This window comes from Salmo salar, chromosome 02 (assembly GCF_965601325.2).
Source record: "Salmo salar chromosome 02, fSalSal1, whole genome shotgun sequence".
Taxonomy (NCBI): Eukaryota; Metazoa; Chordata; class Actinopteri; order Salmoniformes; family Salmonidae; genus Salmo; species Salmo salar.
The window spans coordinates 57,849,037-57,991,012 of NC_138292.1; the positions used below are offsets into that span (position 1 = coordinate 57,849,037).

Consider the following 141,976-nt stretch of genomic DNA (forward strand, 5'->3'; position numbering starts at 1 on the left):
ACAAATAAAATTTGATGTAGCCTGAAAAATCGAAACGTTTTAATATGTTGTATTTGTGTCGTAGGGTAAAGACCAAGGCGCAGCGGGTTGCCTGCTCATCATTATTTTTTAGGTGAACATGAAAAAACAATAAACGACAGTTTCGCAGGCTATACGCAGCAGTGCAAAAACAATCTCTCACAAAGGGACAGGTGGAAAACAGGCTCCCTAAGTAGGACTCTCAATCAGAAACAACGATGTACAGCTGTTCCTGATTGAGAGCCACACCAGGCCAACAAAGAAATACACAACATAGAAACCCTAGAATACAAAACAAGAACATAAGCCAAAAACCCCGGAACACATAAATCCAACACCCCTCTACATACATACACACACACCCCGAACCATATAAAACAAATACCCCTCTACCTAAATACATAGCCCAAACCACATGAAACAAACACCCCCTGCCACGTCCTGACCAAACTACAATAACAAATAACCCCTATTACTGATCAGGACGTGACAATTTGATTACATTTGTTAATTTATTTGCTGAAAATGTTTTAATTTTGATTTCTAATCTAGAAATGTATTGTAATTTCTTTCTAATCTTTAAAAAATGTAGCAATTTTGCAATAATCTCACGAAGCGAGTACACAGTAGATGATTCATATTAATTAGTTAATGAATTTACAACACTATTAACAAGGATTTAATTTATTACAACAATATCGACTTCACCGACTGAAGAGAGGCTGGGAAACAGCAGGTTGAAAAAATCCTTAATGTGATAGGAAAGCATCCAACAGGAAAGTGTGATTATTGCCAGGAAACAGAGACAGTGGAGCATGTATTGCCACAGTGTGGGTAGTATCAGAGGGAAAGAGGCTGAGATCTAGTATGAGGGAGAAGGGGATACAGGAAATTAGTTTAAAGAGTATATTGAGTAGAACATCATTAGATATAGTCTCAAATATTTTATTCTTTTTTTCAAGAGCAACGGAGCTGGCAGGTAGGATTTAGTTTCTCCCTGTATCTGGCCCACACTCCAGTACAGTAAGCAGCGGTAGTGCACCATAACGTTGGATGCCAACCGCCGATAAACCCCACCGAAGAAGAAGAAGAAGAAGACCACCAACTGCATACAATTGCGATTGTATTTTTTTTGTAAAGAAATATAGACTTTTGGTATTTTTTAAAATTATTATTATAACATTTCTAATTACAATACAATAACAACCACAAAAAACCATAGGACATCACTACACGTATATTTTCTCGGAAGAAAAATAAAATAACATTAAAAGTAAAAAAATCAAATCACAACAATTGACTTTCAAAAGTTAAAGTACCTTAAATAAAATAAGAAGGTCAGGGGTTACAGTTGTACAAACCTACGATAGAGCTGTAAGAAGGTCAGGGGTTACAGTTGTACAAACCTACGATAGAGCTGTAAGAAGGTCAGGGGTTACAGTTGTACAAACCTATGATAGAGTTGTAAGAAGGTCAGGGGTTACAGTTGTACAAACCTATGATAGAGTTGTAAGAAGGTCAGGGGTTACAGTTGTACAAACCTATGATAGAGTTGTAAGAAGGTCAGGGGTTACAGTTGTACAAACCTACGATAGAGCTGTAAGAATACAGTGTTTTGTTATTGACTAATTCTAGAGATGTATTAAATATTGGATTTCAAGTAAAAATATATTGCATTTGGGGACAGATTTTAAATATTCGTTTTTGTGTATATACAATTTACCAGAGAGAATGATGAAATGAACGACTAATTCAGTAGTTTTGTTTTCATTTCAATAATAACATATTACATAATTAATTGTAAATACATGGGTCTTATTGATTAAATAAAAAATTTAAGTACTTAACTCGCTCCAAAATAATTTCGAAAATACATATGTTCTCTAAGTCCATGAATTTAGACAAGTTATTGCAAGGGTATATTTTGTGCAAGATTTTAAAGTGGATTGTTTTGACTTTTTTGATATACAACATTTGTGAGGGAGCAACCAAGCATTCTTCCATTCAATTTCAGTAATATATGCATTCAAGAAGAATTTCCCTCTAGGAGAGATCTTGTTCTTGGAGTATTTTTTATTTTTTATTAATGTATTATTACATTTCTTTTCCAGCAGGGGGCAACCTTGAACATTAGTTGTGTATCTATCTTGACATGTTCTCCAAAACACAAATTAGATTGAATTAATTGAGTAAGTCCTGAAGGTATTGCTTTGCATATAGCATTAAATTCTTTATAATGTATTGGGAAGATATACGAACATTCTATAAGAGAGTATATTTCCTTCTCTATCAAATAAATCAAGCACATATATAATATTTCTTTCAAACCACTTAGGAAAGAACAAATACTTGTTTTTAACAACAATATCTTTGTTGTTCCACAGAAGTGTCTTGTGTGGGGAGAACCTGTGGACAGGCTAAAAGGGCTTGTTTGTGAAAATTGGACAGTTTGATGGGTAATTTTGCTGGAGAATAGTTGCACTTCCACAAAAATTAAAGACCAACCAATTTCATAAAAATATGACAGGGAATTAAGTACCATATAGATTCAGAGCTAAGCATACCTCTTTTTATCCAGTTTACTTTGAAGGTATTGTTGATATCAATGAAATCTAGTACTTCAAACCCACCATCAGCTCTTTGGTTTGATATTACAGACTTCTTAAGGTTGTGTTGTTTATTTTTACATATAAAGTTTTCTTGATATCCTTGCTGGTTTGATCAGCTACAAATAGGGATAGAGCAGGGTAGTCAACACGTGACAGACCCTCTGATTTGGACAATAAAACCCTTCCAATAATAGAGAGGTCATGTTGGAGCCAGTTATTAAAGATGGATTTGGTTTTCTTTAATCTCTGAAAGAAATTGAGATGTTGACAGACAATATCGTTTTTCGCCATGTGCATCTTTCACTGGAATATTCTCATTAGATTGCTAATTTGAGTTATGCAGGGACAATATTTCGCATTTATTTAAGTTCCAGACCAGAAGCAGAAGGACATTATTTGATAATATTGAGTGCAAAAGCAATTTGACCCTTGTCTTTTAGAAACAGCGGTATCGTCTGCTAATTGAGATACTTGTATTCATTTTCCAAATATTGAAATACCTTTTTATTCCGGGTTGTTTAAAATGCTAATAGATAGTAATTCTACAAATAAAAGGAATAAGAAAGCTGAAATAGGGCAACCCTGGTGTACACTACGGTGAATGAAATATTTAGATGTTTTACGATTAATCGGAGACAAAACTAGTCCCGAAACCGCAGGGCGCGGCAGGTGTTTATTTCGCCTTCGCAGAAGGCAGGAATCGTGGTCACAGGCAGGCAATGGTCATACACAGGTAGGCAAACAGGCAGGTGAATCAAAACTAGGACTGAAAGCTATTACTGGTTCTCACAAACGAGCCAGGAAAAGGCTTAGTAGAGTCAAAACGAACAATATCTCACAAAGGCACAAACAGAATGAACTGAACTAAATAAGGAGCTGATGAGACCAGGTGAGTAACTAACACAGGTGAAATCAATGAACAAAAATGAAAGACAGGGGTACCTTCAAGAACACAAAGAAACAGAACACAAGGTTGACTAAGAAAATAAATACACAACCTTACACAAGGTATTGTCAATATTTAAGGCAGAAAGAGATTTTCTCTTAAAGTTACTTTTTTCAAGAGCAAAAAAAAATGCTTGTGTTTTTCTCACCCTCCTCAACCCATTTTGCTCTTGATCTAATAAAGGCCGTTTTATCTAAATCAATGTACATTTGATCTAGTTCTATTCGAGATGTATTCAGATTTGTTTCTTCCTCTTCTGAAGGGGTTTGCTTTTCTAAAAGAACATTCCATTTATTCATATGCTCATCTTCTTTCAAACATTTTTGCTATTTTAATTCCTCACTGTGTGTAATGACGATAGATCTTACTTTGAATTTAAATATTTCCCAGCTACTTCCATGCTTTGGTTCTAATGATCAAGTTCTTTAAGCTCTTGTTAAAGACTGGATCATTTAGGAGTGAATTATTACATTTCCAGTATCCTCGAACGCCACTGGATTTTTCTGAACATTCTAACTTAAATAATGATCAGTCAAAGGAGCAGGTTGTATGACTTACTTCTTGTACATACTGTAAAAGTGGGGGAGAATTAAGAAACGGATCAATTGTGCATTTCACCATCGTTTACCTATTACACAGGTGTATTCGTTGAAGTGTGTATTAAAGAAGCGTCATGCATCAATCACTGTCAGTTTACTGCAAAATTAGGTTATGATGTCACTATTCTGAGATCTTTGAGCTATTCTAGGTGGAAATATATCTGAAGAGTTATCAGGTGTTTCATTAAAGTCTCCAGCTATTATAAGCCATGCATTTGTGTACTTGTTTTGCAGCTCAGTAAGCTTATCAGTCTTATTTGCGGTAAGAGTTGTACCCGTACACATTGCATATAATAATAAAAACTCTTATCTAGTTTGGAGATCAATATAACCCATCTCCCATCTTTGGACATACAAGACTCTGAAATATCACCTCTAAACTTATGAAGCAATATCATAGTACCAGCTGAGTGGTAAGACCCGTGACTGTAATAAACAGTATTTCCCCATTGTGATTTCCAAAAACTAGAATCTGAATCGCAGGAGTGAGTCTTCTGGAGTAGAATGAAATCTGCATTAGTGTTTACAAAATAAATAAAAAAGTGTTTTTCTTTTAGCTATGTTTCGTAAACCCCTGCCATTTAGAGATACAATATTTAGTGCATTGAATTCAATGCGCCCTGTGCTTTGGAGAAAACATATATGTGGCGCGTGACCGGAAGTTGAAACACTGCTGATGCTACCACCACCAAATGCTACATTCCCCCATGAATCCAAAGCTGTAAACAGGTATTTAAATGTATCTTGACAATTGTGTTAACCCAAGTTGCAGAGAGAGTCTTGCTATACATACGCTTTATATCATGCAAAAGGCAATGTTTAATTAACTTGACGAACAATAACACACGCCGCTGGTGAGAGATTTGCTAGCCACTCATCCCAATGTTTACAAATGCCCCCCTAAGCAAGTGTGGCTGACTAGTCGACAGTGACAGCTAGCTAGCTAGACCATGTGTAACTGAATCATAAAGGCCTTAACATGAGTTGACAGTAGACGGCTTACTGAGACACAAACACATTTCTTATGACCAGCCAAAACAAAACATTTAGCTACATATGTACTGTAACTAGCTAGTACAGAACTGTATTGTAGCCTATGTGAACTCACCCTTAAAAGCCCAACCAGTTTGACAAGCTAAACACAGGTAGGCCTGGTTGTAGTCAACTGCAAGTGTTGCTGACAGATTTGATCAGACAGGTTAAAAAACGAATTACAGAAGTAGTGTAGATATCTGCAATGCTTATAAACTTTTCCCTAGATGCTTGGAGAATGGGGAGAGGTGTGGTGGCTGATTTTGGCCCCAGTGAGTTATTCTCTGGCCTGTGCCACACGGGCACCCTTGACCCGTTCCCAGTGTGGCGGGATGGAGCCATCAGTCCCTGTTTTAACCAGCTGGTTCTGGGAGCCCTGGCTCACGCTGTAGTGGCCGTCTTCAGTGCCTGCTACCTGAGTGCTCAGAGGTAACGTTAGGTCACACAGTCAGGCCCCTCACAAAATCACAAGGCATAGGCTAGAACATTCTGGCCACTATTAATCCTACAGCACATGTGATACAGGCCCACATATTGTACCTACGTGTACCTAGGTAAAATAAAGATGTGTTTGATTTCTACCTCCAGAACAGTAAGTTCATGTCTGTACTGGATCCCATTCTGAAGATTGGCATCTTTATCAGTTATTATATCTAGACAGGCCATATTTCAGACAGTTCATCGACCATTTTATCCTTTTGCATTACACAGATGCAGCCTCCTCCGGTTCTCTCCCCCGTGTGGTTGGGGCCTCAGGGTGGCCTCGACCCTGCTGGTGACCCTGCTCTTCGTGGTGGACTTGGTCCTGGTGGTCCTCCTCCACCGGGGGGACATGTACCTGGATGTCCTGGCTGATGGATGTGCCGTCCTGGCGTGGCTGGTCCACTTTGGGGCCTTGCTTGTCCTCCAGAGGTCCATCTATAGAAGAACCAGGGGTCCCTCTGTGTTACTACTGCTGGTCCTGTTGCCTATCCCTAACCTGGTGGTCACCCTGCTAGCTTACGCCCAGGATGCCACCTACCCGGACCTGGCGGAGCCCCTTAGAGTGGCACGGCTGGTGCTCGCAGCCACCCGGGGACTGACTCTCCTGGTCTACCTCCTGGCCTTCGCTGCTCCCTGCATCGGTGAAAGGAGTTACACCTCCATGTCCGTCAATGATGCAGACAGCTCTCTCCTCATCCCAGAGAGTTCCTACCAGGACACGGGAGAGGTGGTGGCAGAGGATGGCAGTAGCTTCATCTCCCACCTGATGTACCTGTGGTTGAACCCTCTACTGAGGCGCGGCCGGCGTGGGGAGCTGGAGAAGCCATGCAACGTCTATCTCCTTCCCCGGAGGCTCCGCACCAGCGCAGTGCGCCGACACTTCCTCCGCTGCTGGGAGGACTGCCAACAGGGGGCAGCAACACAGAGAGGGAACACTACACCCAGGCCTGCAAACAGGAGCCTACAGAACGGAACATGGACTTCACCCCTCCAGGAGGAACTATCTGGTATAGCAGTGGAGGAGGTAGGACTGTTAAAAGTGTTGCACAAAGCCTTCGGGTTACGCTACTACCTGCTTGGTGTGCTGAAGCTAGCGGGCAACATGCTGAGCTTTGCGGGACCCCTGCTCCTCAGCAGCCTGGTGCACTACATGGAAGAGGAGGGGGCTCCCATCAGCCAGGGGGCCTGGTGTGCCACGGGCCTCTTCTTCAGCACCTTCTTCTCTGCCCTCATCCGGAACATCTTTGCCTTCGAAGTCTCGAAGGTCTCACTCTCGGCGCGTGCCGCCCTCATCTCCGCCATCTACGGCAAAGCACTGCAGGTCAGCGGCGGCAGCCTGGCAGCGCGGTTCACCCTGGGCGAAGTGGTCAATTTCATGAGCACGGACACGGACCACGTGATCAACTTCTTCAACAGTTTCCACGAGGTGTGGAGTCTGCCCTTCCAATTCTCCATTGCCCTCTACCTGCTCTACCTGCAGGTGGGTGTGGCCTTCCTAGGAGGACTGGGTGTGGCTCTGCTGCTGGTGCCGCTCATTAAGGTGCTGGCCTCGAAGATCATGGAGAATAACAAGCACATGCTCACACATAAGGATAGTCGTGTCAAGGTGAGAAATTCTCTATGGCTTTGACTATCTTTTACTTTTATCTCAACACTCCAACCATAGCAAACATCAATATGGGCGCTATTATTTTTATTGTTTTAGAGCAGTACTATTAAGTAGTAATTACAACATACAACCTCTATAGCTTTTATATTAAAAGTCTTCGATGTCAAGCTGCGAAACTGCTTGCAGATGTTTCACCTAAATATGTGAACTCAACAATGTCGTCTGTCTGCCCTGTCCTTGCCTTCCAGCTAATGACAGAGGTCCTCTTTGGAATACGAGTCATCAAGTTCTACAACTGGGAGGCCTACTTTGCCCAGAAGATAGCAGATTGTCGGAGGCAAGAGCTATCACACCTCAAGGCCATTAAGTACCTGGATGCTGTGTGCGTGTACACCTGGGGATCTTTACCCATAGTCATATCTATCATCACCTTCGTCACATACGTGCTGCTCGGCCATGAGCTCACTGCAGCCAAGGTAGGCATGGTCCATATTTCATTTTGTGAAACTAGATTGCTTCATCCGATAGTAGTTACCATTTAAAAGTGAGCAAAATATTTTGCAATCAATCTGTTCCAATGTCCTCACTAGCAATACCACTTTGTATGAAGTAATGTTTCGGATAGAACATTCCAAGTGGTAGCTATGCTAGAATGGACATTGGAACAGACATACTAACTATTGAAAGACCTACTAACTGATACCCAGGAACACAATGATGATGTGGGTGCATGAGACTAATTCGAATAGGGACACTCCCTCCTCCATTGCAGGTGTTCACGGCTCTGGCTCTAGTGGGCATGCTGATCGTCCCCCTCAACAGCTTCCCCTGGGTCCTCAACGGCACCCTGGAGGCCAAGGTGTCCCTGGACCGCATCCAACGCTTCCTCAAGCTTCCCAACCAGGACCTCGATGCATACTTCAGTCATGGTAGGTAGGTGTGTGTGTGTGTGTGTGTGTGTGTGTGTGTGTGTGTGTGTGTGTGTGTGTGTGTGTGTGTGTGTGTGTGCTCAGCATAAATAAAGTACATTTTGCTTGTACATACATTATTAATTAATACATGTGCAATAACTTTGTCTATGAAAGTGAGATATGCAAATATGTGTATAAATGTTTTTCATTGACTTTGTGGCTCCAACTTACAGTGGCCCCTGAGGACCCCCAGGACACCATTGTGATGAGTCAGGGCATATTCTCATGGCAGGGGCCTGGGGGGCCAGGCCACCCCACAGGCTCTGATACTGAATCCCCCAAAGGAAGTCTGATGCTCCATAGCCTCAACCTATCCATCACTAAGGTGTGTACCCTGCATCACAAACTATGTAACCTATACAGCTTGGAAATCATGGGGTCTACCATCTTATCACAGCAAAGATGTAGTATTTTTTTCTTGTCCGGCAGGGATCCCTAGTTGTTGTGGTGGGCAAGGTGGGCTGTGGGAAGAGCTCCTTACTGGCAGCCATCACTGGAGAACTCAACAGGTAGTGCTCATCGCCTCATTTACTAAGCTTACAAAGCTCAAGTAAATTTGTTTTGTTGGTTTATTTCAATGACTTTTTTTTGGATCTATCATTGAGTTATTACTTCCCTCTGTAGGCGTGGAGGTGATGTATACGTCCAGGGCAGGGAGGATGGGTTTGGTCTAGCCGCTCAGGAGCCGTGGATCCAGCATGCAACAGTTCGGGACAACATCCTGTTTGGCAAGGACTACAACAGTTCTTTCTACCAGGCCGTGGTGGAGGCCTGTGCGCTCACAGACGACCTCAATGTGAGACTCACCTCTCTTTTTCACTCTCTTTATTTGTTTCTCTCTCTCTGCTTCAATCTCTCTTATCCTCATAGACAACCTCAATGCTAGCTTTATCCCTTGTTCCATTTTATTTTGGCCCAGTCCAAACTTTACTTGACCAACCCCTAATATATTTGTGATGTATCCAATGAATGTTATAAACACAAACTCCAAACTCTGTGCATTTGAAAATATTTCACTGAATTGTCTTGTTTGTCCAGATCCTGCCTAATGGGGACAGGACCGAGGTGGGAGAGAACGGAGTTACTCTGAGTGGAGGACAGAAAGCTCGCCTGGCCTTGGCCAGAGCTGTTTACATGGTAAGAGTCCTCACCAGAATCCATGGTAACACAACAGCCATCTAGAAAAGACAGAGACTGTGTTTCAGTGAATCTCCAACTTTATTTAACAAGCAAGCTTTTACCAGGTTAGGAGTTTGGATAGCAGAAAACATTCAATAATTTGCTTTTTGTATTGAATTTCAATCTCTCTTTTAAACAAACAAGGAGAAAGACATTTTCCTCCTGGATGATCCACTGGCAGCAGTAGACTCTGACGTGGCCCATCACCTCATGGAGAGATGCATCATGGGGATCCTCAGGAGCAAGACCAGAATCCTTTGCACCCACCGCATAGAGTTTGTGGACAAAGCTGATGTGGTGATTCTCATGGACAATGGAACAATTATTAAAACGGGTAGTGAACTCTGGCCTTACGTTCTTCAATTGATAATGGAATAATGAATTACTTTTCTGTGTAAACGCATATGTCTGAATAAACTCTGTCCTTCTCATTCATTTTTAAATAGGTACACCTGAAGAGGTCCTTCCTTTGGTAGAAGCAGTGCCCAAGAAACGGAAGAATGACAGTAATGCAAAGGAGAAAGGTACCAGTAGTCATTAATGTCTCTTAGCATTGTGTTTTGGAATATATTTCTTGCAACACAGTGCTAATATCACCGATGCAGAGGAATGAAAGTACATTTGATTACTTTCTACACCTTGTTGTTGAATTGAGTGATGGACTACTGAATTGAAAAATTGGCAGGTGTTTTTATTTTTTATTTGCGTTCTGACTTGAATCAGATGCTATTGAGCGAGAGGAGGAGCAGGGTCTGTCCAATGAGCTGTTTGCAGAGGAGGAGTCTTCACTGTCAAGGGGGGAGCAGAAGGCAGTGGGCGGGCTGGCCTGGAAGGTTTACCACACCTACTGGAGAGCGGTAGGAGGGGCCTTGGCTGTCTCCATCTTGCTGTCCCTACTCCTCATGCAAGGTACAGCGACCACCTGGTGCCTTAATATGACATCACACTTCTGTTGCCTTTGCTGGCTTGTTTATGTATTTTACATTTAGCTGTCTCTGTCCCTCAGCCTCTAAGAATGTGTCTGACTGGTGGCTGTCTCACTGGATCTCTAACCTGAGGAACAATGGTTCCGCCCAGAGTGTTCTCATGCCTGCCTACAGCTCACCACACCTGCTGCTATTCTCTCCTGGAGGACTAATGTAAGTTAGATAGAGGTTGTTACAACGTTGAGACTGATACACTGGATAGGATTCAATTACTCAGAATGTGCAGTGTCATTCCTCTTATATAATCCACTGTTAGGTTCTAAATAACATGGCAAAACTGATGGACAACTATAAAAGCTCAAACCAAGTTTATTCACCCAAAGGGTCGGACAGCTGAACAGACAAAAACAGCACGAGTTTCCCCCAGCACGAGTATATATACCCCAATTTGGGTGAAGTATCCTCCTCTCTAAACATTGCTAGGCAGGAAGTTAAGTGATGCGGGCAATAAACAGTTCCTTCTCCCTTAATTTGACCTGACCTGACCTCTGCCCCACATTCCTCACTAAACCACATCTCTCCACCCTTATCAGTGACTGCAACGATGTGATTGCCTTTCCTTTACTCAGTTCCAAGCTTAATTGCCTCCACCATATACATTCCTCCTACAGATAACCATTAACTTCTGGTGTAGAAACCAGACTATGGCACTTAATATTTCAAGTTTAGGAGTCAGAACCCATCACCACTTATGACTCCACACTGCTTTAAGTCACACTTAGGTACTCTACATTGATATTACAGAGCCTCTAAATCTAAATCTTTTAGATTGTGCAGTAAAAGGATTAGGTGTCAAATCGCAGAGACATCCATGATGCAGCACACACACATGACAAGATTTATTAAAATGTGTTTTCTCCCCAGGTACCCGGTCAATATTATGGAAACGACAGCTTTCGCCAACATGAGCTCGGAGGTGAAGTTCTATCTGACAGTTTACGGTTCCATTGCGGGTGCTAACACGGTCTTCACCGCCTTCCGAGCATTCCTCTTTGCCTTTGGAGGCATCCGTGCAGCATCGGTCGTCCACAACAGACTGCTGGACACAGTCCTCAAGGTGAGCGTCTTCTGTTCAGTTGACCCCTCGGGAAACTGGTTTAGTCATGACCATGGTCATGGTTTCGATCATGCAAAGGCAGTATTTTACATTTATGATTTTTCAGAAAAATCCTCACGGTTCAACTCATGCTGTGAGAGCAGTGGAGGCTGCTGAGGGGAGGATGGATCATAGTAATGGCTGAAATGGTATCAATGGAGTGGTATAAAACGTATCAAAGACGTGGTTTCAATGTGGTTGATAACACTCCATTGTCTCCATTCCAACCATTATCCATTCCAGCCTCTACTGTGTGAGAGTTGATGTTCTGTAGATAATTTACAGTGTACTTGTTTTGTCCACACATTCGTAGTGTTGGGTACTGTTTGTAAAAAATAAAATAAAAAGTTTTATACATTTTGTAGTATTTATTTTAAAGGTATATTTTTTGTACATGAACAAAAATGCTTTATTGGATAGAGGTGAGATAGTAGGATAGATAGTTTTATGCTGAAAAGGCATTGGTCCGGATTCGAACCCATGCTGCAGCCATATATGTGATCCGAAGGCAGTGGTTCAGACTGCTAGACTACCTTAATCCACGTGTTTGTAGTGTTTACTGTTTACTTTGTCATGATAGAGTACAAACACACCTAACTAACCCTGACCCGCCTCTCTGTATCAATCCAGGCTACAGTTACCTTCTTCGACACTACACCGCTGGGCCGCATCCTTAACCGCTTCTCCTCCGACCTGTACAGCGTGGATGACACTCTCCCTTTCTTCCTCAACATCCTGCTGACTAACATCTTCGGCCTGCTGGGCATGCTGGTAGTGATGAGCTATGGCCTGCCCTGGTTCCTAGTGGCCCTGCTGCCCCTGGGCCTGCTCTACCACCGCACGCAGCGCTTCTACCGACACACATCCAGAGACCTGAAGCGTCTGTGCAGCCTCACCCTCTCGCCGGTGTATTCACATTTCTCTGAGACGCTGAGTGGCCTAGGTACCATCAGAGCAAGTTCCAGTGCCTCCAGGTGAGGACGGTAAAAGTTAGATCTGTGGTTACCAAACTTGATTTGGCTAGTTGAATCAGGGGTGTTAGCGGTTAGATCTGAGCTTGCACAAAAGCCAGCTCTACTGTACCTCTCTAGGACCAGTCCAAGGTCCAAGCCAAAACACCGTTTTTTTTGGAAGGAGGTTAATGTTCTCTGTCTGTTGTGGCTCTAGATTCGAGGAGGAGAACGAGCGGCGTCTGGAGCAGAACCAGCGCTGTCTGTTCCTTAGCAACGCTGCCATGCAGTGGCTGGACATCCGCCTGCAGATGATCGGTGTTGTCGTGGTGACGGGCATCAGCGTGATCGCCGTCTTCCAGCACCAGTTCAAATCCATTGACCCAGGTGAGCAGCCAGCTAGCATGTTAGCATGTGTCCCATAGTCAGCACAGGTTTAGCACAACACAGGCCTTGACTCAGATTACACTGTTGATGTCTACTAGTTGTTGAGGCTGCTGTAGAGGAGAATCTAGAAATAGTATCAGTACATGTACTCTGAGTGTACAAAACATTAAGAACACCTTCTCTTTCCATGACGTAGACTGACCAGGTGAATCCAGGTCACTATTGATGTCACTTGTTAAATCAACTTCAATCAGTATAGATGAAGGGGAAGGAGACAGGTTAAAGAAGGATTTTTAAACCTTGAGAAAATTGAGACATGGATTGTGTATGTGTGCCATTCAGAGAGTAAATGGTCAAGACAAAATATTTAAGTGCCTTTTGAACAGGGTACTGTAGTAGGTGCCAGGTGCACCGTTTGTGTCAAGAACTACAACGCTGCTGGGTTTTTCTACGCGCAACAGTTTCCCGTGTGTATCAAGAATGGTCCACCACCCAAAGGACATCCAGCCAACTTGACACAACTGTGGAAAGCATTGGAGTCAACATGGACCAGCATCCCTGTGGAATGCTTTCGACACCTTGTAGAGTGCCCTGACGAATTGAGGCGGTTCTGAGGTCAATATTGTTTTGTATAGAGTATACTCAGTTGTCTTGTTTGCTGTGCCTAGGCCTTAATAATGACTGTTTGTCCTATGGGTGTTCTCCCTGCCAGGTCTGGTGGGTCTGTCCCTGTCCTATGCGCTGTCCATCACAGGCCTGCTGTCAGGCCTCATCTTCAACTTTACCCAGACAGAGATGCAGCTGGTGAGTGTGGAGCGCACCGAGGAGTACTCCACCACCCTGCCCACTGAGCCACAACACAGCAACCCACAGGTGAGGAGTCCTGTGAGGACGTGTGTATTATAGCATGCCACTCAGTTGCACCTCATTGAGGAGGTTTCATAATTCCTTTTTTTCAATGTCAGAAGTGTACGCCACTCTGTAGACCCTTTAGAAGGTTATGTGGCAGGTTTTCAGTGGTTGTCTTTATAAGGTGTTGGATAGGTGTTATTTCTAAAATTACTAAATCTATTTGTTCAAGTTCTTTGGGTATTTTAGCCTGGTCAGTTACTTCTTACTGAAGTGGCCATTCAGGGGAATAGAAAACAAGTAAGTTTGTTAAATGACTGAGTTCCCATCTTCTTCCGTCTTTACCATAGGTGCCCACCTCGTGGCCGGAGCAGGGTTGGGTGGAGTTCCGTGGGGCCGTGCTGTCCTATAGAGAGGGGCTGCCCAACGCCCTGGACGGGGTGAGCCTGGTGGTCCGGCCTGGGGAGAAGGTGGGGGTGGTAGGCCGGACAGGCTCAGGCAAGTCGACCCTGTTCCTGGCCCTCTTCCGCATGGTGGAGCTGAACCAGGGTCAGATCTTACTGGATGGAGTGGACACCAGCCAGGTGGGACTGGCCCAGCTCAGGTGAGAGGATTAAGAGATGATCGTGGTGATATGATGATCATGGATTTTAATGTTTTTTTTTTTACTTTTCCAACTGCTAGACTCAACATTATTGTGTACTTGGATGGTGATCTGTGCATCTGTAATAAAACTCTTTATAGGTGACGACATTCATCGAGCATGTCTGCTTATTTTGAACTACAAAGAAATTGATGAATCTAGAGTAGTTGACAGATCCATTTTTTTACACTGTATTTGTGGCTCCCCCTTCAGGTCCAAACTGGCCATCATCCCCCAGGACCCATTCCTGTTCAGCGGGACAGTGAGGGAGAACCTGGACCCATGTGGACATCACCCTGACTCCCGGCTACTGGAGGCCCTGGAACACTGTCACCTCAGCCCTGTCATCAACCGCATCGGTGAGAGAGTGGGAGGGTGGGAGAGAAAGAGAGGGTTGAGGACAGTAGGGGGAGATTGTGATGGTGATAGAAGGGAGATGATGAAACATCATGCAAATGAGAGGGTGATATAGCAGATGAGAAATAGGAAGAGTAGTTGAATTAAACAGACAAACAGAATGAGAGACCAATGGAGAGAAGAGGGGTATCAAACAGGGGTGAAAGTAAGCCGGTACATTCCGGTACCAATACAATAAATAGTGGGGGTACATTTTACCAGTAAAACGTGACCCATCGCAATAATTGAAAGGAAATGCCAAGAAAACTATATGCGTTTTACACCATTATTTAACATTACCGCATGTCAGCTGCATGAAAATGAGCGAGTTGACTTGAAATCGGTCCGTATACCCTCCAAATTGCGCTGTGGTTCGAAGAAAACACAAAAATGTTGCAAATGCGGAGATAAGTGACCGAGATGCGCACGTACAGCATTGGATGCATCATTTCGGGATACAAGTGTATTGGGCCTAATGACAATCGCCGAATGTCATTACACTTTTATTTTTTTTGTAACAGATTTGTCTTTCCATTCAGCAAATTGCGAGTGCACTGTGGATGCTGGAATTATTTTATGAGTGGACAAATGTTCGTGGGTAGCCAACAGGAGTGCCTTTTGAAGTGATTGTTTCACAATCAAATGAAAACCTCATGACTGGTTGTTTTTATGCCACATTTAAAGTTAATACATGATAAAAGTTATGACACGGAGATCATATGACATTAATAGGGATTCTATATGTAATCTACGCATCTAAACTCAGCAAAAAAAGAAACGTCCATATTTCAGGACCCTGTCTTTCAAAGATAATTTGTAAAAATCCAAATAACTCCATAGATCTTCATTGTAAAAGGTTTAAACACTGTTTCCCATGCTTGTTCAATGAACCATAAAAAAACATAAACAATTAATGAGCATGCACCTGTGGAACGGTCGTTAAGACACTAACAGCTTAGACGATAGGCAATTAAGGTCACAGTTATGAAAACTTAGGATACTAAAGAGGCCTTTCTACTGACTCTGAAAAACACCAAAAGAAATATGCCCAGGGTCCCTGCTCATCTGTGTGAACGTGCCTTAGGCATGCAGCAAGGAGGCATGAGGACTGCAGATGTGGCCAGGGCAATAAAGTGCAATGTCCGTACTGTGAGACGCCTAAGACAGCTCTACAGGGAGACAGGACAGACAGTGGCAGACCACGTGTAACAACACCTGCACAGGATCGGTACATCCGAACATCACACCTGCGGGACAGGTACGGGACAGGTACTGGATGGCAACAACAACTGCCCGAGTTACACCAGGAACTGACAATCCCTTCATCAGTGCTCACACTGTCCACAATAGGCTGAGAGGCTGGACTGATGGCTTGTAGGCCTGTTGTAAGGCAGGTCCTCACCAGACATCACCGGCAACAATGTCGCCTATTGGCACAAACCCACCATTGGTGGACTAGACAGGACTCGCAAAAAGTGCTCTTCACTGACAAGTCACGGTTTTGTCTCACCAGGGGTGATGGTCAGATTCGCGTTTATCATTGAAGGAATGAGCGTTAGACCGAGGCCTGTACTCTGGAGCGGGATCGATTTGGAGGTGGAGGGTCCGTCATGGTCTGGAGCGGTGTGTCACAGCATCATCGGACTGAGCTTGTTGTAATTGCAGGTAATCTCAATGCTGTGCGTTACAGGGAAGACATCCTCCTCCCTCATGTGATACCCTTCCTGCAGGCTCATCCTGACATGACCCTCCAGCATGACAATGCCACCACGCACAGAATGAGCAGTATGGCTGATTTCCTGCAAAACAGGAATGTCAGTGTTCTGCCATGGCCAGCGAAGAGCCCATATCTCAATCCCATTGAGCAAGTCTGGGGCCTGTTGGATCGGAGGGTGAGGGCTAGGGCCATTCCCCCCAGAAATGTCCGGGAACTTGCAGGTGCCTTGGTGGAAGAGTGGGGTAACATCTCACAGCAAGAACTGGCAAATCTGGTGCAGTCCATGAGGAAGAGATGCACTGCAGTACTTAGTATCTGGTGTGGCCACCAGCTGCATTGACTGTTACTTTTGATTTTGAACCCCCCCTTTGTTCAGGGACACATTATTCTGTTTCTGTTAGTCACATGTCTGTGGAACTTGTTCAGTTTCTCAGTTGTTGAATCTTATGTTCATACAAATATTTACACATGTTAAGTTTGCTGAAAATAAACGCAGTTGCCAGTGAGAGGACGTTTCTTTTTTTGCTGAGTTTATATGTCATTCTATGATTAGACTAGGGCTGTTAGGGTGAACGTATTACCGCCACACTGGCAGTCACGAGCCAGGACCGCAGTCAAATTCCACGTAACCGTTTGGTCATGGTAAATAGGCTTCTCCAAACTCTGATGCTGCTGATGGTCACTAGTAGCCTACCAAACTTGCTAACTGCCTGGTACTCAGCACTCTATTGTCCTTCAAACCACTCTGACATCAATGCAAACGTAATCGATGAGCTCATGTTGCGCAACATTTCTATAGGCTATGCAATTGCGGGTGAAAACAGTGTTTTGATGGGATCCTCCTCTTTTTAACCTGTTGGGTCTAGGGGGCAGCATTTGCACGTCTGGATAAAAAAAATGTACCCGATTTAATCTGGTTACTAATCCTACCCAGTAACTAGAATATGCATATACTTATTATATATGGATAGAAAACACTCTAAAGTTTCCAAAACTGTTTGAATGGTGTCTGTGAGTATAACAGAACTCATTTGGCAGGCAAAACCCTGAGACATTTTCTGACAGGAAGTGGATACCTGATGTGTTGTATTGACTTTAAACCTATCCCATTGGAAAAACACAGGGGTTTAGGAATATTTTGGCACTTCCTATTGCTTCCACTAGATGTCACCAGCCTTTACAAAGTGTTTTGAGTCTTCTGGAGGGAGATCTGACCGAACAAGAGCCATGGAAAGATGATGTCCCATTAGACACCTGGCGCACGAGTTCATGTTGGGTACCCTCGTTCCAATACGTTATAAAAGAGTATGCATTCGTCCACCTTGAATATTATTCATGTTCTGGTTAAAAAAGGCCCTAATGATTTATGCTATACAACGTTTGACATGTTTGAACGAACGGAAATATATTTTTTCCCCTCGTTCATGACGAGAAGTCCGGCTGGCTTACATCATGTGCTAACGAGACGGAGATTTTTGGACATAAATGATGAGCTTTTTTGAACAAAACTACATTCGTTATGGACCTGTGATACCTGGAAGTGACATCTGATGAAGAGAATCAAAGGTAATGGATTATTTACATAGTATTTTCGATTTTAGATCTCCCCAACATGACGTCTAGTCTGTATCGCAACGCGTATTTTTCTGGGCGCAGTGCTCAGATTATTGCAAAGTGTGATTTCCCAGTAAGGTTATATTTGAAAAATTTGAATTTTGACATTTATTTGGATTCAAATTTGCCGCTCTTGAAATGCACCTGCTGTTGATGGAGTGCACCACGGGTGGCACGCTAGCGTCCCACCTAGCCCCAAGAGGTTTTAATAGAGGCCATCAGCTTTCTATAGTCAGGCTTTCCTAATATTAAACACATTGCTTCGCTTTAAAACAGAAGTATAGCGTACCTGGCTGGCATTAAAATTAACCACGGGAAATCTCCATTCGCTATTTAAGTGCATAGATGACATGTATTTTTTTTTCCCCTGCCCCTGTTCCGAGACAGGTCCATGATAATGGTCCGTTCTAAATGAAAACTAATTCACACATTATTTAGTATATGTAAAGACAAGATTAAATCAAGAATAGTCTAATGGGTGACATTATTAGCCCTTCACTTGTGAATGATCCCACTTGTGTACATTAAGCCAAGAAACAACTCATGTAGCATAGCCCATAGGCCTATATGTTTTGATAAGGTTTGAATCACAACTAAAGTGGCCAAATAACTTAAAATTTAAGCACATTAATCTGTTTTTACAACCGGTGTAGAGCCTAACGTACATACATAGGCAGTGCGTGAGTTTCAAATTTGGGGAAGATCATTTTCACCATAAAAATGCACCTTTTATAATAAAGAATTACATGCATAATCGCATTTATGGTCACTTTTGAGAATGGCGTTTTCCCGCTAATTGATTGCATTTTGGAACATTTGTGCTTATAGCCTACTGCCGTGTACGTATTGCTGTACTTATAATGTGAAGAAATAGCCCAATAGTTGATCAACATTTTAAGCTAAATGTTCAGATCTGTTACATCAGCCTCATTATTTTTTTATAAATTTGCTAAAAACCTGTTTTCGCGTTGTCATTAGATTTGAGGATCAAAATTCATTTAAGCCATTTTAGAATAAGACTGTAATGTAACAATGTGGAAAAAGTGAAGGGGTCTGAATACTTTCCGAATGCACTGTATATTCGCACAACCGCCACTGGCTGTAAAAAGGCATTGTTTTTTTAAGGTGGCATTACGGCCACACTAGGGGGATGCCACCGGGAAATTGTAGGCATTGTAAAGTGCTTGTCAAATTGTGAATGAGAGACTGATGAATTTTGTGCAGCCTGTGCAAGAAACAAAGCAGAGCTCATGCCTTTCATGCAACTTTTTTCAAATCATCATTAGTCGCATCTTGCAGCCTTACAATGTATTAAAAATCAAAACATATAGCCCAACGTTTGTATCACAACTAAAGTTTCCTGTTTCTTTGTTAACCCCTCAACACAGAATAGCCACATGTGCGCACTCCCTTAGAAATCGTTTGGAAAAAACTTCCTTTCTATTTTATTCAGCTATGGTCAATTGAATTCTTCATACTATTAAATAATGCCACAGAATTCTACGCAAATCTTGTCTGCTAAATGAACTAGTGTAGCCCACAGCCATATGGCATAGCCAGATCAGGACCTAACATAACGACAACTCAGAGTATGCTATTCTGTTCTTCTGACAGATTACATTTTCTTAATATCATGTTTCTTTAGACCTGTCTAAAATAAATAATGGATTTATTGTGAATGGTGTAGGTTATATTACATAGATTTATTAGACCATGTAGAGGTTCCAAAGGTCTGCATCGGTGTGGAAGCCAGGAGATGCCAAATGTGTTTTGTTAATTAAAGGTCAATTACTGTGAGACCGGCAGTTATTTGCTTTAAAATCACAAAATGTCATGACCGCCACAGCCCTAGATTAGACCCATTTAAAAATAAAAACGTGGTATGTCCTGTACCGGTAAGAAATTAATTCTACTTTCACCCCAAGTATCAAACCAAGTGAGAGTGAAATAACAAGGAAGTAAAGGAGAGTGAGAAAGGAAGAGAGTGAAGGTAGTAATTAGTTCATGTTTGTGTCTGTAAGAGTTTGGTCAGGTGGCCTCACTAACCTCTGTGAGTGTATTTGTGTATCTTAGGTGGTCTTGGTGCTGAGGTGGGAGAGCAGGGCAAGTCTCTCTCTCTTGGACAGAGACAGCTGCTGTGTCTGGCCAGGGCTCTGCTGACTGAAGCTAATGTAAGAACCAGCCCACACCATTCATCCATATCGATTACTAACATGACTTTGAATTCATCCATCCATACCGATTACTAACATGACTTTGAATTCATCCATCCATACCGATTACTAACATGACTTTGAATTCATCCATCCATACCGATTACTAACATGACTTTGAATTCATCCATCCATACCAATGACTAACATGGCTTTGAATTCATCCATCCATACCAATTACTAACATGACTTTGAATTCTCAACCATCCGTATCAATTATTAGCATGGCTTTATTTCTCAACCATTGTTTCTTCTCTATAGATTCTGTGCATTGACGAAGCTACAGCCAGCGTTGACCAAAAGACTGACAAACTGCTACAACAGACAATCAGAGAGAAGTTTCAAGACAAGACCGTCCTCACCATTGCCCATAGGTAAATTATTCAGTGAACACAACTTTACATAATGATCTTAAGTGCTTTAGTAGACATTTATACTGAATTATACATAACTTAAGTTTTAATGGTACATTTATAACGTAATTTGATGTCCTAGTTTAATAAAGTGACAACTTGATTATCTCTGTCACCAGAATCAACACCATCATGGACTCAGACAGGGTGCTGGTGATGCATTCTGGGAAGGTGGTGGAGTTTGACACCCCTGCTGATCTGTGCCAAAGAGACGACTCCATTTTCTGCAAGCTGGTTGGTGGGAGGGGAGAGTGAGAAGAGAAGCTATCAGAGACCTAATGACAATGGGTAATGTCAATGGGGATCTCTCTCTGTTTCCCCACAGGAGGCCCGTGGTGGTCAGACTCTGCGGACCAACCAACCACCCGTCCAATGGAGGTGGTAGAAGTTGGCACTATAATAATTGCTGGTCCAGTGTCAGATTTTTTTTCATCCCCATAATCGTTAACCTCTATGGGCTAGGTGGGACGCAAGCGTCCCACCCGTGGTGCACTCCATCAACAGCAGGTGCATTTCAAGAGCGGCAAATTTGAATCCAAATAAATGTCAAAATTCAAATTTTTCAAACATACAACTATTTTACACCCTTTGAAAGATAAACATCTCCTTAATCTAACCACGTTTTACGATTTCAAAAAGGTTTTACGGCGAAAGCATAAATTTAGAGTATGTTAGGACAGTACATTTACAAGAGTTGTGTGTAATGTTTTGTCAATTCAAAGACAGGGTCACCAAAACCATAAAACCAGCTAAAATGATGCACTAACCTTTTACAATCTCCATCAGATGACACTCCTAGGACATTATGTTAGACAATGCATGCATTTTTAGTTCTATCAAGTTCATATTTATATCCAAAAACAGCGTTTTACTATGGCATTGATGTTGAGGAAATCGTTTCCCTCCAATAACCGGCAGTCAAGTCAGCATCACAAATTAAATAATTAAAATTAGTAAACTTTGGTAAAATATTATATTGTCATTTAAAGAATTATAGATTTACATCTCTTGAACGCAATCAACTTGCCAGATTTAAAAATAACCTTACTGGGAAATCTTCACTTCATGAACGAGGGGAAAAAATATATTTACGTTCGTTCAAACATGTCAAACGTTGTATAGCCTAAATCATTAGGGCCTTTTTTAACCAGAACATGAATAATATTCAAGGTGGACGAATGCATACTCTTTTATAACGTATTGGAACGAGGGTACCCAACATGAACTCGCGCGCCAGGTGTCTAATGGGCCATCATCGTTCCATGGCTCTTGTTCGGTCAGATCTCCCTCCAGAAGACTCAAAACACTTTGTAAAGGCTGGTGACATCTAGTGGAAGCAATAGGAAGTGCCAAAATATTCCTCAGCCCCTGTGTTTTTCAATGGCATAGGTTTAAAGGTAATACAACACATCAGGTATCCACTTCCTGTCAGAAAATGTCTCAGGGTTTTGCCTGCCAAATGAGTTCTGTTATACTCACAGACACCATTCAAACAGTTTTAGAAACTTTAGAGTGTTTTCTATCCATATATAATAAGTATATGCATATTCTAGTTACTGGGTAGGATTAGTAACCAGATTAAATCGGGTACATTTTTTTTATCCAGCCGTGCAAATACTGCCCCCTAGCCCTAACAGGTTAAGGTTAGGATTTGATGTAGGGTAATTTGATCCTAGATCTGTAGTTAAGGGCGGCGACTTCTGCCTTGAGGCCCACCGACTGACATTTGACCTCAGAGAGCAAGGTCTGAATAGTCCAACCCGAGCGAGATTATTCTTTTACTACATTTTAGGAAGTCGGGTTAATTTTCTAACCTGCTCGTCATGTGGAATTTCTCTTCTTTTTATTCATGAAACACGTTAATGTGGTACGAAGGAGCTAATGTGTCAATAGCACAGAGGTAATGAAGAAATATGGAATAAGTACTTTAATTGCTTTTGTATTGAAGGGAGTATTTTATGGTGCTATAATGGATTTTGACTGAAAAGTTGTCTTCCTAGAGCAAGTCAGTCATTCACTTTGCAGCATTGTCAATCATTTATGAATGTCTGAGATTCCTTTTTCACCTGGTCTGTTGGCAGTATGATCTTTATAGCTAGACAGAGTGCACAATAATGGACATTCTTCACATAGATAAAATGCATGTTTACACACTGTTTTCTGTACGGACGTGCTACAGACTAATAGACTTTGTGATAAATAAAGACAATTTAAATGCCTTTACATGCAGCGTTTTCAGTCTCTCTCATGTACAGTAATATGAAGGTGTAATAAAATGACTGCACTGGTTTTACACATTTCTTGTCACTTTTTTTATTTATTGGGTTTGCCTGAACATCATTAGGATAATCTTCATAATTAGTAATTATATTTATATGTTTTATACATCCCATGTTATTGTTTTGTTGAGTTTGGGTCCATCAGAATGTCATTACGATTACATAATTGGCAGTAATGGTAATTGGAAGGAGTAGCCCCACCTTAAAGGTATGGTTACACAGTAAGAATGTTATCTCTCATCAATCAGTTCTTTTGAAGTCTTAATCCCTAGATCAGGCCACACCTTCATTATTGTGCCTTAAAATGACCATGAGTCATGAATGAATGCCTAGCTGCCCCTCCCTTGAAACAAGACAACTCTTTGGCACACCTCTGCATTTTTGTTATTTTAACAGACAATTATTGTCTTGGTGTGTCAGAGAAAAACAGAGCACTCTCCATCTCAAAGTTCCAGTCTTGGGAGGCCAGGTTTCAGTGATCACCCTGCCTACCTGGACTGGAGAATGTGTGTGACGGTTTGTGGCTGGGAAGGGATGCTGAAGATGGAACCAGTTTGTCTGCTTTGGGGAGGGTATGTTTTCGTTGAGTGAGGCACCTGTTAGGCATGCTGAAGGTGGAACCAGTTTGTCTGCTTTGGGGAGGGTATGCTTTCGCTGAGCGAGGCAAGGGGTTGGCAGTTCTACAGGAGTACCGAGCAGCATGGACTACTAACACTGTCGCAACTTTCTCACATCTGTGGTAAAACTCCTCGGTGGCGGAGTAACAAGAAACTGCATGGTCAAAACAACCCAATGGAGCCTAAGGTAAGATTTTGATTTGTTGTCAATTTACATTTTGAAACTTTTGCTGAAGTACTCCATCCAGACTATATGGTGCCAGGTACTATTGTAGTGTTTACAAAGTCCACAATGATATCATTGTAAGAGTCAGTACAACTGAATGCATTCAACTGAAATGTGTCTTCCGCATATAACCCAATGCCTCTGAATCAGAGAGGTGCAGGGGGCTGACTTGGAGAAAATCTCAGTCAGCCTCTAATCTCTTACAGCTCTGCACAATGTGAATGAATGTCAAATAATAGGAATTACTTGAACAGAGAAATTGTCAAAGTGCCATGTTTCATGAAATATGATTGCAGCTTTTCGCTTACTGTCAGTTCACTCTTCTTTGAGTGCATATACAAGTAACTGCAAAAATAAAGGAAACACCAACATAAAGTGTTGGGCCACCATGAGCCATAACAGCTTCAATGCACCTTGGCATAGATTCTACAAGTGTCTGGAACTCTGTTGGACGTATGCGACACCAGTTTTCCACTGGAAATTCTATCTTTTAGTGTTTTGTTGATGTTGGTGTAAAATGCTGTCTCAGGCGCCACTCCATGGCATTTGGTTTTCATTGTTTTCATGCTCATCAAACCATTCAGTGACCACTCATGCCCTGTGGATGGGGGCATTGTCATCTTATGGGTGCGTAGCCAAAATGGGGGCATAGCCATGGTAGCCAAAATAATGGCCAAACTAATGGCCTGCAAAGCATACTTTGTATCAATATACCCTTATTTATTCAAGTGTTTCAATTATTTTGGCAGTTACCTGTAGTTATTGTTGGGCGTGTGGCATAATTACTTTCAATCTCTGCTCCTGAATTAAAGTTATTTCATTCGAAACATTATGGCGGACTTACAAGCAATAGGGGAATACTGAAACGCATAGTTTAATAAGTCTGAGTGATTCATATTTGTACATATTCATGTTTTGGATGTACAGTATTTGATGAAGTTAATGATGATGATGATTATGATAATTGTGGAACAAATTATTGTTCTTAGAGCAGCAGTCTCGCTAAGCATGTGACACAAATCATTTACAGGACTTGAAAGAACATACTGGAAGAGATCGTTTACAAATCGCTTGATTTGAGCCCCTGCCACGGCAAGCTTTTCATAATAGAAACTGATGGGTGTGGTAATTTCTGAGTTTACACCCGACTATAGTGCACTTACATATATATCTATATCTCTGGACGAACTTGTTCCTGTTGTTCCCTCCATGTACCAAGGCCATACCTCGAATACCTCAAATGGGCAGCTACCTGGGTGTCAACCATCTGTACATTTGCATATGTAAACAGGTTATCCCCCATAGCCCCCCTTTAGTTATGGTTTCAGCTGATTTAGTGTTTTATGTTAAAATGGGCTGTGGCATTGTTGTCTAATTATGTTCTTTCTTTGCATTTGATACTCTTGAAGGCTATGAAAGTATGCAGCAGTATTTAGGCCTGTATGATTTGATTATTATAGCATGAAACCAAGCTGAGCATTTCTTTTCAACTGATTCTTTCCTCCTCAACAGATTTAGACCGAAGAGCTTTTCATAAAGAATCATGGTATGTGAGATAATTCATCCATCAGCCATAATGATAGTAATAACAAGCATATTCCAACACAATAAGCTAAGCAACAGGAAATTCCCTTTTTGAAAAACACCACATTACTTTCTAGAAGTGTATGCCATTTAAAACGTCTATTTAGAAAAGTGATTGTATTATAGATTTGTAAATTATTGTAAATAACATGTATTTTTAAGTTTATTGTTCATTGTTGGCATTTGATGTTTGGGTTATTGAAACATGACCAATGCTGAGGCCACACGCCTGTCTGCACATTTCTTATTACTATGTTTGTATGTCTGCTTTTAGCCTGGTGTCCGCACCGGGAGGAGGCTCTCTAATGGGCTGATGCTGGAGGAATCAGAGAAAGGACAATTGGTCGTTTCCAGTGTTGTCGATGGCTCATTGGCCAATCAGGGGCTGAAAGAAGGTATGACTTTTGAGTCTCTTATTTAACACATACAAATGTTGTTGAGTCTCAAAGCTCCCAAAAAAAACAAAAACTGGAGCTTTCACTTTTGGGATTTTTCTCAGACATTTGTGCATCAATAAAATACATAGCTGTTTTTAAGGACACATTTAGAGTCATTGACATTTTCAGTCACCATGCTTTAACTGTGTTTCACTTTGAGAAATGTAATTTTTTTCAGGAGATGAAATTGTGGGTGCCACAATCAACTTTGACCAACTTTCAAAAGACGATGTGTTGAAAATACTGAAGTTGATGGATGATAATGGATTTGATGAGAAGGTTCAAGTTCTGACGAAAAATAATTTGCACAAGAGCATGGCGACCTTGGACAGCTTCAAAGCACCAGAGGAGGTTTGTGGAATACATTTAAAGTTAAACAGAATTAGTTGAATAACAAATAAAGTCAATTTTCAAAAGGTTGTTAGATCAATTATATCCATTGTTATTGGATTGCTTCTCTTTGCAGATGTTGAAGGATTCCTATAACAGACTCAATGCCAAAATAAAGAAGTTCATGAAGGAGGACAGCTCTGGACAACCTACAGCTTCTGGGGAAAGAGGCTCTCCTAACGGACAGGTAACGAGACCTCTCTGGGCCAAGCCTGATGTCAGAGGAACAGACTCTACAGTGACTCTCGATGCTCCTGGTGGAGAACTTTCGTTGCGTAATGCCAACATGAGTACAACGAATCTCTCTCTAGCTCAGTTGAATGGGTCTATAGAGGCTGATCCTGATGTCAATATCTCCGATTTACCTTCAGTAGACCTTAAAGGTTCCAAAATAGATCTAGAATTGCCAAATTCAGACATTGGCATCCCATCTGGGAAGATCAAAACACCAAGTCTTGGTATGGCTGACTTTGCTATATCTGGACCAAGATTTAGGAATCCAGACCTGGACCTCTCAGCGGATGAGATGTGTGTATCAGACGTCAGTTTGCCTGACCTCAGTACTCCAGATATTGACATACCCTCAGGTAAATTCAAACTAATGAAACCACATGCAGAACTCAAAGCTCCTGATTTCGATGTGGATGCCCCCTCTGGTAAACTGAAGATGCCCAAATTTGATGATGATGTAAAAACACCAAAGCTAATTCTCAAAGCTCCCAAGATAAAAGGTGGACTTGATGCACCTGACTTGGACTTACCCAAAGTCGACCTGAAATCACCTAAATTAGATGTAAACACTCCAGGTATTGACATTGATTCACCCACAGGGAAATTGAAAATGCCCAAATTGAAAATGTCAACATTTGGAATGAAGGGGCCACATATTGACAAACATGGAGATATAGAGGGACCAGACCTGAACTTGTCATCTCCCAATCTCAAGGGTCCCAAAGCAAACCTCAACATTCCAGATGCTGATATTGACAGTCCATCAGGAAAATTCAAAATGCCAACTTTCAAGATGCCAGATTTAGGTTCCTCTGGACCAAAGGTTAAGGGGCCTGGCTTGGATTTTTCAGCCCCCAAGTTTAAAGCTGGGATTGATGCCCCTGACATGGATTTACCAGACATGGACCTCAAAGCCCCTAAATTAGATGTAACCACTCCAGATATTGACATTGATTCACCCACAGGGAAATTCAAAATGCCCAATTTGAAAATGTCAACATTTGGAATGAAGGGGCCACATATTGACAAACATGGAGATATAGAGGGACCAGACCTGAACTTGTCATCTCCCAAACTCAAGGGTCCCAAAGCAAACCTCAACATTCCAGATGCTGATATTGACAGTCCATCAGGAAAATTCAAAATGCCAACTTTCAAGATGCCAGATTTAGGTTCCTCTGGACCAAAGGTTAAGGCGCCTGACTTGGATCTTTCAACCCCCAAGTTTAAAGGGGGAATCAGTCCCCCAGATCTGAATCATCCAGATCTTAAAGGCCCCAAACTAGGCCTAAATGCACCAGATGTAAACTGTAATATGCCCTCAGCTAAAGTCAAAGTACCTACATTGAAGAAACCAAAGGTTGATCTGAATGCTCCTGATCTGGACATTAACGGCCCCTCTGGTAAACTGAAAATGCCCAAATTTGGGCTGTCTGGTAAAATGCCAAAATCCACAAAACTGAATCTCAATGCCCCAAAGATAAAGGGGGGAATTGATTCCCCAGATCTGAATTTTCCAGATGCTGACCTCAAAGCCCCTAAACTAGATGTGAATACCCCTGATCTTGACATCAATGCATCCTCTGGGAAATTCAAAATGCCCAAATTCAAAATGTCTAAATTCAGAGGCCTAAAAAGACCAGATGTTGACATTGATGGAGACTTAGAGGGTGCAGATATAGATATCAATGCCCCCACAGCTAACCTCAAAGGTCCCAAAACAGGTCTAAAAATGCCAGATTTGAAGATGCCTGATTTCGGGCTATCTGGGCCAAATGTAGATAAACCTGACTATGACTTACCTGATATTGATCTCTCAGCCCCAAAGCTAAAAGGGGGCATCAATCCCCCAGATTTGAGACTACCTAAAGGTAAAATCAAAGGCCTAAAACTAGACCTCAATGATCCAGATTTGGATGTTGACGCTTCCTCAGGAAAACTGAAAATGCCCAAATTTGGACTCTCAGGCACTATGCCAAAAGGACCAAATCTGGACATAAATACTGGTGCAAAATCACCCAAGTTCAGTCTAAATATGCCAAAGATAAAAGCTGGGATTGATGCGCCTGACATGGATTTACCAGACATGAACCTCAAAGCCCCTAAATTAGATGTAAACACTCCAGATATTGACATTGATTCACCAACAGGGAAATTCAAAATGCCCAATATGAAAATGTCAACATTTGGAATGAAGGGGCCACATATTGACAAAGTTGGAGATATAGAGGGACCAGACCTGAACTTGTCGTCTCCCAAACTCAAGGGTCCCAAAGCAGACCTCAACATTCCAGATGCTGATATTGGCCGTCCATCAGGAAAATTCAAAATGCCAACTTTCAAGATGCCACATTTAGGTTCCTCTGGACCAAAGGTTAAGGGGCCTGACTTGGATCTTTCAGCCCCCAAGTTTAAAGCTGGGATTGATGCCCCTGACATGGATTTATCAGACATGAACCTCAAAGCCCCTAAATTAGATGTAAACACTCCAGATATTGACATTGATTCACCAACAGGGAAATTCAAAATGCCCAATATGAAAATGGCAACATTTGGAACGAAGGGGCCACATATTGACAAAGTTGGAGATATAGAGGGACCAGACCTGAACTTGTCATCTCCCAAACTCAAGGGTCCCAAAGCAGACCTCAACATTCCAGATGCTGATATTGGCCGTCCATCAGGAAAATTCAAAATGCCAACTTTCAAGATGCCACATTTAGGTTCCTCTGGACCAAAGGTTAAGGGGCCTGACTTGGATCTTTCAGCCCCCAAGTTTAAAGCTGGGATTGATGCCCCTGACATGGATTTATCAGACATGAACCTCAAAGCCCCTAAATTAGATGTAAACACTCCAGATATTGACATTGATTCACCAACAGGGAAATTCAAAATGCCCAATATGAAAATGTCAACATTTGGAATGAAGGGGCTACATATTGACAAACATGGAGATATAGAGGGACCAGACCTGAACTTGTCATCTCCCAAACTCAAGGGTCCCAAAGCAAACGTCAACATTCCAGATGCTGATATTGGCCGTCCATCAGGAAAATTCAAAATGCCAACTTTCAAGATGCCACATTTAGGTTCCTCTGGACCAAAGGTTAAGGGGCCTGACTTGGATCTTTCAGCCCCCAAGTTTAAAGCTGGGATTGATGCCCCTGACATGGATTTACCAGACATGAACCTCAAAGCCCCTAAATTAGATGTAAACACTCCAGATATTGACATTGATTCACCCACAGGGAAATTCAAAATGCCCAATTTGAAAATGTCAACATTTGGAACGAAGGGGCCACATATTGACAAACATGGAGCTATAGAGGGACCAGACCTGAACTTGTCATCTCCCAAACTCAAGGGTCCCAAAGCAAACCTCAACATTCCAGATGCTGATATTGGCAGTCCATCAGGAAAATTCAAAATGCCAACTTTCAAGATGCCACATTTAGGTTCCTCTGGACCAAAGGTTAAGGGGCCTGACTTGGATCTTTCAGCACCCAGGTTGAAAGGGGGAATCAGTCCCCTAGATCCGAATCTGCCAGATCTCAAAGGCCCCAAACTAGGCCTAAATTCACCAGATGTAAACTTTAATATGCCCTCAGGTAAAGTCAAAGTACCTACATTGAAGAAATCAAAGGTTGATCTGAATGCTCCTGATCTGGACATTGATGGCCCCTCTGGTAAACTGAAAATGCCCAAATTTGGGCTGTCTGGTAAAATGCCAAAATCCACAAAACTGAATCTCAAAGCCCCAAAGATAAAGGGGGGAATTGATTCCCCAGATCTGAATTTTCCAGATGCTGACCTCAAAGCCCCTAAACTAGATGGAAATGCCCCCGATTTTGACATCAATTCACCTTCTGGGAAATTGAAAATGCCCAAATTTCAAATGCCTAAATTCAGAGGCCTTAAGGGACCAGATGTTGACATAGATAGAGACTTAGAGGGCCCGGATATAGATATCAATTCCCCCACAGCTAACCTCAAAGGTCCCAAAACAGGTCTAAAAATGCCAGATTTGAAGATGCCTGATTTCAGGCTATCTGGCCCTTATGCAGAAAAACCTGACCATGACTTACCTGATATTGACCTCTCAGCCCCAAAGCTAAAAGGGGGCATCAATCCCCCAGATTTGAGACTACCTAAGGGTCATCTCAAAGGGCCCAAACTAGATCTCAATGCTCAAGATTTTGATGTTGATGCTCCATCTGGTAAACTGAAAATGCCCAAATTTGGCCTTTCAGGTACAATGCCAAAAGGACCAAATGTGGACATAAATGCAGGTGCGAAGTCACCAAAGTTCAGTCTAGAAATGCCAAAGATTAAAGGTGGGATTGATACCCCTGATGTGGATCTACCAGACATGAACCTCAAAGACCCTAAATTAGATGTAAACACTCCAGATATTGACATTCATTCACCTGCAGGGAAATTCAAAATGCCCAATCTGAAAATGTCTAAATTTGGAGCGAAAGGGCCAGATATTGACCTAGATGGAGATATAGAGGGACCAGACCTGAATTTGTCATCTCCCAAACTCAAGGGCCCCAAAGCAGATCTCAACATTCCAGGTGCTGATATTGACAGTCCATCAGGAAAATTCAAAATGCCAACTTTCAAGATGCCAGATTTAGGTTTATCTGGACCAAAAGTTAAGGGGTCTGACTTAGATCTTTCAGCCCCCAAGTTTAAAGGGGGGATTAGTCACCCAGATTTGGATCTGCCAGATGTTGCCCTCAAAGGCCCCACATTAGACCTCAATTCACAAGATGTAAACTTTAATATGCCCTCCGGTAAAGTCAAAGTACCTACATTGAAGAAACCAAAGGGGGATCTGAATGCTCCTGATCTGGACATCGATGGGCTCTCTGGTAAACAGAAAATGCCCACATTCTTGCTGCCTGGTACAATGTCAAAATCCCCAGACTTGAGGCTCAAAGCTTCAAACATTAAGGGGGGAATTGATGTTCCAGACATGCATTTACCAGATGATGACCTCAAAGCCCCTGAAGTAGATGTGAATGCCCCAGATCTTGACATCAATGAACCCCCTGGGAAATTCAAAATGCCCAAATATAAAATGCTTAAATTCAGAGACCTAAAGAGACCAGATGTTGACATTGATGGAAACTTAGAGGGCCCAGATATAAATATCAATGCCCCCACAGCTAACCTCAAAGGTCCCAAAACAGGTCTAAAAATGCCAGATTTGAAGATGCCTGATTTCGGGCTATCTGGGCCACATGTAGATGAACCTGACTATGACTTACCTGATATTGACCTCTCAGCCCCAAAGCTAAAAGGGGGAATCAGTCCCCCAGATTTGAGACTATCTAAGGGGCATCTCAAAAGCCCAAAACTAGACCTCAGTGCTCCAGATATGCCCTCAGGTAGATTCAGAGTTCCAACCATAGAGAGGCCAAATGGTAGCATCAAAGCCCCTGATTTTGACATCAGCACTCCTACATTCAAAATGCATACATTTGGGTTGTCTACACCAAAAGGACCGGATCATGACATCAGTGCTGACCTTGGTTAAATTGTCAAAGATGAAAGGCAGGATTGGTTCACCAGATCTGGACCTACCTATAATTGACTTAAAAGCCCCTAACATAGATTTAAACACTCCAGATATTAACATTGGTTCACTATCTTGGAAATTCAAAATGTCTCACCTCAAAATGCCTAAATTCGGCCTTTCTGGTCTGAAAGGTCCAGATGCTGGAATAGATGGAGACATTGATGGACCGGACCTGAGCTTGTCAACCCTGAAAGTAAACACGGGGATTGGTAGTCCAGATTTAGACATAAATGTTCCCTCTGGTACCCTCAAAGGCCCCCAAGCTCAATTGATCTCAATTTGCCAGACAGTGAGTGACGTTGCTATATAATCTCTAAAATTCAAACTGCCGTCTTTAAAATTGCCTCAGTATGGAAATCCCAATAGAAGAGCAGTATCAGATATGGACTTTATGAAAACAAATGACATTTCTCCTCCAAAGGCTAAAGTGGATCTAAAAGCACCAGACTTGAAAGTTAGTCACCCAGATGTCAGCCTGAGCTTACCCAAAGCTGATATCAGAAGCCCAGAATACAAAGTGTCATCTCATAGTAAACGCAGATCTGATATCCCAGGTAGAGCGCATATAAACGATTTGATATGCCAGGTTGGAGTATATATAAAAGTGCCTGTTGGGAAGTCTAGGAAGGTCAAAGGAAGGGCTAGTTATCCCATTGCAGATATTGATTTGCCAAAAGTTGATTACGAAGTGTTTGGTGTGGATCTGAGAGGTTCAGACCTTAACCTTGACGACCTCACAGTGAAATTCTAAATTCCCAAATCCAAGACTTCTAAATTGGGTAGTTATACAAGAATACCAGATATAGACTCAAGTCTTCCCAGTATTAATGCCTCAATCCCTCTTTTCCCACCCCAAAGTGTAGATTAGTGGTTTCACAGACAGATTTTAATTTGAGAAGACCTGACCTCAAGGGCAATAAACAATCGGAAAGCCCCAACTGGTGAACGAAACCGGCAGATAAAAAAAGTACAAAGCAGTCTAAAATTGTAGTCCATGACAAATTTGACTCATGGTTCAAACCCCAAAATTTCTGAAGATCAATAATATTTCATCACTGTACAGTATTTCCCAAACATGTCAAAGATGATGTACCAGACGGAACTGGGAGCCTGAAAAATTGGCACAAGGAAGAGTCAAACCGTAGATCTCATACACTCAGATGTCTCGACTTCATTGCATCAAATGTGGACCTTAAAGTTACAGAAGATGAGAACTTAAAAGGGTCAAAGCTTATATAGGATTCAGACAGCTGACTAAATGTAATTTTAGGCTTGTTTGAATCACAATCTTCTGTTGAAACATAATGCAGAAAACTTCTGTTACTTGCACTTATTTGTACTTTTTATGTAAATTGATTGGTGTTTGTTATGAACATGTTGAAAATGTATGTGTAACGGGTTCTCATTTTGTGAAATTGTTTTACAAAATGGATGAAAAGCTATTTGAAAAGGTGTTTTTACTGTACACTTGCTGTATTACAATCATTTGTTTTATCTTTACATTAATGCAATAAAACTATTAATTCTAAACAACTTCTTAATGCATTAGCCTAGACAACATTATTCTGACAGTAGGCCTTATTTTCCATATTTTTGCTCTTGAAATAACGTCTGAAAAATTAATTCTGTCAAGTATGATAAAAACATTTAACTCAACTGCTATTTTTGTCGAACTATTTATTTATTAGTTTGATTAAAAAAATTATAGTATTGCTTCACCTATTAGAGATTTTCACCTCCGCGCCGCTCAGTGGTAGTCTTATCACACTTGACTTGACACAATGTAAACGTCATCAGTAGAATATCTTTTGCACCATCTCACAACCTTTCTGGTATTTCATTCCAAACAATGTGTTTAATATATTGGGAGGTCTTCAATTTTTACTGAAATGTAATTATGTTCCTGAAAGATTACCCGCTAAATTGGCTAGGTTTGACCAACAAGCTTTAATCAAATAAAATGAAATCGAACTTTATTTGTCACATGCGCCAAATACAACAAGTGTAGATGTTACTGTGAAATGCTTACTTAACCAACAGTGCAGTTCAAGAAGAGTTAAGTAAATATTTACCAAATAAACTAAAGTAAAAAGTTATACATTAACATAACAATAACGAGGCTATATAAAGAGGGTACCGGTACCGAGTCAGTGTGCGGGGGTACAGGTTAGTTGAGGTAATTGTACATGTTGGTAGGGGTGAAGTGACTATGCATAGATAATAAACAGCGAGTAGCAGCAGTGTACAAAACAAATGGGGGGAGGGGTCAACGTAATAGTCCGGTGGCTATTTGATTAATTGTTCAGCAGTCTTATGGCTTGGGGGTAGAAGCTGTTAAGGAGCATTTTGGTCCTAGACTTGGCGCTCCGGTACCGTTTGCCGTGCGGTAGCAGAGAAAACAGTCTATGACTTGGGTGACTGGAGTCTCTGACAATTTTATGGGCTTTCATCTGACATTATCTATTATATAGATCCTGGATTGCAGGAAGCTTGGCCCCAGTGATGTACTGGGCTGTACGCACTACCCTCTGTAGTGCCTTACGGTCAGATGCAAAGCAGTTGCCATACCAGGTGGTGATGCAACCAGTCAGGATGCTCTTGATGGTGTAGCCGTAAAACCTTTTGAGGATCTGAGGACCCATGCCAAATATTTTTTCCTGGTGGGGAAAAGTTTTGCCGTGCCCTCTTCACAACTGTCTTGGTGTGTTTGGACCATAATAGTTTGTTGGTGTGGACACCAAAGAACTTGAAACTCTCGACCCGCTCCACTACAACCTCGTTGATGATAATGGGTGCCTGTTCGGCCTGCATTGTCCTGTAGTCCACGATCAGCTCCTTTGTCTTGCTCATATTGAGGGAGAGGTTATTGTCCTTGCACAACACTGACAGTTCTCTGACCTCCTCCCTATAGGCTATCTCATTGTTGTCGGTGATCGGGTCTACCACTGTTGTGTCGTCAGCAAACTTAATGATGGTGTTGGAATCGTGTTTGGCTAAGCGTTTGTGGGTGAACAGAGAGTACAGGAGGGGATTAAGTACACACCCTTGAGGGGCTACAGTGTTGAGGATCAGCGTGGCAGATGTGTTGTTATCTACCCTTACCACCTGGGGGTGGCCCATCAGGAAGTCCAGGATCCAGTTGTAGAGCGAGGTGTTTAGTCCCAGGGTCCTTAGCTTAGTGATGATCTTCATGGGCACTATGGTGTTGAATGCTGAGCTGTAGTCAATGAACAGCATTCTCACATAGGTGTTCCTTTTGTGCAGGTGGGAAAGGGCAGTGTGGAGTGCGATTTGAGATTGTGTCATCTGTGGATCTGTTGGGGCGGTATGCAAATTGGAGTGGGTCTAGCGTATCCGGGAGGATGCTGTTGATGTGAGCCATGACCAGCCTTTCAAAGCACTTCATGGCTACCGACATGAGCGCTACGGGCCGGTAATCATTTAGGCAGGTTACCTTCGCTTCCTTGGGCACAGGGACTATGGTGGTCTGTTTGAAACATGTTGGTATTACAGACTCAGTCAGAGAGAGGTTGAAAATGTCAGAGAAGTCACTTGCTAGTTGGTCCGAACATTCTTTGAGTACACGTCCTGGTAATCCATCTGGCCCCGCGGCTTTGTGAATGTTGACCTGTTCAAAGGTCTTGCTCACATCGGCTACCGAGAGCGTTATCACACAATCATCCAGAACAGTTGGTGCTCTCGTACATGCTTCAGTGTTGTCTGGTATGCTCGCGTCACTGGGCAGCTCGCGTCTGGGTTTCCCTTTGTAATCTGTAATAGTTTTCAAGCTCTGCCACATCCGACGAGCATAAGAGCCGGTGTAGTAGGATTCAATCTTAGTCCTGTATTGATGCTTTGCTTGTTTGATAGTTTGTCTGAGGGCATAGCGGGATTTCTTATAAGCGTCTGGATTAGTGTCCCACTCCTTGAAAGTGGCAGCTCTAGCCTTTAGCTCGATGTGGATGTTGCCTGTAATCCATTGCTTCTGGTTGGGATATGTACGTATGGTCACTGTGGGGATGACGTCGTTGATGCACATATTGATGAAGCCGATGACCGAGGTGATATACTCCTCAATGCCATTGAATGAATCCCGGAACATATTCCAGTCTGTGCTAGCAAAACAGTCCTGTAGCGCAGCATCCGCGTCATCTGCACCTGTACATAGCCCATCTATAATTTAGCCCAAACAACTACCCCTTCCCCTACTGTATTTATTTATTTTATTTATTTTGCTCCTTTGCACCCCATCATTTATTTCTACTTTGCACTTTCTTCTACTACAAATCTACCATTCCAGTGTTTTACTTGCTATATTGTATTTACTTTGCCACCATGGCCTTTTTTGGCTTTACCTCCCTTATCTCACCTCATTTGCTCACATTGTATATAGACTTATTTTTCTACTGTATTATTGACTGTATGTTTGTTTTACTCCATGTGTAACTCTGTGTTGTTGTATGTTGTCGAACTGCTTTGCTTTATCTTGGCCAGGTCGCAATTGTAAATGAGAACTTGTTCTCAACTTGTCTAGCTGGTTAAATAAAGTTGAAAATAAATTCTGACCACTTCCGTATTGAGAAAGTCACTGGTACTTCCTGCTTTAGTTTTTGCCTGTAAGCAGGAATCAGGAGGATAGAATTATGGTCAGATTTGCCAAATGGAGGGTGCGGAAGAGCTTTGTATGCATCTCTGTGTGTGGAGTAAAGGTGGTCGAGAGTTTTTTTTCCCTCTGGTTGCACATGTGACATGCTGGTAAAAATTTGGTAAAACTGATAAGTTTGCCTGCCTTAAAGTCCCCGGCCACTAGGAGAACCGCTTCTGGGTGAACATTTTCTTGTTTGCTTATGGCCTTATAGAGTTGGTTGAGTGTGGTCTTACTGCCAGCATCAGTCTGTGGTGGTAAATAGACAGCTTCGAATAACATAGGTAGATAGTGTGGTCTATAGCTTATCATAAGGCAATACCTCGAGACTTCTTAATATTAGACATCGCGCACCAGCTGTTATTGACAAAAGACACACACCCCCACCCCTCGTCTTACCAGACGTAGCTTCTCTGTTCTGCCGGAGCATGGAAAATCCCACCAGCTCTTTATTATCCATGTCGTCGTTCAGCCACGACTTGGTGAAACATAAGGTATTACAGTTCTTCATGTCCCGTTGGTAGGATAATCGTAATCATAGGTCATCAATTTTATTTTCCAATGATTGCATATTAGCTAGTAGAATGGATGGCAGTGGGAGTTTACTCGCTCACCTACGGATTCTCAGAAGGTAGCCCAATCTGCGTCCTCTTTTCCTCCGTCTTTTCTTCATGCAAATTATGGGGATTTGGGCCTGTTCCAGGGAGAGCAGTATATCCTTCTCATCGGACTTGTTAAAGGAAAAAACGTCAGCCATCCTCTTCGGCGCCATCTTAATATTGTCACGTCTGCTCCCCCCCCCCCCCCCCCCGGCACTTGAGGGCACCAGGCTGCCCGTCATCACGCACTCCTATCATCCATTATGCACACCTGCCTTCCCTCGTCACGCGCATCAGCGATATTGGACTCACCTGGACTCATTCATCACCTGCTATTACCTCCCCTATATTTGTCAGTTCCCCATCTCTGTTCCCCACTTCTGCATTGATTGTCTTTTGTTTGTATTACTAGTTTGCTGACGCTGTCCCTGTCACGTTCCATGTCCGTTCTTTATTAAATGTTTGACTCCCCGTACCTGCTTCGTCTCTCCAGCGTCATCCCATGTGACAGAATGCAGAAGACATCACACGAAGCATCGGGGGGAGTACTGGCGTTCCGGTTGGTATGGGTGGCATCGGCTCTGGGTTGCCACCGATGAAACCGGGGGTGCCTAGTCAGCTCGTCGGACTCCCACGCCCTAGCTGGCTCGAAAGGTTTCCTTGTCCCGGTTGGCTTGGATGGCGCCCATTCCACGTCGGGCCTCAGCCGGATCGTTAGTTCTTGTTTGCCCAGCCGGTCCAGGAGTTTTTTTGTTTGTTTTTGTTTTGTTGGTGACGTCGGGGTGGATTCCACCACCGATGGAACCGGGGGTGCCTAAGCCAGCCCGTCGGGCTTTCACGCCCTGGCTGCCTCGAAAGGTTTCCTTGCCTCGATTGGCTCGGCGGCTTCCCATCCCACGTCACACTCCACTGGATCTTCGGGCTCCCTCTCTGCAGCGGGATCGACAGGCGTCTGCCTCAGTCGAATCGTCGGGCTTCCATGCCTCAGCCGGCTCGCCAGGCTCTCACACTCCTGCCGGTTCGTTGGGCTACCACGCCCCAACTGGCTTTCCCAATGCCCATGTCTCAGGCCGGTTTGCCCAGGTGGGACGCCGGGTGGCACCCCTAGAGGGGGGGGGGGGGTACTGCCACATCTGCTCCCACCCCCCCCCCCCCCCCCCCCGGCGCTTGAGGGCGCCAGGCTGCCCTGCATCATGCACTCTTATCATCCATTACGCACACCTGCCTTCCCTCGTCACGCGCATCAGCGATATTGGACTCACCTGGACTCAGTCATCACTTGTTATTACCTCCCCTATATTTGTCAGTTCCCCTGCTCTGTTCCCCACTAATGCATTGATTGTCTTTTGTTTGTATTACTAGTTTACTGACGCTGTTCCTGTTCTTTATTAAATGTTTGACTCCCCGTACCTGCTTCGTCTCTCCAGTGTCATCCCATGTGACAAATGTCCTGGAAAATATGTTTCCTGCACAATTTTTCCCCACTTTATGCTCTTTTGTGGAATAATTCAGACATAACTATGAGGAATAAGTCATTGTTCTACCCTAGCTGGCATGAGAGGAATATTGACTTTGTTCTTATTGCTTTCGACAACAGGGGTAATATTCTTGCTTAAGAACAGTTTCCAATACCTTTCAGAGAGTTTAATTCTGCGCTCAAAGCCATTCCAAGTGGTCTAACTACACTAATGAAAACTCATCTTAGTTTTGGTGATGATCACAGAACTCAGTTTGGAAGGTGTGGGCTTACTTGAGAAATCTTCTTGTAATAAATACATAAGTCAAATTTTCCATTCACGGAATCAACTTACGCCTAGAGGAATATTTTTTGGGGAGCATGCTTATTCCTGACATTGTCTGGAAAAAAAGCTTGGTTGATGCCTTACAAATATTGTATACCAAACAAATGTAAGGAAGTGCACTTTAAGGTTCTACATAAGATACAGTGGGGGAAAAAAGTATTTGATCCCCTGCTGATTTTGTACGTTTGCCCACTTACAAAGGAATGATCAGTCTATAATTTTAATGGTAGGTTTATATGAACAGTGAGAGACAGAATAACAAAAAAATCCAGAAAAACACATGTCAAAAATGTTATAAAATGATTTGCATTTTAATGAGGGAAATAAATATTTGACCCCTCTGCAAAACATGACTTAGTACTTGGTGGCAAAACCCTTGTTGGCAATCACAGAGGTCAGACGTTTCTTGTAGTTGGCCACCAGGTTTGCACACATCTCAGGAGGGATTTTGTCCCACTCCTCTTTGCAGATCTTCTCCAAGTCATTAAGGTTTCGAGGCTGACGTTTGGCAACTCGAACGTTCAGCTCCTTCCACAGATTGTCTATGGGATTAAGGTCTGGAGACTGGCTAGGCCACTCCAGGACCTTAATGTGCTTCTTCTTGAACCACTCCTTTGTTGCCTTGGCCGTGTGTTTTGGGTCATTGTCATGCTGGAATACCCATCCACGACCCATTTTCAATGCCCTGGCTGAGGGAAGGAGGTTCTCACCCAAGATTTGACGGGACATGGCCCCGTCAAATGATGCGGTGAAGTTGTCCTGTCCCCTTAGCAGAAAAACACCCCCAAAGCATAATGTTTCCACCTCCATGTTTGACCGTTGAGATGGTGTTCTTGGGGTCATAGGCAGCATTCCTCCTTCTCCAAACACGGTGAGTTGAGTTGATGCCAAAGAGCTCCATTTTGGTCTCATCTGACCACAACACTTTCACCAGTTGTCCTCTGAATCATTCAGATGTTCATTGGCAAACTTCAGACGGGCATGTATATGTATTCTTGAGCGGGGGACCTTGCGGGCGCTGCAGAATTTCAGTCCTTCACGGCGTAGTGTGTTACCAATTGTTTTCTTGGTGACTATGGTCCCAGCTGCCTTGAGATCATTGACAAGATCCTCCCGTGTAGTTCTGGGCTGATTCCTCACCGCTCTCATGATCATTGCAACTTCACGAGGTGAGATCTTGCATGGAGCCCCAGGCCGACAGATATTGACAGTTCTTTTGTGTTTCTTCCGTTTGCAAATAATCGCACCAAATGTTGTCACCTTCTCCCCAAGCTGCTTGGCGATGGTCTTGTAGCCCATTCCAGCCTTGTGTAGGTCTACAATCTTGTCCCTGACATCCTTGGAGAGCTCTTTGGTCTTGGCCATGGTGGAGAGTTTGGAATCTGATTGATTGATTGCTTCTGTGGACAGGTGTCTTTTATACAGGTAACAAGCTGCGGTTAGGAGCACTCCCTTTAAGAGTGTGCTCCTAATCTCAGTTTGTTACCTGTATAAAAGACACCTGGGAGCCAGAATTATTTCTGATTGAGAGGGGGTCAAATACTTATTTCCCTCATTAAAATGCAAATCAATTTATAACATTTTTGACATGGGTTTTTCTGCATATTTTTGTTGTTATTCTGTCTCTCACTGTTCAAATAAACCTAACATTAAAATTATAGACTAATAATTTCTTTGTCAGTGGGCAAACATACAAAATCAGCAGGGGATCAAATACTTTTTTCCCCCACTGTATATCCATGTAATTCTATTTTGTCCAAATGTGTGGCTGTTGATGATATCTGAGTTTTCTGTGAAAAAGGTGGAAATCTGACTCACTTGTTCTATGAATGTATATCTGTGATAGATTTTGGGGAAAACCTTGCAGAACACTTATTTACCTTTTTGAACACTACCCATGTTTTTTGACATGAAGGATATAAAATGTTACTATTGCAGTGATAACAAGACCATGAAATGATTGTGAATTTTTTTATTCTTGTTGCCAAATACTTTATACATAAACAACAATTCCAGAATTCTATACCAAAATATTTTTGATTTAATTAAATAATCTTGTTAAGACATTAATCCTAGTGAATAACAAAAATAATATCTTCCTGAATCATTATAATGAGATTTTTTCAGAGTGAATACAATTGCACTAGAATTGTTATTCTTCTTTAAAATAATTTTGTATATATATTACATTTTTTGTATGTATTTAGTAATTTCTTGTTTATATCTGTTTTTTTTCTTAGACATGTTTGATGTAGGGATGTAAGTTGTTGGTCATTTTTTATTATGAATAAACAAACAAAAATAAAAAATATTTAAAAAATACATATTTTTTTTAAAAGACAAAGGACTTTTCTGATTTTGAAACTGGAAAATACATGTTTGTTTAGAAATATGATCTCTAAAATGCTGTTTTAAAGAAATTACACATATTTGATTGTCTTAATTGGGTTTACAGAAATGTGTTGTTGCTATATCAGTTAACGTTACAGTGTGAGGTAGAGGCATTACTAAAAGGTTGAGTATTAAAACAGGCTAGCTGTCACTTTATTGTAGCTATGTAGTGGCTGGTATGACCAATAGTACATACAAATGCTAATCATCAAATGTCCTTTTTAAAGTTGCCTTTATCTTTCTTTGGAGTGAACGCTCTACCCTTGGCCTAGGCCTTCTCTGTAGCTCAGTTGGTAGAGCATGGTGTTTGCAACGCCAGGGTTGTGGGTTTGATTCCCACAGGGGGCCAGCACAGAAGAAAAAAAATGTATGAAATGAAATGTATGCATTCACTACTGTAAGTCGCTCTGGATAAGAGCGTCTGCTAAATGACTAAAATGTAAATGTAAATGTATGCATTCCATACACATTTGTGGACCCCGCAAGGTCAAGTAGGTCTTCTGCTTTTCATTCATTGCCTTCTTATCATGCACTTAGCCAGAATAGATTCTGGAGTCTACAGTATTAAGGGTCAGAATCTATTAAGGCTATCATGCACTATTTATAATGTATCATTGAACTGATGGTGCGAATTTAATGGGGCAGGTTTGCAAGTTCTATATAGATGTATGTAGATTGTAGAACCCTGTCCAGACTCCAGACACAAACAGATTATTCCCTTATTCTTGAATACATTGTTGGTCTGTCATTTTCAGAGCATTCATTTCCAACTAGGTCAGATGTAACGAAGCAATTTGATGTTTTATGATCTCTTTCCAGAGAGGTCCCCTCCTCCATCAGACTCCAGTCTTCCTGTGTTGAGGAGGTGTGATGCTGCCGTCCCTGTACACCTGAGCCCAGTACAGACATGGGTGGAGACATTGGAGAGGCGGGACAGTGAACCCTTGGGTTTGGTTGATAGCCAACCTGATATCTTTGCAGTCCCTACAAGGTAAACTGTCAATGTGTAGCCATTCTATTTACATTTAAAGGACAAGTTCACTGTTTTACAAATGTATGTTAATGGTTCCTCACCCTGAAATTAGTCTATGTAATCTATGGTTCAGTTTTCAATAACCCCCTAAGGTCGATGTCGGCGCCTCCAATAAAATCTAATTAGCATCATACAATCCCCATCAAAATCTTTGTTTAAGCTAGAGATCTGAGGTGAAAGGTGACCGAGCTAGAGCAGTGTTTGTCAGACCATGAGACATCCCGAAAATCATTCTTCTCACAAAATCATCTGTAGTGTCCGAATCATTTGGCCTAAAACTATTATGACCCCTCTATGGAAAGATGAGACTCTCGTGAACACGATGGTGTTTTGCTCTAGGATGCCCACAAATCTCACAAGACTCGTCTGAAGGTCCCCGGTACCAGTGTGCAAAGCTGCCATCAAGGCAAAGGGTGGCTACTTTGAAGAATCTCAAATATAAAATATATTTTGATTTGTTGAACACTTTTTTGGTTACTACCTGATTCCATATGTGTTATTTCATAGTTTTGATGTCTTCACTATTATTCTACAATGTAGAAAATAATAAAAAATAAAGAAAAACCCTGCGATGAATAGGTGTGTCCAAACTTTTGACTGGTACTGTATATGGAGATAGTTTGGTGCCAAAAAGAAGGGGTTAAAGGGGAATGGAAACACTAGGATTTAGAACGCTAGCTAACTGTAACTGTAAATCGCCGTATTGGCATTGTTGCGTCACTGGCAGGAGAGAAAATGTTGGAACTCCCAAAAATGGCTGAATTTACAGAGTAGCTCCGAGTCTGAGAATAACTTTATTACACAGAATGAAATAGATGTTAATTAGGGAGCCAATAAACCTACTGAAGCCGTTCCTGTTTGAGCCGATCGTTGCCCCAGATCAAAGAGTTCATTCTCGTAGCAGTGACAACACAGACATGCTGCCTAAAACACCTCAGCTAGAGGGTCGGCGTAGCCAAACACAAACTGGTGTGAGTGGGGAAGCTGCCAGATAATGGCTAGAGTATGAGTATGTGTCTGTAGAGAGATGGTGGCGATAGAGCACAAAATCCCAGTGGATTGTGGCTGTATTTCATCCAGTCAGAGGTTCCTGTCAGTCTGTCTGGATGGCGATGTATTTATTGGACGGGCCACTAATCCTTATGAAGGACTTCCTGGCAGAAGAGGTTACTCGACCAGTCAGCAGCCAATATGCCAGTTAAATAATTGGTGAAATTTAGCTTGATTATAAATTATTTAGGTTAATATCAGTAGGTGGGTGCTCAATATATACAGTTGAAGTTGGAAGTTTACATACACCTTAGCCAAATACATTTAAACTCAGTTTTTCACAATTCCTGACATTTAATTATAGTAAAAATGAGGTCAGTTAGGATCACCACTTTATTTTAAGAATGTGAAATGTCAGAATAATAGTAGAGAGAATTATTTCTTTCAGCTTTTATTTCTTTCATCACATTCCCAGTGGGTCAGAAGTTTACATACACTCAATTGGTATTTGTTAGCGTTGCCTTTAAATTGTTTAACTTGGGTCAAACGTTTCAGGTAGCCTTCCTCAAGCTTCCCACAATAAATTGGATGCATTTTGGCCCATTCCTCCTGACAGAGCTGGTGTAACTGAGTCAGGTTTGTAGGCCTCCTTGCTCTTACACGCTTTTTCAGTTCTGCCCACAAATTTTCTATGGGATTGAGGTCAGGGCTTTGTGATGGCCACTCCAATACCGTGACTTTGTTGTCCTTAAGCCATTTTGCCACAACTTTGGAAGTATGCTTGGGGACATTGTCCATTTGGAAGACCCATTTGCGACAAAACTTTAACTTCCTGACTGATGTCTTGAGATGTTACTTCAATATATCCACATCCCATGTCCCTATCGCTAGAGTAGTGAATTCAAATAGCTTTGGCTGCCATCTATTGGAAAGGAATGGTAACTACACTGAGTCAAAGTAGGTTTAAATAATATATGCTATTTAGCAGACGCCTTTATCTGGGTACATGGTAGTCTAAACAGATCATAGAAACAGGATTACAATGTTGATATCATGGATGGTCAGTCCTTGCATCTATTGCTCTGTCTATGAATTTGAGAGTGGATACATTTCACCAGCCCCATCCCTCAGCTTTTTACCAAAAGAGGAGCAGGGAGTCACTTTGTTATTGTTTCTACTGCTGATTGCCACTTTAAGAAGTTAAGATGCAGATGAAATACACACCAGAATATGTTACAGATAATATACAAATGTCCCATTACTCAGACAGTTAGTGAATACACAGCATCCAGCACAGCAAAAAATCAATCAATCAAATGTATTTTACAAAAGCCTTTTTTACATCAAGAGAATAACCACAGTGGTTGTAGAGGGTGCAACAGTTCAACACCTCAGGAGCAAATGTCAATTGGCTTTTCATAGCTGAGCATTCATAGGTTGAGAAAGAGAGTCGAAACAGCAGGACCGGAACAAGGTAGCACATCCGTTGAAACGGGTAAAAAAAACAAGTGGGAAAACAATTCCACTCCAATTCCCTTCATGGATGGATGTATCTTTACATTTGTTGTTGAATGTCCTTCTCCATTTTGGGAACACCAGCCCGCTCCCCCAAGGTGATCGATAGTATATCTTGGCTTGCACTGTGATGATTGTGATTCTGAGCTCTCAGGTTCATACAGCGAGTTCTGGTCTTCACTGATCTCACTCTCCATCAGCTCCATCTGTGGCGTATAGGGACAGGACTATGACCTCTTCACCGCAGCACAGGAACACTCTGGCACCCAGGGGTCAGTGTGGCATGCTGTACTAACCGTTCTTTCCTATTGGTAGAAAACAATGAAGGTATCTATTAGGCTATAGTTATATTCAAGAAACACTGCATATACTTGAAATAAACAATAGCCTTAGAAATAACATTTGCATGTACTTCCTCTGCCTCCTGCACAGTCTCCTCCAGGATGAAAACATTTTCAGGGATGAAGATGTCATCCTGAAACAAACAACATTTTTGTTAAGACAACTGATCCCAAATATATCAGTAGGCATTAACAAGCTACCTGTCTTGTATGCTTTGTCAACACAGCAAATACAGGGACATTTATTTTTCAGCAAACATTAGCTATGTCAACTTCAGTCTAGCTAAATGAGGTGGAGTTAACAAAACATTACAAAAACAAATCTGCCAACAAAATGTATTACAGTACTTGACTAACTGAGGTGGAAGCTAGCTACAGTAACTATCTAATAACAGGGGTACACGGAGAGCGACGTTGATGATGGTCGGTCGGTAACCCCTACACCATAACCCTCAATGTCAAATGGAGGTGCATGAAGGGCATTCTATGCCATCAAAAGCAACATAAATTCGACATACCTATTAGGATCTGGCTAAAAATACTTGAAACAGTTATAGAACCCATTGCCCTTTATGGTTGTGAGGTCTGGCGTCCGATCACCAACCAAGAACTCACAAAATGGGACAAATACCAAATTGAGACTCTGCATGCAGAATTCTGCAAAAATATCCTCCGTGTACAAAGTAGAACACCGAATAATGCATGCAGAGCAGAACTAGGCCGATACCCGCTAATTATTAAAATCCAGGAAAGAGCCGTTAAATTCTACAACCACCTAAAAGGAAGCGATTCCCAAACCTTCCATAACAAAGCCATCACCTACAGAGAGATGAACCTAGAGAAGAGTCCCCTAAGCATGCTGGTCCTGGGGCTCTGTTCACAAACACAAACACACCTCACAGAGCCCCAGGACAGCAACACAATTAGACCAAACCAAATCATGAGAAAACAAAAAGATAATTACTTGCCACATTGGAAAGAATTAACTTCTTAGGGATAGGGCCTAGATTCCTGAATTTCCGCCTGACTGACGTGCCCAAAGTAAACTCCCTGTTACTCAGGCCCAGAAGCCAGGATATGCATATAATTGTTAGAATTGGATAGAAAACACTTTGACGTTTCTAAAACTGTTAAAATAATGTCTGAGACTATAACAGAATTTATATGGCAGGTGAAAATCCGAAGAAAAACCAACCAGAATATTTGTTTTTTAGGTCCCAGGCTCTTATAATGGAAACCTATTGTTACTATGTAAATCCGTCTCCCAGATTGCAATTCCTATGGCTCCACTAGATGTCAACAGTCTGTATTCAAGGTTTCAGGCTTGTTTTTTGAAAAACAAGCAAGAATTTTGAGTTTTGGCGAAGAGAGCACCGGAACAATATCAGTCTTTCGGCACGCAAGGGAGAGGGCGCACGCTTACTAATTTTCCTTTCCTATTGAACATACTACTTTCCGTATGAAATATAATAGTTTATTTACATTTTAGAGTACCTGAGGATTAAATAGGGCTCTGCTATTTGGCCCGAAACAGAGAGTGCACAGTGGCAGAATACCTGACCACTGTGACTGACCCAAACTTAAGGAAAGCTTTGACTATGTACAGACTCAGTGAGCATAGCCCTGCTATTGAGAAGAGTGATGGGTTGTTTGCGAATGATCCGGCTCTAAGAGCCGGCTCTTGTAGGTGAGCGTTGGGAGCCGGCTCGCATATCAGAAGAGCCGAATCTATTTATAAAAATATATATATATTTTTTAGATATGAATAATTAAAAGATTTAAATGAATAAAATTAACTAATTCAAAGAACGAAAAAATAAATAAAATAATATAGACCTACATCCTCAAGCGCACACATTCGTTCTGAAAGATCTGCAGATCTTCTGAGCTGGTGGAAGAACAAGGCCTCTGTCTACCCACGGCCGTTGTCTATCCACGGCTTACTAAAGTCATGACAGGGAGACTCTGCATAGCGGCCACATCCGTTCCCTCTGAGAGGGTCTTCTCGAAAATGGGACAATAATTACTGAGAGAGGAAACCGCATCAGCCCCTCGAAAGTGAGGCAGCTTGCATTTCTGAATGCAAATCTCTCATAAAAGCAAAATATGGTCAGCATTGCTGTGTGCTGCTGGTTATAACATGGCAATAAAGAAGAGAGAGAAAAGAGGGACCAGTTTAATGTTTTAAGTGGGATGCTGCAGTTTTACACATTGTTATTTATTTTTCTTTGATATGGTACAATATTCTATTATTATGTTGTTCAGATTGTATTCGTTTTGAATTGTTACATTTATATGCACTTTGTTAATATACATTAAAAAAGTTATACTTTAAATGCAAATGTTTAATAGCATTCTTTTTCATAACAAACCAATGCATTTTTAAATACATTGTGATTAAGGTAGAGTATGATTTCATTTAATAATTTAATTAGAATTGTTTTAACACCAATCATCGTCAAACTATCGCAAACTGTTTGACTTGAAAAAATACAAAACATATATTTTTTAAAGAGCCGTTTGGGAGCCAAAAGAGCAGGCTTTTAAGTGAGCTGAGCCGAACGAGCCGGCTCACTGAAAAGAGCCGAAATGCCCATCAATAATTGAGAAAGGCCGCCGTAGGCAGACCTGGCTCTCAAGAGAAGACAGGCTATGTGCACACTGCCCACACAATGAGGTGAAAACTGAGCTGCACTTCCTAACCTCCTGCCCAATGTAGGACCACATTAGAGACACATATATCCCTCAGATTACACAGATCCACAAAGAATTAGAAAACAAACTCGATTTTGATAAACTCCCCTATCTACTGGGTGAAATACCACAGTGTGCCATCACAGCAGCAAGATTTGTGACCTGTTGCCACAAGAAAAGGTCAACCAGTGAAGAACAAACACCATTGTAAATACAACCCATATTTATGCTTATTTATTTTCCCTTTTGTACTTTAACCATTTGTACATCGTTACAACACTGTATATATACATAATATGACATTTGTAATGACTTTATTCTTTTGGAACTTCTGTGAGTGTAATGTTAACTGTTCATTTTTTATTGTTAATTCCACTTTTGTATATTATCTACTCCACTTGCTTTGGCAATGTTAACATATGTTTCCCATGCCAATAAAGCCCTTTGAATTGAATTGCTCTACTCCTCCAGGCTATCTCTATCTCAGGTCACACACACCACATCGTATCTATGGAATGCCAGCTGTAGGTCAATTGTCAGCTCAAGCCCTAGAGGTCCAACTCAGTCCCATAGACACAGATGAGAGAATACTCATCATAGCTATTCGATGCATAAACAGATTTAACATCATCTTGTAGTTTTTCTTTCACAATATATTGTTTTGCTACTTCAAGGGTTTTAAAATTCCAAATCAAATAGTTAAATTATTCTTGGTATGACCCTCTTAAAACAATTCCATATTCCAAATCAATGATGTCATTGTTGTTGGAGCTAGATGAGTATGTCAAGTTTGGAACTGTGTGCAGGTTTGTAATGCAAATGTCTACACTAACTACTGGCATGGAGGATGTTTTAATATGCTGATGTGAAACATTTTATACCTGAAAAAAGATATTAAGGATGCATATAGAGTAGGTGAAACCATACATTTTGAAGAGACACTCTGAATTGGCATATTTTTGTACAATGGTATGTACAGTACAGTACAGTACATATTAAAAGTTAAATATTCACAAGCATACAGTTTGTCTTGAGTCAATAGAGAGCTCATAAAATACAACCTTAGACTTGGAGAAGATCTCAGTCAGCCCCTAATCTCTTACAGCTCTGCACAATGTGAATGAATGTCAAATAATAGGAATTATTACCTGAAATCAGTTCATATCAATTCCATATTTGGTTTGATGTAACTTTTTTTAAAGGTGTTTTATTAAATGTTAGGTTGTGGTGGCTAAAGTTAGCTGAAGGTTGTAGTGGATGTTTAAACTAAACTGAACCATGGATTACAGTTTATCTTGGCCCATAGACTACTTTCAGGGTGAGGAACCATCTAACATAACTGTAAAACAGTAAGCTACTCCTTTAAGTAATTTAGCAGAGGCTGTTATCCATAGCGACGTACATATTCAGTGCTTTATGGTTTGGTGGGAATAGTGACTCATAAAGACCTTGATTCTCTCTCTCTGTCAACAAGATCAACACCATCATGTATTCAGACAGAGTGCTGGTGATGCATTCTGGGAAGGTGGTGGAGTTTGACAGCCCTGCTGATCTGTGTCAAAGAGACGACTCCATTTTCTGCAAGCTGGTTGGTGCGAGGGGGGAGAGAGAGTAGAAGCTATCAGAGGACTAATGACAATGGGTAATGTCAATGGTGATCTCTCTCTCCGTTTCCCCACAGGAGGCCAGTGGTGGTCAGACTCTGTGGACCAACCAACCACCCGTCCTATGGAGGTGGTAGAAGTCAGCCCTATAATAATTATTGGTCCAGGGTTAGATTTTTTTAATCCCCATGATCGTTAAGGTTATGATTGGGGGTAGGGAAATCTGATCCTAGATCTGTGGTTAAGAGCGGAGACTTCTTCCCCGAGGACCACCGACTGACATTTGACCTTTGACCTCAGAGAGTAAGGTCTGAATAGTCCAACCCGAGCCAAATTATTATTTTACTATATTTTAGGAAGTCGGGTTAATTTTCTAGCTTTTTATTCGGAAACACGTTAATGGGTTACGAAAGAACTGATGATGTGTCAATAGCACAGAGGTAATGAAGAAACATGGAATAAGTACTTTAATTGCTTTTGTATGAAGGGAGTATTTTATAATGCTATAATGGATTTTGACTGAAAAGTTGTCTTCTTAGAGCAAGTCAGTCATTCACTTTGCAGCATCGTCAATCATTTATGAATGTCTGAGATTCCTTTTTCACCTGGTTTGTTGGCAGCGTTAGTTATAGCTAGAAAGAGCACACATTATTGGACATACTTCACATAGATAAAATGCATGTTTACACACTGTTTGCTGTATGGACTTGTTGCAGACAAATAGACTTAGATAAATAAAGACAATTTAAAGTTGCTATTTCTCTTTGTTTACCATTCATACAGAGCAAATTTGTTTGGAAGCTCCTCACAATATTGTTAAGTCTGAGGATTTCAAGCCATTCTGTAATAGAACTACTGTATATCAGTCATTTGAGAATGTTTCTGTTTTGTAATATACTGTAAGAGAAAACATCTCAGGGAGAATTGCCTTTACATACAGTGTTTTCATTTGTGGTCAGTACTCTCATGTACAGTAATATGAAGGTGTAACATATTCAAAATAAAATGGCTCCACTGGTTTTACACATGCCTGGTCAGTTTTTTGATTTATTGAGTTTGCTTGAACATCATTATGACAATCGTCATAATTAGTCATTATATTTCTATGATTTACACATCCCAAGTTATTGTTTTGTTGAGTTTGGGTCCATCAGAATGTCATTACGATTACATCATTGTCAGTAATGGTAATTGGAAGGAGTAGCCCCACCTTAAAGGTATGGTTACACAGTAAGAATGTTATGTCTTATAAATCAGTTATTTTCAAGTCTTAATCCCTAGATCAGGCCACACCTTCATTATTGTGCCTTAAAATGACCATGAGTCATGAATGAATGCCTAGCTGCCCCTCCCTTGAAACAAGACAACTTTTTGGCACACCTCTGCATTTTATTTTCTACTACCAGACCATTTGTTTTCCTCCTGTCTTGGCGTGGAGAGTGCTCTGTTAGTTTTTCCCCCTCTATCTCACAGTTCCAGTCTTGAGAGGCTAGGTTTCAGTGATCACCCTGCCTACCTGGACTGGGGAAGTTGTGTGTGACGGTGTGTTGCTGGGAAGACATGCCGAATGTGGAACCAGTTTATCTGCTTTGGGGAGAGTATGCTTTCGCTGACTGAGGCACGGTGTAGGCAGTCTTACAGGAGTAAACGGCAGGGACCGATAACATTGTGTCGCAACTTTCTCACATTGGCGGTTAAACTCTTCAATGGCTGAATAACAAGAACAAACACAGTCAAAATAGCCCAATGGAGCCTAAGGTAAGAGTTGTTGTCAACTCAACATCCAGACTATATGGTGCCAGGTACTATTTCTATTGTTTAAGAAGTCCACAATGATGTAATCGCTGTAGTAGCTAGATGAGTATGTCAAGTTTGGAACTGTGTGCAGGTTTGTAATGCAAATGTATACAGTAACTACTGACATGGAGGATGTTTTAATATGCTGATGTGAAACATTTTATACCTGAAAAAAAGATATCAAGGATGCATATAGAGTAGGTGAAACCATACATTTTGAAGAGACACTCTGAATTGGCATATTTTTGTACAGTGATATGTAGAGTACAGTGCATATTAAAAGTTAAATATTCACAAGTATACAGTTTGTCTTGAGTCAATAGAGAGCTCATAAAATACAACCTTAGACTTGGAGAAAATCTCAGTCAGCCCCTAATCTCTTACAGCTCTGTACAAGGTGAATGAATGTCAAATAATAGGAATTATTTGAACAGAGTAACTGTCAAAACGTGCCATGTTTCATGAAATATGATTGCAGCATTTAGCTTACTGTCAGTGCACTCGTCTTTATGAGTGCATATACAGGTAACTAACAAAATAAAGGAAACACCAACATAAAGTGTCTTAATAGGGCGTTGTGCCACCATGAGCCACATCAGCTTCAATGCACCTTGGCATAGATTCTACAAGTGTCTGGAACTCTATTGGAGGGATGCGACACCATTCTTCCTCAAGAAATTCTGTCATTTGATGTTTTGTTGATAGTGGTGGAAAACGCTGTCTCAGGCGCCACTCCAGAATCTCCCATAAGTGTTCAATTGGGTTGAGATCTGGTGACTGAGACTGCCATGGAATTTGGTTTACATCGTTTTCATGCTCATCAAACCATTCAGTGACCACTCGTGCCCTGTGAATGAGGGCACTGTCATCCTATGGGGGCATAGCCATAGTAGCCAAAATAATGGCCTGCCCAGTATTTTTTATACATGATGGTATGTTAATTGCTTAATTAACTCAGGAACCACACCTGTGTGGAAGCATCTGCTTTCAATATACTTTGCATTACTCATTTACTCAAGCTTTTCCGTTATTTTGGCTGTTACCTGTAGTTACCATTCCTAAATGCATCTTTCATAAGGCGTTGTTGGGGGTGTGGGATAATTACATTCAATCTCTGCTCCTGAATGAAAGTTATTCCATTCACTGTCACGCCTGCTCCTGCTCCCCCTCCCAGGCACTTGAGGGCGCCAGGCTGCCCATCATTACGCACACCTGTCACCATCATTACGTGCATCAGCGCAATATTGGACTCACCTGGACTTTGTTGATTTCCCCCTCTATATCTGTCTGTTCCTCAGTTTGTTCCCCGTGTCAGCATTATTATCGGTTTTATTAAATGTTCACTCCCTGTACTTGTTTCTCGTCTCCAAACGTGTCTCTTCACAGAATGCTGACACCACAATTTGAAGCAGCAGGATTTTAAAATGTTTTGGGGGGTGACATCGGTTCCGGGTGCTGCTGCCGGAGGAACCGGGAGTGCCTCAGCTGGCTCGTTGGGCTTCCACGCCTTAGCTGGCTCGAGAGGTTTCCTTGCCTCGGTTGGCTCGGCAGGCTCCCACCCCACGTCATGCCTCAGCCGGCTCGTAAGGCTCCCATGCCTCAGCTGGCTCGTCAGGCTCCCGCGCCTCAGCCGGCTCGTCAGTCTCCCGCGCCTCAGCCGGCTCGTCGGTCTCCCGCGCCTCAGACAAGCTTGTCGGGCTCGCACGCCTCAGCCGGCTCGTCTGACTCCGATATCTTGGCCGGCCCATCAGGCTCGCCCAGGTGGGACACTCCCACCACCCCAACCTGGCGCTCGAGGGCGCCAGGCTGCCCATCAATACGCACACCTGTCAGCATCATTACGCGCATCAGCGCAATTTTGGATTCACCTGTACTCCTTCACTTTGTTGATTGCCCCCTCTATATCTGTCTGTTCCTCAGTTTGTTCCCTGTGCCAGCATAATTGTCATTATGTTTTCCCTGTCCAGACGCTGTCCTTGTTTGTTTCTTGTTGGTTTTATTAAATGTTCACTCCCTGTACTTGCTTCTCGTCTCCCAGCGTCTGTCCTTACAATTCACAATGCAACAGATTGATGAGTTGGCTGACGTAAATGCAATAGGGGAATATTTCAAGCAACACATACAATGAGAATGCAAAACATTAAGGACACCTGCTCTTTCCATGACATAGACTGACCAGCAATGTTCCCTCCATTTTTTTGCAGCACTGAGCAAATTTCAGCATTGTGAAAGTTCTGTGCGCATTTACTGTGAACACTGACGCTTTCCCGCTTTAAGTTACAGTTTTAACAGTGGACAACAGTGGCCACAGTCTGGCCTACCAGACAGTGGCGGTCAGTGCCATTTAAGATGAGGGGGGATGATTAGTATTTTTTTCATTAGTAGGCCTTATTTCTATTACAGCATATTTGATAACTGTCGATCATATTCTATTTACTCAGTTGGTTGTAACTGCGACAGGTTTAGGCTACTACATGATACTCCCTATACCCATCATGAGGTTGCTACAACCTAGCCTATGAATTAAAGTTTACAACGTAGGTGCACACAGGTCGAGAGAAAAATGTGAGATGACAGACAGTTACACATTCAATACTGCCTTGCACACTTCTTGCCTGCTTCTAGCTGATATAGGGTGTAATTATTAGTCCAACAGTTGCAAACGAGAGTTTCCATTGGACAAATTCAGGTCTGTTTATCCCTGTTTGATCCGTTTTCTTCAGTTTAATCAACTTTTTTCAACAGAATCTGCGGAATGAATACACCCCTGATCACGCTTAAACACAGTTCACTTTCATAGCAGCCATGTTGTATTCCTTCTCGCACCTATGCACTCTCCGGCTCTCACCTTTTCCCTTCGCTTGTGGACTTCAATGCACAACACAGCTGTATGTGACCAGGCGAAAAAAACTTTCCAAGCCAAACCATATCATAACACACAGCCTACATCATTGTCACCATATTAGCTAAAGCAACGTCATAGTCAACATAGCTAATAGAACTAATGTGTTAGTAAACACGCTACAATCATGTAGTAACGTAACAGTGTGCAGTAAGTAAGCAGTTTAGCACTTACACCGGCAGTCCCCGGTGGCAATACATTTGTAAAACCAAAAGCTTACCTTGACCTAGAAGAGTTCCAATGTTGTGTTGGATAGTCATAGCTACAGTAGCTAGCTAACATAGCATCCCTCTGTTTGAGCAGGGTGTTTGAGTAGGCTGAACTAGCTAGCTGCATTTGATAGCTAAGTAAGTGAAACTGAAAGATCTCTCTCTCTCTTGCTTCTCCATTTTGGACGAAATTAATTTGTTCAAAACTGTTAAAATATTCTCTTTCTCTCAGAGTAAACTACTCACAACATTTTATGCACTGCAGTGCTAGTTAGCTGTAGCTTATGCGTTCAGTACTAGATTCATTCTCTGATACTTTGATTGGGTGGACAACATGTCAGTTCGGTCTGCAAGAGTTCTGATAGGTTGGACAACATCCTCCGGAAGTTGTCATAATTACTGTTTAAGCCTATGGAATGGGGTGGGAACCATGAGCCTCCTAGGTTTTGTATTGAAGTCAATGTAGCCAGAAGAGGATGGAAACTAACTGTCCTCCGGCTACACCATGGTGCTACCCTACAGAGTGCTGTTGAGGCTACTGTAGACCTTCATTTCCAAATAGTATGTTTTAATGAATTATTTGGTGATGTGTTTATATTTAGTATAGTTTTATTAAAAAAAACATAACTTTTTTCATGTTTATTTTATGAAACTGGTCCTCCCCTTCCTCCTCTGACGAGCCTCCACTTCTACCAGAGTGGCCTACCATCAAAAACAATGGAGAAAATGCATCCCATAACATTTGAACATGAAAAAACCTGTTCTATCATTCAGCCTACAGTAGCAGCCGATGTGTGTTGTTCAATGATTACCAACATTCCATGAAACTTCTGAAAAAAAAACATGCAGGGCTTGACATTAACCTGTTTATCCACTTGTCCTTCAGACAAGGGAGGATTACTGAAAAATGTTTTCAGGTGACTGAAAATGTTGTTGTGTTGTTTGATGCAAGAAACCACTTTACAAAATAAAATGGATTATTATTTTCATACCAGGCAAATTATTGCTACCCTCTGCCTATTTGCTACTGAGCTTGTCTGTCACAAAATACAACATTCCCCTTTAAGACTAAAAAAAGCAATTTTCCTGACTGGATTTTCAAAGATGTCTAAAAATGTACTCCCTTATTGTTGACTTCAAATGATCTATAACTGGGCTAAAACCTCACTAACTAGCAAAGGAAATGAACAAAATGTGCACATGTGGCTACTATCATGACACAAGGCGAGACCCAGATGCAAACACGGGAGGCAGATGGTTGGAGTCTTACAGTATTTATTAATCCAATAGGGTAAGGCAAGAGAATGGTTGTGGACAGGCAAAAGGGTCAAAACCAGTTCAGAGTCCAAAAGGTACCGAAGGGCAGGCAGAATCAAGATCAGGGCAGGCAGGATGATCAGGCAGGCGGGAAAGTAGTCCAGAGTCAGGCAGGGGTCAGAACAGGGAAGACTATCAATAGTCAAAAGGAGTACGGGAAAACACCCTGGTTGACTTGACTAACATACAAGACGAACTGGCACAGAGAGACAGGAAACACAGGGATAAATACACTGGGGAAAATAAGCGACACCTGGAGGGGGTGAAGACAATCACAGGAACAGGTGAAGCAGATCAGGGCATGACAGCTACATGCAGCTCTTACTTTGATCTCAAAACAAGTACATTTACTCAAGACCACCCATGCTGTAAACACAGTCCAGTTCAAAGTAAATGGCACAGATCCATATACAGCAATGGTCTATTTGCATATAGGCCTGCTACAGCTCTGATTACATCCCTCCTCTCTCCCTTTCCACCACTGACACTGACCAAAAAGGGTCACCGTCTTTCAGCTGATGGCAAAACTCCAGTCGCACCGCATTATTTCTGCCTCATGCACAAATTCATGCTGTTACTCCTATGTTATACTTGAGTAAAAATAAAGATACCTTAATAGAAAATGACTCAAGTAAAAGTGAAAGTCACCCACTAAAATACTACTTGAGTAAAAGTCTAAAAGTATTTGGTTTTAAATATACTTAAGTATCAAAAGTAAATGTAATTGCTAAAATATACTTAAGTATCAAAAGTAAAAGTATAAATAATTTCAAATTCCTTATGTTACGGATAGCTAGGGCCACGCTCCAACTCTCAGATATCATTTACAAACAAAGCATGTGTTTAATGAGTCCGTCAGATCAGAGGCAATAGGGATGACAGGGATGTTCTTTTGATAAGTGTGTGAATTAGACTATTTTCCTGTCCTGCTAAGCATTCAAAATGTAATGAGTACTTTTGAGTGTCAGGGAAAATGTATGGAGTAAAAAGTACATAATCTTCTTTAGGAATGTAGTTAAGTAGAAGAAAAAGTTGTCAAAAATATAAATAGTAAAGTACAGATACCCCAAAAAACGACTTATGTAGTACTTTCAGGTATTTTTGCTTTACACCAGTGCTCATTCATTACTGCTGCAGTGCTTGTTGTAATGCTGATTGGAAATAGGAAGAATGCACATTTCCTGGTTCATAAAAGTGTTGAATACAAAGCCTTGACAGTGCCGAATAAGAACTTACACATGAACTCACTCATAAAAATTCCTTGACAATCTCTCTAGTCATGGTTTTAAACGTTTTGAAATCTCACAGTATCAACTTTGCTGTAGCTTTCTTTTATGCCTGCTACGTTACTGCAGACACGGTCATCTGAGCCCTCGGATTGACCAGCAGTAGGTATATAGTGCACTTGATTTGCTCTCCGAGCCCGCCGGGAAGGCAGAGTTGTACCTTCAGACACATGAAATGGTTCAAAATCGCAACAGTTCTCCTACCAGGTGCGCAGGGCAGCTGAATTGGGTGCACCTACCGTCAACAGCCCGAGACAAATAAAAAAAATAGATTGACCAGCTGGTGACCACTGCTCTTGAATGTCTCTCCATGGGTTGATATTTATCCCGGGGGAGCCGCGAGCGTGCAGTCTAGAGGGAACATTGCTGACCAGGTGAATCCAGGTGAAAGCTATGATCTCTTATTGATGTCACTTGGTAAATCCACTTCAATCAGTGTAAATGAAGGGGAGGAGACAGACTAAAGAAGGATTTTTAAGCCTTGAGACAATTGAGACATGGATTGTGTGTGTGTGCCATTCAGAGGGTGAATGGGCAAGACAAAATATTGAAGTGCCATTGAATGGGCTATGGTAGTAGATGCCAGGTGCACCAGTTGTGTCAAGAACTGCAACTCTGCTGGGTTTTTCACGCTCAACAGTTTCCAGTGTGTATCAAGAATAGTCCACCACCCAAAGGACATCCAGCCAACTTGACACAACTGTGGGAAGCATTGGAGTCAACATGGGCCAGCATTCCTGTGGAATGCTTTCGACACCTTGTAGAGTCCATGCCCCGACCAATTGAGTCTGTATGAGGGCAAAAGGGGGAGGGCATTAGGTGTTCCTAATGTTTAGTATACTCAGTGTAGTTTAGTCTGAGTGATGAATATTTTTACATATTCATCTTTTGGAGGTATTTGATGATGATGAAGTAAATTATGATTATTATGATCATTGTGGAATTGGTAGCAGAGCACACACTTTATTGCTCATAGAGCAGCAGTCTCACTAAGCATGTGACACAAATCACTTACATGACTTATGCTCTAACGATTGTTTACAAATCACTTTATTTGAGCACCTGCCACAGCAAGCTTTTCATAATAGAAAGTGGTGGGTGTGGTCACCTCTGAGTGTACACCCAACTATAGTGCACTTGTCTCCATTTCCCTGGACAAACTTGTTCCTGTTGTTCCCTCCATCTCCCAAGGCCACACCTCGGATACCTCAAAGGTGCAGCTACCTGGGTGTCAACCATGTGCCTATTTGCTTATGTAAACAGGTTACCCCTCCATAGCCCCTCTTTAGTGGTGATTTCAGATGATTTTGTTCTTTATGGTAAAATGAGCTGTGCCATTATTGTATTTGTTTGTATTTTTTATTCTGGAGTGTAAATATTATATTTATTTTGCATTTGATACTCTTGAAGGCTATGAAAGTATGCTGCAGTATTTAGGCCTGTATGATTTGATTATTATAGCATGAAACCAAGCTGAGCATTTATTTTTAATTGATTCTTTCCTCTTCAACAGGTTTAAACAGAAGAGCTTTTCATTAAAGGCTGCTGTGAAAACATCAGAAGGATCATGGTATGTGAGATCATTCATCCATCAGCCATGATGATAGTAATAACAAGCATATTCCAACACAATAAGCTAAGCAAAAGGAAATGTACTTTTTGAAAAACACCTATGCCCCAACATTACTTTCTAGAAGTGGATTCAATTTTTAAAATCTATTTAAAAATGATTGTAAACAACATGTATTTTTAAGTTCATTGTGGATATTCTGTTTGATGTTTGGGTTATTGAAACATGACCAACACTGAGGCCACACACCCGTCTTTGCACATTTCTTGTAACTACCTTTTTATATCTGCTTTTAGCCTGGTCACCGTAGGGGAAGGAGCCTCTCTGAGGGGCTGATGCTGGAGGAATCAGAAAAGGGAGGATTGGTCGTCTCCAGCGTTTTCGGTGGCTCCTCTGGCAATCAGGGGCTCAAAGAAGGTATGAGTCTTTTATTTCATGTATACCCTTTTTGTTGAGGTACTTATGTTTCTTTGAGAAAATGTAAGATTTCACATTTTGGATTGTTGTCTGAATTTTGTTGAACAGTAAAATACAGTGTAACAGTGAAGAAAAAAATATATAAAAAAATCCATAGACACATTTAGAATCATTGAAATGTTCAGTCACCATGCTTTAACTGTGTTTTTTTTCAGGAGATGAAATTGTGGGTGCCACAATCAACTTTGACCAACTTTCAAAAGATGATGTGTTGAAAATACTGAAGCTGATGGATGATAATGGATTTGATGATAAGGTTCAAGTTCTGACTAAAAATAATTTGAGCAAGAGTATGGGGACCTTGGACAGCATCAAAGCACCAGAGGAGGTTTGTGGAATATAGTTAGTAAATAGAATATGCAGGGGGGGAAATTATTTCAGGAAGGTTACTGGATAAAATATGTTGTTTGTTAAAGGGACAAAATCGAGATTTTGGCAATGAAGCCCTTTATTTACTTCCCCAGAGTCAGATAACCTTGTGGATACCATTTTTATGTCTCTATGTGCAGTTTGAAGGAAGTTGCTAACTAGCATTAGCGCAATGACTGAAAGCTAGCATGCTAGCTGTTCCTGACGCTAGTTAGCATTGGCTTGTACCTCCAACTACCTCCAAATTCCTTCATACTGGACGCAAAGACATAAAAATGGTATCCACGAGTTCATCTGACTCTGACGAAGTCAATAAAGGGTTTTATTGCCAACATCTCGAACTATCCCATTAAGGATTGGTTTCTCTTTACAGATGCTGAAGGATTCATATAATAGACTCTACAATGCCAAAATAAATAGGTTCATGAAGGATGACAGCCCTGGACAACCTGCAGGTGCTGGGGAAAGAGGCTCTCATAATGGACAGGTGAAGGGCAAGGGACCGAGACCTCTCTGGGACAAACCTAAAGTGAAAGGTGACCTCAAACCCCCTGTCCTCACCATGGATTACCCAGTTGTGGAGAAACCCAAAGTAGATGCTCCTACCTACCTAGAGTCTCCAGACCTCAAATTCTCTGCTCCAAAGTTAAAGGTGCCTAAACTTGATGTCAAAGGCATGGTACCTGATGCTCATGGTGGAGAACTTTCATTGCCTAATGCCAACATTAGTACATCAGATCTCTCCCTGCCTCATTTGAATGGGTCACTAAACATTGATGCTCCATCAGTTAACCTGGAAAGGCCATATCTTGAAACTGATATAGATGCTATCGATGCTCCAGAATTTGATATGTCTTTGTCCAAAGTTGACCTCAAAGGCCCTGATCTTGACCTGAAAGTTATAAATCCACTTCCCAAGGTTGGAGGAGATATCAATGTCCCGGAAGCAGAGCTCAATCTACCAGAGGGGGTTGTCACTGGACCTACTTTAAATATCAATGCCCCAAAGCTTGATATTGAAAGAACAGGCAAAATGTTCAAAATGCCCAAATTTAAGATGCCTGACTTGGGTCTCTCTGGACCCAGCATAAATGTACCCAGCCTTGAGGTTGATGCACCAAATATGAGGATCCCAGATAAAGATATGCCAGGAGTTAATCTCAAAGGTCCCCAACTAGACCTACAAGCACCAGATGTTAATCTCAAAGGTCCTAATCTAGACCTGCAAGCCCCAGATGTCAGCATGATGAATATGCCTTCAAGTAAAATCAGAGTCCGGTCCTCCAAGGAACTGAAAAACCCAAACCTTGATGTGGATGATCCCTCTGGTTATTTTGAATTGCCTAAGGTTAGGCTCTCTCGCAGAGTACAAAAAGGACCAGATTTAGACATTGATGCAGTTTTAAAGACCCCAGACATGCATCTTAAAACCTTTTTGATTGGTGCTCCTGACCTGAATGTCCCTGATGTAGATTTACCTTCAGTAGACCTTAAAGGTTCCAAAATAGATCTAGAGTTGCCAGATGCAAACATTGGTATCCCATCTGGGAAGATCAAAACACCAAGTCTCGGTATGCCTGACTTTGATATATCTGGACCAAGAATTAGGACTCCAGACCTGGACCTCTCAGTGGATGAGATGTGTCTATCAGACGTCTGTTTGCCTGACCTCAGTACTCCAGATATTGGCATACCCTCAGGTAAATTCAAACTAACGAAACCACATGCAGAACTCAAAGCTCCTGATTTCAATGTGGATGCCCACTCTGGTAAACTGAAGATGCCCAAATTTGGCTTCTCTGGCCTAAAAAGTCCAGATCTGGGCATTGATGCTGATGTAAAAACACCAAAGCTAAGTCTCAAAGCTCCAAAGATGAAAGGTGGACTTGATGCACCTGACTTGAATTTGCCCAAAGTCGACCTGAAAGCACCTAAGTTAGATGTAAACACTCCAAATATTGACATTGATGCACCCTCAGGAAAATTCAAAATGCCAAAGTTTAAAATTCCTAAATTTGCCCCTAAAAGGCCAGAGGTTGGCATTGATGGAGAGTTGGATGGACCAGACCTGAGCCTATCATCTTCCAAATTAAAACAGCCAGATGTGGATGTTGGTAGCCCATCTGGAAAATTCAAGATGCCAAATTTTAAAATGCCAGACATTGGCCTCTCAGGCCCAGATATTCAAGGGCCTGACTTTGAGGTAAAGAATCCAGACTTGGATCATTCAGCCCTCAAGTTTAAAGGGGGAATTAGTTACCCAGATTTGGATCTGCCAGATATAGACCTCAAAGGCCCCAAAATAGACTTCAATGCACCAGATGTAAACTTTAATATGCCCTCAGGTAAAGTCAAAGTACCTACATTGAAGAAACCAAAGGTTGATCTGAATGCTCCTGATCTGGACATTGATGGCCCCTCTGATGAACTGAAAATGCCCACATTTGGGCTGTCTGGTAAAATGCCAAAATCTCCCAAATTGAATCTCAAAACTCCAAAGTTGAAGGGGGGAATTGATTTTCCAGACCTGAATTTACCAGATGCTGACCTCAAAGCCCCTGAACTAGATGTGATTGCTCCAGATCTAGACATCAATGCACCCTCAGGGAAATTCAAAATGCCTAAATTCAGAGGCCTGAAGGGACCAGATGTTGACATTAATGGCGCTGTAGAGGGACCAGATCTGAACTTGTCATCTCCCAACCTCAAGGGTCCCAAAGCAGACCTCAACATTCCAGATGCTGATATTGGCAGTCCATCAGGAAAATTCAAAATGCCAACTTTCAAGATGCCAGATTTAGGTTTATCTGGACCAAAAGTTAAGGGGCCTAACTTGGATCTTTCAGCCCCCAAGTTTAAAGGGGGAATTAGTCACCCAGATTTGGATCTGCCAGATGTTGACTTCAAAGGCTCCAAATTAGACCTCAATGCACCAGATGTAAACTTTGATATGCCCTCAGCTAAAGTCAAAGTACCTACATTGAAGAAACCAAAGGTTGATCTGAATGCTCCTGATCTGGACATTAACGGCCCCTCTGGTAAACTGAAAATGCCCAAGTTTGGGCTGTCTAGTAAAATGCCAAAATCCACAAAACTGAATCTCAAAGCCCCAAAGATAAAGGGGGGAATTGATTCCCCAGACTTGAATTTACCAGATGCTGACCTCAAAGCCCCTAAACTAGATGTGAATACCCCAGATCTTTACATCAATGCACCTTCTGGGAAATTCAAAATGCCCAAATTTAAAATGTTTAAATTCAGGGGCCAAAAGAGACCAGATGTTGACATTGATGGAGACTTAGACGGCCCAGATATAGATATCAATGCCCCCACAGCTAACCTCAAAGGTCCCAAAATAGGTCTAAAAATGCCTGATTTGAAGATGCCTGATTTTGGGCTATCTGGGCCAAATGTAGATGCACCTGATTATGACTTAACTGATACCGATCTCTCAGCCCCAAAGCTAAAAGGGGGAATCAGTCCCCCAGATTTGAGACTACCTAAGGGTCATCTCAGAGGGCCCAAACTAGACCTCAATGCTCCAGATATGCCCTCAGGTAGATTCAGAGTTCCTACCATGGAGAGGCCAAATGGTAGCATCAAAGCCCCTGATTTTGACATCAGCACTCCTACATTCAAAATGCCTGAAATGCCTAAATTTATGTTGTCTAGTCCAAAAAGACCAGATCAAGACATAAGTGCTGACATAGGTTTGAAATTGTCAAAGATGAAAGGTGGGATTGGTTCACCAGATCTGGACCTACCTACAGTTGACCTAGAAGCCCCTAAAATAGATGTAGACACTCCAGATATGAACATTGATTCACCCTCTGGGAATTTCAAAATGCCCCACTTCAAAATGCCTAAATTTGGCCTTTCTGGTCTGAATGGGCAAGATGCTGGAATAGATGGAGACATTGATGGACCAGACCTGAGCTTGTCAGCCCCGAAAGTAAACACAGGGATTGGTAGTCCAGATTTAGACATAAATGTTCCCTCTGGTAACCTCAAAGGCCCCCAATGTGATTTCAATTTGCCAGACAGTGACATTGCTATACAATCTCGAAAATTCAAACTGCAATCCTTTAAATTGCCTCAGTTTGGAAGTCCCAATCTAAGGGCAGATACAGATATGGACTTTATGAAAACACATGACATTTCTCCTCCAAAGGCTAAAGTGGATCTAAAAGCACCAGATTTGAAAGTTAGTCACCCAGATGTCAGCCTGAGCCTACCCAAAGCTGATATCAGAAGCCCAGAATACAAAGTGTCATCTCATAGTAAACGCAGATCTGATATCCCAGGTGGAGCGCATATAAAATTGCAAGCAATGGACATAGATACCAAAGTGACACTGCCACACACTGATAGGAAGTCTAGGAAGGTCAAAGGAAGGGCCAGTTATCCCATTGCAGATATAGATTTACCAAAAGTTGAGTACGAAGCATCTGCTTTGGATCTGCGAGGTTCAGACCTTAACGATCCCACAGGAAAATTAAAAATTCCCAAATCCAAGACTAAATTGGGTAGTCATACAAGAATACCAGATCTTGATATAGACTCAAGTCTTGCCAGTATTAATGCCTCAGTCCCTAAACTCCCACCCCCAAGGTATGGAGTAGAGGTTTCACAGCCAGATTTAAATTTGAGCAGAACTGACCTCAAGGGCAATAAACATCATAGAAAAGCCCCAGCTGGTGAAACTGGCAGAACAAAAAGGAGAAGTCCAAAACACTCTGAAATTGGAATGTCTATGCCAAATTTTACTCATGGTTCAAACCACAAAATGTCTGAAGATCAAGAAGGATATTTTGTCGCTGCATTTCCCCAAAATCTCAAAGGGGATGTACCAGACGGAACTGGGAGCCTGAAAAATCGTCACAAGGAAGAGTCAAACCGTAGATCTCATACACTCAGAAGTCTCAATTTCAGTGCATCAAATGTGGACCTTGAAGTTCCAGAAGATGAGAACTTGAAAGGGTCAACATTCTGGCTTTCAAAGCTTATATAGCATTCAGACAACTGACTAAATGTAATTTTAGGCTTGTTTGAATCACAATCTTCTGTTGAAACATAATGCAGAAAACGTCTGTTACGTATAAAACAAGCATCAGATTGTTTGCACATATTTTTACTTTTTTAATGTAAATTGATTGGCATTTGTTATGAACATGTTGAAAACGAATGTGTAAAGCTTTCTTTTGTCAAGTGATTTAAAAAATGTATGAAAGGTTTATGTTCTGCTGATAAGCTGTTTGAATGGTATTTTTACTCTACACTTGCTACATTGTAATAAAATAAAATGGGATTTTGTAACTTTTATAAAATCTTTGTTTTATCTTTCTTTACATGAATTCAACAAAATAATTCATTCAAAACAACTTAGCTTAGGCTTCATTATTCTGACCTGATTTTTAACATTGAAATAATGTTTAGCAAATTCAATATTTCAAGCTGAGAATTATTTTATTTTTTAAGTCAACTGCTATTTTTGTATAAATATTTATATTTGAAAAAACAATTATAGAATGGCTTTACCTATTAGAGCGCTTCACCTATTAGAGATGTTCACCTCCGCACCGCCAGGTGGCAGTTTTATCACGCTTGCCTTTACGCAACATAAACGTCATCAGTATGCGACAACACACCAGCACTGCCGCATGACCTTTCTTATTTGGAAATTGAAATATCTAGAAAATGCATGTTTGTTTCAAAATATGATCTCTTTAAAGACTGTTTTGAAGAAATCGCACGTATTTGGTAGTCTTAATTAGGTTTACAGAAATGTTTCGTATATCAGTTACAGTGTGTGGTCGAGGCATTTCTAAAAGGGTGAGCGTTAAACTAGGCTAATGCTAACTTAGCTAGCTGTCACTTTATTGAGGATATATAAAGATGTAGTGGCTGAAATTACTGATGGCACATATAAAACCTAATTGGCAGATGTCCTTTTTTTAGTTGGCTTCATCTTTCTCTGGAGAGAACGCTCTACCCTCAAATTTACTCATCCCTTCCAATCTCGTGGACCGTGCAAGAGCAAGTAAGATCTGCTTGTTCATTCACTGCCTTCTATCATGCACTATGGATCATTGAACTGATGGTGCGAATTTGAAGAAGCAAGTTTTGCTAGTTCTATACAGATGCATGTAGACTGCAAGACCCTGCACAGACTCCAGATACAAAGATTTATTCCCCCATTCTTGAATGCAATGTTGGTCTGTCATTTTCAGGGCATTCATTTCCAACTAGGTCAGATGTAAGAAAGCTATTGATGACTTGTGGTCTCTTTCCAGAGAGGCCCCCTCCTCCATCAGACTCCAGTCTTCCTGTGTTGAGGAGGTGTGATGCTGCCGTCCCTGTACACCTGAGCCCAGTACAGACATGGGTGGAGACGTTGGAGAGGCGGGACAGTGAACTTTTGGGTTTGGTTGACCTCCACCCCGATGTCTTTGCAGTCCCTACCAGGTAAAACTGTCAATGTTTAGCCATTGTATTTACATTTAAGTAATTCAGCAGACCCTCTTATCCAGAGAGACTTACATATTCAGTGCTTTATCGTTTGGTGGGAATAGTGACGCATAAATTATTTTGTTCCCACCAGGATTGACATACTCCATGAAGTTGAACTCTGGCAGAGAAATTTCAAGAGAATTGTAAGTAGCAATAGCAAACCAATAATGAACTTTCTCAGACTGCTGTTGTGGCCATATTATAAAAAATTAGGTGATGAGAAGTACTGGCATATTTCTGTAGGTTTATACCCAAAGCTCTGTACTTATGAGTTGAGCTAGATTTGACTAAATGCACCTGCTCCTACTATAATAACTGAAATCTCCCTTAGAGCCATGCCCACACTAAGGTTAGATCGGAGGTGAGTGGTGGAGGAAGGAAACCCTGGAGACAGAAGGGAAGTGGCAAAGCACGACATGGAAGCATCAGGTCGCCTATATGGAGAGGAGGTGAGGGTCTCAGTCTGTATGGGCCAAGTCAGTAGTATTGTGATAAGTGGAGGACAGCATTTCACCGGACACATACAATTCAACGCACAGTGACAAAACAAAGATTAGATTTTAAGATGCCAGTTCCAAGAATGAACATAGACAAATCGGTCATCTAAATATCAGTCAGTCCAAAAGAAGGAACAGTCCCAGCTAAGAGCCAAAGTCATTGGAGATATTTAAAACAATTAGAATAAATTACAATTTCTGTTTTGCAGGTGGTGTTTCTCATGGACCCAGAGGACCAACTAGTTTTTATTACATGTTGCCCATGAAAGTACGTGTTCAAGGACTAAAAATTGCCCTCAGCTCCAAACTGGCCCAGGTATGTACCATTTTATTTGTGAAAACACTTTTCACAAGTACAACTTCATTCACATCTTAAACGTCCTCTATATTGTAATGAATGCTTTTTAATTATGCCATCTACATTCCTACTGTATTGATGTTGGATGTTTTTCAGGATTATCTCCATGTGGTTGACACTCTGAACATCCCCACACCTGACCCACAGTACCTCATGGACCTCATCAGACACCGACACTGGGGGGAGTCTGTTTTGATAGTGGATGCGTAAGTATCAGCAGTGGAGAAAAAAAAAACTCAGTTCTGTGGACATCCTAGCTGAGGATTGAGTCTTTGATATTTTACAGGGGTGAAGAGCTTCCTGAGAACATCCTTCAGGCCACTGAGAGCTTGAAGACTGTGAATGTCATTCCAGCCATAGGTAAGTTGACACTGATTTAGAAAATCGGGGGGGGGGGGGGCACGCCCAACTCAATATTAAGGTGTTCTTAATGTTTCATACACAGTGTAATTGACCTAGGAGCAACATTGTTATGTTACATAGTACCATGTAAACTGTATTTACTACACAGGCGAGGGCAAATTAATGTAAAGTTAAAATGTTTCCTGATGACTTTTCTTCTACAGGCCTGAATGTTCATAGCATGCTAAAACACGAGATCCTGGTCCTCACCCTGGAAGCAGTGACGTTTCTAGAAAACAAGCTGCTTTGGCACGACGAACGCTTCACACCGCTGTACCCGTTCAAACTCCCCTACACTGACCTGCCTTGAAGGCACTGGGTGAAGTAATAACGTCATGTAACATGTTCAACAATCCAAATGTTTGTCATGCCTTTTAATATGTTCAATAAAAACGTGTGAATAAATGCAATTCAATGATAAAATATATGCAAACTGGTGACTAAAAGAGCCTATTTAAGACGTAAAGTACATGATGCCTAGAGTCGATAGTTGTTTGGCGGTAGGAGTCCATTGGCCAAGTCATGTCGTATTTCCCATCTCAGGGCGGAGCGTTTCTTCTCTGTAGGCACCACGTAGGTGTTGGGCACAAATACTCTTCGAGGCTTCGGCTGGGGGAAACAATACAAGATGTCAATGTTTTCAGTCATCGCAAGGTATTTAACCCCCCAGAAAAACATTTATATATTTCCCCGTTAGGCCATGTATGACCCATGTCTGTGGTTTCCAGGGAGCAATGCAGCACAGCTCAGTGATTTTACTTATTCCTGTTCAAATTCTTTAAAAGTGGACCCTTCCTTGAAGTAATCACTAATTTGTCATGACTGGAAAGGTGGAGTCCTTGCGTTCACCTGTCCAACCATGTCTAATCAGCCATTTAGGAATGTGATTGGTTAAGGTTTAGTGGACGTGGCTTGCGACCCAGTGACAGGTTTGAGGCAGGTTGGCTAGCGGGTATAAAACAACAGGTCCCAGGTTCAACACCTGATGCCGATTTTGTTTTCTAACTCTCGTTTTTAAAGAACAGTGGCCTTACAGCGATTAATGGTGAAAAGGCATGCCTGCTGCATTGCCCCCAAGTGGCAGACAGCGTAACATGGGTTGCAATGCAGCAGGTCCCAGGTTTGAATGCGAGTCCCGTATTATACAATCTCTATCAACTTGGATTACTTGAACAAACGAACATAAAATGTTATGCCCTCAGAACAACACTGAATAAGAAACTCATCTGTCCCGTCTTCTCTAAATTAGGGGAAAGAGGAATCAAAACACAAATACTTTGTCCATTTGCCTTACAGTCCACAGAAATGTGTCTTAACACGCTGGGCATCAGGATACTAAAAGCAATTTCTTGAAATATTGAATGTTGACATGCATAATTTATGCGGGACTGTGTCAAACATGGCATGGACTAATGACGTTCTTTTTTGGGCGGGGGGGATCCATTTAAGGAATTTTCTGACCTGAAATAATGACAGGATGGTTACAAGATTATAAATGAAGCATACTCACTGGTAGAGGTTGGTACGCAAGCTGTTCCTGAAAATACAAAGAGTGATTAATTCAGACATTATGGTCATGCATCATTACAATTCATCATGATTTGTCCACTACATGCAAAAAGTGGTCTTCAAATAAAGTTTGTAAGCCAACTGAGTTATGGAGAAGGTGTTCATACCCTGATTTCCCAGTGCAGTGCTTTCCTATCCTTCTCTCCTGGTGCCTTGAACATTTCCCAATCCTGCTTGTACTGGAAATACCTTTGGAAGATGGGGAACAATATGAAAATGTAGCACAGATCCAGGGCAATAATCTTTCAAAAAATGTATATTGATTATTTAGACATTTCGGTAATTATCCTCTTACTTTGCCACTGGGTCTGTCTTCTTCAGGCTTCTGGTGTGAGGGTGATCCATCACTGGGCGGATAACTGCAAGAGCAGACATGAGTGACTACGTTTAACTGGGGCACATTGTAACAAGACAGTGTGCAGTGAGCACGATGACGTAACAGCAGTGTGGGTACTTACACGACTTGGGCCGGGGTCTGATATCACTCTCGCTCTGAGATCTGGCCTGTAAGAGATTTAAAACGACATTTGTTGTCAACAAACATGTATACCCTTTGATTCTCAAAAAAGATCCTGGACGTGAGGATAAATTATATTTATTCCAAAAACATCAAACCCTACCTCTTCAAAGAGCATCCTAAATAATCCCCCCCCCCCCCCCGTGAACGAACACTATCTCCCCTCTTACTAGCTCTGACTTTGCTGATAGCTACTTTGAGGAAAAAAATTTTACTTACTATGACTGATATGTGGTTGTCCCACCTAGCTATCTTAAGATGAATGCACTAACTTAAGTCGCTCTGGATAAGAGCGTCTGCTAAATGACTAAAATGTACCCAAATTAGCTCTCAAAAAGGCAAGAGTACCCACCATGCCTCTGATGTAGGCTTTGAAGGCACTTGGGAGACAGTCCGATTCAGACCTGTCACTCAGACTGCCTGCATCCTCACTCTCCAGCTCCTGGTGGGTGGACATGGACACATGAATCCCTCCCAGACGCTCCCCCAGCCCACTCACTGCACCTGAGACATAGTGGGGAGACAATTAACACGTTAGCCTTAGTTACCACTGTGTAAGGCCATAAGCAATGCTAGTAAGCTCTAGGCAGGTGTTGTATGATCACTGAGCCGGACAGGCACAGCACATCTCACATTTTAGTTATACAAGTGCTGCAAGAGGGATTATAGTACTATGCACTGGATCAGTGGTTCCCAACCAGGGTACTTGGCCTATCCACAGGGGGTACTTGATAAGACTCATGAGACCATAGGCTTACTGGTAAAATGCACAAGGGGGTACTTCAGGGGCAAAATTCAGTTGGTGGTACAGTAACCGAAAAAGGTTGGGAACCACTGCAATGGATGACATGAGTTTCAACTAAAATTTCAGGCAAGGTCTTTCGCTTTGTTCTCACGTACAGGGTGTCAGTCCATTATGCACATACTTGGACTAAGGGGATGTTACCTATGGAAATTGTATTTTCATACTATAAGGAGAATAGACCGGGTATGCGGTTTACCCCTTTTGTGTCTTCTGTTATCCTCCCACTCTTCATAAGTCTGAGAAGACTTGGAATCAATTAACTTAATCTTTATTGCTCACCGGCGACTCCAAATCCTCCCACTCCTGCTCATCCTTCACTCCTTTCCTGTCTTCCTCACTATATCCTTCTCCAGTGGGCCTCTCATTGTCTTTGCACTCAGTGAGAGAACTTTCTTCGGGACATATCCCATCTAATACTGCCTTGTCATTTTTAGTCTGAGCCAATGTATAGTCATCTTCACAGTAGTTCACATCAGTGCGGTCTTTGCTCTCCAATTCAACAGGAGGATGATCTTCACAATATGCCATATTAGAGAGGCTTTGACTGTCCATACTTTAATTCTATCTCGAGGGCATCATTTACCTATTCTCATTAAAATCATAAGACCACATAACCAAATTAATATATACACACACACCTTATATAGAAATTAAATGAAGTTATTCTAAATGGAACAATATGACCTAATAAACAAATATTTGCATCACCAAAGAAATAGAAACTGGCTCCAACAACAAGCATCTGAAAACTAAATACAATTATATACCCTGTAGTTTGGATCCTGGCTGCTGATTGGCTGAAACAGCATTTCAGCCATGTGTATATCAGATTTATGTTGGTAACCAGTTTATAATAGCAATAATATACCTTGGGGGTTTGTGGTATAAGGCCAATACACCATGGCTAAAAGGCTGTATCCAGGCACTCCACGTCGTGCCTAAGAGCAGCCTTTAGCCGTGGTATATTTAAGCAATAAAGAGTTGTGGCCTAAGGGTTGGTTTTAGACACGACACAAACCGGTTTCCAACATAAATATAACAGTAAACAAGTAGTTGTGTCATACCTGTAGTATATTTAAGCAATAAGGCCCGAGGAGGTGTGGTACATGGCCAATATACCACTGCTAAGGGCTGTTCTTAGGCACAATGCAACGCGGCATGCCTGGACACAGCCTGTAAGCATGGTATATTGGCCATATATCAAACCCCCGAGATGCCTTACTGCTACTATAAAATGGTTACCAACATAATTAGAGCAGTAAAAGTCATTGTTTTGTCATACCCGTGGTATACGGTCTGATATAACACGGCTGTCAGCAAATCAGCATCCAGGACCCAAACTGCCCAGTTTATAATGGTCAACATACCACACCCCCTCAGGCCTTATAGTTTAAATATAGTACTCCTAAGCCTTTTTGCATAAATAATATCATGCATAACATTACTGAATTACCTGAATCTTCACTATGTGTTGATTCATCGCAGACGTGAACTTGACCTTGATGTTTCCTTTAGGAAGAAACAGAGTGAGGTTGACTCAAGTATCCTCAATAGCACATGTGACCATTATAGTCTTTACAAAGCTGCCTGATGTAAACTTACCGTACCTAAGGACTTTCCTCTTGATAAAGGGTCTCCCATGCGCTCCTGTGTCTCGGTCTGGTGTGGACGACTGACTGACAGCGAACGATAACTGCTGGAGGTCAGTTAGGTCTGGATCCACTTCCAGCCTATTAGGGGCTGTTGAGGGGCGCTGGTACTTGGGGGCAACAGAGTGCTGAGTGTAGGAGTCATACTCCTGTCTGGCATCATAGTTACTGTTGTCTCTGCTGTATGTGGAGGTTAGCACCTGGGTGGAGCACAGAACAAAGTAACATGCCATTCTAGTATTAGCATTATTATAATTTTTTAATATATAAATACAATACAGCTATCTTATCTGCTGGATGAAGGGGGACTGAATGATTTGGGACAAGAATATGTTAATATATACCCGTCTTTCATGGTGTGATGGACCAGCCTGCGCAATCACATTTCTGAAGGCTGCGGTGTTATCCTGATGTACTGGGGGGAAAACAAGGAAATTACAATCAAGACTCAAGAGGAACCACACTGCTCATCAAAAGGTGCAACCAACACTTACTGACCAGGGCCCAGTTTCCCAAAAGCATCTTAAGGCTAAGTTCATTGTTAAAACCAGAGGAACCATAGGATCCCATGGCTCTAAGATGAACTTAGCCTGTCCGGGGGTATCATCGGATGGGGCCACAGTGTCTTCTGATCCCTCCTGTCTCAGCCTCCAGTATTTATGCTGCAGTAGTTTATGTGTCGGGGGGCTAGGGTCAGTCTGTTACATCTGGAGTATTTCTCTTGTCTTATCCGGTGTCCTGTGTGTATTTAAATATGCTCTCTCTAATTCTCTCTTTCTCTCTTTCTGTCTTTCTCTCGGAGGACCTGAGCCCTAGGACCATGCCTCAGGACTACCTGGTATGATGACTCCTTGCTGTCCCCAGTCCACCTGGCCGTGCTGCTGCTCCAGTTTCAACTGTTCTGCCTGCGGCTATGGAACCCTGACCTGTTCACCGGACGTGCTTGTTGCACCCTCGACAACTACTATGATTATTATTATTTGACCATGCTGGTCATTTATGAACATTTTAACATTTTAACATTTTGACCATGTTCTGTTATAATATCCACCCTGCACAGCCAGAAGAGGACTGGCCACCCCTCATAGCCTGGTTCCTCTCTAGGTTTCTTCCTAGGTTTTTGGCCTTTCTAGGGAGTTTTCCTAGGGAGTTTTTCCTAGCCACCGTGCTTCTTTCACATGCTTTGCTTGCTGTTTGGGGTTTTAGGCTGGGTTTCTATACAGCACTTTGAGAATATCAGCTGATGTACGAAGGGCTATATAAAAATAAATTTGATTTGATTTAAGATGCTTTTGGGAAACCGGGCCCAGTTATATTTGGTTATGTAGTGGACATGAGAACACATACAGTGATCTCACCTTTAACCTTGGTGACTGCAGGAGGACTTTTGAAGATGGTGCTTTGAGATCTTGTAGAGTTCAATTCACTGGATGAGTGGCTCTTAGATTTTTCATGTCGGATCAGTTCATCTAGATCTATATACGTACACACACACACACAAAGTTGCTTCTCCACCAATCTGACAGCTAACTTGCAGTGTGAAAGTCACAAAACATCACAGTTATTTCAGATTTAGTCAGCATTTGGTCATCAAAATGTAGGCCTATATTTGCGAATTCTATCAACCCACCTCTTTTGAATTCATGTAGTCTGTGTCTTGGTATGTTGTTGTAACCAAGTGCCTCCAATTGGTGTTGTATTTCATCTTCTGAGAAATCCAGCTTTTCCATTTCCTGAAAAATAATTGTCCCATAAATGTAATATAAGCAAACGTAAGTAGTTAGTAGTTGGATAGTTAGATGGGTAGCGAGATACTGCTAGATAGATAACTACATGAGAAATGATGGATAGCAGAGAATAATGATGGAAGTGATTGACTAAAACCAGCAACAAGTTGTTCGTTAACTTCAGGCTAGACAACCACCAACCAAACTCTCGCTACAATCAACCAAACGTTCATGATCTCTTCCTTATCTAGCTAGCCCAAATCAACAAAAAGGATGCACGCTAGCAACTAACGTTAGCTTCAAATGCACGTTAAATGACCCAATGGCCAGCTAACGTTAAGTAGCTAAGTTATAATAGAACTAGCTAGCTAACTTAGCACGCTAGCAGGATAACAAAGACAGCAGTTCAACACAACCGGCCATTTTGCCAATGCTAACATTGATTGATAAAATGTGTTTTACCTGTACAGTGTGAGCTTCTTGGAATAAATGCGTAACGTTAGCTACGTCTATTTTGCAGCACAAGTATTGAACTGAAACAGTTAGCTAGTTACTGTTGTGATTTCAGTACCAAGACAACAACACAGCCGTTGTTCGAAAAAAACGACGCCCTTTCAGTATTTTCTTCGGTGGATTTAACTTTATCCAGAAATATCGCCGCCTTGTGCAAGAAAGACCGTGTGGACACCCTGGCAATGCAGTCAGTGCCTGTGATGATGATGCCTTTACAAGATTTGGTCTGAAATGTGTGAATGGGGAAAGAATAGGGTTTTGGAAAAAAACGCCGAAAATAAGGTCTGAAGTCAACATGATTAGGAGCTTGTATGCGTTTTGTTCTATGCGATAATAGCAGTCAGTTAACATGACCTTTATGAATTATGAAGCCTTTATGTGATATATGTATTTTTTTTATTATTATTGCATAAATTATTCAAAATTCACAAAAAGTGATGTTAGCTTATGAAGATGATCTCATAGAACAAAACGCATACACTTTCTTAAGCCTGTTTATCACAGACCCTATTTTAGGCGTTTATCCAAAAACGCCATTCAATTTCCTCAAAGGCTTTGTCCAACCAACCATGGTGGAGTTAGTCCCTACAAAAAAAGACGACATTACTACTGTATTTCTTTCTATGAGATGGCTATATAAAAAATAAGCATTAAAGCAAGTAAATCAAAATTGACAATGTAATCAGTGGGATATGTGTTTGTTGAATAATAGATCTCACTCACGTTTATTTATTGTAGGCCGCCAACAATGTCTAAATCAAATCAGGCTGACAAATTTAAATTCATTTTGTTCTATCATTTGCAAACTCTATGTTGAAGAAATATTGCATTGATGATTGCAACATCATTTATGCTGTATGTTATACCTGTGCAGAAGCAGGCTAGGTTTTATCCTGTGCTATTTGGGAAAAGGTTGGATTTGTTATTTTTACAATATGTAATAAACTGTTGGAATACAAGCGTTTAGTTGACAAACTACAAGTCAGCGAAAGTTTCCGGTATTTATACATCTTGAGAGAACATCCCACCCTTGTCTCACAGAGAAACCCTCGCCTTGTGCGCACCTTCCATCCCTCCTCCAACCACTTTCCAGCTCTCCAGTCCATCATGAATAAACATACATTTTAATAGTACATGGTACCTTTCAGTCTACTGTGGGGTTCAGTTGGGGAATATTGACAGGTGGTTCGTAAATCCCAACTAATCCGGGAAAAGGGGACTGTTTGCGTATTCCTTGTCTTTGGGAAGACCATGGCTCGCGCCAGGATATATCGGGAGTCATTGCTGGTGATTTTATTGCAAATCGTCCTTATTTGCTCCGCTCAGGTAAGTCACAAAGTACGGTTATTTTCTTCTCAAGTGGTTCACATAGATTTGTTTGACAGCCACTATGTATGACTGGTTTGTATGACAGGCATGTTTGACTGCTTTTCTTGATATTATATTGTCCTGTGTTATTGGGATGGAATTTCCCATGGATGGGATAGGCTGGGATGCTCAGACTCCCAAATGATTTGAAACACCTATGCATTTACAGGTTCGTTGAACCATATAGTTTACATATACATTAGACCTACCATAATATACTTATTTATTAGGGACTATTTCTTTATTTTGTAAATATTTACATTTACGTCATTTAGCAGACGCTCTTATCCAGAGCGACTTACAAATTGGATAGTTTCATGATTTAGAGGTGTGTGTAGGACAAATAACTACCTATGCTTACATATGGAACCAATAGGTTGGAATCTCAACAAAAATATTCTCAACATATGCAATTACTTAAAGAGCGGTCCCTTGTATAGTGGATAAAGGCTTGTGGTTTTCTTTTCTTGACCTTTCTTCCCACAAAATGACTGATTTCACACAATGGATCTTTTTGTGTGAGGTCACCAACGCACCGCCAGCAGCCATGATTTGGAGCTAGATTTAATTTTGTGTATTTATGTATTGTGTATTTATCCACAGAGGGGCCCGGTCGGTCCCAGAGGCCCCGCAGGACCCCCTGGAATAGCAGGAGTGCCTGGAGTTGACGGCATTGATGTGAGATATCTTTTGATTTCATATTTTATTGTTTATTTGTGTCATTTCAGGCTTTAGACTCATCTTTTGTACAGCACCTCACCTGGTATAGACCAAAATTAATTGTGTTATTCTATCATTTTAAACCTAATGTGGATTTTTACATGGTTATTAAATAAACATTCCTTTTTCTATTTAATTTCAGGGAGACCGAGGGGACGATAACTTCATAGAAGGCGGCCCTGTGAGTGGACTATCATTTACTTTGCCATAATCTACCAATAAATGGTTGATACATTTTAGCATGGTATTGAAATGATCACTCTGTTCCCAGGGCCCTGATGGGGAAGACGGCAAACCAGGAACTCCCGGAACACCCGGCCTACCAGGGGCAGACGTAAATTACACAGAATACACACATTTACAACCAGTTTATTATTCATACTCCCCAAACAGGAAAGCTTAGTGCAAAATCAGATAACAGACTTCATTGAGTCTATTGAACATCTTTAACTTCTGAAGCTCAAGGGGCTGTGGTTCTACTGCTGTGTCAGTCGTTTATATTGGCTCCTGAGCAAAAAGTTTGGAGAGAGGGGGGTCAGTAGGATACATCAACCTGGGTATTTAGAGAAGAGAGGAGGAGAACGCTTCAAATAGCTTCCTGACTGAAACAGAGAAACAGAGGTCCTTTTGTGTGAGTCGGGGGGTGCAGGGGTTTCAGCCGCCCAGTGATGGCTGACAGGAAAGAACTGTATGCTGGGAAAGGTGGAACAGAAGGGCCACAATGTGTGTGCTGTCCGTTTGGGCAATAATGCTGAATACAGTGTCTGGCAGAGTAGGTAGTGACCAGGTGTGTTGAGGTATGCACTAGTTTTGGCTGGCTAGCTCTCTATTCTCTTTTGTTTCGTGAATAGTGATCATATTTTTAGGAATAGCAAATACCTTGATAACACTGACTTCAAGTAGTGAACTATAATTCCTTTTTTCTGTTCCTGATTTGAATGATTCCTGATTTCTGTTGTTTGTTGCCTGCCAAAGCTATTGACTAGTTAGAGAGTGGTAGTAGTTTCTTGATCTTGAGAGGATAGTTCAGAGCGTCTTCTCTTTTCAATCCATTGATTCAAGCTTGGCGGAGGACTAGTTAGCCTAGTTAAGTGACCTCCTATGGTTTATGTAGCTGGTGGAAGAGGGGAGGGGCTAAACAGTGTGAGAGAAGACACACCCCATTTTAGTCCTATAATTGCTAAATTACTGTACAGGAAACATGTAATCCATGAAATGTCAATGATGAAATGTACTTTTTTGTAGACTAAATATGCAATGGTATAGTTAGTACATTGTTTAGTTAGAGCATTGATCACATGTTGTGTAATATATTATCTTCAAGATACAAAGTCAGAATATAAGAGTAGTCTCAATTGAGATGCCTTCCATAATTTGGATTACAAACCTTCCTTTGTGTTTATCAAACGCACATTTTATTATGGAAATCAGATTTACAGTAATATTGCCTTGGAAGTAAGGCACTGTTACTAATGGTGATCTCAGAGAGTACTGTGTCAGCAACTCAGTGTTGGAACAGTTCTATTTGAAATCAATTTATTTCAGGAATTGAGGAATGGATGGATTGTTTCTAATGAATATTTTCACAATCATGTCCTTTTATAATTTCCCAGGAGTCCCATTGAATACTTGTAAAGAACAAAATATAAAATATCACACAAGAATGGGTAACGAGCATGAAATTACTTCTGTCACTGGAGGGTATAAGACACATATTGACGTTGTATATAGTTTACTCATGGACATTCATATTTCTGTATGGTTGATATAAGCTTTGTTTTCTCTATAGGGTGCCACTGGACCTGTTGGAGATCCCGGCCCAGATGGGCCTCCTGGACCAAAAGTATGTTTTCTTTATTTGAAATCAAATGTATCCATAACCTTCCCATCTGTCTAATATCTATATTACCGAAATATAATGCATATACACTCTCAGTACTTAGTGTGTGGAGGCTGGTCAGAAGAGTATGAATTAGAAAATATCAGTATGCTCCAAAGCAATGAAAGGTTGAGATTGTTTCGCTGCCATGTTATTGTCATCACCAACCATATTGTGTACTTCTCTATCAGGGTGAACCCGGAGAGGCTGGGGAACTCGGGGAGATTGTAAGTAAGCATGGTTAACTAAATGTGTTAACAGAATGAATGTATAATAGGGATGTAATAGGGATATTGTCCATTATGACATACAGTTGAAGTCGGAGGTTTACATACACCTTAACCAAATACATTTAAACTCAGTTTTTCACAATTCCTGACATTTAATCCTAGTAAAAATTCTGACATTTCACTTTATTTTAAGAATGTGAAATGTCAGAATAATAGTAGAGATAATTATTTATTTCATCTCTTATTTCTTTCATCACATTCCCAGTGGGTCAGAAGTTTACATACACTCAATTAGTATTTGGTAGCATTGCCTTTAAATTGTTTAACTTGGGTCAAACGTTTCAGGTAGCCTTCCACAAGCTTCCCACAATAAGTTGGGTGCATTTTGGCACATTCCTCTTGACAGAGCTGGTGTAACTGAGTCAGGTTTCTAGGCCTCCTTGCTCGCACACGATTTTTCAGTTCTGCCCACAAATTTTCTATGGGATTGAGGTCAGAGCTTTGTGATGGCCACTCCAATATCTTGACTTTGTTGTCAACCTCACTAGGGTAGGGGGCAGCATTCGGAATTTTGGATGAAAAGCGTGCCCAAAGTAAACTGCCTGCTACTCAGGTCCAGAAGCTAGGATATGCATAGAATTTGCAGATTTGGATAGAAAACACTCTAAAGTTTCCAAAATTGTTAAAATAATGTCAGTGAGTATAACAGAACTGATATGGCAGGCGAAAACCTGAGGAAAATCCATCCAGGAAGTGCTATTATTTTGAAATGTCTCTTTTCCATTGAAAGCCTATCCACCATACGAAGACTTATGACGCAGTTCACGATCTCTGGCTTCCACAACATGTGGCCAGTCTTTAGGCATTGTTTCAGGCTTTTACTCTGAAAAATGAGGGAGAAACAGCACTTTCAATGAGTGGAGAGTGGAAATTTCCAGACCTGAGTTCAGCGCATGATCGGGCGCGTGCCGTTCTTGTTTTTCTTTTCTATTGACAACGTTATTGTCCGGTTGAAATATGATTGATTATTTATGACAAAAACAACCTGAGGATTGATTATAAATATCGTTTGACATGTTTCTACGAACCTTTATGGTACTTTTTGGATTTTCCGTCTGTCTGTTGTGACCGCGCTTTGTTCCAATGTATTACTGAACAAAACGCACCAACAAAACTGAGGTTTTTGAATATAAAGAGGGACTTTATCGAATAAAACAAACATTTATTGTGTAACATGGAGTCTTCGGAGTGCAACCATATGAAGATCATCAAAGGTAAGTGATTAATTTTATCGCTATTTCGGACTTGCTACTCGTCTACTTGGCTGGTTACTGTTTTTAATGATTTGTCTGCTGGGCGATGTTCTCAGATAATCGCATGGTTTGCTTTCGCCGTAAAGCCGTTTTGAAATCTGACACAGTGGTTGGATTAACAAGAAGTTTATCTTTAAGCTGGTGTATAACATTTGTATCTTTTATGTATGTTTATTATGAGAATTTCTGTTTTGTTGAGTTTCACGCTCTGCAATTTCACCGGATGTTGTTTGAGACAGTGTTTTACTGAACAAAACGCACTAACAAAACGGAGGTTTTTGGATATAAAGAGGGCCTTGATCGAACAAAACGAACATTTATTGGGTAACTGGGAGTTTTGTGAGTGTAACCATATGAAGATCATCAAAGGTAAGTGATTAATTTTAATCGCTATTTCTGACTTTTGTTACTCGTCTACTTGGCTGGTTGCTGTTTTTAATGATTTGTCTGCCTGGGCGCTGTTCTCAGATAATCGCATGGTTTGCTTTCGCCGTAAAGTCTTTTTGTAATCTGACACCGTGGTTGGATGAACAAGAAGTTAATCTTTAAACCGATGTATAACACTTGTATGTTTCATGAATTTTTATAATGAGTATTTCTGTTTTTGAATTTGGCGCTCTGCAATGTCACTGGATGTTGGCCAGGTGCCCACACCCCCTAGAGAGGTTAAGCCATTTTGCCACAACTTTGGAAGTATGCTTGGGGTCATTGTCCATTTGGAAGACCCATTTGCGACCAAGCTTTAACTTCCTGACTGATGTCTTGAGATGTTGCTTCAATATATCCACATAATTTTTCTTCGTCATGATGCCATCTATTTTGTGAAGTGCACCAGTCCCTCCTGCAGTAAAGCACCCCCACAACATGATGCTGCCACCCCCGTGCTTCACGGTTGGGATGGTGTTCTTCGGCTTGCAAGTGTCCCCCTTTTTCCTCCAAACATAACAATGGTCATTATGGCCAAACAGTTCTATTTTTGTTTCATCAGACCAGAGGACATTTCTCCAAAAAGTGTGATCTTTGTCCCCATGTGCAGTTGCAAACCGTAGTCTGGCTTTTTTATGGCAGTTTTGGAGCAGTGGCTTCTTCCTTGCAGAGTGGCCTTTCAGGTTATGTCGATATAGGACTTGTTATAGGTCTACAATTTTTTTTCTGAGGTCTTGGCTGATTTCTTTTGATTTTCCCATGATGTCAAGCAAGGAGGCACTGAGTTTGAAGGTAGGCCTTGAAATACATCCACAGGTACACCTCCAATTGACTCAAAATATGTCAATTAGCCTATCAGAAGTTTCTAAAGCCATGACCTCATTTTCTGGAATTTTCCAAGCTGTTTAACCTCTTATAGAGTCACAGTCAACTTAGTGTATGTAAACTTCTGACCCACTGGAATTGTGATACAGTGAATTATAAGTGAAATAATCTGTCTGTAAACAACTGTTGGAAAAATGATTTATGTCATGCACAAAGTAGATGTACTACCTGACTTGCTAAACTATAGTTTGTTAAAATTTGTGGAGTGGTTGAAAAACAAGTTTTAATGACTCCAACCTAAGTGTATGTAAACTTTCGACTTCAACTGTAGCTTCTATGGTAATCTTGCAGAAATGACCAAACATAATCTGGAAGGGATCGACCTCACTTGCTTCCGTGGATTATTATACTAGCATAAGGATGGGACTATCCCCTCCAAGGACTTGTTTTACCCATCCACTGAAATGACTGGACGTCTGGAATAGGCTACTCCCTCTCAAGGACCATATAACGATAGGACACACCCATAAAATTGTCTAATGCTGTGTTCATAAGCAAGTGGGAAGGTGGTAATTACCAGTTGTGGATTTATAAATACAGTTGGGTGCATTCACGTTTTGGGAAATATTATCAAACATAGAGATCATTAGAAGGCTTTTGATTGTTTAGCAAATTTTTGCCCATAAAAAGTATATCTTGAGCTGCTTTCACTTTCTAAATCAAAAGGAAAATGAACAGAATACATTTTCTATCAACAATGTGTATTCTTTTCTTACCATAAACAACAACTGCTGAAGATGTCGCAATGCTTGCTGTCTTGTTTGTTGACAAATGACACCAGAGAGATGCAAGTGAAAACCTCGGAGCACGGGGATGAACAGTTGTATGCTGGTATTTGCAAAATTCTGAGATGTTCTGAACTCAGCATAACACCTTTATAAGAATTGTACACACACACACACTGTCAGGCGGTGGGTGTAGCTGGTGCATGAAGTCAGGCGCAGGAGAGCAGAGACGAGTGGACAACGCACTTTACTTAAGAAATAGCACACAGTAAACACACCAATGTGCGAACAATAACGGTTGCCACAAAGCATGGGTGAAAAGAGCACCCGGAAAAAACCAGCCGGAAACGTACCGACCTGAACAATAAACAATCACACACAAAGACATGTGGGAAACAGAGGGTTAAATACATGACCAGTAATTGGGAAATGAAAACCAGGTGTGTGGGAAACAAAGACAAAACCAATGGAACATTAAAAGTGGATCGGTGATGGCTAGAAGACCGGCGATGTCGACCGCGGAGCGCCGCCTGAACAAGGAGAGGAACCGACTTCGGCGGAAGTCGTGACACACACCCATTAGTTGATCTGAAATCATATATGAAATGAATACGCCGACCTAGGATATGACAATTATAAGGGTATGACATCCTATAAGGACTGATTTATTGAAATGGCATTGTTTAAAATTGTGCCTTTTATTACTGTACCCTTGTTACTGCATTGATTAACTTGTTGATATAGAGAAATGCAACTTTACCTCAATTTTACACCTTCAAGCCTCTCCATGAATTCTCTCTTGTCTCCCACAGGGCGAGGGACCTGATGGGTCTGATGTGAGTACTTTTACTATTGGTCCCACACCTGAATAAGGAAGAATGTATTTAAATACAACAGAATACAGTACATTAGTACTGTGTCATGTCCATTTTGTTTTGCTGACAGGGAGCAGCTGGTCCACAAGGGTTGGTGGGCGAGCTTGGCAAAGTCGGAACCCCAGTGAGTACTGACTGCTTTTTTAACATTTAGAAAATGATGGCTAGAGACACAGGACTTCCAACTTTTTCAATATCTTATTATATTGCAGTCAATACTTCTAACTTGTTAAATTATTGCATTCATTTACTTGTAAACGTATTATTATTATTTATAGGGATCACTGGGAAGGAGGGGGCCAGTGGGGCTTCCTGGACCTGCAGGGCCCAGGGTAAATATATTTCTTTTCATGATCATTTAGTTCCATATTAGTGTTGTCATCCTTAGTACAGTTGAAAACCCACGTGAGTCCCATGTGATGTAATAGCTGCATAGTTCTGTGTGCCATGAAATGTATCAAAGGGGAGACAGCCAATTTACAGCATCCTGTACATTTTTAAGAGCACTGCAACAACCAGCCTGTATGACAACCAGCCGCAGTTTCGCCGACAATAACTTCAAAGACAGAAATGTCATTAAAATTGTGTTTTTCTCTTTTTCTCCCCAGGGTCTTCCTGGCATGTATAAGGGGGAAGACCTGGTAAGGCGTTCACAAGTTTCCTTTAAGGGCACCACAGCTATGCATGTGTACCCTGATGCTGATGATGGGGAACTTTTCAGCGGAGCTCCCCTGTGGCAGGGCACTTAGATGACCTCAAATAGGCTTTACTTGTGTTTTTCAGTGTCCCAATGCCTGTCCTTCTGGTCTTAACGGATATTCTGGCCTCCCAGGCATGAAGGTGACTATATAACAAATACTTATACTATACTACAGTTGGTCGTTGATACTAATATACTATAGAGGTCGATGCTGTATCTTGTCAGTGAAACTAGCTTGCACTTAGCTGTAACATTATATGGTTTCTCTTTAGGGCCACAAAGGGGTAAAAGGAGAGTCTGGTGAGCCTGGAAAGCAAGGACACAAGGTAACCTCTCCCCCTTTTTATCCAGATAGAATATCAACAAATACAATAAGGTCAATAATAATGATTGTGATATTTGTTTGTTGTTTTCTACAGGGAGAAGAAGGAGACCAGGGAGGAGAGGGCGAGATGGGAGCTCAAGGACTACCAGTAAAATATTTGAATATTTCTCTCACAAATCTGTATCAATATGAATGTGCCATTCACAATGTGGCTATGAGACGTCTTTTTTTAATTGAAAATGGCTTCTTCCTCTCTCTCTCTCTCTCTCTCTCTCTCTCTCTATCTCTATATCTCTCTCTCACACTATTCTCTCTCTGCTGAGTGATTTTAGGGCCAAGGGGGACCCAGGGGAATAACAGGCATGATGGGCCTCAAAGGTGACAGGGTAAGGGTCATGAGGTCACACATTGCTTGACATCATAGGATGAATGCCCAAGATGAGCTATGTACTGTATATTACTGCCATCCTCAGTGGGTGCAATATTGCTGTAAAAATGACTTCAGCTTGGCCTGTTTCAGCACTGCCAAACCTCAACATCCCACAACTTATGTTTGAGCACACTAGTAAATGCATTAAAAAATATATATATTTGACATCTGAAATGTGTTTGATAACAGGGACCACGTGGAGCGTTTGGAGGTCTCGGTCCCCAGGGAATTCAGGGTGGCTCAGTAAGTGCCTGTCTTCACCTGCCACCTCTTTGCCCACCACTCACATTACAGTAACATCTCAACTTATTTTCTACTATTTTGGTTTAAGAAATGTGTTTTTCTTTTTTAGGGTGACGTGGGCCAAAGAGGATTAGTGGGCGAGACTGGACCAAACGGTGGTCAAGTAAGTACTAAAACATCACACCATCATACAAATATATTATCACTGTTATATCATCATTATTATTATTACTGTTATATTATCACTGCAGAACAACAGAACACATGGTCATTCACTTTCAAAAGCAAAAACCTGCCGCCAATTCATACAGGTGCCTTTTACTCACTGTGTGTTGTTTTGCAGGGGGCCCGAGGGCCACAAGGAATAAGGGGCCTTCCAGGGGGAAAAGGGGAGCCTGTAAGTATTGTACACACCACAGCCTTACCAAATCAGATTTATTATCGACTAACATCTCATCTATGACATCTATGACGTTACACACAGCATGAGCTTATGTTCATGGACTCCATACAGCTGACTCAATACACATGCCATGAAGCGAATCTTCTTTTTTAACGCTCAACTTCCCTGTTCTTTCTCCCATGGACAGGGTCTAGCTGGGCCCGATGGACGTGAAGGAATTCCCGGATTGCCAGCGTCTAAGGTACAGCTCAAACTGCTGTTCAAAGACATAGGCTAAATGAGGATGTACATACAGGAAATAAGTAAGATTGACATGCTGTTGTTATTTTTCTATAATTTTAAGGGTATTACTGGGAAAGTTGGCAGTCCAGGTGATGCTGGGCTCCAAGGACTACCTGTAAGTGTGACCTCTGACCCCTAGCATCTCTGATTCATCATATCCATTCTACATTTGTATTTGTTCGGGTTTGTTTGGTTGTTCATTTGTTTTGATGTGATTCTCGCCATAGGGTTTGCCAGGCGCTTATGGTCCAAAAGGACAAAGTGGCGAGATGGTAGGGGAATATTTTCAATGTATGAATAAAAACAGTTATTGACCATACATTATACGAATCTCTATTGTAGGGAATCTTATGTTTTCCTCTCTTTGTTACTAGGGTAACTCTGGCCCCCCCGGTTCTGTAGGACTAATGGGGTCTCCTGGGAAATCAGTAAGTCAAGAGAAAGTCTAATGATGAACATTAAATCACATGAATTGACAGTGATGAAACAAAATACTTTGACACAGTATACATAAATCCCTTTCATACTTGAACCAGTAGCATGAGAGATCTCATGGTGACTTGTTTTGTTTACAGGGGGAACGTGGCGAGCAGGGAGAGGTGGGACCTGTCGGAGCAAGAGGTGGACCAGTGAGTATGTTTTAAAGTATATGTGATTCACTGTGAGAAAGCCATAAAACACTATCAAGTTGGATTACTCTTTTCAAGGTCTCGTATGAACTTCAGCAGTTTGAATAAATAATTTGGAACTGTGTGATTTAGCAACCCTTTTAGGGTTAGGGAATTAGGGATAAAGGTGTGAGCTAAATAACTGAACAATAGAATAAACAAGATCAGCACAAAGCATTTGAACTCTATTGCCACGCACAACCTTTGCTCTATTGTACTATAAGCATTGTTCAACAAGCTCAGAACTTCATGTGATTCATTTGGGAAGGTCTTGGACCACTAGACTATAAGAAATCTGTGATTGCGCCACAATTTCTTCTCTATAACTCCCTACTATTCTTCTCTTATTTCACTGTAGGGTGAAAGAGGAGTGCGTGGCCCAGACGGACCTGCAGGGGCACCTGGACCCAGGGTAAGTCAACAGCCCAACAGACCAATATAACTGACATACTCATAGCCCCAAAACAAGCCCATTATATGTATCATGAACCACAATGAATAAAGCATTTGACAATTTGTCGCAAACTTCCATACAATTACCACGGTATGAATCATGATTATCAAACTGACCAATGAACTTGGTCTAGTCTAAGGCTAAGATGCTGGGGAAATCTGTTACCTGGGTAGTAAACAGGTGGAAGAATAGAGGGAGTTGAGCATCTTCGGCACAAGAATGATGGGAAAAGCCATGGGAAGTGATGACCAAGTGACCAAGCACAGATCCCTGTGGTGCTCCAGTCATCAAACTTTGTTGTGAGAAAATGCAAGGATTGGTAAGGTAAGATGTAAACAAGGAAATATCAGAGTTAAGCCAGTTCAATTCAGAATTGTAAGGCTCGGGCGTCGTGGGTGAGGAATCAAAACGCAGGAAGCAGCGAGCACAGGGTAGTGGCTTTTTAATGGGTCAAGAGGCGAACACACACAAGCCACCCCAAACAGCGAATAGCGCGCACACAAAACAAAGTGCCCCAAACACAGGGGAAAACACATGCGGTGCAAAACTAACGCACAAGCGTAAACACAAGCACACAAACAGGAATGACAATCCCGCACAATGAGAAGGCGGACCAGCTAATAATTATAGCCCCGCTAATCACCCCCACTACGAACAGGTGCAAATAATCACAGAAGGGGGGAAAACAAAAAAGGGAATCAGTGGCAGCTAATATGCCGGTGACGACGACCGCCGAGCGCCACCCGAGCAGGAGGGGGCGCCACTGTCCGTGGGAATCGTGACAGTACCCCCCTCCTGACGCGCGGCTCCTGCAGAGCGCCGACACCGGCCTCGAGGACGACCCGGAGGGCGAGGCGCAGGGCGATCCGGACGGAGGCGAGGGAAATCCCTCAACATGGATGGGTCCAAGACGTCCTCCGCCGACACCCAGCACCTCTCCTCCGGACCGTACCCCTCCCAGTCTACGAGGTACTGCAGGCCCCTCACTCGGCGTCTCGAGTCCAGAATGGCCCGTATGCTGTACGCCGGGGACCCCCCCGATGTCCAGAGGGGGCGGAGGGACCTCCGGCACCTCATCTTCCTGCAGGGGACCAGCTACCACCGGCCTGAGGAGAGACACATGAAACGAGGGGTTAATGCGGTAATAGGAAGGGAGTTGTAACTGATAACACACCTCGTTTATCCTCCTCAGGACTTTAAAGGGCCCCACACACTGCGGCCCCAGCTTCCGGCAGGGCACGCGGAGGGGCAGGTTTCGGGTCGAGACCCAGACCCTGTCCCCCAGTACGAACACGGGTGCCTCACTGCGGTGGCGGTCAGCAGTCCTCTTCTGCCGTCCACTGGCCTCCTTCAGGGATTCCTGGACGGCTCTCCAGGTCTCCTTGGAGCACTGTACCCAGTCCTCCACCGCAGGAGCCTCGGTCTGGCTCTGCTGCCATGGTGCCAGGACCGGCTGGTAACCCAAAACACACTGAAAGGGTGACATGTTAGTAGAGGAGTGACGAAGTGAGTTCTGGACTAACTCCGCCCAAGGAATGTACCTCGCCCACTCCCCTGGCCAGTCCTGGCAATACGACCTCAGAAACCTGCCCACCTCCTGGTTCACCCTCTCCGCCTGCCCATTACTCTCGGGGTGATAACCGGAGGTCAAACTGACCGAGACCCCCAGCCGCTCCATAAATGCTTTCCAGACCCTGGATGTGAACTGGGAACCTCGATCAGAGACAATGTCCTCCGGCACTCCGTAGTGCTGGAAGACGTGGGTAAATAGGGCCTTCGCAGTCTGCAAGGCCGTAGGGAGACCGGGCAACGGGAGGAGACGGCAGGACTTGAAAACCGATCCACAACCACCAGAATCGTAGTGTTCCCCTGAGACGGGGGAAGATCTGTCAAGAAGTCTTCAGACAGGTGCGACCATGGCCGTTGCAGAACGGGGAGGGGCTGTAACTTCCCTCTCGGGAGATGCCTAGGAGCCTTACTCTGGGCGCACACCGAACAGGAAGAGACATAGAACCTCACGTCCTTAGCCACGGTGGGCCACCAGTACTTCCCCCTGAGACTCCGCACTGTCCTCGCCACACCAGGATGACCCGAAGTGGGTAGCGTGTGCGCCCACCGAATCAATTGATCACGAACACCGAGCGGCACGTACATGCGACCCACGGGACACTGTGAAGGCACAGGTTCCAATACTAATGCCCGCTCGATGTTCGCGTCCACCTCCCATACCACCGGTGCCACCAGCCTAGACGCTGGAATGATGGGAGTTGGATCGATGGGCCGGTCCTCCGTGTCATAAAGACATGACAGCGCGTCGGCCCTCGTGTTCAGGGAGCCTGGTCTATAGGAGATCGTAAACCTAAACCGGGCGAAGAACATGGCCCACCTTGCCTGACACGGATTCAGTCTCCTAGCTGCCCGGATGTACTCCAGATTTCGATGGTCGGTCCAGATGAAAAAGGGGTGCTTAGCCCCCTCAAGCAAGTGTCGCCACACCCTCAAGGCTTTTACCACTGCTAGCAACTCCCTGTCCCCCACATCATAGTTCCGCTCCATCGAACTGAGCTTTTTCGAAATGAAAGCGCAGGGGCGGAGTTTCAATGGCGTACCCGAGCGATGTGATAGCACGGCACCCACCCCAGCCTTGGATGCGTCCACCTCCACTATGAATGCTAGAGACGGGTCCGGGTGCGCCAACACGGGTGCTTCAGTGAACAGCACCTTCAACTTCTTGAAGGCTCCGTCCGCCTCCGTCGACCACCGCAAACGCACCGGCCCCCCCTTCAGCAGTGAGGTAATGGGAGCCGCTACCTGGCCAAAACCCCGGATAAACCTCCGGTAGTAATTGGAAAAGCCTAAGAACCGCTGCACTTCCTTCACCGTGGTTGGAGTCGGCCAATTACGCACAGCCTTAACGTGGTCACACTCCATCACCACCCCCATGGTGGAAATGCAATAACCCAGGAAGGAAACGGCTCATTTGGAAAACACACATTTCTCAGCCTTAACGTATAGGTGATGCTCCAGCAGTCTCCCAAGCACCCTGCGTACCAGGGACACATGCGCGGAGCGGGTGGCGGAATATATCAGAATATCATCGATATAGACAATCACGCCCTGCCCGTGCAGGTCCCTGAGAATCTCGTCTACAAAGGATTGAAAGACGGCTGGAGCATTCTTCAACCCATACGACATGACGAGGTACTCATAATGGCCCGATGTGGTACTAAATGCGGTTTTCCACTCGTCTCCATCCTTAATACGCACCAAGTTAATACGCACTGAGATCCAGTTTTGTGAAGAATTTTGCTCCGTGAAATGATTCCACCGCTGTAGTGATGAGAGGTAGCGGGTAACTAAACCCCACCGTGATAGCATTTAGACCTCTGTAATCAATGCACGTACGCAGACCTCCCTCCTTTTTCTTCACAAAAAAGAAACTCGAGGAGGCGGGTGAGATGGAGGGCCGAATGTACCCCTGTCCTAGAGATTCCGTGACATATGTCTCCATAGCCACCGTCTCCTCCTGTGACAAGGGGTACACGTGACTCTCGGGAAGTGCAGCGTTAACCTGGAGATCTATTGCACAATCCCCCTGTCGATGAGGTGGTAATTTGGTCGCCCTCTTTTTACAGAAAGCGATCGCCAAATCGGCGTATTCAGGGGGAATGCGCACGGTGGACACCTGGTCTGGACTCTCCACTGACATGGCACCTATGGAAACTCCTAGACACCTCCCTGAACACTCCTCTGGCCACCCCTGGAGAACCCCCTGTTTCCACGAAATCCGGGGATTGTGATCAGCCAGCCAGGGGACCCCCAGCACCACCGGAAACGCAGGCGAATCAATAAGAAAAAAACTAATCCATTCCTTATGATTCCCCTGCGATACCATGTCCAGTGGAACCGTAGACTCCCTGACTAGCCCTGACCCTAATGGTCGGCTATCTAGGGAGTGCACGGGGAAGGGGGAATCTATCGGCACTTGCGGAACGCCCAGCTTAATGGCAAGTCCACGATCCATAAAGTTCCCAGCTGCGCCTGAATCGACTAGCGCCCTATGCTGGGAAGAAGGGGAAAAAATCAGAAAACAAAATTAGTAACAACACGTGACCAATAGGGGGTTCTGGCTGAATTTGGTGCTGACTCACCTGGGGTGACCGAGAAGTGTTCTGCCTGCCCTCTCGACTCCCAGACTGACTCCTCCAGCACCGGTCGGCCGTGTGTCCTCTCCGACCACAGCTGGTGCAGGAGGAGCCACCTCCTCCGGTGCCCCTTGGCACAGCCCCCCCCCCACATCCATAGGAGTGTGCGGGGGTGCACGGAGGTGGAACGGACAGGACCCTTTCCGAAAGCCCGCGGGAAGCCAGCAGATTGTCCAGACGGATGGACATATCGATGAGCTCATCAAGGGACAGAGCGGTATCCTGACAGGCTAGCTCCCTGCGGACATCCGCCCGGAGACTACACCGGTAATGGTCTATAAGGGCCCTGTCGTTCCACCCCGCCCCAGCAGCCAAGGTCCTGAACTCCAGCGCGAAGTCCTGCGCACTCCTCGTCTCCTGCCTGAGGTGGAACAGCCGCTCACCCGCCGCTATTCCTTCCGGAGGGTGGTCGAACACGGCCCGAAAGCGGCGGGTGAACTCTGGGTAGTGGTCCCTCGCCGAGTCTGGACCATTCCAGACAGCATTGGCCCACTCCAGAGCTCGGCCCGTCAGGCAGGAAACGAGGGCACTCACGCTCTCCTCTCCCGAGGGAGCAGGTCTGACGGTGGCCAGGTACAGCTCGAGCTGGAGCAGAAATCCCTGGCACCCAGCCGCCGCTTCATCATACTCCCTCGGGAGCGCCAGACGAAGCACGCCAGAGCCAGACGCAGTGGGAGGCGGAGGTGGCTGCGTCGGAGGAGCCGGAGGTGGAGAGAGGAGACCACTCCTCTCCCATCGGTCCATCCTCTCCATCATCTGATCCATCGCGGATCCGATTCGGTGGAGGACAGTAGTATGGTGGAGCATGCGTTCCTCCATCGAGGGAAGGGGGATGGCTGCTGCTCCTGCTGACTCCATAGTATTGAGGTGCGGGATTCTGTAAGGCTCGGGCGTCGTGGGTGAGGAATCAAAACGCAGGAAGCAGCGAGCACAGGGTAGTGGCTTTTTAATGGGTCAAGAGGCGAACACACACAAGCCACCCCAAACAGCGAATAGCGCACACACAAAACAAAGTGCCCCAAACACAGGGGAAAACACATGCGGCGCAAAACTAACGCACAAGCGTAAACACAAGCACACAAACAGGAATGACAATCCCGCACAATGAGAAGGCGGACCAGCTAATAATTATAGCCCCGCTAATCACCCCCACTACGAACAGGTGCAAATAATCACAAAAGGGGGGAAAACAAAAAAGGGAATCAGTGGCAGCTAATATGCCGATGACGACGACCGCCGAGTGCCACCCGAGCAGGAGGGGGCGCCACCGTCGGTGGGAATCGTGACAAGAATACAGAACAGGATTTTGTGGTTTGCAATGTGATGGATTATGATGATACTGTGGTGGGGAAAGAAGAGGAAGACAAGAACAGGATGAAGATGGTGTGAAAGAGGAGGAAGAAGAAAACAAAGAGTATGAAATAAATGACCTTTTTTGGATCATGCGCTGTGTGGCGAGAACAAAGTCGATGCTGGTCTCTCAACATTTACTCGGGTGGCCATTAAAATTATGTTGATATAATTGGATATGTAATTATTTATGCTTACTTTCCTCATATGTTATTTTCATTACACTGCCTTTCCTGCCCTACCTTTCTTGGAACTAGGACACCGCAGAGTGCAAATAACACAAGCCGCACCTATCCATACCAACAATCTTTTGCTATTTATATATGACATAACATCAGTGTAAACAATGCACTGAGTGTACAAAACATTGTCACTTGTTAAATCCACTTCAATCAGTGCAGATGAAGGGGAGGAGACAGGTTAAAGAAGGATTTTTAAGCCTTGAGACACTTGAGACATGGATTGTGTATGTGTGACATTCAGAGGGTGAATGGGCAAGACAAAAGATTTAAGTGCCTTTGACCAGGGTATGGTAGTAAGTGCCAGGCGCACCGGTGTGAGTTTTTCACGCTCAACAGTTTCCCGTGTGTATCAACAATGGTTCACCATCCAAAGAACATCCAGCCAACTTGACACAACTGTGGGAAGCATTGGAGTCAACATGGGTCAGCATCCCTGTGGAACGCTTTCGACACCTTGTCGAGTCCATGCCCTAGATTCATTGAGGCTATTCTGAAGGCAAAACAGGGGGTGCAACTCAATATTAGGAAGGTGTTCTTAATGTTTTGTACACTCAGTGTGTATCGCTATTATCCGCTATCGTACCATACATATACTATTTAACATGGGCATAGTTACAATAGTAACCATTCAGATCAACCAAGCTGACTGCCAGTGCCTAAGAGCAAACCCACTCCAAGGAAGTGTAGCCGTATGCTCTCTCATATTGAGAGTGGCAGCCCTTTATAAGCCTCCAGACAGCAGTAATACTGTAATCTGCCGATGAGGGGGCATGAATGGAGTCTTGTTACACTGGTCCATGGGCCCATGGGTATTTCTTCAGAGAGGAGTTTTGAGCCAGGAAAATAGGCTGAAAAAGCCTGAAAGAACCCTCTGTTTCCCAGGAATTCCTTAAACCAGTCGGCCGAGAGTACGCCACAATCAATACCCACGCTTCCAAAAACATCTTATGGAGTGTGCCCCCAATACCTTTTCCAGCTTACCCGTTTAGATACGTTTTTTCCCAGCAAAAAATATTTTCTGGTGCAAATGTAGTCAGCTGAAGGTGAGGGGGGACGTTGGAGTGTTGCACAGGCAATCCCCTGTGTTAGTCTTTGAAGTGTGTGTGTATATATATTTATTTATTTTTTACAGGGAGGTAAAGGGGATCTCGGGCTTCTTGGTTTGCCTGGCCCTGCCGGCCTGGTTGGACAGAATGGAGACAGGGTAAGGAATAGAAAAGGTACCACAAAAGCAGAAGCAGAAATTCATGTGTAAAAGCAAAATATAATTTTCCTATTCCTATCTCTCCAGGGTGCAGTTGGTTTGACCGGTGCTCAAGGAGAACAAGTAAGTTCTATCAATACCATCTCAACCGACTGAATAGTACATTCCTACATAAGGGAGGTGACCATATTCTATGTAGCCATCAAATGATGGAAGAAGATGAATGGAGTGAATTCAAATGAGTAACATCAAGCACTAGGAACTATCAGAAGAGTACAGAAGGCCCCACCAAGGCCTACTTGGGATGGATATGTGTTAATGATACTGTAAGACATGTGTTTTCTCTAACAAGGACATTTCTACTCATTGATTTAGGGAGAAGCAGGTTCAGAGGGCACAGCGGGAGACAGAGGGGACTTTGTGAGTAAATAAAGAAAAAAACGTTGCTGTGCCCAACATTTGTTTGAAAGTGAAAGAGTACTGATTCTGTTTTACTATAGGGTGACGAAGGGGAGCCAGGAGAGAAAGGATCGGTGAGTCCAGTTTATAGCATCGCTTACTGCTACAGCTCTCTGTTGACATGGACTAGGCCAATTATGTCCAGTACACATAATGTGATACCTGTTCGTCCCAAAATCATGGAGGACTCATCATGATTAGATGCCACAGCTTCATAGAGCTGTCTAATGCTAGAGGTCACGTACACGTGAGCATCATCATTTCTCATTACTGAATCACTTTACAGTGTTTTTGCGCCATGCCAAAAGAAAGCCTTGCACACTGTAGGACTACATGCCTGAAACACATGATCCTAGACCTAGACAGACAGCATTGTCTATCCTCCCAATGGTCCAGTCTGTGTAATCCAATTTTATCTTTTGTTTTGAATGAATGCTGAATGCCATTGTGTCGCGCTCTGTCGCTGTTTTCAGACAGGCAGACCAGGAGAGACTGGAAACAAAGGGCCGGAGGGCGGCCGGGGCATACCAGGCCCAGAGGGCAAGCCGGGCCAACCAGGACCACGTGGCATGCAGGGAGACAGAGGGGTGCCAGGACTGCCAGGGACACAGGGGCCAGCGGTAGGCCCTTTAACAATTAACCAGATCTGAGGGCCTGAAACAGAGCAGGAGTCAAAAAGAGCTGTTTCTTAGTACTGCACTCATATGGAGTAGACTGGAGGAGACAACAGAATTTACATGATGACTTTGCCCTGTGTTAAAGACATGCTCCCGAACTTTGGCGTCTACTAAGTCTTTTTTAAACCTCCCGTTTTGGGCTGTATGTGTCAATGTGTAGTTCATACATGCATAATCTATGAGAATGACTGTCTGACCTCAATTAGTCACAAAATCCCTCGTTTGAAAGCGACTGTTTTTCTGGAAGCTGTGCTGCGCCATTTTCCCTAGATATTCCCCCATGTGGGCCAGCCCCCTAGCAATTCGAGTTCTAGCCAATGAGCTTCGGCCCCTCACCATTTGAGTGACAGCTAGCAAGAGGCACACACAGCAGAGCGAGAGAGAGAGATCAATGACGTGTTGCACCTACCTGCACACGTGACATAGTAGGCAATTTTCGTGGACCACTTTTGTCTCATGAGCGCTACATTCAGAACTACTGGCTAAAGAGTTTGCAAAAGTACCAGAGAATCTCTTTAAGTGTGTCCCTGGGCTAAGACATTTCACGAAAAAAGCCTGTGTAGCTAGCTATGAATAGCATTAGTTACCGGTTAACACCACAATTCTCTCAACAACCACCTGTTTTCCCAGGGTAAAAAACCAAGCGATACACACATCACACAAGTTTGCATGAGGGTAATGCAAGGTAAGTCAAGATCATTTTCATATCAAACTCTTATCCATTTGATATTGACCATTACTGAACCCATCACATCTGATAAGGCAGGTCCATAGGTTTCATTGAATTGACCCCCCCCCCCCCCCTATCCTTTTCCCTTCCTATGCCATAGAGCAGCTAGCCCAGCTAGCAGCCAGCCTGAGGAGGCCTGAGACAGGCATCTCTGGACTGCCAGGTCCCCCTGGCCCCCCTGGTCCTGCAGGCCCCTCCGGAGAGAACGGCTACCCAGGACTGGACGGGGCCAGAGGACTGCCAGGTCTCAAAGGACCTCCAGGACTACTGGGTCGCAAAGGGCCCAAAGGTGGGTCTCTAAAGATGGTGGAAATATATCCTAAATGTAATATTCTGGTCTAGTTCGTTAAGACAATGACAAGCAGGCTGGTAGCAGTAGTGTCATGATCCCCATTTGAATAATTAGGATTGTTTGTGCCATCACAAGTGAAGTTCACTACAACCATCCTGCATCCCTAAACGTCACTTGAATTGATGATCATGTATATGTTCTGCGTAGGTGACACGGGCGACAGAGGAGACAGAGGACCCACAGCGAGAGGGGATAAAGGAGCACCTGGAGCACCCGGTCTGCCAGGTAAAGATACCAGTCACAAGAGTATTGTAAGGCTACACGCCCACACCATAATAATGAAGGATATAGCCATAACCACTGTGTTAACTCAATATCAAATCAAATCAAATATATTTATATAGCCCTTCTTAAATCAGCTGATATCTCAAAGTGCTGTACAGAAACCCAGCCTAAAACCCCAAACAGCAAGCAATGCAGGTGTAGAAGCACGGTGGCTAGGAAAAACCCCCTAGAAAGGCCAAAACCTAGGAAGAAACCTAGAGAGGAACCAGGCTATGAGGGGTGGCCAGTCCTCTTCTGGCTGTGCCGGGTGGAGATTATAACAGAACATGGCCAAGATGTTCAAATGTTCATAAATGACCAGCATGGTCAAATAATAATAATCACAATAGTTGTCGAGGGTGCAACAAGTCAGCACCTCAAGAGTAAATGTTAGTTTGCTTTACATAGCTGATCATTGAGAGTATCTCTACCGTTCCTGCTGTCTCTAGAGAGTTGAAAACAGCAGGTTTGGGACAGGTAGCACGTCCAGTGAACAGGTCAGGGTTCCATAGCCGCAGGCAGAACAGTTGAAACTGGAGCAGCAGCACGGCCAAGTGGACTGGGGACAGCAAGGAGTCATCATGCCAGGTAGTCCTGAGGCATGGTCCTAGGGCTCAGGTCCTCCGAGAGAAAGAAAGAAAGAAAGAGAGAATTAGAGAGAGCATACTTAAATTCACACAGGACACCGGATAAGACAGGAGAAATACTCCAGATATAACAGACTGACCCTAGCCCCCCGACACATAAACTACTGCTGCATAAATACTGGAGGCTGAGACAGGAGGGGTCAGGAGACACTGTGGCCCCATCCGATGATACCCCCGGACAGGGCCAAACAGGCAGGATATAACCCCACCCCCTTTGCCAAAGCACAGCCCCCACACCACTAGAAGAATATCTTCAACCACCAACTTACCATCCTGAGACTAGGCCGAGTATAGCCCACAAAGATCTCCGCCACGGCACAACCCAAGGGGGGGCGCCAACCCAGACAGGAAGACCACGTCAGTGACTCAACCCACTCAAGTGACACACCCCTCCTAGGGACGGCATGGAAGAGCACCAGTAAGCCAGTGACTCAGCCCCTGTAATAGGGTTAGAGGCAGAGAATCCCAATATGCGCAAAGTCTCTATATGCTCAGCTATAATATGTCTAGCTAGCTATTTAGCAGTTCCACATTTATGTACAAGTCTCAACCGACCACTCTATCCACAGGTGATCACGGTAGAGCCGCCTATGGCACAGACGGCCGCGACGGCGTGAGAGGGCCACGTGGCGTTCCCGGTATTCCCGGCGTTCCAGGGTCTCCTGGTCGTCCTGGCCTCAACGGCTACTGCGAGTCGTCACAGTGCATCCTTCCTATGGTGGCATCACCGATATCTGCGAAAGATTCCGGTATGAAAGGGCCAAATGAGGAATAAGATGTGAGTCAGAGACCCGACGGGTCCCTGAACTGAAGGGCCACAGGGGCCGAACTATTAAGAGACTAATGGAGGAACTAACTAACACGCCACGAAAGATCAGGGTTGGGGTCAATTCAATTTAAATTAAGTCAATTCAGGAAGTAAACTGAAATTCAAATGTTTCTCATTGAAAAGCAGGAAATTGAATAGAATTGCAATTTCAGTTAACTTCCTGATTTGAATGAATTCAAATTGAAATGAGATGAAAATGTACCCCCAACCCTGTGGAAGAAACATTACTCTGTTTGATGTGTTTTGACTGTTTGTTTGTATTTTGTTTTATTGTTTTGTTACACCCCTCTAAAATGCATTTCAGTATTCCTTAGCTGTTGGAACACCCCTATCCCTCTGACAAAGTTTAGCAATGTTTTTTTTTTACCTCAGCTCTAGCTTTTTCCATCTTTGTACTGTAAAATAAAAAGAGCATTACATTTTTTGGGCAAACTAATTGTGATATTATTGGATACTGTAGGCTTTGTTTTTTGTTAAATATGAACCAATTTAAAACCCAAACAGACCAGACTAATTGTGCTTTAAGCGACAATGTGCCAACCATTTTTAATTCACTGAATTTTGTATGTTTATGTATTTGTACATACAAATTACCGGAATACTGTTGGTTCAATGACTTTCATTTGTTTGCGAGTATCTTTGTTGCATATACACTCACCAACCCCTATGCTTTATCATCTTCCTGACGTAGGATTTTCTTTGTCATGATGACTATTTTTGTGATGAGAGAACTAGGAGGGCAGTGTTGTTTGAAGACATATGTAGAAATTGTATATGCCATTCTTATTTATTATAAAAGTCGGAGGTGACATCAAAGGTTGTACAAAAGAGAAAATAAACACATTTTGATAAAGTCTTGCATGTTTTGTATGAAAGACTACAATGAAAATCCAGCAACATGTTTTTTGGCTAATTTAACACATCTCCAGTGGGCCTTATAGAGACATTTTCTAAGGCATGCAGAGTTCTACAGACTCAAATCATTGGATGGCCTGTGGTACAAATATAGCCACAAGGGGACACTTGCAAGCTTGACTGTCACCATATCTAGGGTGTTACCAACAGCCATTTAACAAAATATCTCCATAAAAGTATTTGATTCATTTGCTGAAAATGCCATTTGTCTTTGTACATTAGACTGTAGTTTTACTATGCAGAAGATTATTGTTAAGTATGCCTTGAGGGACATGTAACGAGGTAGGGGAGGGTTGAATCAATAAATGACTCTCCTGTAATTGAGCCCACGCTTCTCATTTAAACCATAGGCACTTAAGTATACCTTAATTACGGCAAGTTATGTGTCACTAAATGAATTAAACTTACGTTATCATTTTAAAGCTGTTTACCATGGGAAAACTTCTACCATGACTGCTCACAGCTTATTTTTGTAGTTAGTCATGTTTTTTGGAAATATTCTAGCATATTTCTTTCATTAGCTGAATTGGTTTCTTGTGATCTTCTATGAAACAGTATGTAATCTGCCTCTTTTTCTGCCATAGTTCCAGTCAGCAGTCCCATAGACAGATCTGACTTTTTGTTAGTGCCAATGCTGGTACTACAGGCAGAACAAGCCCACTGGGAGACAATCCATTAAACCAAACAAGGCCAATGTAAAACAAGTAAGGCATTAAAGGCCTTCACTAATGGGAGTACAATCTGATATTAAAGTGCATTAAATGCCATTCAAAACCAAGTTTTCAGTGTATCATTTTAATGTACTCTTACAAGTTGGTGAACAGTTACAATTTGTTGCTCACGGTACTAAAACACACATCCATTGATAGTATAAATAGCCAACCTAATAATACACATTTTCAAATACATAAATCATCAAGTATCCAAGTATTAAGTTACGCACATCAAAATAAAAAGGCATACAAAATATCGCAGACGTTGAAGTCCAGTTTCAAAGCGAAAAACACAAATCACATTTCGGACATGGCAGTAATTAATCAACAAGATTTGATAAGAGAAAATAAAAAAATAAAAAGGTCCCAGACTTTCAATAAACAAATATTGCAACAATTAAGCATTTCATATTAAAAATAGTTACTGAAAGGACTTAAGTGTGTAGACGTCCTGCACAAGACAAAGGCAACATTCTTTTGTTCCAAGTAAAAAAAGAAAGACCTTTTCTAATGTAGTGGATGACAAACCCACTCGATTGCCTTTTTGTTCCATTTTAATTGTAAGGCATTTCAAGTTTTAACCATGTGGAGGAAGGCATACATCTTTCTATTCAGTATCGAACTGAATCATAAAATTTAAAGGGATACCTAACTACTCATGTTAAATCATCATTACAGTACTTTTTAAAATATTTTTTTTAAAGTAATAAGCACCCTTGCCAATTAAAACCTTGGGCTGTATAAATCAACATCTGGATGTTCACAAGACTACTTCACTGGCTGTCCTCCTTTCCAATTCCAAGGGCACACATAGAGAACACTCACTCACTGTCACTTGTTCACTAACTAACCTCTTTTTTGACACTTGACATTTTTTAATTGAGAAGGGAAAACTTGAATTATTTAAGAATGAATTTCCGGTGGAAATACTTTAACACAATGGATTTACTAAGAAAAAAACAAGCCTGCCAGGTAGATAAGATAAAGAAATGAATGTATTTTATAGGGGCATTGTTGGCATGGACTATGAGTTAGTTGGCTTTACTACTGGATGCAGCAGTTGTTGCGGTGGCCGTTGGAGTCTTTGAAGCGCAGGCGCATCTTTGGACGATACTTCTCCAGGTAGAAAAGCTGCTTGCTGTTGAACGCTCCGCGACGCTTCCTGTTACGAGAGAAAATACATTGTCATCTCACGTCATCTAAATTACAAGCCAGTGATATTAATTCAAAACAGTGGGTTTTATAGACTAGCCTCCCTTTTTGAATGAAAGATAACCCACCGTTACAATGTACTTACACTGTACTAAGGGTTAAGGCACATATAACGCAATTTCAACTTTCAACTTCTCAATTGCAGCTTAGTCCGATTATTTTTAAAAATGCGTTTTAGCCTCCATTTTAAGATGCTGCAGCTACAGTATAAAGAGATCTACATGAAAGTGTATTTGCATCAGACTTACTGCCGGATGAACTGGACAGCATCTTCATATTTCATCCCACATTCAATCAAAGCCAGGGCAACCATGACAGGGGCTCTAGGAGTAAAACACAAAAAAACACATTGGTAAAGGCATTGACAAAGGCAGTTAGGGTACTATGGGACTTTTTAATATTGTGTATTATGGCTAATTGTGTTTTGGCATTCTTACCAAAGAACTAGCATCATCAATCTAACACAATTCTGAATATAAATACTTATTACATGTTTTAAAATGCTTGTTACATGATTATAAATGTTTCTATACTAAGAGGGGAAATAAGAACACTAGTTTACCTCCCCAGGCCAGCTACACAGTGGACAGCAATGCAGCAACCAGGCTCCTCCCTAAACTTCGTCTTCAGGAGGTTCAACCAATCATCAACAATCTGGTTCGAGGGAGGAGCACCATCATCAAATGCCCAATCCTATTGGTGGAGGAGGGAAATCAGTTCATCTGCCCTCTTTCTCAGAAACCAAAACAAAGACGGTAGTAACATAGTAGTAAATGAGTACTGCATTGGAGATGTAAACAGTGATGTTGAAGCTTACCAGAACCTGTATCCCCTCTTTCCCCACCAAGGTGGAATCATAGGTGGCCTCACATACTCTCACAACGGTGGTCACTCCATACTTCTTCAGTTCCTGTAGAAGAATGTACTTTTATTTTCATATGATCTGCAACATATGCCATTGTACATTTGACATACTACACAGGGAAAACATTTATATTTTCTAAACAGACCCTTTATACTATGGAAGAGAGGGACTACCTATGAGAATGAGAATCCAGAACATTCATTACGTTTTATAACAAAATTAATTTCTGATATCGTCACTGTGTTAATGATGTGAGGGCTCACCTCAATGAATTTATTCAAAGTGGCATTGGTTGGATTGTGGGTAATGAGGAACCTCATGTTTTTGTAGGTGATCTCCACAGGGGCAGGTCGGTTCATACGTGCCATGGTGACAGACGGAAAAACGAGATCTTCCACAAAACAATCTAACGAAAACACTTATTTAGAGGGAGAGGGAATATCAACAAAATGTCAAACTATATTCCCGCAATAAAAATACACCGTGACCAGTGGGCTAAAGAAGGCTATGGGGCGAAAGGAGGTCGGATTTGGCAGAAAAAAGGGTGTGGACAACCAAAATCAAACCCCTTCTCCTTTGGGAAAACAAGACAGGTTCCCCCTTGATTCTGACCAGGCAGAAGCCAACGAGGGCAGTGTGCAGCAGGTAGAGTTACCCCATCCAGGCTCGTTCTGCTGGTAGGTTAGGAGGTGTCCTGATCCTGCCAACGTTTCAGATCCTCCTCCTGTGGGTCCAATGTATTCGGAGAGGAGGTGGGTTCTGCTGTTCACTCGTCTGCATAGGCAGCTGCGTGCTGTGCCTGGCAGTAGTCCCCACTGCCCTTCAGAAACTCCATAAATGTGTGACCCAGAACACCACAGAACTGCTGCAAGAGACGAGGTGGAGGAGGAGGGAGTAAGATACAAGGCCTCTAAACTCAAGGGGGAAATGGCTAAAACAATTTTAAAAAGCGAAGGTTATGGAAACACATAATTGCTGCTCTTGTTCAGCCCAGATCTGGTTTAACCATAGGTCTAAATTTATGGGTCTAACATGACTGCCAATGTGTGAAGGATGGATGTAGCTTACTAAGGACTGCGTAGGTCACAGCTCAACTCTCTACATATTATTTTTCTTTATAATTGCATACAAAAAGCAGTAATATCTACATATTAGGCCTACTATATGCCTCGTTGACAGAAGGAAAGATTTGTTAGAATTTCAGCAAAGCAATTTTTTTGCCACAAGCCCTAAGCATTGCATATATGTTTTTCTCTGGCTGGTGCTCCAAATACTGTCTAAGAAGCTTGAAGTATGGATAGCTAATCCGATATTCTCCGGCTGTAAAATAATGTTTTGTTCTGAACATTAGAGCCAAATTGGACCTTTAATTAAGAGACAACACAATGACGTCAAACCTAGACGTCAGTCCAACGACAAAACCCAAACAAACCGAAATTTACATAAGTATGATGAAAGAGGATTTCGATAAACTGTCCTTTGTGAGGGCAGACGGCGCCATCACCGGTATAGAGGCCTCATAGCCGAGCGCTTGTAAATGCCCATTGAGACAGAAACGAAATGTTGAATAGTGAGGTATTTAGCGCCTCGTTTAAGTAAACTAGAGTTAATTAAGGTAAGAATGATTATAGAAACTGTCAATGATATTGCTGACAAGTTAATAAGAAAAATGCGTACATTTTATACGACGGTAATAGCTACGTCGAAAATGGATCTCAAAGGCGGTCCACAAAGGCAACCCACCACCTCGTTATACTCGAATAAAATGGCAATCTAACGGCAAAGCCCATTTAATTTCGTATACACCTTTGACATACCGTTAATCATAGGAAAAACTCAGATGTATCAATTTCACAAAGACAACAAAGCATGTGTCGAAGAGGCCCGAGATTTAACATTTAAAAAATTGAAGACCAGTTGATACAGAATTACAACACGAGTAGTTAGCTACAATGTAACAAAATATTGCTAAATTAAAATTGACACTTACTGGGATATGCTTACTCATTGAAGATTGTAGCTTAATCATACAGCCGGTCCCTAAAAACAAGTAAATATATTAAATGGTTTTGCACCATACAGTCAAGGCAATTCCTCCGTGCGGAATCGGCGTCTACTCGACTAGTACGACGCAAGGCAAATGGCCAATCACTATTCAGAGCTCGAGCTCTCTTGAAACCCCACCCTAGAAAGCCTACAAACTGGTCCTGTTCTCAGGGATCAAGTTGTAATCCTGCGCAAAAGAAGCCAACTATTCAGTTTTATTCATCTCTGTTTGAATACTTAATAAGGATTCCTGATTATTGACTATAAAGTGCTTATCATTTAGGGTTTCCACTAGCTTTCACAGCCACAAAGTCAAAATAAGCAATTTTTGTTGTTGCTTTTTGGTCTTAATTTAAGGATTTAAGGGATTTATTTTTATTTTTATTTTACCTTTATTTAACTAGGCAAGTTAAGAACAAATTCTTATTTTCAATGACAGCCTAGGAAAAGTACTTTTTATCTCAAGGCTAACTACCAGGAAGTTTGAAAAGGCAGGCTAAGTGGGGTGGATTTAATTCATGAGCTCGCCTTGACTGACAGCTCTTTGAAATGCCTATACATTTTACATTTTAGGCATTTAGCAGACAATCTTATCCAGAGCGACTTACAGTAGTGAATGCATACATTTCATACATTTTTTTTTCTTCCATACTGGTCCCCCATGGGAATTGAACCCACAACCCTGGTATTGCAAACACCATGCTCTACCAACTGAGCCACACGTGACCTATGTCAAGCAAGTAAAATCATCTCAAGCAAATTTGGTGATACACAAAGCAACAACATTGAAATTGAAACAACACTGATATTCCATCAAAGATATCTATTTTTATTATCCCATTTGGCATGTCTCATGTGATGCGGTTCACAGCAGCACTGACGGATGTCTTGACTTGACAACTGCGTCAGAGTTTTGAACAACCCTGGCCCCTTTTGTTCAATGCTTGCTGAAGACCTAGCTAGCCAGTAACTAGCTAACACCAGACACAGATGAAAGGGGAAACATATACTAAACAAAATTATAAACGCAACATGTAAATTGTTGGTCCCATGTTTCATGAGCTGAAATAAAAGATCCCAGAAATGTTCCATATGCACAAAAAGCTTATTTCTCTCCAATTTTGTGCACAAATTTGTTTGCATCCCTGTTAGTGAGCATTTCTCTTTGCCAAGATAATCCATCCACCTGAGAGGTATGGCATATCGACAAGCTGATTAAACAGCATGATCATTGGACGGGTGACACCTGATGAAACTGAGGAGTATTTCTGTCTGTAATAAAGCCCTTTTGTGGGGAAAAACTCATTCTGATTGACTTATTTTCCACCATAATTTGCAAATAAATTCATAAAAAATCCTACAATGTGATTTTCTGGATTATTTTTCTCACTTTGTCTGTCATAGTTGACGTGTACCTATGATGAAAATTACAGGCCTCTCTCATCTTTTTAAGTGGGAGAACTTGCACAATTGGTGGCTGACTAAATACTTTTTTGCCCCACTGTATGTATTAATTTGTGGATGTCCATCATCCATTTAGTGTGATATGTTACGAATTACAATTCGTATGATATGTTACGAATTTGTGAAACTTACAATATGTTACGAAGAGACCACCTAAAACATTTTTAAAATAGGCCCATCTAAGCAAAATTATGTTGAAAAGACGTGTAAAATATGTATTTTCCAGACGTTAAGGTTTGGTTTAATTTAGGTTCTTAATGAGAGGTGAAAATACATATTTGCTGTACATTGAAAAAACATATTTTCTAGGACGTTGAAAAGGCATCTTTTGCAGACGTTGAAAAAATACGTATTTCAGTTCTGAATGAAAGTTGAAAAAAAAACATTTTCTAGATGTTGAAAATACTTATTTTCCAGACATTGAAAATATGTATTTTCCCGACGTTGAAATCAGCCTCATGTTTGGTTCTAAATGAAAGTTGAAAATATTTATTTTATTTAACCAGGCAAGTCCGTTAAGAACAAATTCTTATTTACAATGACTGCCTACACCGGCCAAACCCAGATGACGCTGGGTCCTATATAACTCCCAATCACGGCCAGTTGTGATACAGCCTGGATTCAAACCAGGGTGTCTGTAGTGACACTTCAAGCACTGAGATGCAGTGCCTTAGACCGCTGCGCCACTCGGCGCTTGGTCTGGTCCAGACCAAATTTGCTTCAGATTTTGTCCAGTCTGGACCGGCCCAAGCGCCGAGTGGCATCCGTAGACGTTGAAATCAAGGTCGGTCTTGACCGCACCAAATCTGAACCAAACATAGACGCCTATGATTGGTTCAGATTTGATTCAGACCGGACCAAAAACCAATGTCCGTGGATATGGAAATCAAGGCCGGTTCGGACTGCACCAAAAAAACTTCCAAAAGGCATCAGCGTCAGTCCAAGCTTACTGAGGTTTAGCCTACAGTGTTGCCAGAAATCAAATTTTATGTACGCTCATCTATGTGGTAAGCCTCCCGTTTGTAAAACACCAAAAAAAGACGTCCGGTCCGGACAATTTACGGATACAAACTTGAAACCTCTGATCATGTCATGGGCGTCGTAAGGATTGGACCAAGGCGCAGCGGGTATAGTGATCATCTTCTTTACTTTATTAAAGAAAAACACTTAAACAAAACAACGACGACAACAGTCCAGTAAGGTGCACAGACTATACTAGAAACAACCACCCACAAACACAAGTGAAACAAACAACTAAATATGGCCTCCAATTAGAGACAACAACAACCAGCTGCCTCTAATTGGAGGTCATTGCCAAAACTAACATAGAAATAGAAAAGCTAGATAAACACATAGAAATAGAAAATATAGAACATAAACCAAAAACACCGAACCACACAAAACAAACACCCCCCTGCCACGCCCTGACCAAACTACAATGACAAATAACCCCTTTTTCTAGTCAGGACGTGACAGATCATGACAATGGGGTGGAACTCCAGGACAACAGTTGTGATTGTCCATTCCATATTGTCCATTTTACTTTGAAATTTCCTGTTTTTGAGATATGTTGCTTGTTAACATGACAGTGCATTTTTGGGGGGGAAGTTGCCTCTTTTACAATGGGGGTCAATAGGAAATAATGTTGGTTTTTCTCAATTTGTGAGCGTGGTCGAGGGGAATTCCTTATTATTACTTGAATACCGACTGAGACTATAGTTTAAAAATTGACGAATAGAAGTATAAAGAGGGTTTCCTGCAGATGCAGGAATGCCCACATCCGATTTGTGGGCTGGGATAGCGTCCTTCTCATAGAAGCTAGTGACAACCATCATTAGGCCTATGTGGCAACAAATAGGCTATTCTTTCAAAAGTTGAGTGACCGGAATTCTTCACATCATAATGCACACATCTTAGCAGGTAAAATGCACTATTTTGTAGGTATTTATAAGTAGGCTAAAGCTAGGCTATACTGTACTGCAGTCTATATTACTAAAACATTTATCTTATTAGGTATTTCAGTAAAAAGTATTTTAGGATATAATATAGTAGGATAGTTGTTCTTAATAATATTGTAATTAAGTTGTTATCAAGTTGTTACAGTGTCTTGGATGAGCACTAAATTCAATCTAGGTCCTATGCCAATGTTGCGCAAGTTAATCTAAATATAAATTAATCTCACTATAGAAATGATTATAGAAAAAATAACATATTTGGTCCCAGTCTTGATATAAAGGTTTTGTGAAGCCATATCAAATCTAGTTTTATTTCATACAGCCAGTAGCCTAGTTCTTTACCATCAAAGAGTTTATATCAGCAAAAAGTTAGAGTTACAACATCTATTGTAGATGCCTGAAAAATATGTTAATGTTTCTCATTATTCTAGAAAAAGTACTTTTGAACGAAATGCATCTTTCTAGAAACTGCCTGAGTGTTATGATTGGATGCACAAACAAAATAGCTGAGCTGTTCGTTTTTGTCTCCACCTCCCTTTGCATTGACACAAAGAGGGATATTGAACTGTCGATGTTAATAGCCACTGGGGTGAAAGCAGACGTGTTTCAGTCTCTACCAGTTGTCAGTGGATACCAGTGTCCAACAGGAGTGCTCATGGGTGTGGTGAGAGAATTTTCCAATCCATCACCATTGTGCCAATTGTCCATAAAAGAAATGTGCGAGCATAGCTCTGGTTTCAAATGAAGGCACTCAAATCTCAGGTCAAAACTCACAAATGAGTATAAAAGGAATGCATGACTCAGAGGATCTCGTTCTCGAGGTAACATCTCTAGCTCTTTTATATTTTTTAGACCTGTAAATCCCAGTATGGTGTTTTGGATTTGGACACAACGTTGTTGTTGTTTTTTTGCTCATGAATGGTAACTGAATTGAATAATCTTAAAGAACATCACTATTGAAAAAGAAAATGGTAAAAAAAGTGTTCCTTTTCCATTCCTTTTGTTTTAATATGGTGTAACAAATGCATTGTTAATTTAATTGTAATCTATTTGTTGTAAGTATTAAAATGTATAAATATATATATATATATACATTTTAATACTTATATATATATATATATATATATATATATATATATATATTCATAAATATATATGTTTATTAATAACTATATAATAAATATATTTAAAAAAGTACTTAAAATACTGTATATTTTTGGTGGTTGGGTGGTGTTTCCAGGAGGGCTCAAGTAAGCTCAGAGACCAGGTAGATGGCAGTGGAATGAGCCTGGGCAAGAAGAAGGGAGTGAAGGTGAGTGGGAAACACGTGGCCCCAGTGGACTGGGACAGAGGGGGGCCGTCCATAGTCCACCACTCCGACTACGTGAGCAGCCCCAGACCCTCAGAAAACAACCCCACCATCATCTCTATCAGCCCCTCTACCCACTCCCACAGGCCCTCTGGGTCTCCAGAGAGGGACCGGCCCAGGCAGGATGAGGGCCCCCCCTCCAGGGTGGAGTGGTCCAGAGAGGGTTGCACCTACAGCCAAAGGGCGTCCAACAGAGACGTGGGGGTCTCCAGACAGACCATGGATGAGTTGAAGAGTATCCTGAAGGATAGTTCCATGCTTGGTGCCCGGGGGAAGGAGGAGGGGAGGCGTCCTGGAAGCCCAGCCCCTTATACCTACCTGCATGGGACCAACCTGCATGGGACCAACAGGGGAGATGGACGTCCAGAGTCCCAGTCCTCCTTCACCACTTTCAAGCCCCACTCTGATGCTTCCAGGAGGGTGTCCACCAGGTCCAGGGACAGCAGCTCCCTCCAGCTTGGCTCCGGTATGGACTCGTCCGATCTGACTGGAGCAAACAGGCAATCTGGAGTTCGGTCGTCCACCTTCGAGAACAGTAGTGCCAACTGTGGAGAGACCTGGAACTCACAAACAGGTTAGTCTGGTTTGGGATTAGTTTTATCAAAAAGCTTTTATTTAAATTTTTTATAAACTTGTAGCTAATACAGTAGTTCCATCACAGGCAAACATCTTTTTTTACAGACATGATAGTTGCTTTTGGCTCTTTTTCTCATAGATAACAGTAAAGACAACATGGATAAGTCTGGGACTCAGAGCTTCTCAGCCATGGAGCACATCAAGCAGCAGATTGTCCGGGAGAATATCAACTTTGTCCGCTTCGAGGCCACGGATCTCCATGGGGTGTCCAGGTCTAAGACAGTGCCAGTCCGCTTCTTCCATGTAATCATCTCACACACAGTACACAAACATCCTGAAACATACTAACTATAGTGTATTGAGAAAACCCACACTGTTATAATGCTATTTGTTTAAATGGTTGCTCAATGGTTATGCTTGCCTATAGGAAAAGTCCCATGATGTAAAGTTTGTTTTATCTTTACAGGAGAAAGCAGTATACGGGGTGCCGATGCCAAGAAGCTACCTAGAGCTGACCCTGAGCCCTAAGAGCTGTGAGGTGGACCACGCCAACAACCCTGCCAACTTCAGCAGCGACGTGCTGCTTATCCCAGACCTGTCGACCTTCAGGGTGCTGCCCTGGGCAGAGCAGACGGCCCGGGTCATCTGTGACCCCTGCATGATAACCGGCAGCCCCCTGCGCACCGCACCCCGCCTCATTGCCAAGCAGCTGATGGGGCAGCTCCAGAGCATGGGTTTCTCCCTGTACTCCTCCTTCACCTACGAGTGCTGTGTCCTGGGCGCGCCAGACAGGGTGGGCCCCAAGACCATTCTGTTCCCTGCCACCACCCTGGCCAGCAACCACGACCTGCCCTTCTTCCAGCAGCTGGTGAATGGGATGTACTGCATGGGGGCCGACGTGGACAGTTTAGCCTCAGCTATGGTGCCCGGCCAGATGGAGATCAACCTGAGGCCGGAGTTTGGCATCGCGGCCGCCGACACTGCCTTCACGTTTCGTACCGGCATCAAAGAGATGGCGAGGAAACACAGCTACATCGCCAGCTTCTTCACCGACGACAGCCTGTACAATGCCGGGGTGCTTTCCCACTCTCTCTGGGACGCCAACGGCCGTCGTAGTCTCTTCCACACCGGGGACCACGGCGGAGGGGAGCTGTCGGAGATTGGCAGGAAGTGGCTTGCGGGGCTCCTGAGCCACTCGGCTGCCCTGAGCTGCCTGCTCTCCCCTGGGCTGGGCTGCCGCAGCCACATCGCCAAGAAGGTTAAAGACCCCAAGCACAACATGCTCTACGCCACCTACGGCTACAATGACAACAGCAGCGCCTTCAATGTAAAATGCCACGGTGGGCGGGAGATGCATATCGACAACAAGCTGGGCTCGGCCATGGCTAACCCATACGTGGTGCTGGCGGCCACTGTGGCGGCAGGACTGGACGGTATCAAACGCAACCTGGCGGCTGAGACGGGTCTGACCAGGGCCTCCACCCACACCCAGCTGGGGAAACAGCAGTTTTCCATCCCTGTGAAGCTGGAAGATGCTCTGGTGGCTTTGAGCGAAGACCATGTGATTCGCGGAGCGCTGGGAGAACCATTTGTGCAGTATTTTATTGCTCTGAAGCAATTTGAGATTGAGACTGAAGAATTGGATGCAGAGAGGAACAAATGTCTGGAATATTTCATATAGAAGTACTCAATATTGTACCGTCGGATTCCTGTTAAACAAATGGATTGATCGAATTCACACAATGCTTTCTTTCAATATATTTCTTTTTTTATTCCATATTTGACAGAAAACAATAAAAACATGATTGAAATATCAACATCTGTTTGCAGGGCCCAAATGAATTGAAAATGAATTATCACATTTAATCAGATTTCTTAAAAAAGAGAATAGGAAACATCTGGGGTTTGGGTCTTGAATTATGATGCCTTACAGTAGATAGCTGTCAGTATGGTACACAAACATAAATAACATTCTCAACCTATTACAGTGCGATGGGAAAATGTATGAAAGGAAACTGGCCACTTCACACTGAATACTCATTGAAACTTATTTTACATTTCTAGCTGAACACACAACACAGGGTACCTTATATTGAAGCAATTATTTTCATATGCATGTATGCACTTTTAAAACGAAATGTCTACTATGAACTCAAAACAAAGGACAGTAATATACTCACATTTGGGGTATTCAATTGACAACTAAGGGACAATCTAACTGACCATTTCACAAGTAAGGAATCAAAATTATATTGCTTTATCAGAATTAGCACACTTGCCATATTAGAACATTCCAATATATAACAATTTTTACAATAAAATGTATCCCATAACCAGTGCAAAAAAATACATGCAAATTCCCTAAAGACTTAACAGTCTAATTTACAATACAAACCCTGTCATAGAACAGTGCTGTTATTGCCTTGATCGTAGACAACATTTACCCTTTCACTTCTTGCTGATGAGATTCCCCACCCGTTGTATGAATCGGCCAAGCTTATTTTCATTAGGCGTAGTTTCAGTCTGATAGCTGTGCATGGAACTAATAGAGGGATGTCTCACAAACAAACTCCTGTGTTTGTCTGAATCATATCTGTTTGTAGTAGTTGTTGTCGGTTTATCAGAAGGCTTGTTGTCAAATGAAACAAAACTCTCAAACCGGCTATATGCTCGTTTCCGCCCGGTGTCTGAATTAATTGATGCTTGACTCACAGTGTTTGTGGAGGTCAGGGAGTCCTGGTCCGATTCACATTTCTTTCTAAAGCTCCTTCTAACCCAGCTAGTAGTTAACCCAGGAGATGAGGATTTACCTGCTGGGCTGAGAGAATTTTGTTGTTGTTCCTTTTCGGTTTCAGTGCCAGCCGCAATGTGTGATGACCTGGAAGGGCTTGGAGAATGACCTTTGGGTGATGTAGTAAGTCGCACAGCTGATGGTTTTCCAGGAGGATCTGAGATGGTTCTCTGCCCTGCTGAAATGTCAGCCTGCACTAAATGCTTTGATCTTACTGAACCTATCCTTTGAATTGTGGATCTGAATGAATTCTGCCTTTGGAGTTCTGCTCCTTCTTCCTTGTGTGACGTTTTCTCCACTATTTTCTCCACTGAAACATTGGCATGCACCATATTCATTATTGATTTCACAGAAGTTCTGGGTTTCAATGGATTCACACTTTGGCATGTTTCCTCTTTGTCTGCGGAGAGCACCAAGTCAGAGCTGTTGGCTAGCTGGTCAGTGGAGCCATGACTCTTCCTGGAGGGGCCCTCCTTCTCCTCTGGTATTCCAATCAAAGATGTTAGCGCTTTAGAGCTCTCCACATTAAGTCCAGTTGGTCTGAAGTTGGAAGGCTTGAGCAAAGGTTCCTTTAGTTGTATTCCCAGTTGGGCTGCCGACATCGTCCTGGAGAGAGGCTCTTGCCAGTCATCAAGAGGATTCCTCTCTGTCTTGGTCGTGATATCGTATTGTGAGACAGACCTTTGTGCATCACTAAAATTGGTTAGTTTATATTTTTGGTCTTCAATTCTGTTTTCCTCTTCCTGTTGACCTGTTGGGGTGAGTTCCTCTCTACAGCTAGATGGTCCTTGATTAGAACTGTGTTCTGAGCTGTCTGCTAGCTCTGCCGCACTGTGCCTTTTATCCAGGCCTCTCTCTGACGACCTTCCTTTAGCTCTTTCGAGAGTAGAGAAAATAGACAGCCGGAGAGAATCCTGGCTCTGTCCTGACCTTAAGTTGCTGACAGGTTCCTCATACTCATTTAAACTGAGCCTATTCCGTCTGATCTCTTCCAATCTCGTCTGACTCTCCCTCAATCTAGCAGGGGTCAGTTGGGTTTGGAAGTTGCTTAGGCCACCTAGACTGCTCTGTGGAGATGTCACTCTTAGACTGCCCTGTGGAGATAGCATCCATAGACTGCCTTGTGGAGATGTCACAGAGTGCTCAGACATATAGTTAGGAGTTTCAGACTGCTCTGCCAGACGGCTGTTGAAGAGGACTGATGTTCTCATCCGGGATGATGTGTTTGGGTTCTGAGTACTGTCAGGCAGATGCAGATTCTCAACTGGCTCCCCTAGGGTCGCATCACTGTTATTGAGGTACGAGTCGATTTTCCACTTGCTAAGAGAATTCTCACTGCTATAAGGGAGTAGGTGCTGTTGGTCAATGCCATACCTCTTCTGCGTGTAATGATTCATCCTGCCTGGAAACAGTAGATCCTCGCTGCGTTTGCCTCTCTCAGGGGCACCGTGAGCGCCGCCAACTTCATCTCTTACGTTCCTCAATTGAGTTGTGGAATTCCCTCTCCGCGGCAGCTCTCCAGCGTAGCTGTGTCCCCTCACAAGTTTCCCCATATCGGTGCAGTGAGATTGATTCAGTCTGTCCTGAAAGCTCAGTCCTCTTTTGACCATCTGTCCATTGTTGTATCGATCGTCCTTCTGTTGACCGGTAGAGCTCATCAAGCCAAGCTGTCTCCCACGGGATCTCATGTGAATCTGGTCGAGAGAGAGTCTGCTCTCGAAGAGACGACCCGAATAAGGGTCGTATGTGGACGTTGCCGGCTCTTTCCGGAAGTCTCTCTCCTGAGAGAGAGTGGCGGGAAGAGTGGATCGGGCGAACAGACGTCTGAACTCCTCGTCGTAGGAGCCCACCAGCTGCCCTGTGACCACCAGGACCATGCTGAGGTTGATCTTTTCATAGGACCACATGAAGCTGGAGAAAAGGGAGATCAAAAGAAAGGTGTTATAATAAATAAATGCAGTCATCCTGTTAGTTATATATAAAACTCCATTAATACTTTAGAAAATGTTAGTATGCTATATAATGTATAATACTATATTTAACATACTGTATTTAACAAGTATAAGGAAGAGTTTGGGAACAGATTTACGTTTTAAATGCAATATAGGGGACATAGTTGGTTGTACTGGGTTAGACATACCTGTATGTGCCGTACAACACTGTTTTGCAGTCCACCAATAGAAACCTCTGCTCCAAAGATCCATGGAACTTTGCTCCAGATCGACACATGTACTGCTGTCCTTTCACTGTCCGAACTCGCAGGTTCTGAACAAAACAGAAGAACAGAGATAAATCTCTCACCATTTATTTTTCGCACACACACACACACACACACACACACACCACTACTACAACTCTAACCTTAAGAAACTTGTGACAACCATCCCCAAAACCATTGACAGGAGGCCAACCAGAAAATTGGTTTGGAATGATTAAGCTTTACAGCCAGATATCAAACACATTTAATCTTTTATTGGGAAACTTAGTTTTTTCTCAAAAACAAGTTCTCGATCTATCCAATTGAGACAAAGGGTAAAGACACTGCGTAACAGGAACAAGCCTGGCACTGCACTATAAACTTCATGAAATAAACCTGCTGATGATATCCAGCATGTTAATACACTGATGATGCTTCAGGGGAAATAGACATACCGGTAAATGACTACTGCATTTCCACCAAGGGTGTGGAGCAAATGTCATAGCTAATCCGCGAAGACTCCTGCCAATAGTTAAAAGGTCATGCCACTGACAAACTCCTGCTATGCATTTAAAGAGACCTTGGTCTCAGTATGATGCCCTGATAAAATAAATACAATTTAATCAGGACTTTAAGCTCTTACAATTCCTTTGTGAATATACACTGAGTGTACAAAATATTAGGAACGCCTGCCCTTTCCATGACATAGACTGACCAGGTGAATCCAGTTGAAAGCTATGATCCCTTATTGATGTCACTTGTTAAATCCACTTCAATCAGTGTAGACTGAAGGGGAGGAGACAGGTTAAAGAAGGATTTTAAGCTTTGGGACAATTGAGACATTGATTGTGTACTGTATGTGTGCCATTCAGAGGATGAATAGGCAAGACAAACTATTTAAGTGCCTTTGAAAAGGGTATGGTAGTAGTTGCCAGGCGCACCAGTTTAAGTGTGTCAAGAACTGCAGTGCTGCTGTATTTTTTGAGCTCAACCACTTCCCATACGTATCAAGAATGGTACACCACCCAAAGGACATACAGCCAACTTGACTTTAACTGTGGGAAGCATTGGAGTCAACGTGGGCCAACATCCTTGTGGTACGCTTTCGACACCTTGTAGAGTCCATGCCCTGACTAATTGAGGCTGTTCTGAGGGCAAAAGCGTGTGCAATTCAATATTAGGAAGGTGTTCCTATTTTTTTATACACACAGTGTAATGGAATACACAAATTATATGTAGAAAAATGGTGGTATTCATTGGACGAAGCAGAAGTTTTTGTTATAGTTCATTGACATTTTGCGAAGTATTTCAAATATAATTCCTTACCTTGAGATCTTGGATTTGGACACCTGCGCTCTCAGCCATATTCAGAAAGCTTTTGAATTGGAAGTCATCAAGAAGTATGTAGACCATCACTCCCCTAGTAGTCGCATTGACAATCTCCTTCAAAATATCAACGTCAGTGAAGACATCCATCGCTATAGCAATAACCTAGAATAAAAAGGAATGACGCTTCATTATCAGTTGTGTGAACAGCAGAGGTTTATTGAAAGTAGAAGTCTCAGAACTTGGTCACTAAATCTGAAACGGTGCCTCGTCTTTTTCTCTCTAGTAATTGCTGTGTTGGGGAGTAGTGAACTACATGTAGTTCAACTAGTAATTGAATTACATTTTTTCAGTAGCTTGGAGGTAGTTGAACTAAATTCTAATATTTTCAGTAGTTTATTACTTGTTTTGCAATGTAGTGGTGTAGGTACCTGCTGGAACTACACACTACTTTTTTTCTAAAATAAAACATGGGTGAAGTAGGCAAGAATTTCATTTCTTTTTCTGCATCAGACCTGCCTAATTCTCACAAAACACTTTTCGTGTGCCTTATTCTCACTTTTTGTGTTTAATAATAGGCTAAATTATACATCTGACTCCAGAGCAATCTGTTCTTGCAATTTTGGGTCAATGACATTTCAGATTTATATATGATCATTTTTCACAAAGTAGTGAACTACTTTTTCAAAGTAACTTTACATAAGTAACTATATTTTTCTTAAGGATTGCTTCAGTGTAGCTTAACTTCTTCCAGTGTGAAGTAATTGGTAGCTTGGTAAACTATATTTTCAGTGTAGCTTCCTCAACATTGAGTAATTGTGGTATTCAAAAGTGTACAGCACAGTATGTACTGTTTTGAGAAGTAACACTGACTTTTGTTATCCGCACGCACCCTTTTTTAACCTTCTGGAATTACATATCCAATTGTAAGGATGATAAGTGGAAACCTTTCAGAACACAATAAGTCTGGCAAGCAACCATGACATGTGAAGCTAACATTTCAGTAGGCCTACGTTGAAACCGGTTCAAGTTGAGACAGGCTTAGGTGGTTGATATGCCACAGACATTTAACTGAACATTCATTTTTTCTCAACATGTGCACCTGTGGGAAATGCTACTCTGTGAGAAAGACAATTCAAACTGGGAATGTGAATTTGTACACACCATAACAGTAAATATCAGACACTGCAAATTATTGATGGGAAATTATATTATTGTGCTTCGTTACCTGTCTTGCATCTTGGATTTGTTTACGTATCATCTCTTTGATAGTCGGTGTGTTGTGTCTGGGAGGGTGGAAAAGCAGGCTGATGTTTGTCTCCACGTTCTCATTGGTGAACTCTGGCCAGCCGAGGTCAAGGTCAGGAACCTCCTCATCTGACTCAGTGGGGAAGTAAGTCGAGGGAGCTATGACATTTTCTACACTTTCACGTTTCCCTGCTTCATAATCCTCATCCTCCGGGACTGGCAACTCTGCATTGTCCAAAATGAAGATGACCTCCTCTTCAGAGAGAAAGTCACTGAGTTGTTCGGCTTTGAGGTACTCCTGGTAGGCATCGTTACCCCCACTGACCAGAGCGTAGATGGCAAGCCGGTAGGATTCCTTGTAGTGTGGCTGAATGTATTCCGCTGGAATCATGTCTTCTTTGAATGACAACAGACAGGAGAGCTTGGATTCCATTTGTACGATTTCCCCCTGAGAGGATCTCTGATTTATGTAGAATGGGGTTATTACCTTAAAAAAATATACAATATATTATGCGTTATGACAGAACTGATTAAATTGTGACTTGTACTATTTTCATCTTCACTGTGTATAATGCCACAACCTAATGCCAAACCCATTTAAGTGAAACAGTTGACTCACAAACTAACACGTGAAACTTCCAATAACTGTTTGATTTTACCATGTTTGTGTAGACATTCTTCATTCAGTACATTTGTAGAAAATACACTCCACCTGTGTGGAAATTCAAGTACAGACAGTACACCACAAAGGATATTTTCAAATCTTTCTGAAAATTTCAGGGGAGAAAGACAGAAAAGAGGCCTTGCACTCAATTGAATGTCATAATGTCAACAAACTAGACTTACTTCATGGTCAGCAATGAGAGCCAGCTCTTTCAGCTTTTAAAATCCCATTGAATGTGTTAAATTGTCCAGTAAGTTGAACATTGTGAATCACAGCCAGCAAGTCAACCCTGACCGGCACCGCGGTCGAATGACTCAAATAAAAAAGTGAGCAGTCAATGATGGGTGTGGATTTGAGTTTTTTTATGTTAATAGATCAAACCTACTGCAATCTTCACCCCATTCACCACTTTGACAAAACACATCACTTGAGTCCCTCCCTCACCTTTCAGAGGTTTGGAAGTCAGGCTAGTAGTATCTTGTTTGGGTGAAAGGAAACACAGTAGTATTCTTTATAGGTAGTGATGTTACCCCAAATATGACCTATTTTGTGGAGTGTACATTTGTATAATATTTAACATGTTGTTAAAACATATTTGAGGAGAATATCAAAAGGATATTGTGCGATACAGAAGTCCGTATCGTCTAAAGTTATTGGTAAATGACTAAAAGGTTCTTCCTTAAAAGAAAGACAATTAGGAGGTGAGAGGAGACAAGTGAGGGAAATAAAAAGAAAGAATGACAGGAAAAGACAACAGAGGTGATAAATTAGGTTTATTTCTAACACAAAGCAAAGGGGGAAATGCAACACGGTGCAGACAAACGTAACTTCCCTGGCATAGCGACTGCAGTGAGGACGGCACTGGCTGTGTGTCTTTCCGTCTGCACTCTCTGACATCTATTCACCATCCACAGAGAAATGGACACAGACAATCAGACCTGGGCTCAAATACCATTTGAATTCACTTCAAATACTTTAGCTGTGCTTGATTGAGCTTGCCTGTTGCAATGGAAAATTCCGCTCACCTGGCACCACCTGGCACAAACCCTGCCAACCTGGCACTTTAGGCAGGCTCATCCCAGGTCTTCAGACATTCCATTATATAGTACAGTATAGTGGAAGGTGCAGCTTTTTTTAATGATTAACATCTACTCTGTTCATTTATTTTTTCAACATTTCTTGCATGTTAAAGCTCAGTGACCAAGCTATATGACATATGACAACTAAAATGGACACCTTCATTTAACAGCTTCTGGTTTCACTCAACTCATGCTATAAATCAGTAGCAGGAAATGCCTCAAGCCTTCTCAGGCATCAATATCCCTGGTTACTTTCTAGGGGGGGTTGGTGACTTGAGAGATCTGGCAGGGCTGGGCGACTTAACATGCCTAGGGGGGGTTGGGGACTTAGGGGTGGGGGTTGGGGATTTGGCGGTTGGGGTGGAGGACCTTAGGGACGGGGTGGGGGACTTAAGGGACGGGGTGGGGGTCTGGGGGATGGAGGTTTGGGCAGGGGCCTTGGAGGCCAGGGGTGCAGGTGTAGCTCCTCTCCCTCCCATTTTGGGCTCGGGGGGGCTCTCGCCTTGCTTGTAGACGCTCACGGTGATCTCCACGAACTCCCCGCCATATTTGTTCCGTACGTTGATGCTGTACTTGCCGGAGTCCTCGGGCGTGACGGTGGTGATGGTGAGGCTGGCGAACTTATTGGCCTCAAGTGTTATCTTGGCGTGCTCAGTGGAGACTACCTCATTTTCATTCTTGAACCAGGTGACCTCTGGACTGGGGTCACCCCAGACTGTGCAGGTCAGGCTCAGGGTCTGAAGGTGGACAGAGGGAGGTGGAGAGGTCACACGTCAGAGAGATAGAGGTCAGAGAGAAAGATCTCTTGAACATGCACGCAATTCTCTACAAGAGACCATGCATTTTCAATACAATCACAATCTTATACAAGCATATATCATCATGATATAAAGTTTGTTCAGAGTGCATAGTATATCCCACCTTCTGCTCCATAATGGTGACCACATCCGGCAGACCACCAACCACTCTACCACGGTCTGAGGATTAGAACAGTCAATTACTACTTGTTATCACGTAATCACTAGGATAATATGTATTGTGTAAATATAGTCTACTCACTCTTCTCAGCGAAGGCTGCAGCCCTGAAAGATAAAATAACGACATTGTTATAAATCAAGGACTTGGTGTATTACCAAAACATTTGGCAGTGTGTATACGATGAGGACAAATTCTTGCCTTATAAAACCTGTGGAACGTTTAATTCTTTGATTGTTATTTTATGTGTTGCATTTTGCAAAAAAAAAAAAAAACTACTTTGAACGAAAAACCATAAGAAGAAAACACAGCAATAAGTATCTTACTTGAGTCTCAGGTACTCCTCATAGGCATCGGTATATGCTACAAAAAGACAAATTGACATGATAAGACATCATCTACAAAAGACAAGCTAAGTGCAATTTAAAACAATCCTAGTGGTCAAAACTTCTGGTTGTAATGACATGATTTCAACATTGAGACATCGTTTTGCCCGCTGGGATTTTTTCTTTCGCAATGCTAACCTTGTCCGGAGAGGTCGAATGTGCGAGTGTGGGACTTGGTGGCATCCATAATCTGGATGGAGTAGTGTCCCTTCTCCTTCTCTGATGGCTCCCTGATCTGCATCCAGGCCATCTCAGCTGTGCCGGCGATCCTCATCTTCTCAGATGACGAGATCTTGCTATCCCTAAACGGACATGGTCAGGTTTATTCATCTAAATTAAACCCTGCGTTACTGTCTTTCCACAGTTATATTTAAAGGATGGATACTTTAAGTTAAAACCAACAGACAAATCTACCCTACAGTGTAAACTTAAATAAATAAAAATAGTATCTCGAAACATCCACTGATTGGTGTAGGTTAAAGTATGCCTTCAAATCTCATCTCCAAAATGGCTGCATACTGTGTAACCGGCCTTGCTGAGTGTGATGTAGGTGATGAGATGTGCGTACTTGTGCAACCAGGCAGTCCTGATCTCCTCTGTGTAGTACTTCATGTAGCACTGGAGCCTGATGCCTTCTGGGGTACACTGAAGCACCAGCTCAGAGGCAGAAGACCCTGAGAGGAAAAGGAGAGGCAGAGACACAACCACACCAACACTAAGTACCTTCACAACCACATCAACACTAAGTACCTTCACAACCACACCAACACTAAGTACCTTCACAACCACACCAACACTAAGTACCTTCACAACCACACCAACACTAAGTACCTTTACAACCACACCAACACTAAGTACCTTTACAACCACACCAACACTAAGTACCTTCACAACCACACCAACACTAAGTACCTTTACAACCACACCAACACTAAGTACCTTCACAACCACACCAACACTAAGTACCTTTACAACTACACCAACGCTAAGTGCCGTCACAGCAATACTAAGTACCTTCACAACCACAACAATGCAAAGGAGAACATCAATATTTTTCCCAGCAGGTGTTTTGATACAAAGTACTTACCAGCAATGTGGGCAATGGCGTTGATAATATCGTCAAATACTGCAAATCAAAAACAGAATATTTGTAGAAAGAGGAATTAATTTTCAATATGTCCTGACAAAGGAAATTATATTGTATCAATAATCAGATTATAGATAGTGGAGATCCTGGAGCAGGAGTGTACCTTGGCCAGAAATGTCAAAGACAGAAGTGTCTTTCCCTCTGTCATCACTGAGTTTAGCTTTGTAATGGCCCTGGTCTTTTCTGGAGAACTGAAGAAAAAAGGTACTATTTACTGAGATTATATGATCAATTCAGAAAAATCGTGCAATATTTTAGATAGTATCGTGATCTTGGAACAAAAAACGATACTGTGGGAAATTGAAAAATAGGGTCAATATTCATATAAGAAAATGTCTGCAAAAAACAGAGTTCCCTTGAGCAGTTGTATTCCTTGTGCAGTCATTGCTTTCAAGGTTCACAGCAGTAGTTACCAAGGAGATGGGGAGAGCAACGGATCCAGACATCACGTTAGGAGGGGTCTCCAGAACAATCTCCTCCTCATCCTTGAACCAGTGGAACACAGTCTCTTTCTTCACATTGGCAACCTGAGACACAAACAGAATACAATCTGTCCTGCTACTTTTAAAACTGCAGAGCCTAGTAAAAAGCTGAAGCTGAAGCACACCCAAACATGTTTGTAGAGGTGCTGACTAACAGAGAGTAAACTATATCACAACGTAGTCCCAAAAACTATATATGCTCCCAACAATTTAAATGGGTAAACAGCAAAGCCCCAATGATTACAAATGTGTACACAGTTTCAACCTGAAGTAAATTGATATCTGTAACCACAATAACAGGTCCTAGAAAACGTGTTTGTTACCTTGCAGACGAGCAGAACAGTACAGTCGTCATCCACATGGTAGGAAAGGTACTCAGCAAAGTGGGGACCTAAACATGAAAATAAATATTTCATTTTCAAAACTATTATCACAATATACAGTACCTTATTACATTTACGTAATTTAGCATACATTTTTCATACGGGTCCCCAGTGGGAATCAAACCAACAACCGTGGCGTTGCAAGCACCATGCTCTACCAACTGAAACACACGGGACCAGTACAAACTTTATCTACAGCGCAATCTGAAATGTTGAAAATCAAACTAACAGACCAGCTCATTACTAATGTATGATATCAAGACAACAAAGTCTTCACTTTCTTGTTGACAAACTACACATAAACCTTCATACTAATCGATCAAATATGTGCCATCAATCATCTGTGTACTAGGATAGAATACCTTGTTTCCTGATGTGCTCGGACCTCTGGAATTCAGCCTCCTTCAAGACAGCCTTGAACACTGAGAATAGACCACAACAACGTCAGTACTTAACCTAATACCCAACCTCTTACACTCTAGGACCATAGCCTTACAGTAAAGAAGAAAATGCTTACTATTATCATATGTGTATATCAGACTTTGGTTCAAACACTATTTGAACTCTATCAAATCCTTTTAGTGTTTGCTTTAGTTTACCTGGATTGCCAGATGGGCAGAGTTTGTGGTTTTTATTGATTATTCTATTGGTTCTATTGCGCCGGGAAACTGAATCAAGCCCAGATAAAGTATTTGAAATAATTTCAAATAGTATATGAACCCAGGTCTGACGTACTGTATATTAAATCCCCTCTCACCATCTCTCACCAGGACCAGAGAGCTCTGGTTCTTGGCTCTGCCGTCGTGGATCTGGACGGTGTAGGTGGCCTCGTTGGCCTTGGAGAAGTGATCCACAGTCATCTGGATCACCCCGGTGTTCACGTCATGGCTGATCTTGTGGCTCTGTGGCACATACAAAACACATACCATCATTACATCAGGCATGTTTCCTAATAACTACTACCTTCATGTTTCACTGTTTATATGTTTCATGTGATTATGTCATTTGTTATGTATATTCACACTGCATAATTGCCCATTGTGGGATGAACAAAATATTATTGAATTCAATTCATCAGTGAAATTCAGAGTACAGAAAAAGGCATCATGTTTACATGCATTTTTGAATATTTTTTCTGTTGCTTTGTTAAGTGTGCCATATAGCACACCTTTCTTTTCCTTGATTAAAAAGCAATGTTTGAGGTTGTCGGTTTGGCACCTACATCACTGCTGGTGACCTCCTTGTCGTTGACAATGAACCTATAGGTGACGGCGGGTGACATCTTGAGGCACTGCAGCCAGAAACGCACATGGCCCTTCTCTAGAACCTCATAGTTCAGTTGGTGCTTCAGTGGGACAACTGGACAAAGAAACAAAGAAAATATCAATTCTCAAGGGATATTTGTTGTGGTACTGTGAAAAGATTCCTATGTGACACTTCACCCCTGACAAAGATGCATATTGAAGGATAATACTCACTTGGATGTCTGATGTTGTAGCTGAGTTCCAGCATGGTGTTCAGGGCTGCAAGATAAGATTCAAGAATGAAGAATATCGGTATAAACTTTGACAAGAAACATATGTATATTTTTAAATCTGAGTCTAGGGGCGTATCCAAACCTACCATCCTCTGTCACGGTGTGGCTGGCAGAAACTCCATTAGTGTCAGTCACAACCACAGAGAAGGCACCCAAATCACTCACGTCTGGGTTGACGAAAGTCAGCTTAGAGCTGGAAAAGAAATACATGTTGAGACAAATGATGTTGACAAAAATATTTAGTATGGTTGTGTGGTCAATAAAGACAACAACAAAAAAACACTTACTGTTTGCCCTTAGTTTCTATGGCGACTCTTGGACAGTCACTGATTTCTTTGTAGTTCTTAGACCAAGCAAAGTTGGAGGTCTCAGAAATTTCACAGGCCTCGAATGACAGGAAAATATCACCAGTGTCCTCATCCACTCCACACTGGATCTCCTGGGTGCCTTAACACATGAAAACAAACAAAATAATAACCTTTATTGGTGAGTGGTAGAGAGGAAATGTACATATTATGCATCAGCAAAACTGTTCAAACCAAAAGCTAATGAAAATGCTGCTCAAAACCAATGGAGGTGTGTGTGACATATGTTCCTATACCAAAACCGTTCAAACACAAATCCAACAGGCTATATCAGACTGAAGTTGTCATACAGTAAATGTCATACAGTTGTCATATAAGTGTTATTACCTGGCAGAGCCTTGGCAACCACTGGCTCAGATGTCTGGGAGGCCTTTCCTATTCCCTCAGCGTTGACAGCCTTCACTTTGAACGTATACTCTGCTCCTGCCTCCAGACCAGTCACCTATACAGCGCCAACAAATCATTACATCCATTAAACATTACATTGTTCATTGTAGACTGAATCCTAACTTGAGTTACATGAGCACAACATGAAATTTAATGAACCTTTCTATATCAAAACATGATTCAAGCTACATTTTGGAGTTTTACACACACATATTACCAGTTTAGATGCAATATGTGAATCATCATGTCTGCAGGTATACATACTGTAGCTGCTTGTTTACCTGCAGGTAACAGTGGCCAATAGCCTCTTCATTCAGGGGGTGGTAGTGATGGCCCTTCTTGGCCATCTCCACGATGTATCCAGTGACGGCACTGGCGCCGGTGTAGACAGGGGCCTTCCACAGGATGACCAGGGAGTCACCTCTGACCTCTCTGAGGGCCAAGTCATAGGCTGGACCTAAAGGTCAAAGGTCAAACAGTAACCTTCCACAATCTCACTGCCCATAGCTGGAACATTATTCAAATTAAAATAACTTCATTTCAAATTAAATAAGTAACAGGGACATTATGCAGTACCACAATACTAATGATAATACATACTCATAATAAGATGGCTACTTTACCAGGTACTGTGGTAGTCCAGGCCTCACACTTCAGAGGTGTGCTGGGAGCAGAGGGCACGCCCACACCTGCCAGGTTCCCAGCCTGGACCTTAAACTCGTAGAAGGTTCCCTCCGTCAGACCGTCGACCTGAAGAGAAGGGGACAATAATGAGACAGGGACACAAATATATCCAATATTTTCAACAGTGTTGCTACAAGTAGCTACATATTTGCTATTGATTTTGAATGGCAAAGTTTTATTATAGATCTAATCTATTATTTAGATGCAGAGGGAAGAGTACATACCATTCACACTATCAACACTGCAGTTATTAAACCATTATGTATGAAGAAGCAAACCTATTTATCCCAATCAGATGCCACTTCTGACACCACATTACGTACCGTGTAGGTTCTGGTCTTGGTAGGGGCAGAGTTGACCTCCTTCCAGGCCAGGGTGTCTGCATCACGCTTGTCGACGTAGTAGGCGTTGATCTTGGAGCCACCACAGTGCTTGGGGCTCTTCCAGGCAATGATCATGGAGGCTCCGTCACAGCTCAGCATGGTGATGCCATGAGGTGCACTGGGAGTCGCTGTGGCACAGAGTCACACAGGTAAATTCAGAATACCTTTCCATCATGTAAAATTGACCAGTTGTTCATTTCAAACTGATGTGAAAATTCATAGATTTTTTTTTTTTTATATGGGGTTTGTCATACAGTTGCATGAGGGTTTTTTGTTATACAGTGATATATGTAGTGGTGAAACTGTATGTACAGTATGGTGAGTGATTTGAAAGGAAACACACGATAATACTGTGATACTCTGACAAGAGTTCAGAGCACAGATACAGCAAAAGTTGGGGGAAGGGACAGTGAATAAGTCTGGTGGTGAACCTGTTCAGGAGCAAAACTGTGCATTAAAACACCCCTAGATAACAGAACAACTTAATACATACCATACTCCACTCCCCTCTCTAGATGAAACAATAAAACCCTTCATATTTAGCACTGGACAAAAGGAAAATAGTCAAAGTTAAGTATTCATAGTAAGGCAATAGTGCTTGCTCTTTGGGGGTCTAGATAAGGTTACCGTAAAGCACTGTATGTGACAACTGTTGGTGTAAAAAGGGTTTTATAAATACAATTGTATTAATTGATGGCAATCCTGCATTTCTCATATGGCAATATTCTATTGATACTCACTGAGGGCGGGCTCCACAGCAATAGGAGTAGACTCCTGGGACTCATCACTGAGTCCATAGACGTTGACAGCCTGGACACGGAACACATAGGTCTCCCCCGGGGTCAGTCCATGGACCACAAACCTAAAACAGGGAAATGAAACATGATCATCTATACGTCTTGAATTTAAGGTAGTATTGCTGACTCTAAGACCTGGACAATATACACAACCGATCAAAACTTTGGGGTCACTTAGAAATGTTCTTGTTTTTGAAAGAAAACAATTGTTTTTGGCCTTCTTTAGACTACTTGAGTATCTGGAGCATCAACATTTGTGGGTTCGATTACAGGCTCAAAATGGCCAGAAACAAAGGACTTTTTCTGAAACGCGTCAGTCCATTCTTGTTCTGAGAAATGAAGGTTATTCCATGAGAGAAATTGCCAAGAAACTGAAGCTCTTATACAACGCTGTGTACTACTTCATTCACAGAACAGCGCAAACTGGCTCTAATCAGAATAGAAAGAGGAGTGGGAGGCCCCGGTGCACAACTGAGCAAAAGGACAACTACATTAGAGTGTCTAGTTTGAGAAACAGACGCCTCACAAGTCCTCAACTGGCAGCTTCATTAAATAGTACCCGCAAAACACCAGCCTCAACGTCAACAGTGAAGAGGCGACTCCGGGATGCTGGCCTCCTAGCCATCTGGTTCCTGGTCACCTCCCTGACCAAGGCCCTTCTCCCCCGATTGCTTAGTTTGGCCGGGCGGCCAGCTTTAGGAAGAGTCTTGGTGGTTCCAAACTTCTTCCATTTAAGAATGATGGAGGGCACTGTATTCTTGGGGACCTTCAATGCAGCAGAAATGTTTTGTTACCCATCCCCAGATCTGTGCCGACACAATCCTGTCTCGGAGCTCTACGGACAATTCCTTTAACCTCATGGCTTGGTTTTTGCGGTGACATGCACTGTCAACTGTGGGACCTTTTATAGACAGTTGTGTGCCTTTTACAAATCATGTCCAATCAATTGAATTTACCACAGGTGGACTCCAATCAAGTTGTAGAAACATCTCAAGGATGATCAATGGAAACAGGATGGACCTGAGCTCAATTTCCAATCTGATAGCAAAGGGTCTGAATACTTATGTAAATAAGTTAATACATTTGCTAAAATTTCTAAAAACCTGTTTTTGCTTTGTCATTATGGGGTATTGTGTGTAGATTGCTGAGGATTTGTTTTTATTTAACACATTTTAGAATACGGCTGTAACGTAACAAAATGTGGAAAAAGTCAAGGGGTCTGAATACTTTCCCGAAGGCACTGTAGGTGTCTGGATTTTGCCAAATCAGTGTCTCGTTTGCAAAGATTTTATTTCTGGATTATTCTCAAGACAGAGGCCTGTCACACTACATTCACTGTCCCATCTCCTTTAATAACATATCTAATATTAAATCACTGCTTTAGCTTGAATAGATAACTAGTAGACAAACGTATGTTTAAATGGCTACCTGGTGTGCTTGTAGGGCTTGTGGTTGCATGGGGCCCAGGCCTTGGATCCCACCAAAGAGGCATCTATGTAGTACCCCATGAGGTGGTGGGGGTGTTTGGGGGGGTCCCACTGCACAAACACAGAGGACTTGGTGTTCCTGGTGGCAACCACCTGACCAGGAGCGGAGGGAACACCTACACAGGCAAAACACATGCATGTTGGGGACTGGAGATATTGAATTGATGTATCATTACTACACAGTAACAGAGTAAAGGGGTTAGGAATTAGAAAAACACACATATCTTCATTATAAATCTTCAAATAAATGATCGTCATCATTTATAAACACCTACATTTAAGACGGGAAAAATAAAGCATTTCTCATTATGGATAACATACCTGATGTGACGTGATATCTTGGTGCAATGTTATGAGGAGATACAGAAATATAAATAATAATGAACACAACCATTCTGTAAACCTGTGGACTATATTCCACAGAACATACCTTCAGCAAGGGATGACAGGGGCATTATTTTCAGTTGTGATACATGATGTCATGCATCTTTCATGAAGGGAGTTCGTGTCAGACAAGACAAGAGTGTACCATTATCAATCATGGATATTGTGGGGACGAAACGTATTTTGGGATTGTGACGTTAGGGTGAGGATACTGTAGGATTTGCTGTGACTTAATCATGCCCATCATCGTTGGTAGTTAGTTTCTCCAAAATACGAACAAGGGTGAAAAAACGATTTGTGATTGTGACATTACAGGAATGTGATAGTCACATGACATAAATCTCAGTGTGTTTAAAATAAGGGATAAACGTTGGGCTTTATATTGTACATACCAACAGGCCGCTCACTACCTGAAACATATGTTAAACAGAGTCTCATTTATCAAAGTAGAATTGGAAGGATTCCTTGACTGTCACTGTTTGTAAATGCATGCATCATACATTTTGTGTGTGTATGTGTGTGTACCCGTCTCTGTGTGTGTACTCGTCTCTGTGTGTGTGTGTGCCTGCGTGTGTGCTAAACCCCACTCTTACCATGCTCATCCACCTTTTCGATGGGTTCTGTAGGCTTAGAGGCCTCGCTGGCCCCGTACAAGTTCTCAGAATACACACGGAACTGGTACTTTTTCCCGGCTTCCAAATCGAAAATGGGGTAGCGAGGGGACTGCAGTTTCACTGCTGTGTTGATCCTCTGCCAAGCCCCAGTGCCTGACACGGACTAGTGGATATTTGGGACGGAAAGGCAAATGAAAGGTAAAGCCTTCTACAACATCATCGAATCCCTAATCTCATTAGAAAATTACCTTTAGCAACATACCTGCCAGCTGTTATTTCTGCCATTTTGCAAAAATATTACTGCACTTTAGACAGTTGTGAAAAGATAAATGGACTGTCTCATCTATTACAGTTCCTGTACTGAGAGATCTACATACTGTAGATGGGAAGGGGAAAGGAGCAGCCACACACCTTCTCAATGATGTACCACAGTGGTGCCCGTCCACGAGGGCTGGGGGGTTTCCAGCTCAGCACGATATATGATTTGAATATCTCTGAGGCATGCACATCTGTAGGCTCCCCCGGCAATGTAACGTAACCTATATTGGGATTGAATGGCATTGAACAATACTTCATAACACGTATTATTTGATCAATAATAATTATATCAACTTTAAAGTACATTTGGGGTTCATTTAGTATTTACATTTACATTTAAGTCATTTAGCAGACGCTCTTATCCAGAGCGACTTATAAATTGGTGCATTCACCTTATGATATCCAGTGTATTATTATTTATTATTATGGAATTACATTTGGGGTTAGTTTAGATCGTTTTAGTTACAATGTTTGCGTCAAGAGTTAGATGATGGGTTAAAAGTTATACAACGCAAAGGATGATGTTTGGATATGAACAATTAAGGATATAAGTTATAAGGAAAATAAATGTAACATTAAATCTAAGTTTAAAGAGGTGGCTGGTTAGTTGCCTATTTATTATGGTGCTCGTCTTACTGTTAGTCCAGTGGTGTCAATGAAGTTGCTTAGAAAAGTTGTTTTTATTCATTCTTATTATGAATTTTGATATTAATATGACTAGTATCATTAGAGTTGTTACTAATACCAAAATCCAATCTAAAAGCAGGAGGTGAGCAGGAAGCGTGAGGGTTTATTGATTAATAATGATGACACAATAAGGAGAGAAATCCTTCAACTTCTCCTTTAAGGTACTGAGAACACAAGTATTTATGTGTACATATATTAATGTGTATAGTATTGTATATTGTAAGGGCTTTTGACGATACAATATATTCAACAGGTATTTGCTTTGATGGATATTGGTCAGTTATGGAAATGTTGTGGATATGTTGATTTTAATGCTTTGTGGAAGGTTCATTTGTCACCCAGTGTTTTTGTTTATTAGACAAGAGGAATAGAATAGACTCAACACAATATTTTGGTCCGTTACCATTGTTTGCATACTCTACCTTCCAGGTCATCATCTTTAATCACTACTTCATGTTTCCCATCCAGTTTAATCACTGTTATGACAGGAAAAAACAAAAACGTCATGTATGACACAAAGGTGCATCTGCTGGCTGATATTTCACCCCAAAATATAAATACAAAAGATGTCCTTTGAGTATGCACTCAAGTAGACATCATGAGTCTGTGTGTGGTTATGTACCTTGCAGTCTCTCTCGCTCAGCTGGGTCCAGGGCAGTCACCTTGTCAGACTCCCGGGACGGTCTGCTGATCCCGGCACTATTGACAGCCCTGACCCGGAAGTGGTAGGCGTGACCCACGCTCAGGCCGTGCACGGGGTACTTACAGATCCGCACTGGGGCGTCGTTACACTGGGACCAGGTAGCACTACCAGACTCGCGTCTGTACAGGAGAAGGAATTACATCATAAACCATAGAATGTATTGAAGTGTGGAAGTGCTGGTCTGAATGGACATCAACAATGGTACTGCAGATGTTTGTAGTTCCATCAGTCATTTATCTAGAAATCTAATTTGCATGCCTTTGTCACAAGTCTTTGTTTGGCTCTGTGAGATCCGGTAGCTTCACAAAATCAATTGCTACAAAATCAATTGCTCTACCAGATTAGATCTGAAACATCATGTGACCGTGAAGTTTCTCACAATCACTCCACTGTCTTACACTCTCAATGGCCATCCTTTAGGTCTTCTGCATCTTCTAACAACTACAATCAAATCTGCTTTTATTGACTATTGTTGGAGATTCTGTATGGGAGAGTCTAACGTAAGGTCCTAAATTACAAAAACTGACTTGTCCACAAAGTATCCGGTGATGGCAGCCTCATTGGTGGTGTTGGGGGGTTTCCAGGCAACCAGGACGTAGTCCGAGTTGATGTCAAACGCCTTGACGCTGATTGGTGCACCAGGTGCTCCGGCCACAGAGGGAGCAGCATCTGGGGAATAAGGAAGAGAACAAGAAAGCAAAGTGGGAATGTTGAGAATAAGGAGACAAAGTGGCAACACTGAATAAGTCACTTGGGTTAACACATGCAAATATGTATGGGATTACAAACTGAATACAGTATGTAAAATGCCTAGAGCATATCTTTGTGTTGAGTCAGGCCTGAAGTTTAAAGGGCCCGTTGGAACTGTGTCATTTATCACTAAATGTTTCTTAACAACAAACCTCAAACCTGGTATTGTTTCTAATGTATAGAATTATAGTAAACATTCTTTCCTTTCTAATGTATAACATTAAATAATATTTCTCAAATATGAATATGTTGTTTCTACACTCTTAGAAAAAAGGGTTCCAAAAGGGTTCTTCCACATTAGAGAACCGTTTTTGGTTCCAGGTAGAACCCTTTGGGGTTTCATGTAGAACCCTCTGTACAAAGGGCTCTACATGGAACCCATCTACATGGAACACAAAAGGGTTCTACCTGGAACCAAAATGGTTCTACCTGCAACCAAAAAGGACTCTTCAAAGGGTTCTCCTATGGGTACAGCCAAAGCACCCTTTAAGGTTCTAGATAGCACCTTTTTTTCTAAGAGTATATTCTGCTTAATTGTCAAATTATAATATTATCATTTAATTATAAGACCATATGACTTTACCTTTCACAAAGAGGTAGGCGCTGTGCTCGGTGGTGCCGTCCTTCGTCCACATGCGGAGGGTGTACAGACCTTCATCATCCTTGGCCAGGTGGGACAAAGTCATAGTGGCAGCGCCCCCACCAACCTTAATCTCAGCCAACTTCCCTGCCTTCAGCAGTTTATCTGATCAACAACAAGAGACGGAAAAACAACACTTTATCGAGTAGTTCGTTGTTGTTGAGAGTTGACCGTAAGAACATGGATAGCACCTGTAGAATGTTTTCAAAAACTGTTGCTTCATTCTATGTCATACGCTGGGCTGCGCTGTACGGACATGTGCTGTGAATTAAGATGCACTGTGTTTTTTTACACAATGTACTGTATGGCTTTCCTGTGTGGTGCTGTTTGTGATGATGTACCATTGAGTAATGTTCACTCACTCACCGTCTCTGTACCACTGGGCCAGTGGTGGTACATTGGGCAGATCAGGGACCACCACCATGGTACACACCAGACTAATGGAACCTCCCTCTGTTCCGAACGACACTCCAAACCTATCCAGCATGGTGATCTCCAGCTTACTGTGGTGGATCACAGTCAGGTGGGGCACTGAGGAGAAGACAAGGACAACACATGCTAATATATTAGTACATCTCAAGTATACCAATAATGCCCTATAGTACTTGCTATGATCTGTGTTAACCAAACACTTAAACAACATATACCTATATCAGGATATAATACATACAGATATTATGCAGCTGTGAAGGAAGAAATGTCAGTGTGATATGTAAACCAACCAGTTTAGCACAATCCAATATTATCATGGTTGATGTGTTCGTAAAAGTTTGTTGTATTGTGACATTGTAAGGTCTTTCAGTGTGTGTTGAATATAAGTCACCCCTTGTTTTCATTCGTTGACTGTCTCAGGGCCAGAACAACACAAAGTCACGCTCACAATAGTTTCCAGTGCTTATCAGGCCACTTAGATAGAGACTGTTATTTGTGGACTCTGATCTCAAGCAAAGCCTGCCATGTCTGGGCCCCACTCCAGCAGCACTGGGCTGGTTCTCCACCCACCCTCCTCCTCAATCCACTCTTTCCTCTCACCTTGACCAAAAAGCTGGCAGGACCCATAGGCTCCTCCTGCTGGTCCTATGAGGAATAACATTTTTTAGAAAGGGAAGAAGGAACATTATTTTCAAAAATGAAAACCTTCATTCATATTCATATACTATGGGTGTTTGTTGCATTGGAGAGTGACATTTGAGGGAACTTTTAATAGCAGTTCAAATCCTTCAGTGCAAATACTTCAAAGACAGAGAGAGAGAGAGCGCGAGAGAGAGAGAGAAACTCACTCTTGACAGTGACAGAGGCCTTGCTTGTAGTTGAGCCATGGGAGTTCGTTGCCACGGCGCTGTACTCCGCAGTATCACTCACCACACACCTAAAGTGAAGGAAATTAGATATTAGTATATTATGATTTCACTGGCTCAAATAAATGTTACCTGTGTTTTGTGCTGTTCATTATCATTGTTTATACAACAGGTGGGTCTAATCCTGAATTCTGATTGGTTAAAAACGGTTAATGTCATAGGGGGTTATTGGCATTGTGTTAAATGACTTCAGGACTGTGTAACATCCAAGAAATGGATTTAGTTCATAACATCCTCCCCTTCACCTTCATGCCTTTTAAAGGACGACTGTTTGACGACATGAGTGAGAAGAAGGAGACATTGCGTTTTGGAAAGTGATCTCATGGCTTGAGAGCGCCGTCGAACAGAAGGCGACGTTCTGAAGCAGCAGAAGGCGTTAAGAAGGCGGTACATCGTGAGGACAGACATTCCTAAGGAGAAACCGAGGGTGAGAATAGAAGAGGAGAAATGTGACCGTCCACCCTGGAAGTACTATTTTAAAAACGATCCGTTTTCCATATTCCCAGCTGGGGTGATATGGATCTCTGGCCATTTTATTCCCACTGTTACTCTCTTTCTCTTCAAATGTTATCAAAGACAACTAATTGATCAAGAGAGGAAAAGAAAAGGGTATGAAAGAGAGCGTGTTGGGGCGGAGGGGGGGGAAGGGCTAACTTAAACTGCGGTCTCCTATTTGACCCAGTAACGTAATGACGACGTAGGAGAGATTCAGTGCAGAGAGCGAGAGAGGGAGAGGGGGGAGGAGGAATGAACGGATCAAATGACACGGAGGTCAGCACTTCGGTGTGAACAGCTGAGGCGTCTTGAAGACGAGGGCCGGGCGGGCCAGCGACATGCAGGCTGTCTTTAGAGGCGGAGCTGGCTTTAGACTAAATAGGAAATGCAACAACCCCCCTCCCCCCTTCAGTTTCACTGGGGTGCCATTCACTTCCACTGGCAACAGGGAACAACCAAAGGGGGACAATGGGTACCGCCTGACAAGTGGAAAAACAACACCTGTTCATAGAGTAGAACAAGGCAAGTGACAATTTCATTTGACGTCAGTAAGTTCAAGAAATGAAACACAATTTAATGTATGTAATAATGATTTCAAATACTACAGTATGTGAATTGATTTTCGGTTCATGTCCTTAATCAAGTTGAAATTAACCCAAACTTGACCTTGGTCAAATTAAACCAATTAACATGAAAAGAGACAGTGAATTAGAGTGAGGTACAGTACCTGCTAATAATCAGACTGTGTACTCCATATTTGCTCTCAATCTTGTACTTTCCTGGGGCACTCAGTGGGTCAACAGGTTTGCCTCCCTTATACCTGAAAATACAAGGCATCAAATTAGTAAGTGGGTTCTTTTACACCTCAATATTGATGGAATTTTCAGTACTGAAGTGTTTTAAACACATCTGTTATGTGACATATAACTAATATTGCATAATTTTGACATAACTAATATGTTAGCATATTTGACATTATGGTTAAATGGTTAAAAGTCACTATTTTCAACATTTCTAATAAGACCGTGTTAACAGGAAACCTTTTTTTTTCTCCCCAATTTCGTGGTATCCAATTGGTAGTTACAGCCCCGTCTCATCGCTGCAACTCCCGTACGGACTCAGGAGAGGTGAAGGTCGAGAGCCGTGCGTCCTCCGCAACACAACCCAACCGCACTGCTTCTTGACACAACGCCCACTTAACCCGGAAGCCAGCCGCACCAATGTGTCGGAGGAAACACAGTACACCTGGCGATTGTGTCAGCGTGCACTGTGCCCAGCCCGCCACAGGAGTCGCTAGTGCGCATTGGGATGAGGACAAACCCGGCGGCGAAAAACTCCCCTAACCTGGACGACGCTAAGACAATTGTGCGCCGCCCCATGGGTCTTCCCGGTCGTGGCCGGCTGCGACAGAGCCTGGACTCGAACCCAGAATCTCTTGTGGCACAGCTAGCACTGCGATGCAGCGCCTTAGACCACTGTGCCACTCGGGAGGCCGTTGACAGGAAACATAAACAAAATATAGCCTAAATATCTGTGAAGTCCCTCCAATAAACATTGAAATATGCAGAGACATTTATAGCAATAGACAAGACCGAGGTGCTGGCTGTTAAAGTAGAGACGGTGTAATTAGTGCTAATGTGATCATTAACATAGCGCTAATGAGACCCATAAAGTGAGGAAACCTCACTAAAAAGCTCCAATAGACATCATAATGAAGGCCAGCCAGTACTGTCCCAGAGGACAAATCTGGTTGAAATTATGTCATTATAACCAGTTTACAACCACAACTGCAGGTAAATGCTAATTAAAAGTGCATTCTAATCCATCGTAGGCAAATGTCTCTAAACTGTCTGTATATAAATTAAGCAGTTGCTAAGTTGTTGGTAAAACATGTCACATCTCAAAGACTACATGGCTAATCATAGTGGTTACCAGATGCATACACAATATGGAAACTGATACATAATGAAGTACAACAGTAGTTCAATAAGAGGCGAGCGCTCCTAACCATTTGACAATAGGCCTGGGGTGACCGTCTACGGTGCAAAATAGCTTGACAGGAGTCGTCTCCCACACAGTGTGGGGCCTCAGAGCCACCAGGAACTCAGGGGCCTTGTCAGTCTCCGTACTCGACGTCACCTTCTTGTGCATCATCTCCTGCACCTGAGGAGAGGCAGTATAGGTTGCATTAGCAAATGAGGGGGAACCTTTCATCCAGCAGTGATAAGGTTAGTACAGGTAGAAATAGGATAATAGAAACTATAGGCAAAAAGCTATCAAATATTACATATCTGTTTAACTGTGGTATTTGTAAATCACAGGGTTTCATCAATGATATATGATCCTGTGTCAGCAGCACTGTATATAACATGATCCTTCCACAATCCAGTGTATTACCTCTCTCTTAATCTCAATATTCTCCACTTGGGTCTTTGTGGCCACTCTCATCCTGTGGAGCTCCTTCTGAATTGAAGCAAGTCCTTTCCCAACATGAGTAGACACTCGCTGGTACTCCTCTATCTCATCGGCGCTCCTACACATATTCCACAGCAGGAAAGTTAAGCATTTATTTACAATATACAGTGTTTAATAAAAAACAACAACAGCAGACGAACACTTCAACATATTGTCCAGTGTTAGGTCAGATAGGTCCGTTATTAACATCTAACCAACTCATCCTGTATAACAGGGTTCCACAACTGGGGGCTTGCTTTTTTTCATTGTTTTTTTATTCATTGTTGGATATAAAAATCGGCCCGCAGCTAAATCTAGTTGATGATCCCTGCTGTATAATGAAATGCAACACATATACCAGGAAACAATTTGGCATATTTGCTGTGCTTTTCAGTCACCATAGTTGCTCCTGCTAGTTTTTGCCTGCAGTCAGCTCTGACTGTGGTTCATATTCCCTTACACCTAAAACAGCATGACATATCGGCCCTGTCCAGAAACAACCCCTAACCCCTTCCCTTAGGCACTTCATGTAAACCTTAAAGAATTGAATAGGTATGGTAGTAGTTCCGTCTTAGTTGGGTGGAGATTTTGCCAAATTGCTTACACCTATCGAATCCTTTCAGATCTACACAAGTGTCTAGGGGAAGAGCTAGGGGTTGTTTCTGTACTGGGCCAATGTTGCTGGGAGACACTGTCCTATTGGACACACCTCTGCCTGAACGCCGGCATTGTATAGACTGGTTCAGCCATAGCCTCTGTGGCGTTGGTGTGATGCACCTGGTTCACTGACTTAGAGCTGGATTTCCTGTGGAGAGAGAGCAGTCGTTAGAGTCATTAGAACAGGTAGACAGGAAGATAAACAAACACTTAGTGCCAGCACTGTTGTGGTGGTACTGTGATTTTAAAATGTGAAAACAATTGCAGAATATACTTCATATCAAAAACCAAAAAGGGACATAAAAGCTAATAAAGCAATTCATTTAGTGGTTTTCACTTAGATAGTGAGATCATTGGTATTGGACAAAAGTTCACTTTTCAACCTCATTTTCAATCTCCAGCACAATACCAGTGTCAACATATGTGAAAACGGCGCATTTCTACGTTTTGTAGAAAAAAATTGAAAGTTAAAAACGTCTACCGATGACATCATCAAAAGTTCAACATTTTAAAAACAGGGATTTTCAAACACTATGAGATTCGTGGTGACGTGAGGAGCAAGAAAATACCCTCCCTTGGGCTAGATACTCATTGCAGGTTTAGAAAATCACTGTGGCCTACCCTGTGATGTCATAGAGAAACATTGTTTTTTGTACCTTCTTATCTTTTTAACTACAGATCATAGAAACGTGATGTTTTCACATATATGGACACTGGTTTGGTGCTGGAAATTATGAATAGGAGGTTGAAAAGTTACAGAATTGCCCTTTAATTTCTTACCAAATATAACTCGTAAAGAGTCCAGTAACTGGATAGTTTTTTCTTGATGGGTTGGGGTCTAGAACAGGGTTCAGCATATGTTTCAGGCACAGTAAAGCAGTGGCATGCACACTAGACATGGGTTGCATAACAACATCGACGTCACGACCTGCTATGACCTGGTCAATAGGTCCCAACACTTTGGCTTCTGCTTGCAGCGTGACAAATTCTGAGCTTGAGGCTTCATTTGGGTACAGTTCCATTTGAACGCCACCACTTCAGCTCACCACAGACTCCTATAACCTTGGAATTGCAATTTGAAGCACAGCTGATGGCGTAACCACCAAAGGGTTGTGGTGGTCTGAGGAGCGCTAAAGCAACATCTAGTGGCCTGCTATGACCCCACGACCCTAAAACAAGGCAAAATCCATTATCGCAAGCCGCATAGCATCAGCATGGGGTGGTGGACATTTGAAGTTGGAGACCATCTCTTGTCCACTCCACTTCCCTCTACACCAGCACTATGTACATCCACACTATTGTGCTCCAGCTGCTGTATTGCCCAAAAAACTGCTTTCTATAGTGCTGCAGGTGAGCAATAACACTAATCCCCTACCTTGAAGAGTGCTCCTTGACAACATGCTTAGTAGTGTGAGAGCTGTGATGGCTGACGTGGCTCACATGCTTCTTCTGATTAAAATGCATGACCTTGGTAGCCATGGCTGGAACACTTCAAAAGAAACCTGGTCACAATACCAGGTAGGAGAGGGAGGAGGGAAACGGATTTGTTTACCTTTACTTCACATGCAACTGAACATTGGAGATGGTTTGCTGTGTTAATGACGTTTTCGATATTAACATCAATGTTTTTAGCATGATTAGACACAATAATGGCTTCCCATTTAGCGCTTTCACGCTGCTATTGTAAACTATAGTTGTCAACTGTCTACGGTTGATGAGAATCTGCAAAGCCTTAGTACATGAATATTACCTATTACTATCAACTTTTCACATAATTAATGACAACCTAGCCTAGCTGCAGCGGCCGTACTTATAGGCACACAGGCTATCTCTGTCTTTGAAGGCCTCACAATGGCTGTCGAAGGACTGATACGCAATGGTTGTTATTTCTCCATGAAACTCCAAATACTTTGCCAGAGAATATATCTTTCACATTTTCTCCCTTGCATACTAATTCTATGATATTTATCCCACAAATTACATGTTCAGGCATAACTTTATGGTTTAATTAAGAGGGGCCATGAATGTTGCCTCCACATACCACCATATCAACATGGGTCAGCCCCTCAAATATTTCACCTTACAGCGAGCACAGCTCATCTATGAATAGCTGAAAGAAGTTTGAAGGCTAATGCACTGGAGAAATATAGTCAAAAGCCACAGAAGAAAATTAGCAGCCTGCACGTTTGGCTGAATGTAGGCCAATACTCGTTAAAAAATAAATTGGCCTAACATAAGACAGGTCATCAACATCCTGATCAATCAATACATTCATTATTCAACTGCCTCTAAATAAATTCAATACTCAACGTTGTATGTACCCTCCCTATACAGTACACTATCCAGATTTCCAGGACGTGTCTTAGGTATATAAAATCATTAGTTAGGTAGCCAACTGACGCACCCAAGAAAATAGGTTCAGCGACCTCTTCATTCAAAGGCATGCCATTAGTGCACAGTCAAAGTAACTGCCTTCAGATAAATGCCAACACAACCCCTTATCCCTCACTGGAGACAAATTATCTATCCCCAAAACAACTCCTGACATGTAAATCTGTCACTCTTTCACTTAGCCTGCATGTATGACCATTACCAACGTTAATGTACTGGAAATATAAGGTTCTCCTGAAATAAAAATGTTGGATTTATAACGACGTAATTATGATAAAATAACAGATAGAAACGCGACTCACCCCTTGAGATTAAAACAGCGCAAACGGTAGCAGACGAGCCTGATGCCGCTTGGGAGGCACTTGCTGATGGTAACAAAACTATTACCCTCTCACTCAAGGAATGGCTTTCCCCGACCACCCCATGTATGGATGCACTTATGACTATATATAGCATTTACCAACATTTTCTGACCCATTCAACACTTTCAGTCAAAGTTGACGAGGGCAGGTGGCTGTTGAAATTGTCAAATAATTAACACAAATATTTGCGTCAATTTCGTCGAGTTTTCAACAGGTTATTTTTGGATAGACTGTTTTTCCTTGCAAAAGATTCGTGATTTTTTATTTTGTCAATAATGTAATAGGCATATAAAAATGTGTTTTAGCCTATTTTTTTGTTTTTGAGAAGATGACAACCGAATGTATAGGTCGAATGGAGAGCTCTCTTGAAGGTGATTTGCTCACTCCCACTTTAATTGGTTTGACCAATTTCCTAATAATTATTTTCTCTCTACAAACTGACACCATTAACTATCATTTTCTGCAACAGTAGTTACATTTGACGTGATTTATTTCCTGTGTGATATTAACACTGTTAAGCTTATGAGACCTTTTTAGGGTTCTCAAGATTGCCTCCCACCCAGGTCCAAACACTTGCCAGCAGCTATTTTTAACCAGAGATTAAGTTCAGAAACAGTGATACCCTCACCGTTTACAGTAAATGGACTACTGTAGCCCTACAACTATTTTGATCGACATCTTTCTATTTTGAAAATGCTAAAATTAAATAGCTGGAATTACACCTGATATGATTTAGCAGATAAACTTTCAAGCACCCATGTGGAAAATCTACAGTCATTTTCAATATGGTGCGATTTTCATAAGTGCTTTATAAACCCAGTTGTTGCCAACTTTTTTGATGGATGTTAGAGTGCAGGTACAGTGAATTATGGGACAAGCTTACTCCTGGACTAAAAAGCATTGTAAAGGCAAATCTCCATTGAAAGTGCTTTATTAGTAAATTATGAAATATCCTTATCTGGGTCTGCAGCACATTGAATAATTACCCAGATCATGATGTAAATCAACCGCCATACAATAAACTGTAGATCAGAATGTTCCTTAAGCTACGTATTATAATATACAATGTCACGATTTGACACCTGAGCTGAGACCTGCATAGGAGACTTTGAATGTATCTGAGAAATGTTGGCTGTCATGAATTGAAGCTAAAATCCTTAATTGTAACAATAACAAAGCGGTTGCCCCGCCTCTGTTTTGGCAAAAGCTGAGTGTTGGGCTTGGAGAAATGTAACCACTCAAATTCATAAAGCTATGGATGCAAGGACTGACCATCCATGATATCAAAATAATAGTTATAGCCATGTTTTGAGGCTGTACAGTGATTGTTTACATTCATGTTGTTTACAAACATTGGCATAAACCAAGCTAATATTTGGGGTTCTGATGGGGTACAACAGTTAATCAAAGCTCACCAGGCATATACACTGAGTATACCAAACATTAGGAACACCTTCCTAGTACTGATTTGACTCCAATGCTTCCGACGGTTGTGTCAAGTTGGCTGGATGTCCTTTGGGTGGTGGACCATTCTGGATACACATGGGAAGCTGTTGAGTGTGAAAAAACGATCAGCGTTGCAGTTCTTGACACAAACCGGTGCGCCTGGCACCTATTACCATACCCAGTTCAAAGGCACTTACATTTTTTTGTCTTGCCCATTCCCCCTCTGAATGGCACACATACACAATCCATATCTGAATTGTCTCAAGGCTTAAAAATCCTTCTTTAGTCTGTCTCCTCCCCTTCATCTACACTGATTGAAGTGGATTTAACAAGTGTCATCAATAAGAGATCATAGCTTTCACCTGGATTCACCTGGTCAGGCGATGTCATGGAAAGAGCAGGTGTTCTTAATGTTTAGAATATTCAGTGTATAAGTTGTATTATTGAAGAATCAATGGGTATATATCATTAATTCATAAGTCCAAAAATGTATTCCAGCATTACCTTACACTGCTAGAAATATTTGTATTTACATAATAACAATGATAACACAACTACTATTGCTTGTGGGAGCTATGAGCATCTGAGCAGCAGCCCTATCAGCTGACATTTGACCCGAGCCACCGTGCCTTAGCCCTTAGCGGGGAGCAAAATCCAAATGGCTGAAGATCACAAAGTCTTGGTAGTAAGAAACATTGGTTTGAGGGATATAAAAAGGAATGAAGGTGAAACACATCTCAGACTCATTTACCTTTAAACTTTTAGCAAAAGTTATTTTGTTTAATTTTAAATGGGTAGCCTAAGTTGACTGAACTCCATCTGCAAGATTCAGAGCATTAAGGTATATATTTGTTTTATACATCTTTCTGGGTATTGATCATTGATCTTCTGGGAACAGATCTGTGTAATAGGTGATTAGTAAAGTCGTTTTACTGTACTTATCTTCAATAGAGACCCTGTAATGTACTTTGAGACAGAAAGCCTTTAGCCTTCCTAAACTGCATCTTCTTATTTCTCAGAGGAAATGAGAGAGTTATTGGGCCAATACATCTCAGACACCCTCCGCTATGTCCACACAGTGAAGGAATTCTGTGACAGGCATCCAAGGTGGATTCTGCAGAGAAAGGAGGAACAATCCAAGATGAAGAACATCAAGGAAATGGCAGACAGAATCGATCTTAAATTTGGCCGAGTCTTGAATGCAGAAGACAAGACAAAGGCATTAGGAGAGTTCACGAAAGACTATCTGACCCAGGTGACTGCAAACCGTAGGCTTAAGAAGCTGGAGAAGGAGCTGGAAGCTGTACTGAAGGACACTCTCAATGGGCTGGAGGAGCTGGACTGCTTCATGGATGCTGTGGAGAGGCTGGTGGTCACCTCTCTGTTTGTATTTGCTGATGAAAACCGGCTGTGTCCTCTGCCTCCGGGGAGGGAACCAGCAAGTGTCCGAGCTGTCATCACCTCCGCTAGAATGACCTGTCCTCTCCTCATCCACTTTAAGAGGGACGCTTCAGCCTTCTTTTCCCCATGCCTCCTTAATGTAGAGGTGCTGCACGTGTACATGGAAAATTACATACACATCTCTGAGCAGCTGTGTGAGAGAATGGGATTGGGAAAAACGTAAGTGGAAATCAGTTTAAATAATCTAACACAATATTGGTTTCAGACATACCAGTAAGATGCTTTATATTATTATGTAACATTATAGCAACTTCTGCTGTAGCTGAAAAGTGCTTTATAAATAGTTTTTTATTATCATTATTAGAAAAACATTTTGCCGAGAGAAGAATGACAACTTGATGATTGACACCAGCACTGAAGTGAATGAAAAGTCCATGCAGACCATGTTTAACCATTTGCGCCATTTGAGTGATATCAGGTAAACCTTTCCTGTTTTGGTTTTATCTTACATTTGCAAATACTAGCTTACTAACACTGAGGGCACACATTTCTGATCATTCATTCATTGATTCCAGCTACATGTTTCAATGTCTCTGATGGAAAAAGTGGAATATGTTTCTCCTGCTAGGATGAACCAGCACCTCAGACTGACGTTCCTGTTCCAGGAGTCTGCCCTGCACTTCATTGGTCTGTTCAGTCAGTGCCACTCCAGAATGCTGGACTGTCTAAAAGAGCTGGAAAGGAGAGCTGGCAAACTAAATAAGATGAAGAAAGGGGGTTATATCTCCAGTGTGGTAGGCAGTGCAGTGGGGGCAACAGGAGGGGCTCTGACCATCGCAGGCCTTTGTC

At 42.2% G+C, this 141,976-nt stretch overlaps 10 protein-coding genes and 1 long non-coding RNA gene across 16 annotated transcripts in view; 7 read left to right on the forward strand and 4 right to left on the reverse strand.

Annotated features, from left to right (window-relative positions):
• The first annotated feature begins 4,737 nt into the window (after positions 1-4,737).
• On the forward strand, positions 4,738-23,007 carry LOC106587612 (ATP-binding cassette sub-family C member 10). 2 transcript variants are annotated; one of them, XM_014176176.3, is made up of 22 exons: positions 4,803-4,901; positions 5,432-5,633; positions 5,916-7,293; positions 7,545-7,772; positions 8,069-8,225; positions 8,441-8,592; positions 8,697-8,776; positions 8,892-9,063; positions 9,306-9,404; positions 9,591-9,780; positions 9,893-9,970; positions 10,170-10,355; positions 10,453-10,585; positions 11,297-11,489; positions 12,159-12,502; positions 12,696-12,865; positions 13,578-13,738; positions 14,065-14,318; positions 14,571-14,716; positions 20,158-20,255; positions 20,559-20,671; positions 20,830-23,007. In XM_014176176.3, the coding sequence occupies exons 2-22, from the start codon at positions 5,443-5,445 to the stop codon at positions 20,963-20,965; spliced, it is 4,659 nt and encodes a 1,552-aa protein (XP_014031651.1). In that variant the 5' UTR covers positions 4,803-4,901; positions 5,432-5,442; the 3' UTR covers positions 20,966-23,007. The 2 variants fall into 2 exon arrangements, with proteins under 2 accessions (XP_014031660.1, XP_014031651.1); XM_014176185.3 differs by lacking the exon at positions 5,432-5,633 and having other exon boundaries at positions 4,738-4,901.
• Positions 23,008-23,443: 436 nt separating this feature from the next.
• Positions 23,444-33,717, forward strand: LOC106587593 (uncharacterized). Its single transcript, XM_014176145.3, has 5 exons — positions 23,444-23,793; positions 25,345-25,378; positions 25,691-25,811; positions 26,032-26,204; positions 26,320-33,717. The coding sequence occupies exons 2-5, from the start codon at positions 25,376-25,378 to the stop codon at positions 32,017-32,019; spliced, it is 5,997 nt and encodes a 1,998-aa protein (XP_014031620.3). The 5' UTR covers positions 23,444-23,793; positions 25,345-25,375; the 3' UTR covers positions 32,020-33,717.
• Positions 33,718-51,029: 17,312 nt separating this feature from the next.
• Positions 51,030-64,929, forward strand: LOC106587602 (uncharacterized). Its single transcript, XM_014176165.3, has 5 exons — positions 51,030-51,433; positions 58,700-58,756; positions 59,053-59,173; positions 59,389-59,561; positions 59,976-64,929. The coding sequence occupies exons 2-5, from the start codon at positions 58,754-58,756 to the stop codon at positions 64,611-64,613; spliced, it is 4,935 nt and encodes a 1,644-aa protein (XP_014031640.2). The 5' UTR covers positions 51,030-51,433; positions 58,700-58,753; the 3' UTR covers positions 64,614-64,929.
• A 285-nt stretch (positions 64,930-65,214) lies between these two features.
• mrpl4 (mitochondrial ribosomal protein L4) lies at positions 65,215-67,779 on the forward strand. The gene is made up of 9 exons (XM_014176115.3): positions 65,215-65,434; positions 65,561-65,642; positions 65,896-66,067; positions 66,204-66,255; positions 66,444-66,561; positions 66,819-66,925; positions 67,064-67,173; positions 67,254-67,327; positions 67,534-67,779. The coding sequence occupies exons 1-9, from the start codon at positions 65,387-65,389 to the stop codon at positions 67,677-67,679; spliced, it is 909 nt and encodes a 302-aa protein (XP_014031590.2). The 5' UTR covers positions 65,215-65,386; the 3' UTR covers positions 67,680-67,779.
• Positions 67,729-74,827, reverse strand: LOC106587578 (centriolar and ciliogenesis-associated protein HYLS1). The gene is made up of 12 exons (XM_014176105.3): positions 74,099-74,827; positions 73,540-73,642; positions 73,268-73,384; positions 72,254-72,324; positions 71,868-72,109; positions 71,714-71,769; positions 69,808-69,959; positions 69,397-69,442; positions 69,234-69,297; positions 69,046-69,127; positions 68,880-68,906; positions 67,729-67,978 (listed from the first exon to the last, which is right to left on the reverse strand). The coding sequence occupies exons 2-12, from the start codon at positions 73,637-73,639 to the stop codon at positions 67,847-67,849; spliced, it is 1,089 nt and encodes a 362-aa protein (XP_014031580.2). The 5' UTR covers positions 73,640-73,642; positions 74,099-74,827; the 3' UTR covers positions 67,729-67,846.
• On the forward strand, positions 74,827-98,269 carry LOC106587572 (uncharacterized). Its single transcript, XM_045706566.2, has 32 exons — positions 74,827-75,475; positions 76,121-76,195; positions 76,380-76,418; positions 76,509-76,571; positions 78,027-78,080; positions 78,308-78,343; positions 82,508-82,531; positions 82,641-82,694; positions 82,849-82,902; positions 83,179-83,211; positions 83,354-83,410; positions 83,543-83,596; positions 83,690-83,743; positions 83,928-83,981; positions 84,215-84,268; positions 84,378-84,431; positions 84,612-84,665; positions 84,859-84,912; positions 85,015-85,068; positions 85,181-85,225; positions 85,328-85,381; positions 85,529-85,582; positions 85,980-86,033; positions 93,005-93,076; positions 93,164-93,199; positions 93,452-93,496; positions 93,577-93,609; positions 94,009-94,155; positions 94,843-94,897; positions 95,043-95,231; positions 95,442-95,519; positions 96,775-98,269. Exons 1-32 carry the CDS (start codon positions 75,401-75,403, stop codon positions 96,978-96,980), a joined length of 2,064 nt encoding a protein of 687 aa, XP_045562522.1. The 5' UTR covers positions 74,827-75,400; the 3' UTR covers positions 96,981-98,269.
• Positions 98,270-98,728: 459 nt separating this feature from the next.
• On the reverse strand, positions 98,729-101,395 carry ptp4a1 (protein tyrosine phosphatase 4A1). Its single transcript, XM_014176129.3, has 5 exons — positions 101,003-101,395; positions 100,692-100,784; positions 100,437-100,567; positions 100,123-100,197; positions 98,729-99,824 (listed from the first exon to the last, which is right to left on the reverse strand). The coding sequence occupies exons 1-5, from the start codon at positions 101,105-101,107 to the stop codon at positions 99,707-99,709; spliced, it is 522 nt and encodes a 173-aa protein (XP_014031604.1). The 5' UTR covers positions 101,108-101,395; the 3' UTR covers positions 98,729-99,706.
• A 110-nt stretch (positions 101,396-101,505) lies between these two features.
• On the reverse strand, positions 101,506-102,894 carry LOC145861815 (uncharacterized). The gene is made up of 2 exons (XR_014381508.1): positions 102,730-102,894; positions 101,506-101,604 (listed from the first exon to the last, which is right to left on the reverse strand). It is a non-coding gene; the product is annotated as an uncharacterized LOC145861815 (long non-coding RNA).
• A 3,916-nt stretch (positions 102,895-106,810) lies between these two features.
• On the forward strand, positions 106,811-109,966 carry LOC106587556 (lengsin). Of its 2 annotated transcripts, none has more exons than XM_014176062.3 (4): positions 106,811-107,025; positions 107,445-108,147; positions 108,289-108,452; positions 108,616-109,966. In XM_014176062.3, exons 1-4 carry the CDS (start codon positions 106,981-106,983, stop codon positions 109,828-109,830), a joined length of 2,127 nt encoding a protein of 708 aa, XP_014031537.1. In that variant the 5' UTR covers positions 106,811-106,980; the 3' UTR covers positions 109,831-109,966. The 2 variants fall into 2 exon arrangements, with proteins under 2 accessions (XP_014031537.1, XP_014031555.1); XM_014176080.3 differs by lacking the exon at positions 106,811-107,025 and adding an exon at positions 107,034-107,175.
• Positions 109,967-117,131: 7,165 nt separating this feature from the next.
• LOC106587535 (myomesin-2) lies at positions 117,132-138,352 on the reverse strand. Of its 4 annotated transcripts, XM_014176016.3 has the most exons (37): positions 138,221-138,350; positions 136,903-137,029; positions 135,580-135,675; positions 134,814-134,949; positions 134,425-134,579; positions 133,144-133,236; positions 131,844-131,932; positions 131,596-131,640; positions 130,930-131,094; positions 130,507-130,668; positions 129,701-129,842; positions 129,093-129,292; positions 128,893-128,946; positions 127,877-128,004; positions 127,445-127,628; positions 126,409-126,583; positions 124,924-125,045; positions 124,124-124,311; positions 123,740-123,866; positions 123,398-123,573; positions 123,057-123,171; positions 122,652-122,811; positions 122,451-122,557; positions 122,306-122,350; positions 122,050-122,186; positions 121,585-121,729; positions 121,190-121,249; positions 120,768-120,835; positions 120,376-120,489; positions 120,066-120,153; positions 119,903-119,941; positions 119,384-119,489; positions 118,954-119,117; positions 118,756-118,792; positions 118,514-118,536; positions 118,376-118,431; positions 117,132-118,191 (listed from the first exon to the last, which is right to left on the reverse strand). In XM_014176016.3, the coding sequence occupies exons 2-37, from the start codon at positions 137,004-137,006 to the stop codon at positions 117,703-117,705; spliced, it is 4,494 nt and encodes a 1,497-aa protein (XP_014031491.3). In that variant the 5' UTR covers positions 137,007-137,029; positions 138,221-138,350; the 3' UTR covers positions 117,132-117,702. The 4 variants fall into 4 exon arrangements, with proteins under 4 accessions (XP_014031491.3, XP_082821539.1, XP_082821528.1 ...); XM_082965413.1 differs by lacking the exon at positions 136,903-137,029 and having other exon boundaries at positions 138,221-138,352; XM_082965402.1 differs by lacking the exons at positions 136,903-137,029; positions 138,221-138,350 and adding an exon at positions 136,308-136,399.
• A 3,145-nt stretch (positions 138,353-141,497) lies between these two features.
• LOC106587549 (apolipoprotein L3) overlaps positions 141,498-141,976 on the forward strand; it is a 3,176-nt gene continuing 2,697 nt past the window's right edge. The window contains exon 1 of the mRNA XM_082965433.1: positions 141,498-141,976. This exon is cut by the window's right edge and continues 858 nt beyond it. Within this exon, the coding sequence (XP_082821559.1) occupies positions 141,715-141,976 (262 nt within the window). The 5' untranslated portion in view covers positions 141,498-141,714.

What these genes read in the sequence shown, in the direction of transcription:
- LOC106587612 (XM_014176176.3), top strand. Translation starts at nt 5,443, where the DNA reads ATGGGGAGAGGTGTGGTGGCTGATTTTGGCCCCAGTGAGTTATTCTCT. An exon ending in TTCTCTCCTGGAGGACTAAT is followed by an intron (nt 10,586 to 11,296) that starts GTAAGTTAGATA and finishes TTTTCTCCCCAG; the next exon opens with GTACCCGGTCAATATTATGG. An exon ending in CCCTGTCATCAACCGCATCG is followed by an intron (nt 14,717 to 20,157) that starts GTGAGAGAGTGG and finishes TGTGTATCTTAG; the next exon opens with GTGGTCTTGGTGCTGAGGTG.
- LOC106587593 (XM_014176145.3), top strand. An exon ending in CAATCAGGGGCTGAAAGAAG is followed by an intron (nt 25,812 to 26,031) that starts GTATGACTTTTG and finishes AATTTTTTTCAG; the next exon opens with GAGATGAAATTGTGGGTGCC. An exon ending in GCTTCAAAGCACCAGAGGAG is followed by an intron (nt 26,205 to 26,319) that starts GTTTGTGGAATA and finishes TTCTCTTTGCAG; the next exon opens with ATGTTGAAGGATTCCTATAA.
- LOC106587602 (XM_014176165.3), top strand. An exon ending in CAATCAGGGGCTCAAAGAAG is followed by an intron (nt 59,174 to 59,388) that starts GTATGAGTCTTT and finishes GTTTTTTTTCAG; the next exon opens with GAGATGAAATTGTGGGTGCC. An exon ending in GCATCAAAGCACCAGAGGAG is followed by an intron (nt 59,562 to 59,975) that starts GTTTGTGGAATA and finishes TTCTCTTTACAG; the next exon opens with ATGCTGAAGGATTCATATAA.
- mrpl4 (XM_014176115.3), top strand. Translation starts at nt 65,387, where the DNA reads ATGTTTCGTATATCAGTTACAGTGTGTGGTCGAGGCATTTCTAAAAGG. An exon ending in GTCGCCTATATGGAGAGGAG is followed by an intron (nt 66,562 to 66,818) that starts GTGAGGGTCTCA and finishes TCTGTTTTGCAG; the next exon opens with GTGGTGTTTCTCATGGACCC. An exon ending in GAATGTCATTCCAGCCATAG is followed by an intron (nt 67,328 to 67,533) that starts GTAAGTTGACAC and finishes TTTCTTCTACAG; the next exon opens with GCCTGAATGTTCATAGCATG.
- LOC106587578 (XM_014176105.3), bottom strand. Translation starts at nt 73,639, where the DNA reads ATGGAAAAGCTGGATTTCTCAGAAGATGAAATACAACACCAATTGGAG. An exon ending in ACTACATGAATTCAAAAGAG is followed by an intron (nt 73,385 to 73,539) that starts GTGGGTTGATAG and finishes GTACGTATATAG; the next exon opens with ATCTAGATGAACTGATCCGA. An exon ending in CAGACCCCGGCCCAAGTCGT is followed by an intron (nt 69,298 to 69,396) that starts GTAAGTACCCAC and finishes CTGCTCTTGCAG; the next exon opens with TTATCCGCCCAGTGATGGAT.
- LOC106587572 (XM_045706566.2), top strand. Translation starts at nt 75,401, where the DNA reads ATGGCTCGCGCCAGGATATATCGGGAGTCATTGCTGGTGATTTTATTG. An exon ending in CCGGCCTACCAGGGGCAGAC is followed by an intron (nt 76,572 to 78,026) that starts GTAAATTACACA and finishes TTTTCTCTATAG; the next exon opens with GGTGCCACTGGACCTGTTGG. An exon ending in AGGGACCTGATGGGTCTGAT is followed by an intron (nt 82,532 to 82,640) that starts GTGAGTACTTTT and finishes TTTTGCTGACAG; the next exon opens with GGAGCAGCTGGTCCACAAGG.
- ptp4a1 (XM_014176129.3), bottom strand. Translation starts at nt 101,107, where the DNA reads ATGGCACGTATGAACCGACCTGCCCCTGTGGAGATCACCTACAAAAAC. An exon ending in AAGAGGGGATACAGGTTCTG is followed by an intron (nt 100,568 to 100,691) that starts GTAAGCTTCAAC and finishes CTCCACCAATAG; the next exon opens with GATTGGGCATTTGATGATGG. An exon ending in TGTGTAGCTGGCCTGGGGAG is followed by an intron (nt 100,198 to 100,436) that starts GTAAACTAGTGT and finishes TTTTACTCCTAG; the next exon opens with AGCCCCTGTCATGGTTGCCC.
- LOC106587556 (XM_014176062.3), top strand. Translation starts at nt 106,981, where the DNA reads ATGAGTATAAAAGGAATGCATGACTCAGAGGATCTCGTTCTCGAG. An exon ending in GACCTGGAACTCACAAACAG is followed by an intron (nt 108,148 to 108,288) that starts GTTAGTCTGGTT and finishes TTTTTCTCATAG; the next exon opens with ATAACAGTAAAGACAACATG. An exon ending in TGCCAGTCCGCTTCTTCCAT is followed by an intron (nt 108,453 to 108,615) that starts GTAATCATCTCA and finishes TTATCTTTACAG; the next exon opens with GAGAAAGCAGTATACGGGGT.
- LOC106587535 (XM_014176016.3), bottom strand. Translation starts at nt 137,006, where the DNA reads ATGGCTACCAAGGTCATGCATTTTAATCAGAAGAAGCATGTGAGCCAC. An exon ending in CCACACCGTGACAGAGGATG is followed by an intron (nt 122,351 to 122,450) that starts GTAGGTTTGGAT and finishes CTTATCTTGCAG; the next exon opens with CCCTGAACACCATGCTGGAA. An exon ending in CGCCATTGCCCACATTGCTG is followed by an intron (nt 119,490 to 119,902) that starts GTAAGTACTTTG and finishes TTTTCCTCTCAG; the next exon opens with GGTCTTCTGCCTCTGAGCTG.